A 144179-nucleotide genomic window follows, 5' to 3' on the forward strand; every position below is an offset into this window, starting at 1 on the left:
TTTGATGGGCTTTGTCATGCAGAATAGGTACATGCAAGTTGTGCCGCTTTTTTAAAAAAAAAACTTGATTACTATTTCCCGATAATAATCGCCACATGTAGATGAATTCGCGTGCTACCACTAGTTCAAAAATACACTCAATTACTTTTACTTATTTATTCCGTAAAAAATTACACTGGGGTACTTTGTAAACAGCTGAGTCAGGGTCCTTAAGTGGTTGGGGGTGTGTTCACACCCCATTGCCTCAGTAAATAAGTTTGTGTTGCAATTTACACTATGTAATATTTTAATATAATATATTATATTATGTATTTGCTTTAAATAGTAAAATAATGGATTTTGTATGCTGTAGTGTCTGACCGTGTAATTTTGATGTTTTCTAATAAGAATTTTATACACTTTTCTTTGCTATAATTTATTGTTTAATTGATAAATAACTGAGCCTGAAGAGTATGTATCTATTTTATGTATCTTAATAAGAATCATTCTCAGATGTATGTATATCATTAGCGCATCACTTATGTGGTTAATTCTTATAAGTATTATTTCCTTATGTTATGAAATATTATGTGAAGTTCGAGCACCAAACTCCACTATATCTATATATATAAAACTCAAAGGTGACTGATATAGTGATCTATCAACGCACAGCCCAAACCACTGGACGTATCCGGCTGAAATTTGGCATGCAGGTAGATGTTAGGACGTAGGCATCCGCTAAGAAAGGATTTCCCGAAATTCTTGCGGGAACGGGGAAAAACGGGGATGCACGTACAAAGTCGTGGGCGGAAGCTAGTTATGCCATAATTTTGCCATTTGTGTGACCTTGCAAAGCCGTTATACGTGTCATTAAAAATCTAAAAACGTCCAAATCACGTTCCAAGCCAAAATTAAAAATTGATATTTACACTAATGGTTCTGCATTATATTGGCAGCAAACAATACATGATAAATTAACTATTCGAGGGTTTGTGCATGACACTCGCTAACGAGGGTCGATTCGAACCTCAGCTGTTGAAATCTCATACATTTTCAACGTTTTAGAAATGTAGAGCTATATGGGTATTTAATTTCGTGTTATTGTCGATTTTTGTTACGAAAGAACATTTTTTAACAAAAGCTTAACCCCTATTCAAATGGTTAGAACTGGACAATTTTAATCGGACCAACCGGAGGGCAATGTCCCTGTCCTACAGGACCCAGAAGGCTGATCACCTACTTGTCCTTAAAAAATCGATCAGTGAAACAGATGTATGCATAATGCATCTGCCCCCATTCCCCATTAAGTTACACGGAGCTCCACAAAACGGAATAGAAGCGGTATCTTTCAAATAGAAAAAGAATGATTAAAATCGGCTAATACATTCGAAAGTTTTGATGTAACAAACTGAAAAAAAATACATTCAAATCCTCTTTTTTTGTTGGTTAAAAAATAAACACCTAATTAGGACTGTAATTGTTAGGCATAAATGGAACGTGTGTTGAAGATGGTTAAGCCCATTTATTTAATGAGACTATAAAGGTTTCCTTGTACAAATCGTTTGCTATTTCATTTACTAGGTTCAGACCGTGCCAGCACTTTTGTTACCTTGATAAAAAAATCAATCGAGAGAATTTGTTAGATAAGATAAAGAACAATACAGTCATACGCCGGACTTTTGTGATGAGAGGGATCGGTAATATCCGCGTAAGAATGTATGAATATATTCATTGAATAGATTAACGGGCAATGATATAGTTCAAATACCAGAATAACAGATAAGCTGTAGAAATATTTGCTCTTGCCTGCTGGTACCTATACAGGTTCCTACTCAGTTAATTTTAACGACTAGTTAAAAACTACATAATATATTGGTTCTCCGTCAAATTCGCCATTACCAAAGTAAATAGGTATTCACAACATAGCGCCTATTCTAGCGTTTCCAAAACTATCTTATAATATTATATAATATATAAATCTCGTGTCACAATGTTTGTCTTCAATGGACTCCTAAACCACTTAACCGATTATAAAAAAATTCGCACACCATGTGCAGTTCGATCCAACTTGAGAGATAGGATAGTTTAAACATGTAGGTACCACGGACGAAGCCGGGGCGGACCGCTAGTACTCATATAAAACGCTATTCTCTTCTATCTATACATTCAACTTTTCTCTCAATAAGTTTATCACTTTGTTCCCACTGTAAATGAAACTTCGTTCCGTAAACTATTTTCTCTACAAACCAAGAGTAATGAATGTTTCATCTGTTATAGTTAGCAGAACATTCCATCTCACTCCTACCTTTGATGTTGAAAGAGATGCAAGATCAATTCGTTCTTTAGGAATTAATAAGCTGGAGCGAGGTTGGATGTGATATTCTGATCTGGGGTTACCATGCCGTCTTAAAGCAATATTATTTCCAGTGTGGGAAAGTGATGGCGCTATACGACGTATAAATAGCTCTGTTATTTTTCTAAACTGGAATTAATACTGCTTTAAGACATCTTGTAAAAGATCCTGGGTTAATTTCTTGCAAGAGTATTTTTTAAACTGGCTGGATACAGGAGGTAGGTATGGTTTTTAAAAGCAGAACATTTGTTGAAATAAAGGTTAAATGTACTGATCAAATCTATACTAATATTATAAAGCTGAAGAGTTTGTTTGTTTGATTGATTGAACACGCTAATCTCGGGATCTACTGGTTCGATTTGAAAAATTCTTTCGGTGTTAGATAGCCCATTTATTGAGGAAGGCTATAGGCTATATATCATCACACTAAGACCATCAGGAGCGGAGCCACGAGGCACAGCTAGTCGTGTATAAAACCCTTTAAATCGGTTCAAGGTTTAATAAGATTGCCCTGAACAAAGAAAAAGATGGTTGGCAACAATAAATAAGAATAAACTCCTAAAATATAAATAATGGTTGAACAGACGGATAATTCAATTATTTGTAATACTATAGAGATGATTTATGAATTTTTCTCTGTTTAGTTTTAATTTAGCCTAAATATATAATATAATACTAGCGGTCCGCCCCGGCTTCGCCCGTGGTACATATTTCGCAATAAAAAGTGGCCTATGTCCTTTCTCGGGTATCAAAATATCTCTATACCAAATTTCATGCAAATTGGTTCAGTAGTTAAGGCGTGATTGAGTAACAGACAGACAGACGGAGTTACTTTCGCATTTATAATATTAGTATGGATAATGCAAAATTATTATTTCCTACCTAAGCTTGTAATATAATATCATAAAATTATGAAAAATGTAAAGTGAATCAATTTTAACGGATTTAGATTGTATGATGGAAAATTTTAATTAAAATGAAGCGCATGACCGAATAAGAACCTCAGAGTTTTATAAAAATTATCAAATCAGCAGCGACAGTAATTAAAAATTTTACTGCAAAATTAAACTCGTGTTTTAATCGTTTTATGACCCACTTTTTCATGCAGGTTCTCGTTCCAAAGTAATGAAAAACTCTTTAAAGGGGTGTTACGAATCCTTATTTTTTAAATGTTCTGCTTATCATCCATACTTATAATAATTATCAAACATGGGGAAGTCTTTTTATGACTTAGCTTAAGTACTGCACCAATTTAGATGAAATTTTGTAAGAAAATAGGTCAAAATATAATGTAATTTTTACCAGATATGTAGAAAGAATAATTTTTGTCTGTGGTCTTTTTCACACGTAAAACCATGTGGCACAACTAGTTGAAAATAAATAACAAATGAAATACAGACCAGACATTCTCGTGTTGTTAGTTTCTAAATTATTTCTCTTATATCCATAGAACCTACAAGATTTAATTTAGGATAAGATGAAGTTGCGTAGGTCTGGGCTTTTGTTAATTAATCTCTTTATATTGTGTTTGTTCGTATAAATAAATGTAATATAATAAAATAAGTAAAGAGAAAATTTATTTCATGTTTATTTAGGCTTTTCATGATGATCCGAAAGACTTATCTTCTGCCACAGATAATATAACTAGTACTTCTGCTTTGCTCTGACAATACATGTAATCAATATTATTATGATAAGTAAAGTTTTCAAATATGAGCTGATGATGCATATAAATTACTAGCTGTTCCCCGCGGTTTCACCCGCATTGCTCCGCTCCTGTTGGTCTTAGCGTGATGATATATAGCCTATAGCCTTCCTCGATAAATGGGCTATCTAAAACCGAAAGAATTTTTCAAATCGGACCAGTAGTTCCCGAGATAAGCGCGTTCGAACAAACAAACAAACAAACAAACTCTTCAGCTTTAAAATATTAGTATAGATGTTATAAAATGTGTTACTCAGTACAAATGTAGCAAAAAAATCTATACTTCTTGGTAAGATATTGATCTTTTGATATGGATCTAATTCAAAACAAAAGTATAGATATTATACCCCTCGACATCGATTAGATCTTAAATCCAATACAGCCGAACAAAATTCCCATTTATCATAGAGCTGTGACATTTACTAAAAACATCATATTGTATACTAGCTATACATACATAGTATATATAGGGTATACACTATACATAGTAACAGGCTTATCTGGTGTAGATTTTTTACACTACACGTCCTCTATTAGTGACGATTCGCTAGTTTTCACACTACAATCTTCACAGCTCGGATAGGGTTGCCAACAGCTGGAAATTAGAAATGGGAATTATTATCTTACAAAGTTAATAATATTTATAAACGTACCTAGTTATTTAATGAACTAGAAATGTTTTATGTATATCTATGATATAAGATTTGTAAGAAAGTAATAGCAACTTCGATATTGAAGTACCACTGATTTATTCAATGAAAAGTTCCACAGAAACAAAGTTGAAAAATTGTACTTTTCTTTTTTTTTGTTGTCGGCAGGGAAGCGCTTGGCCACTATCTCGAATGATGTTGACCTAAGATGTGGTCTAAGATGGTACGCGCTTCTCTAGTAGGTACCCGTTCTATTTACGCTCGAAGACCACATACTTGTTAACTTTAAAAGGTTACTCTATAGTTGAATACTTTTTCCATTCCACAAAATGATAACCACCGTATTTCCAAACTGCAAACGAATTTCTTGATTGATAGACAGTTGCTGTTCACGTACAGATGTACAGATCGATTTCTGATCTCATTCCAGATTGTCTAACAATAGGTTTTTCGTTCCGCATCCCGTCGCTTCCCGACAGTCCGTCTATATTTGGATTTAGACGTATTTAGAGAAGGATTTTTGGTGAAATCAAATAATCATGAGGAAAACTCTTCACTTGAAGGGTAAAGCTTACGACATCACTCGACATTTTTCGTCGTTGCTCCGCTCTTATTTGTCATAGCGTGATGTTATAACCTGTAACACAGAAATAATTTTTCAATTCGAAGTAGTAGTTTTATAACATTAGAATAGATTCTTTTGCACTTAAAGGTTCCTTGCAGAGAAAAATGCAATGATAAAATACAGAGCTATCAACGGATATCATTAGTTAACTTATGTGACACACTGACGATATTCTTATAAATTTTTTTTCATGCATGCAACTTATTATAATGTATTTATAGTTGAATTATTATCTATAGCTATTCTTTATTGAAACGTGGATAATATACAATTTGTATGTTTTATTTCTATCTCTATTTAATACTCGAATTTTTACTTTGGACCTTTTTCTCTAAATGCCTCTTGTAAAAAAATTAAATTCTTTATTAACATAGGCTGAAAAAAACATTTACACAAGTGCTACGAAATCTCTTCTTTCTCTTTCGCCAGGTGTTAACTTCTTAAATAATGATACAAATCTGTAACGCAAAACGAATCTAATAAATTTCTCACTCAATTATCTTGAATTTGCCGACAATTATCAAACTTTGAAGTTATTCATAATGAGACGTGGTTTAATTATGGATTAATGAGAGAAATTCTTAATTATTTTAACAGATACAGCTTTCTTTTACTAAGATAAAAAGACCTCAATTAAGAATATAATATGGTCTATAAAATATTCTATGTTTCCTTTTTTCTTATCCATCTAGTATATTATGTATCTTTATCTTTGTCATATTTTTATGCACTTATGTTTGCTATAACATACAGGAAATAATATAATCGTTTAATTAAAAATTATTTAAAAAGTTGAGTTTGTATATGAATTTAATAATTTATTTAATAGCGCTTGTGACAGCCCTATAGCGTGTTTAAATGGTTGCGGTAGGAAACCCGTATTTTCATGCATTGTGTTACAATTAGCGTCTAGGAATATACAACAAAGCTTAAACATAGTCTTAGTAGAGATTTAATAATATATTATGTTGCTATTAATTTAATTTAAATTGAGAATATATTATACTTATTTATTTGTAACCGTAGTCTATGAGTGCATTACGCTATAACCTTAAAACTGCTGAACCCATTTTGATGCAATATGACAGGTTGATAGATACAAATCAGAATTTAAACATGGGCTAGACGTTTTCATATTTCAAATAGTTAAAATACATGTACATTTTTCGTTAAAAATTAAATAGTCATTATTTATGAATGCGTGCTAACAAGAAGAACAAAAGAGCGAAGTCGCGGGGAAAGCTTGTCCTTGTAATGGAGTCACAATAAAAATAATTAATTTCATTGATACCCCACATCATCACTACATAGTATAAAACAAAGTCGCTTTTTCTGTCCCTTTGTATGCTTAAATCTTTAAAACTACGCAACGGATTTTGATGCGGTTTTTTAATAGACAGAGTGATTCAAGAGGAAGGTTTTAGTATGTATAGTTTATTAGGTTTTAGACAAAGCGGGCGAAGCCGCGGTCGATTAACTAGTATTCCATATAATTTATCCCTTTGCATCCTCTCAATCCCACATGCAAGTTAAAAACAAATTCCACATTTGTACGAATACCTTAATTACAACAGAGTAGATTAAAGTTCAGAGCATTTTCGTTATCCACAAACAAGTTTATCATTAAACCGCAGGCGAAATGCATCTGATTTTGTTTTACTCTGCGATTAGCTCGTGGAACTAGTAATTATAAGAGAATAAAGAACTCTTAATTGTTACAAAGCTTTTTATATTATTACTAGCGATCCGCCCCGGCTTCGCCGTGGTACACATTTATGTATTCTCTACATAAGAACCATCCCCGTACTTCAAGGAATAAAATAAAAAAAGAATTATCGAAATCAGTCCACCCGTTCACACGTGATGCCGTGACAACGCGAAACGGGTTTCATTTTTATATATATACTAGCGGTCCGCCCCGGCTTCGCCCGTGGTACATAATATTTACGTTTTCTCTACATAAGAACCATTCCTCGTACTTCAAGGAATATAATAAAAAAAGAATTATCGAAATCGGTTCAGCCGTTCTCGAGTTATGCGCTTACCAACTCATTCTACAAATTTTTACGTCTATTTTGTCTAATAATATCTGTCCTAGTATTCAAAGGAGGATGATTACCTATATTTTATCTTAAGATGTATGTATTTAATTTGATTAACTGATTTTGAAAAATCTTTAAGGGCCGATTTTTCAATGCTTGGATAAAACTTATCCGTCCAATAAAGTATTACACCATAATATTAAAATGTCACGTAACCTGTCAAATACGGGCAATTAGAATACGTTTTTAAAATGGTTTTAACATTATTCGACGAATAAGTTTTAACCAAGGATTGAAAAATCAGCCCTTACTGATTTTTAAAATTCTTTTACTAGGAAAAAGTCACATTGTTTAACACTGAGATATGCTTTATTCTGTAAATTATCATAGTTTATTCCACTTCATACGCAATCGGGAAGAAGGGCTAGTATAATATTATGTCTATTACACAAAATGAATCGGTAAAAGATAGATATTAGGGCCTAATTAAAATTTGGTACGTAGTAAAAATAATGTGTGCATGTACTAGTGTACACACGTAAGAAGTGAAACTTCTTTATGACCTTATTTTTCAAAAAATAATTTACTATATGCAACTTTACAGAAATACGTCGAATCACGCGTGGTAGGGATAAGAAAAAGATGGCACGTAACGGAAAAATGTCACGCGTAACGAAAAAATGTTACACTAAATTTTTTTCCAACCCCGATAAAGAAGTTTCACTTCAATAATAAATTAAATTTAATAACAAGTCGTTACTCCTACACGAACTAGAAGTCTTGTAACTTTCTGTAACATAAACTTCACCTCTTAATAACATTAATACAGATAAAGTAACAAAGTTCAATCTCCATACAAATATGAGCTAATACGTAGAAGCTTCACATTTTCAAACAGCTAACTATACATGGTAACGAGTTGTGTCAAAGAAAAGGCCTTGAAAATGCCAAAAAGACCTCCTCTATGCGATTCTTTCTTTGATCTTCATGACATTAAGTCATTAATTAAAAAACACAGGCTATTTTCGTTTTCGCGGTTTCTTTTTGCCTTTTACTAGAAGTTTCTGTATTCCCTTTGGGGAATGTGGCGGGATTCAATTGTTTCTTTTTGATACAAAGGTTTGAGTAATATTATAGGCAATTTGTTTGGAGTTTGTTTGTGATGGAAATAAACTAATTCTGCTATCAAAATATTCTTACCACTTGAAAGCTGTAGGTATTATTACTCAAGTGTATTTTTAAGATATTGATATTTTCTTCACAAGGAATTAATAATACTAGCTTTCCGCGTTAGCGTTTTTCAAAGAAAAACCCGCATAGTTCCCGTTCCCGTGGGATTTCCGGGATAAAACCTATCCTATGTGTTAATCCAAGTTACCCTCTATATGTGTGCTAAGTGCATTGTAGTTGAACCTCGATAACATAAACCTCGGTAACATAAAAACCTCTGTAACTTCAAAAAATAATATGTGCAGTATTTCCGTGAAAGAGTAACAAACATACATATATTACATACACATACATCCATCCTCACAAACAGTCGCATGTGTAATATAATTAGTAGGATTGGATTTTTACAAATAAACTATTGTGTTATGCCTAAGTTCACACTTATTGATTTACAAAACTCTGTTTAAAAATAAAACTTTATATGAAAGACACTCGCGAATCAACGTGAAATCGTCTACTCTTGAATTATATTTATTTTAATTCAATTTTCTATTTATTATGGTTTATCCATTTTAAAATACAATTCTAAACAGAAGAAAATAAAGGTATATTTTGTTAAAGTCAGTAATCCTCTAATATTCGAAGACTTGAACGAGAGCCAAATTCCATTTCGATGCATTAGATTTGAGAAATTGAAATCTGATGTGAATAGCAATAATAGCCAATATTTACATGAATGTGTATTAACAAATACAAATTTAATGTATGTATGTATATCAATATTGAATATCCAATTATTATTCATGTAATCACTTATTTGTTTAAATAATATAGTTACACTAAGTTTTTTCTAGCCTAATCAAGTCTCATGCGTAAATAAAACAGAAACAGAAAATAAAAATGTTCAGAATATTGTCTTTTTAATTAAAAAAATTCAAAATATTCTGCCTTTATGTATGTTTGCATACAAGTTACACAATACTGAATGTAATTTAATACAATAACCAATATATCGGTAGATGTCGTACAGAAAATAAACACTCTATTTGGCATATACTATGAGACTTAACGCAAACGAAGTCAAAAGCACAAGGTAGTTAGGTAATAAATTACTAGCGTAGTGAAGAGAAAAAGACCGAATTTTCGTTTGAATGAGTTATGTTCTCTTTACATCAGTTGTAGGTGTTTGCAATGAAGCTTTTGAGAATGCAGTGATGAACAACATTTTTTTATGTTAGTTACTTAAAAATATGACAGGGTTTTAATACCCTGACATAGCATTACGACATTAATAAATAAGAGTTATGATTGTGCATATGAAATAGAGCAGCATCTAGAAATTTTAACGGATTTAAAACTCGATTTATTCAACTTTTAACCCGTTTTAATCATTTTTATGATCGTAGTTACTGAAGATTGGCCATTGCTTGTCTGAGAGAGTTAATCGAAACTATACTTTATACAGTAGTTTTTAAGACCTATACTCGCAGTGCAAAACTATTAGAGCCTACAACCAATGCTAAAATGAGTAGTTATAATGAAATTTCTGGAAAACAACACGAGAATGTTTGTGCAAAAATTCCTTCAGAATCAATATTGCGCAGATGTTGCAAGCAATTTTCATAATGCTGTACCTTTTTCTACTATTTTCCGATGCAAGCTACTGAAATGTTAGATTGAAGGAACATTTTTTTTAATAAACTAATAATATTATCTATACTTAAATGAAAATTTCATAAATTTCGGTGTAATCGTTATCGCTGTCATTAACATAATTTCTTTGACTAAAATTGTCACTTGAATATTGATTTAATATTTTTTTTTTCAGGAACTGGTGACTAATAATTGTCAGCAACTGATTAAAGGTATAGTACTTTAGAAAAACAAATACAATGTAATATTTTACTTCTCTATTCTTGACTGCCTTGACTTGATTTAAATTCTACCAAATTAATTAAAAAGATATCGAACACTTATCAAATTATAAGGTTAATATGAAATGGAACGTATCATGCATACACTATGGAATGTAATATCAAAATGAAACCTCAAAAGCTTACAAGTATTAACATTATAGACAAAACAAGGTAACAATGCGATACACCGTCGAATATCAAAATCAAACAACCCTCGAAGCTACAATAGGATGACGACCGACGTCAAAAGGCGAGTCCATACAGAGCGAGCAGCCTCGCGAGGCAATTGCTATAACTCGAAGCAGCACCAACGATGTAATAAGTAAAAAGGTGTATATAAGTTACCAACACAGCATTCGATCTTCAAAAACGGCACACTACGATTAGACGGAATACTAAGACGCCATGAATCAACTATCGTGAGCGAAAAAGAGTCAATAAAGTAAATTGTGGCGAATTAGCGACATTTCGACGTTCTACTCCCGTAGCGCTGATAACCTGATTATTTGAATTTGAAATAAATGAATTTGACTGTGAATTTGAATTTGAACCTGTAACTTTTTGCATATAATATCATTGAGCAGCACGGTATATGTGTACATGTGTACGTAGCTCGGTTGAAAATGGCGCGTTTTCCTCGACCGAACAACGTTCACACTGACCGAGCTTCGCGCAGCATTCGCGAGGCTGCTCGCTCTATAAAGCCGCATAACTATCCGACTAATTAAATCAAAAGCTACTGTTAATAATAAATACATAAGCAGCTTGTTAGTAAACTAATATGCGCTATGAATATGGAGTAGGAAATGCGAAAACTGTTTTACATAATTACTACGCAGTTGGTGATTTTCCCTAACTTATTGGCGGAGTTCATAAGTTCGCACCTGCAGGCACTGGGAAAGGTTTCTAAGCAGATGTTTTGCTGCTATTATTGGGAGCGATTGCCCAAGTTTCTATTGCTTTGACTTTGTTATTAGATACTATGATATTGGCTGCAACAGTGATAATGGTTAGAAGGGTAACAAGAGTCTTCCTGGGTTTTTGGAATTGCAGTACGAAGAATTACAGGCGGGTAGATATATTGTTTAAATGTAAGATATAATCATTTATTTATTGTCTGTGAGTAAAATAAGGCGGGTATTATTTAAATATAACTTATAAGACAGGAAAAAAAACATAAAAACGGTAAAAAAGCAACTTCGACCCAGTTACATATTATAATCACTGGATATTGTTTTGTCTAAGTTTGTTTTCTAATATAATAGGCTAAAATAATACGTAAACTCGTTGTATGTAAATTTGTATATTCACCATAACTGTCTAAAACATCAATGGTATGTTTAATGTAGTGTGAGTTTCTTTTTTTCGCTTCAATTATAATTTCTTTAAAAAATTTGATAAAAAGATATCCTTGGTGATATACATTATATTATTCATAAAATGAAAATTAATACAACTTTTTTTGTTTTCACATAAAGATTTATTCCATGTAAACAAGCTTGCTCTACGAAAGGATAATGTAACCGACATTTTTGTTAGCATTACCAATTAGCAATGAATACATCATCCGATCATGAACAAACACCAATACAAGATAGCAAATAGATGAAGACAACGCAACCAAATTGCGGAGTCTGTCAACAAGCTCAGTCACACTTGAAGTTAATTACCATCTGATTCGTTCGTGTGTCTACATATTTAATTTTTCATTACTGTCGTCGTGTTTATTGAGCGCCTTTGATGTTTGGTTTTGTTACTTACGATGTTTTTGATTTCATGCGTTGATAACCAAGATGATGTAACATTTTTAAAATGAAGTTTTCCTTTGATGTGTGAATATTTTCCTTTGATTGCTTTCCGAATCGGTGGTAAATGGTAAAATATGTAATGGAGATTCGAAAGTGCTTTTAAAAGAATTCTAATTGAATAAATAAATGTTTGAGTTTATTTGATTTGTAAATCAATACGAATATATACGAATATTCCAATCTGAGAATTATTTATTATAGTATTTCAGCAAAATTTTATTTCCCTAATCGAGATTGCCATAATATCTGTAATCCTATCATAATTGTCCCTTACACACAACACTAATAACGACACGTCATTTTTTTTTAAACTTTCCAAAAATGGTACACATTGTATGATTTCAATGTAGATTTTAATTGATAAACTGGAACTGTTTAATTTTATTACAAGACAAAGGTAATTAATGCAATAGTTACTAGCTTGAGGACTATTCAGAAATAACAACCACCTTCTACCTGAAATAGATCATGCCTAAAAAAGGCACTCTTACTAGATTTCCGCCCGCGGCTTCGCCCGCGTTTTCAAAGGAAAAACCGCATAGTTCCCGTTCCCGTGGGATTTCCGGGATAAAACCTATCCTATGTGCTAATCCAAGTTACCCTCTATATGTATGCTAAATTTCATTGTAATCGGTTCAGTAGTTTTTACGTGAAAGAGTAACAAACATCCATACATCCATACATCCATACATCCTTACAAACTTTCGCCTTTATAATATAATTATATATTAGATATATTAGATATTAGATGTAGAACATTAATATCATGTGGAAGGGGTAACAAAAACCAAATGTTGCGTAGAATCAAACACACTGCAATGCGGTGTATTCAAGGTTATATTTTTTAACTCCACTAGATTATAGCAACGTAACTGTATTTAATTATTGTGGAATTATTAACGCCAGTGTTAGTTATACGCCAGTACTCATTAGTATAACGTAACATTTTTATTTTGCACGTGAGTGTGTCATTATTAATTAAATGTTATAATTTTGGCAGAAAATAAAAATATCTAGATTGCTATTAGTAAGCTGGCTACTTTTCCTGGCTTCGACCGTGTTAAATCGGAATAAAAAATGTATTCTGTATTACTCGATTAAAATGTAGTTCATTGATAAAATTATTTTTAAAATTGATAGAGCTGTTATGGAGTTTATTCGCAAACAACTTTTAATAACAACGAAAAACTAAACAAGAACGTCCGCATTTCATGAAATTAAAAAGCAAAATACTGAGTATAAATTAAATAAACAATGATTTTGTTTTTTATTTATTACCTAGATTAAGATAACTTTTAAAATTCCATCAACTTACATAAATGTAGACTGCCTCCTTGGTACAGTGGTTGTCGCATGAGCGTAGAGCCGAGGGGTCCTGGGTTCGATTCCCGGTGCAGACGAAGAAAAAAAATGTCTCGGTCTGGCAGGACACAGAAGGCTGATCACCTGCTTATCCCTAAAGAAAATCTATCAGTGAAACAGATGTATAATGCATCTGCCCCTTACCCCACTAGGGGACATGGGACTTCACACACACATAAATGTGGCAAGCAACGTCGGGGCGTACAGCTATATATTAATTGAAGGTAGGTTCTTGACCTATAAACTTTATTTGTTGACTCAGTACACAGCTGTCATGTGCTGGAAGAATATTGGTGCTTGTATCTAATTAATTGACTTCTACAGTTTACACTGTAACTTATACGAGGTTGGGAAAGGTTCTCTATTGCTATTTACTTAAAGTATAGTCTACTAGGTTTCCGCCCGCGGCTTCGCTCGCGCAGTCAAAGAAAAACCCGCATAGTTCCCGTTCCTGTGGGATTTCCGGGATTGCGTCATTTTCCCGGGATAAAAAGTAGCCTATGTCCTTTCTCGGGTATCAAAATATCTCCATACCAAATTTCATGAAAATTGGTTCAGTAGTTTAGGCGTGATTGAGTAACAGACAGACAGACAGAGTTACTTTCGCATTTATAATATTAGTATGGATTGAAGAAGGAAGTGTGTGAGCTGAAAGAAAGGATTAAATTAAAATTCGTTTAAACCATGATTAAAATGCAATGTAATTTAATTTCAATGTGATATTGAGGCAGCGTTTAAAATCTTTATATCACTTATTTTGATAAGGCCAAATTTAAAAACGAAAATAAAAAGCCTGGATAACCTACCTCGTATGTTTAAAATATATATTTTTACCCGTGGATTTGTTTAGTTTATCTTAGTAGATTTTCTCGTAATATAAATATTAAAAACAAAAAGTTACATCATTAAATTTGAGCTTTCTAGTAAACTTTCATTTATTATAGACATAATATTATCGTCTAAAACGCTCTATTGTTTCCTTTATTACATTGTTCTTCCCATCTATCTATAATTTTACTTCCACCATGGCTAATCTAATATCTAATAATATACATCTAATAAATATTATAAAGGCGAAAGTTTGTAAGGATGTATGGATGTATGGATGTATGGATGTATGGATGTATGAATGTTTGTTACTCTTTCACGTAAAAACTACTGAACCGATTACAATGAAATTTAGCACACATATAGAGGGTAACTTGGATTAACACATAGGATAGGTTTTATCCCGTAAATCCCACGGGAACGGGAACTATGCGGGTTTTCCTTTGAAAACGCGGGCGAAGCCGCGGGCGGAAATCTAGTATATTATAAAGGCGAAAGTTTGTAAGGATGTATGGATGTATGGATGTTTGTTACTCTTTCACGTAAAAACTACTGAACCGATTACAATGAAATTTAGCACACATATAGAGGGTAACTTGGATTAACTCATAGGATAGTTTTTATCCCGGAAATCCCACGGGCACGGGAACTATGCGGGTTTTCCTTTGCGGAAATCTAGTATAACATAATAGCGATCCGCCCCGGCTTCGCCCGTGGTTCATATTTCGCAATAAAAGGTAGCCTATGTTCTTTCTCAGGGTTTAAAGATTGTCTGTGCCAAATTTCTTAAAAATCGGTTGAGAGGTTTAAGCGGGAAAGCGTAACAGACAGACAGAGTTTCTTTCGCATTTATAATATTAGTAGGGATTATCAACAATTTTAAACCGTTTTAAAACCTTTACTAAAATAAACAATGTTACCAGCTAATAAAACACTACAAATGACGTTGTACAAATTGATTTTTTCATACGACTCACAATGTTAAGCCGCTTCAAACTTTATCTCGTTCAGCTTAAGTGGATTAAGCTATCGTTAGCTTACGGATAAGCTACAGCATGCCGTTATTCAGGACAGCTTACTTAAAGTTGGACAAAGCTGCTTTAATATTTTATTTTGTGGATACTCTGTTAAGTATCTTTTAATTATATATAAATAAATAATAAATAATAAATAAATATTATAGGACATTATTACACAAATCGACCTAGTCCCACAGTAAGCTCAATTAAGGCTTGTGTTGTGGGTACTAGGCGACGATAAATATAATATTTAATAAATACATATATAGATAATAACACCCAGACCCAAGAACAAATAATTGAGTTCATCACACAAATATTTGCCCTGACCGGGGATCGAACCCGGGACCGTCGGCTCAGTAGGCAGTTACTTTACCACTGCGCCAACCGCGTCGTCATATGACAGGGGTGAAGTAATAAATAGGTTATATTGAAGAATGAACATTATAGTCCTTTTCACCTATGATGATTCCTGTGACACTTCATCGTGTTCCGAATTACGAATTTTATATTTAAAAAGTCAAAATAATTTTAGTGCATAATATTTTTATTTTATGGCGGCATTATTACCAAAAATATAAAAATAAAACATCTTAAGCTTATAAATCAAAAACAGTATTGTTTAGTTTAATATAATGAAAAATAAAATAAAATAACACAAAAATATAATACCTACGCAATTCGAGTACATGAAATGGATCGTTGAAAAATCATAGAGTTGGAAAATCATATAATCGGCGCCCATCTTGTGATCGTTTGTCAATCGAGTCAATCGTCTGTACGAGTGCGTCAGCCTTGTATACAAGTTGCATTTTTATATTAATACTTTACGTGGTATTCTGTTATTGTTACTAATTGTTATTGTTGACTTTTTGTTGCTGTTGTTTGCTAAGTTTCCTTAGTTAATTGTTGGCGAAATGCCGAAAAAACTAATTTTGGTACTTTATTCAAATCGATTTCATTTCCATATAGAATATTATCGATTATCGGAAGCAATTGATACGATTTCAGTAACCGACATCTCTACACGTGTCAAAAATCGATGTGTCACAGAAATCATCTTAGGTGGAAAGGACTATAATTGGTTTTAAATTCGATTTATTCATCTTATTAAATTATTGTTATTTTCTAAGTAATTCTAGTAGTAGTACTACTACTACTAACAATAGTAGTTCCTAATTTTATCTATATTTGGTAATTGTAGCTTTTACTACAATTACCAAATACTACTTTATTGTTATAAGATTAGCAATACACATTGTTTTATTTATTTATTTAATTAAAGTAAATGTAAGTACACATTTGTTTGCGTTGGTTTATTTATTTTATACACATTTTATTTCGGAAAATACAGGATATAAATGATTACTGAAATCCTTATAAAAATGTTTTCATAATTTTCTGAAAATTGTTCAGGAAATAAATAATTGCTCGGCAGAGTTATTAAAATTTTTAAGAAAATAATATACAAACCGATACAGCCCAATTTCGTTTGCATTAAATTTAAAAAATATAAAAAACTAGCTGTTGCCCGCAGCTTCGCTTGCGTGGAAAAGATAAATTTTCATGGTATAAGTTTTCATCCCCTATTTTACCCCTTTAGGGGATGAATTTTCTAAAATCCTTTCTTAGGGGACGCCTACGTTATGACATCTACCTGCATGCCAAATTTCAGCCCGATACGTCCAGTAGTTTGGGCTGTGCGTTGATAGATCACTATATCAGTCACCTTTGAGTTTTATATATATAGATAGACATATTAAAACTTTAGATGCTACCTTTAACTATGCTTTCAAATACATATTATGGTAAAAAATTGTTTTAGTTCACCTATGAATCCGTTTTCCTCCAAATAAGAAAATAATAGAATATTCTATGAGTCAAATTGCTTCCTACACACTAACTTCATATTTTATTATATTGCATTTCTTATTCAGAGATTACTTCCCGCAGGAACCTGACCTTTGCTACATTACTATAAAAGAATAGATAAAAGGTTTATTTCGCTTTTACGAGAGTACTCAAAATATTTTCTTGAATATTACAATCTTAAATGTGTGTATAATATTTAAAAACTCTGTAACTGCCTTACCTTCAATGTATACGAACTTAAAGGGTTCCCTAGGGGCCCATTCGCATATGAATGAAATTTATTTTGACCTTCAAAAACCTACTCTAAGCCAACGTAATAAGGTACGTTTTCGTCCTACAAGGATCTCTTAATTCGTTTTTAAATAATAGAGCGAGGTGACCCATGGACGCGTTAAAAATGGCTATTTCCACGCTTGTTTTGCTTGTTTATGTTTTCTTTGTGATTTTTAAAAATAAACTCGACCTAATTGCCTTTTCTTAGGGTTGAAAGTTGAGTGATAATGCGGGTATTTCAAGATGTTATAAAATTATTTAATAGAGGCTCTTTGATGTAGTGGTTTCTTATAGCATTATATTTGCTTCATAGTTACTTCATTTAGATCATAATATCGCGTTTTTATTAATGCGACTTCTTTTGTATTCTTGTATGAAGATTTAATGCCTCAGCCCCCGGAATCACAGACACAATACAAAATCTATAATTGTGTCGTGGCTCGATCGGGCCGCTCGGTGGTCAATGGGTTAAAGCAACAATATTATTGTAAGACCTATGAAAAAATGCTTTTTTCAAAAGATCTATACTTATAATAAATCTGTAGAGAGGCCAATTCTGTACATGAAATATATTAAAAAAAAAACTATGAAGGGGTGATAAGGGATCGCTACTGATGCCAAAAATGCAATCAGTAAAATTTTTGTCTGTCTGTCTGTCTGTCTGTATATTCGTTATAGAAACAAAAACTACACGACGGATTTTAACGAAATTTGGCACAATTATTCTTCATACTCCTGGGCAGGTTATAGTAAAAGAATCATGTAAATCGGTGTAGAAACACCAAAGTTATACATGAAATACGCTATAAGTCATCGCGCGTGAATTACATGCCATAAGGATTATTTTTGTGTATCAGTTGCCGCGTTCGACGCGCTTCGCGGCGGGAGCTATAAAAAGGCGGCGGGTCCGCACCCGTTTCGCGTTGTCACGGCATCACGTGTGAACGGCTGAACCGATTTCGATAATTCTTTTCTATTATATCCTTGAAGTACGAGGATGGTTCTTATGTAGAGAAAACGTAAATATGTACCACGGGCGAAGCCGGGGCGGACCGCTAGTATATAATAAAAGTATAGGTATGTATCTATTATTTATTTATAAAATAGTATTGTAATGCACCTCCACCTTAAAGTTTTATTCTCTCTTCCGTATTGTCTGGAAAAGATCACATTTAGTGATAAGACCGCCCTTTGTTCATTTTTAAGATATCTTTTGTTTCCCTTTTAATTGTCTTTTTGGTGTACACTGTACAATAAAGAATTTATCATTTTTCTTCCTTCTTTCAAAAGTACATGTACCATCTTCTCTATATAATTTATTAAATTATCGTGTCACAATGTTAGTTTCCATACTCCTCCGAAACGGCTGCACCGATTGTCATGAAATTTTGGTGGTAGATTAGATTAGAATCATCCAACATTTATTCCATTCTCCATAGCCCTAAGTAATAAGAGTAAGGCAGTTAATATTTTATATTTAAAAGGCTTTATGCAACATCTACATTGGACCAGAGCCACGAGTAATTGAAAGGAAAATCTGAATATGACGTCATCATAAATCCAATATGGCCGCCGAGTTTGTAAGCTAATAAGCCCACACGAAACTTCAGAGGCTTAAACGGTAATCTAGATGGGTCTGTTTCTATAGTTTGCGAAACAGGGACTGATTACGAATATTTCGCGTAAATACTGACCATAATAACTGGATTTAAATTAATTTTACTTCCTAGTGTTAAGATAAAAGTTTGTTTGGATGGATGTGTTTGTTACGTTTGGGTAAAATGGCCGATCGAAAGTGATTTAATTTGGAATAAAGATAATAATTAATTGGATTAGCATATCATTATTACTATAGTAGTCCAGAAGGTGGGCAAATTTGACAAGCGATTGTACGTGAATTGTGTTGCAGCATTAGTTGCCCAAAAAATCAAATATTGCATTTTAATACAGTTCCCATCCAGTCTGTCTAAAAATTTCTCATAATAAGATGGTATTTTTGGTTTTCAGTTTTCTTTTTAACCTCGTTATTACAGATATCGTAAATTCAATAGTTAATCGTTTATTCGTCTAAAATATAACACGAGAATAAAAACGAGGATTTAGATGTTTTTGATACACAAGTATCATGTTAAATAAATTATGTAATTATGTAAGTATAACACATGGTCTTTATGATTGGTTTTACAAATTCTGAACATTTTCTATTGAAAGATAAATTCAGTGACGATGAAAAATTACAAATAGCCTATTATGGAAACTGCCGAGATGACTTGCCCTTAAAATCTATACAAATAATAATTCTGTAGAAGGGTCAATTCTGTACATTGAAAATATTGAAAAAATAAATAGCAGGGGGTGTTACTGGATCCGATACCAAACCCAAATATGTGATTAAAAAAATTTTTGTCTGTCTGTCTGTCTGTATGTGAAGACATCACGTGAAAACTAACGGTTCGATTTCGATGAAACTTGGTATAATTATACCTTATTATCCTGGGCGTAAAATAGGATACTTTTTATCCTGAAAAAATCTTTAATTTTTCAGTTTTATCCATAGACGTTGTTCTGTAGAACAGCGAACACACGTTGGGTATTATTATAGGCCTAGCCGTATTTGAGTCCAATAGATATTTATAAGATGTTATTGTCAGAGTTACTCAAAATGGAGAAATAAACCATCCACGCGAAGACCGACATCCGCGCGGACGGAGTCGCGGGCGGAAGCTAGTTATAACATAATCTCATACATTAGTCAAATTTGATGGATCCGCGAATAACTTTATGACAGTGGGCTTCTATTTGAGCAAGCCCTTGGCTTAAGGGGGCGCATAAAGCAAAATAACCAATCTTCTATTAGATGATACGTGTAATATGCAAGACCAAATCTAAAAAATAAAATATATATGAAACTAGATGATATGTTCAACGATTCTGTTTAATCAAAAACATAAAATATTAAAATTGACTCGATAAAAAAAAATCACCAAGTTAGCTCTAATTTTCACACTTTTACGTTTTCTACTTGACATGGTAATACTTATTATGATTTTTTTTTCATAAACAATTATATTAAAACATTTGCAAGATATTTGTCAGAGCATTTTGTGTAATTACTTTTAGTTTTGGTTTTATCTGCGATAAACCACTTTTATCGTGACAAAATCAAACGTTTATCTCGAGAAAAAAAGAGCGCCAAAAGTGGTTTATCGCAGATAAAACCAAAACTAAAAGTAATTACACAAAATGCTCTGACAAATATCTTGCAAATGTTTTAATATAATTGTTTATGAAAAAAAAATCATAATAAGTATTACCATGTCAAGTAGAAAACGTAAAAGTGTGAAAATTAGAGCTAACTTGGTGATTTTTTTTTATCGAGTAAATTTTAATATTTTATGTTTTTGATTAAACAGAATCGTTGAACATATCATCTAGTTTGATATATATTTTATTTTTTAGATTTGGTCTTGCATATTACACGTATCATCTAATAGAAGATTGGTTATTTTGCTTTATGCGCCCCCTTAACGCAGAATTAACTTAGTTTGAAATAATTACAAATGTTACTGATCCCACGGTTTAATGAAATTCGAGTAATTGTTGATAGTTTCTGAATTGTTGTGGTATTAAATGTAATTGATAGTAGAATTTGATTTTGTGTGGAAATTCAGTATATGCGGTCTTGGCGTATAGATATTGGATTAAAGTATATTATAGGAAAAGCAAGTTTTTGTTATATTTTTAGTGATAGGTAAGTCATCCCATTAATCGCAATTAATTAATTATTTATTGTAAAAATTTGAATTTTAAATGAATTCATTAAAAAATATTGTTTTCTGTCATTACTTAAAATAGTTGCATATTACTTGAGTCGCTACATTCCCAAATGAAGGTAATATTTTTCGGACTCTTCCTGTCTTAAATTAATATACGAAATTGTTTTTAAATTTAAAGAAAAATGTTATTTATTACAAATAATAATAATAATAATAATAAACTCTTTATTAGCAGGTAGGCAATATTAAAAAATTAACAATTTATGTACTTACAATCTACTTAATCTAACAACCTACATGCTAAAAGGATTGCCGCTCAGCATTTTACAATGAAAAGCATAGGCCTTCATTGCAGAGCTGATTTTCAGCGACACCTAATTATAAAAACGATCTAATGCTAAAATTCAATAAAGGTATATATATCTAATAAATAAATAAATATTAAGTATAAATAATATAATAAATAAAATAATAAATAGTAATATCTATTTTAAAAAATAAATATACATATCGTGTTAATAAATATATAAATACGTGTGATAAAAATATACATCGAAGCCATAACCAGAATATATTGTGTGTAGGTACAATGTGCTATAATATGTTTAAATATTTTTTTGTTTACTTAAGAGGTATGCTGATAAATATTTATTAAAACAGAATTTTGACTTTTTTTCTCGAATCGGTGGAGGTAAATCGTTCCAACAATGCGTTGCTGCCCATTTGTAGCTACCTCGAAAAGCGCTTGTACGATACTTCGGTACTATAAGAGGATTCGTCGTTGTTCTTGTAGGGTACACATTTGATTGTTCTCTCCATTTAATTTTATCGTAAAGATATTTTGGTGATTCCGTTTTGATAATTGCAAATACCATATTAGCCAGATGTAATCTCCTCCTTGCAGCCATTTTTAAAATATTATTATTATTGAGATAAGGTGTTACATGATTTCTTTTTGGTATTCCAAAGCAGTATCGTGCGCAAGCGTTTTGAACTCTCTGAATCATTCGCTCCGTTCTGACCAACAAGCATGGACCATAAACAGCATCACAATAATTAAGTTTGGATAGAATCAAGCTTTCAACTAATTTTTTACGAAGTGATATGGATATGAAATTTCGAAATGAGTATAATATTTTTAGCCTATAGTAACAATTTCTCACAACATTATTTAAATGAGTTTCAAACCGGAGCTGTGGGTCAATTGTAAGACCTAAGTTGCACGCGACTTTGACACCTTCAATTACACTACAGTTAATAACAATTTGGGGTTTAGCATTAATGATAGATTTTACTTGTTTCCTACTTCCAAGAACAATATATTTCGACTTCTGCGGGTTCAGCACTAGAGAATTTTGCTCAGACCATTCTACAATCCTCTGCAGTTCTTCATTTATTTTCTGTACAGCTAAAGGTGTGCAATTTGGCTTACAGGAAATATAAAGCTGGATATCATCCGCGTACATATGATATCTACAGTAACGAAAACATTGAATTATGTCAGCACTATAGATAATATAAAGCAGGGGTCCCAGAATAGATCCCTGTGGTACACCTCTACAAATAGCTCGCGGGGAGGATTTTAGCAATGATCCGTTTTCATTACGTATCTCAACAATCTGTGATCTCATAGATAAGTAGCTTGTGAACCATTTGTGAGAGGCACCCGAAAAGCCATAGTACGCCAATTTTGATAAGAGCAAGTTTATGTTAATTGCATCAAACGCACGCGTATAATCCAATAGAACAAGTATCGTGCCTTCCCCCTCATCACAGGCTTCCAATACGTTACCTACTACATCACTCAGAGCAGTAACGGTCCCATGCCCTTTAAACACACAAGTTAAACTACAAGTTAAACTTAATGGACTTTATTTGTTTACTTTAAAACAAAACAAAAACAGTGATTACGTGCCCTAATTCTGATAACAGTAAAACCATATTTTCCTTTCCAAACAAAAATAACGTGTTGCTAATCATTCATAAACTAGTTACTATTTACGCGGAATATATTATTCTCACGAGGGAAACTTTCACGAACCTTTTTAGAGAGTCCATTTGTTTTTCTTTTACAGAACTTTCGCATAAACGTGGAACATTCTGGAAATTTTCTGCTTTGTTTCAAGCGGTTTATGCTTTGCGTCACGGATTACGCGACCGGCCATGTGCTGTTTTTCGGCTTCATAAACGTCACTTTAAATGGTCTTTTAAGACCACCAGTAATGTGTAAGGATGTGTAGCGAGGAATGTTTGTAAATAACCAATAGTATCGCTTCAAACGCTAAACGCTTCAAACTTGTTATGTACCTACATATAACCCGCCTTAATTATTAGAGGATGCATTGGGCCACCCAAGAAGGACTTGTATTTGATAGCGATTGCGACATCGCGCACACCTGCGATTCCAGAGAGTGTTGCGGCAATCACCACCACCGCGACGCTGCAGCTGCCCCGCCGAGGACGACGAGCACTCTTTGTTCCAACATTGAACGGGAGGGACGTAGTTTAAGTTAGGAATAATTTATAATGTAATTTTTTTACAATAAATTATTAATAAGTAAATTTCGTTTTTTTTGCGCCTTCGCGGGTCGGTCAATATATAATTAACTTCAAACTAAATAATTTATGATTGGTTTTTTACAAACACATTCCTCGCTACACATCCTCGCACATTATTGGTGGAAAAGCACCTTTACGAGTGTTTGGATGTATTGTAGTGATGGATAAAGTGGACGATCAAATTGTGTATTTGTAAGGGTAAATATTTTTCTAAGTTAATTTATACAGGGAATGTGTGTTTGTTTGTGTTGATCTCACGTCACAATGGAGCTACTTCGTGGTATGATTTTTGTGTGTTTTTCCTAATAAGTGGCGGCTATTTAGTGATATAGGTTACTTTTTATTTAGTATGTGTTTTATTTTTATTTTTGATTGTTGAAAAAATATGATGAGGTAATTTTCAATATACGCTGCGGAAAACTAGTAACTGAATAAATCAAACTACACAAATGTGTGAAATTGAGTGTCTCTACATAATGTTATCTTTTTATTAATAGATTTCTGTGATAGTCTAAGAGTCTGGACTAATAGTACCTAGTATTCACCTAATGTCTCCGGAATGATTGCACGAGAAAGTACATAAGTTTCACTTTCATTTTAATTAAGATTGCTCGCAAAATAATCTTGAAGTAGTTGAGGTCGCAGGAGCTAATTACAAACATGCGCTGTAGTTATCTGCCATGCCGTTTATTTACTATAGAAGCATTTTCTTCGTTCTAATTCTTATTTGTAATTAAAAAATTTAAAACTAATTATATTTTGCTCTTAATAGTGATTTTATACCTCCATTACCTATGTTTTTTTTATTTTTAACAATTTAAACTGTTACAATTACTAATTAGAGTTTTTCAAATCGGACCAGTAGTTCCTGAGATTAGCGCGTTCAAACAAACAAACTCTTCAGCTTTATAATATTAGTATAGATGTGACCCAACTATCAAAATCTACACGAAACATTGACCTGACAGATACCTTTGCTTAAAATTATAAAACGCAAGCTATGCACAAAATGTTATATAGTATATAGTAAATAGTTAAACAATTTGAACGGTAAGCTTTGGTAAACCGATATCCCATATTTCGGCAATAGACAGCCAAGACCTCAGATAGTCCACAAAGCGTATGAAATGCTTACGTGGATGACATTTTGGGTTCCGATAAATGGCTTGGCCTATCTAAACATATTTGTAGATCTAAACATGTATATGATAGTGTTATTTTGAAGGTAAAATTCTGTAGTGTAAAGGTTGTGCGTTTACTATAGTTATAGGTAACTAGTGGTCCGCCCCGGCCTCGCCCGTGGTACATATTTCGCAATAAAAGGTAGCCTATGTCCTTTCTCGGGTATCAAAATATCTCCATACCAAATTTCATGCAAAGTGGTTCAGTAGTTTAGGCGTGATTGAGTAACAGACAGACAGACAGAGTTACTTTCGCATTTATAATATTAGTATGGATTAAAGGAAATATTGAAAAGTTCTGTTTATTATATTAAGTTAAAAGAAAATACATACCTATATACAGTTATATACATTTTAAGACAAAAATTACTTCAGACTACAAACCTCATGTATGAAATTATAAAAACAAAATATTAGTTATTACAATCTTGTTGTTCATTTAATTAAAATTATGTGATTTTAAGATATTCGCATATTTTCTTTAATAGCAAGTACCTAAGTAGTAAGTTATTGTTTTTATTTTAGCCTTAACCTTGAAACCGATAACTATGCGATATATAGCTCTATCAATCACTTTACCGAAACATATTTATTTATTTATTTAACAATTTAATATACCACACCAAGTAATATTTACAATAATTATACAAAGACGATTAATATGGTAGGTACATTAGGCGGCCTTATCGCTTACTAGCGATCTCTTCCAGGCTGCCCAAGGTAAGAGATAAAGAAGAAACGTACATGTTACGCGGGTGGCTGATATAATACATACATATAAGTAAAAACGGTTTAAAGTACTAAAATTAAATATGAATAGGTTATTAATTAACTAGTTGTGCTCCACGGTTTTACCCGCAGTGCTCCGCTCCTGTTGGTCTTAGCGTGATGATATATAGCATATAGCCTTCCTCGATAAATGGGCTATCTAACACCGAAATAATTTTTCAAATCGGACCAGTAGTTCCTGAGATTAGCGCGTTCAAACAAACTCTTTAGCTTTATAATATTAGTAAAGATTATTATGTATCGTATTCCTTTTACAATTTGTGAATAAAATCACTTCAATATACATTATAAATATATTGGGACATATAAATAAATAAAAACCGGCCAAGTGCGAGTCGGGCTCGCGCACAAAGGGTTCCGTAGCAGCAAATATAATAAATTACAGTTAAATCAACCTATCTCAAAAACTATAAGAGATACTTTGATCAAACCAAAAATCGTTGAAAGAGTTAATTAGCATGCATCACCTCTATTTTTTTTAGAATTTTATACCCCGTAGTTATAAAAATAGAGGGGGGGGGACATACTTTTTACGACTTTGAGAGCTGATATCTCAAAAACCGTTCACTTTAAGAAAAATGTTTTTTAGAAAACTTTATATCATTTTAAAAGACCTTTCCATTGATACCCCACACGGGTATGTACATCGAAAAAAAAAATTTCATCCCTCAGTTACATGTATGGGGGGCCCCACCCCCAATTCTTTTTTTTACTATTTAGTGTCATATTTTTGTAGCGGTTCATACAACACATATTCCCATCAAATTTCATCACTGTAGTACTTATAGTTTCCGAGTAAATCGGCTGTGACAGACGGACAGACGGACAGACGGACAGACGGACATGACGAAACTATAAGGGTTCCGTTTTTGCCATTTTGGCTACGGAACCCTAAAAAAGACGTGTGGCGCTCAGGGACTGCCGCGGTAAAGCTATTGCATGCTATGCCTTCATGCCACACCTCTGCACCCGTCGGAGTGGAGAGCGTGAGGTTTTTTCGTTACAGAATTTCTGGATTCGGTTCCCGCCCTCAATAGTAGGGGAGCCCAAGAGGGGATTTTGGGATTTACTCGAGCGCGTCAGATTACTATAAGGGACGGTACCTTAGCTATTCATTAGTACCTCTAGTCAATATGAGCAGTTATGGTTGGTGGGTGCGCTCAGGGGCCCCGCTGGAAAATTTGAATAATCCATAATTTCCTAAGGTTGAGCTCGAATCGTCAGATTAGCGAAATGGGGACTTCTTATATTGTAATTAACCCCCCCATATATTAATCTGACGCGCTCGAATAATATTACTTTAATTTTTTACCCTTTCTTCATAGCGATTAAATCGCCACTTAAATCGTCAGATTAACGTATACTTTTTTTCAGTGACGTCCTGGAGCATGCAAAATATCAATATCTAACGCGCTTGAGTATTTCCAAGCCAATTTTTTTCTTTTTTAAATTAAAAAAAATCAAAAAACCCTTCCCCACCGCTAAAAGTGAAAACATTATAGGACCTTTTTTTCTCGCTATGGTCTAATCTACCAATTCTAATAGGTTCCCGTGACGCTCGAGTAAATCCACATTTAGCATCCTGGGCTCCCCTACTACAAGGCCCGCGATAGAAGCTATGCAATAGCTTAATAAATAAATAATATATTACCTGAAGGTGGAAAATTTTTACAAAATCAGGCTCATTATAATGTTGTAATGACACGCATTTTCTTCAAATCGACTTGCGTAGGTGTTTAATGGAAAAATACCTCACAAAATAATAATTAGTAAAGGATACCGAATAAAATAATTAATTTGAAATACACTAACAGACGTTTCTATTTAAGTAGGTATAGTTAGTCACAACATTAATTATTGTAACTGAAGAACTTGTACTTTTTGTAATTACGTTTTATATAGTATATAATATTATAATATTATTAAAATTATAAAGCTGAAGAGTTTGTTTGTTTGAACGCGCTAATCTTATGAACAACTGGTCCGATTTGAAAAATTATATTAATATGATCACGCTATGCTAGGACCAACAGAAGCGGAGCACTGCGGAGTAAAACCGCGGGGCACAGCTAGTTATAATAATATGTTTGCTTTGTTATAATTTTCGTAGGAAATCAATTAATACGAAAAGGTATAAATATTAAATTTCAGTGCTTTTGCAGGCGTTAACAATATCCATTACTTACCCATACATTATCACAAAATTCCAGCTAGTAACGGAAAAACTCTTTATTCAAAATAAAGGTACGGCTAAGGCTTGGTTTCCACGTAATGTAGTCGTGAATAATTATAAAGAATGTACTTGGAATTTTGCCTGTGCTATTATAAACAAAGATAGCTAAAGTAAATAAATTATTAAAATGCTTAAGCGAACAAATAACAATAAAAAAAAGTTTCTGGCTAGCCAAGTCGACTGAGAATGAAAGGATCATCACAAAATATATCTTAAAAAATTATTCTCTTATTTTATTTATATGTTTTTTAAATAACAATATTATGTTCCTAGTCCCAATATGCCGGTCATTTTTTCTTTAAATAAAAAGGAGTTAAGGCTGCAGTCTAGCAAAATTGCGTTTTCAACAAGTTATTTGACAATTTTTTCCCGGCTAATGAAATGATAAACTGAATTTTTTTTTCTTGTTTATCAATTAGTGTTATATACGCAATGCGCGTGAATTTTTTCACATTTATAAAGTTACTTTATGTTACCTTAATCAGGCCTTCAAGATAAGTCTCTTTCCCCCAAAGACATTTCGAGCTAAGTTTGTGCACTCACTACGTTGCAACCGATTACAATTTACACAATCTGATCAGCACATTATTATCCTTATATAGTCGTTATTAAAAACTGCTGAATACAATTGCCGAAAAACTTATGATTTTCTTAATTAGAACGTTATAAATTCATTAAATTTCCCATTTTTTGCCTTACAAAATCTATTGATAAATACTGCTAAAAGTTATTTTTTCCATTAATTTATTCGAGTTGGTTGAAGACCAATGAGTATTAATCCTTTAAAATTTTTTTTTTTTGAATTTTGATAATTCTTTAAATATTAAAAAAATATTTAAAATAATTAGGAAAAATCCTAGCGAATTTCTTTAGTCGCGCTCCTTGGGCCGGAGCGTTCTGACGTGTGCTCTACGCTCGATTTTCCTTCATACTGAAGTGAAAGTTGCTCTACTTCATTAAATTTAATATTTTTGTTAATTGATTATTTTTATCTTAGTTTTGTGCAAATATTCGTATTTTTAAACATTTGATTTCGATATGGAAAATAAACGAAAAAAATACGCGTGTAACTACTAGAAAAAAAATTATCTTCGAACATAAAGTTAATGAAACCAAATAGATTGCAAAGGTGATTGGCAACAATTTCTTTATTTTACGGGGTGTCAGTAAAGGGATGTATATTTCTTTAAAACTAAAGTAAGCTCATAAATTTACTTATAATATAATTTTTTTGAAGTTCCAAAAATGTTTATTATTCGTTTGAGGAATACGAAATATAATATAAACTTGTATTGAGAACTTGAACTTCCCAAGTTCATCCGGGGAAATCCCCATACGGGGAAAATGATTTGTTTACTCCAAAATTGATCCGAGGTGTTTTAATTTTTTCTTCTAGTCATTTTCAACGTAGCGGCATTTTGTTTGATTATTAATTTTGTAACTTAAATACAGGATGTTGGTTTTATATTCTGATCTTACAGACGCGCTGACAAATTTAGTCCGCCATTTCTAGTTTAGTCTACCAACTCTAAGTACCAATATTAAAACGAATGGATTATCATCACATCATCAAAACTCAGATGTAATGGAAGATCACAATAACATAGAAAATTCAGTGGGTGTTGAGAACTAAACAAACAGAAGTAACAAAGTCGCGAAGAATAAAAAAAGAGGACGAAAACGATAATTCGTTGATGCTTTCCCTTTTCGACGTATTGTTAGGGTACATCACCAATCTGCAAAAAACAAAACTGATGATTCCCAATTGCTGATTAAAAATGAAAAACAAATAATCGACAACAGTGGTGAAAATTTGCTGATCACAATGAAACATCCTTCAGTGGTAGCAGATTTACTCATTTAAAATGTATCGGTGAACAGCGTAAAGGAGAGGAGGACAGGAAAACATTATGAATGTGGATGGTGGATTGTATACAGGGTGTAATCGATAAGTATGTGCAGGCGATTATGACGTTATTATTGCAGGTATCAAAAAACTTAAAACTGATATCGAAATTACTTTACCTAATGAGCAAAATGACAATAATAACTTTTTAAAAGTATAACGAGAAATATCTAAAAAATTTACTTTATACACTCCCATATCAAAAAGGGAAAATGGGACTAGTAGAAGTTAAATGTCTAATTCCGGCAAAAGACATGAATGCGGAAGATGCGGTTAAAAAAAAATTTAATATTTGAAATACAATGCAAAAAATAACACTTTTGTCATAGATAAGAATCATGACTATTTTTCCAAATTCAGGGACAACTAAACGTTGCAGAAGCAGAAGTCTGCTTATTTGCTGTTTGGACTGGAGTGAATCATTCGTTAAAAATAGAATATATAAAAAAATATGTAACGTTTAGGCAAAATAAAATGATGGACCATTATCAAGATTTTACATAAATTGCCTACTGTCAGAATTGATTGATTCGAGACTTCAGCATTCGATGTCCATCAAGGACCCATCCTATATCATTCAAGCGATTGAAAAAAAAGAGATAAATCGAGTGCAACCGATAAAGCATCAGAATGCTAGCAAAAGATATATTAGGTTTATCAATATAAATCTAAGTATATATTATACATAATATAATAAATCTGTAGAAGACGCGAAGACTGACATCCGCGCGGACGGAGTCGCGGGCGGAAGCTAGTCAGAAATAAATATCTTTTGTTTTCATTTGCGTATTTTTCTATTTAACAATTTTTTAACACAAACATTACATTTTTTTTATTATATACAAAATTTGTTTATCCGTTTTATTAGTTAAACTGAACAACTTTCAATAAGAAACTTAGGTCGAAAAAAATGTATAGAGTTATGCATTTTGTATGGAAAGCTTATTTTTTTTTTTATATTTCGTTCAAAATTTCTTTGTAAAAGTTGATCAGTTATATAAACATGAACTTGAAGATATCAATAGAAAGTATTCGCAAATTTTGTGTACTGATAAAAAAAAATCACCCGGTGTAATTTTCACGAAAATTGTTTCAAATTGTCATTTTTGGTACTTATTACGAATATTAAATTATGCATACGAATGATTTAATTTTTAAAAATTAAGTGGAGCATCTTTCCCTTAGTACATTTGTATTATTTACATATAGGATGACAGGATGCATTTGTTTGCACTACTAGACCAAGCCCTTAATAAAATTATTTACAGATATTTTTTGAAATGGTCATAGATGACCATCCCCCCTAGTCAAGTGGCTTTCTGTTAGATAATTTATCTACAGCCTACGTCAATCTCATACATTCGTAGTCTATTCTATTGAACGCTACGCTAACAGAAAGCCACTTGACTAGGGGGGCTGATCTGTTTAGAACCAAGGATAATATTTAAATGACTATAAAAGTTATTATGAAGACGAACATTCCTGCGGTCCATTACGTTTTTATTCGTTTAGATTGCTTTTCAAATTTTTAAACAAAAATCTTTCTAAAACTAACGAATATTTACCTAAATATATTTAAAAATACCCTTTTCTGGCTTAAGTAGGTGCTAATAGATATCCCACAACCCTTGAATTAAGCAAATCCGAGTGTACCGCGTTTTGACCCTTTCGTGAGTAAAATGCTAATACTACCTGGGTTAACCATGATAATATCATAGCAGTATTATTTCCAGTGCGAGAAAGGGATGACGCTAGACGAAGTATATAGCGTTGTCCTTTTTCCACACTCGATATAATATTGTTTTTAGACATAATGGGATTGAAACAAGTAAAATTAAATAAACGGCTTGAATACGTTTTCGTTTTACATAATATTTCGTTTGAGGTTTCCATATAAGGCAAATAAACTGATAGATATCTTATCTGCAGCTTACGTCAATCTCATACATTCGTAGTCTATTCTATTGAACGCTACGCTAACAGAAAGCCACTTGACTAGGGGGGCTGTTTGTCCAAACTATTTGAGTTTGTATTAACGAACTCAAATGTGTCGTTTACTTAACTAATGGTGAGGTTTATCAAATTAAGTCGAATACATTTATCTACAGTATTTGTGAGAAATGCTTCCTTAAATATATAAATATCATGTTAAAATGCTACTAGACTACTTCTAGGAATAGAAGAAGGATTTTTAAATATTTGAACTGTAGTTGTAAGTGGGCGTAGTATTATATCTTGTTTATAAAATTTGTTTGATAGAGTGTAGAGTGAGAATGTTATTCTAACATGAATAATTAATATCTCATAACGTTCATAGACAGCATTACCAAGTATTTATAAGTTTAGGATCGGTTTCATGAAAAAGGCGTGATCATACTTACATATACACCATATACGCATACACACATAGAAATAAAATATAAATATATTATTCAATGTAAATTACGCCGAATACCAATTGAGTTATGTGGGATAAAGTTTAGCTGTTAAGGTGATGAATTAATTTTTCTAACATTTACGGCCCTTTTCAAACCTTCGTAATTTTTATATTATTAAAGTTGTCGTGATGAAAATTCTTGACAAGAAAGTTCAATAGTAACACAATACGTCTACCGTTTTAGAAACATGATTCCATGATATTTTCTCGATAGAAAAAAAATACAAAGTTCTCATTGTTATTTTTTTTTAATCTCTGGCATCTTCAAAATAACAAACGTAAAGTTACGACTTTTTGGATATTAACTATAAAATATACAACCGATACGTCTACCGATTTAGAATTTTGAAATATGCGATGGTTTTAAAATAAACAAGAAATACTTGAAATTAGCGCGCGACCAGCCAATATAGCGAGAGCCGCCCTGTACCTTCCTACCCCGATCGCTGCACGAGTCATTCCCGTTACGGCCGTCACACGGGGAACTTGTGTCGCTCGCGCAATCGTAAAAAAGGGTGACAACACGATAAGACAAAATGAGACAAATGGGGACAATAAAGAAAATAAGAAGAAGAAACATAAAGGTTGGAGAAAAAAGAATGCTTACAATTGGAACAAATTAATGAAGAAGTTGGTTTTATTTTAAATTTGATGATAATTGTATTATAGACGATGTTTGATATGTACCCCTGTTTTAAGTACATAACGAATGTGTAAGATTTTTTTCATTTATAGCATAGATAATCTTTTCAGAAATCCGGAATCCAGAAGGAAAATAAACCCACTGATTGTTCACAATGTGAACCCACTCCTTCGTAAGTACCTTTATTCAGTCAAAAATGTATGTTATCAACGTTCTACTGGTTTTATCGCATGATTCCATTTTTAGCAAAAAGCAACAAAGTGCAAAGAAATAAAAAATCATGGTGAACTTAGTGGAAGTATGGCGGACGTGATATGGAACAGGAGCTCATTGGAGTAGTATTATATTTAAAAAAAATACGAAAAAATTTCAAGAATTAAATTTCTTAGTAGGTGGTAGATAAGTATGTTGTATAAAGAATTTGATGTTGATATTTATTTCATTTATACTTACTACACCTGTGCGGGAAATTGCTTAGTACTAAAACAGGTTTATATTCATATTTACAAAGTAATGTGAGTTTTAATTTCGAAAAATTTTGTGTAAGTATATTAAATTGAGTTCCTGGGTGATCTGGAAACACAATTGGGCCCGGAAGATGGCGCTGCAGTCACTCCTCCTAATCACATGAACCGATTTGGATGAATATTTGTGTGCACATTTCATTGTTGTGGGATGATTGGTTGATTCGTTTTCACATTAGCTAATATTATGTATTTTTGTTGTAAACTTAATTTAATGTTTATAATACATTATTATTGGTATAAATAAGCCAGTGTTCGTCTCACATTGCTGTACCTGCCTACCTACCCTACCAGGGCCTAACTTTGTTCTGGCTATTTTATTTTGATTATTTGTAATGAATAATTACAATTATAATAGAGTGCAAAAAATAAATACATGCGTCAATATATTTTGTGTTTTTTTTAAACAATTTTTCTATTTAAAAAAATATCATTCCGACCGCGGCTTTGCCCGCTTGGAATTAGGTTATATCGTGAATCCTGTTTTATCCCACAGAAGTGTTCAGTTCGGATAAAAAGTATCCTATGTGTAAATCCAGGCAATTAGCTATATTTTATCAAAATTGGTAATGTAGTCTTGACGTGATTAAGTAACAACTAACAAAAAAATATACAAATTAACATCCAAAGTTTCGCAGCAGTTTTACTGTATTAGTGATATCTTCCACTCTTGACTTTGACTGAGAAGAATTAGGGTTTATAACTTCTTTCAGAAATAGTACCTTTCATTTCTGGACATGATGTAATATCTACGTCAGCATCAAGTTCTATCTAAATCAATTCAGTAGTCCGCGTTATTGATTACCATTTCATTTTTTCAGAGTAACAATATTTTTGTTATTTTAAAGATTATTTATAACCTGTATTATTTTGTAATAAAGTAAACATTACGAAATAATAATAATTATTAATAATGTCTAAGTAGTTGTTGGAAAGAAGATTATTTGTTTATAAGCAAGAAAATAAAACCAATAAATCAACAATTGAATAAATGTATAACAATATTATAACTGTATGACGACTCCATACATGTTTGTCCCGAGTCGGCCAGCGGCAGCGCGGCGAGTTTGCAAGAATGACTTCGCGCACACCCGCGTTCGCGATAGCGAGCTATTAGACTCCGCCCGCCAAGCAGTGGATTTTTTTTTGTGTATCGTCTTAAGATCATTTCTCGGAACACGGTAATAAAATGATACATAAAAATATTATAAAAAGTTAAGTGTGCGGAAATTCTCGGTAACAGACCAGAGTGGGAAAGTTTATCCCCAGTGTATCGTTACATACACTTTCATATCTATGCATTATCTCCCTGGGGTTGTCTATTCCAATTTATCGAAGTATAAAATAGACTCCAGCTGTGGTAAGAGACAAATGATTTCACTTGCTACTTAGAGACTTTCTTGACAACTAAGACTCTTTTTCTGGTGATTGTTATATCAAAATGTTCGACTGGGTGAACGGATTTTGATAATTAATTTTTTCATTGATAGCTAAACCTTCCGGTCTCACTATTGCTACTTAGAAGCTTTTGACAACTAGGACTTTTATTTTGGTGATTGTTATATTTTCGACTTTATTACTTTCGACTGGGTGAACGGATTTTGATAATTAATTTTTTCATTGATAGCTAAACCTTCCCGGATTTTGATACTTACTTATTTTGTAAAAGATAATGCATTTCTGGTTGGTCATTTTTACCATTATTGATAACATCTGTGGCAATGTGGTTAAGTTTTTGTGTTAAAAGTAATAATTTTAACACTATGCTTACCACAAATAAAAAATATTCTGCCCAAGCTCTGCTAAAAAGGGAGGCTCTCCGTTAAGACCCATGCAATTTGTCTGCTCTGAAGAGGAATATTTTTGAAATATTTTTAATAACGTGATGTAAAACTAGAGCCTTTATATCTATAAATGGAATGTCGAAGACAAAAACAATGTACCATTCGAACCAGTAGTTCCTGAGACTATGTCTTTTAACTGAACAAACAAACTTATTAGATATATAGATGTTTTTAGTAACTATTAATATTATTATATATTACGCCAGAACGAACCAGTTTTATCATATTTTTAAGCTATTGCATACCTTCTATCGCGGGCCTTGAGCGCGGGGACCGAATCCAGAAATTTAGTAACGAAAAACCTCATACTTCCCACTCCGTCGGGCGCGGAGGTGTGGCTTGAAGGCATAGCATGCAATAGCTTTACCGCGGCAGTCCCCTAGTGCCATACGTCTTTTTTATGTTCGTTAATAGAACGATCAATCCTATAGATTTATAGAACAAGATAGAACATAAATTAGGTTTTTTGGCCCGCTAGAAGATAAACAAATTTACAACTAACCGTCCAGCAAATTTATAGACTTAACGGGCCATTACTAAAATCTCAAAGCGGCACAGTTAGCCTGTGACCCAGTTCACAAAAAGTACGCTAAAATAGGTACTTTAGTACAGAAATTGAGAAGTTACATAAACCTAGATTGAAGTTGCATGTATTTAAGGGAAATCAGGTTTTATTTTCTATTTTGAGAATGTTTTTTTTTAGATTATAGAGATAGTTACAAATTTTATGATATAGCATGCAATTATGATACACTTTATTTTACATGGCTACATATCAACACTGATGTCGTAAGTGCTTTGCCAACCAAAATATACATAATATGGGAATATCACTGACCGATCTATCAAAGCACAGTCCAAACTACTGGACCGATCGGACTAAAATTTTGCATGCAGATAGCCACTATGATATAAGCATCCGTTAAGAAAGAATTTTGATAAATTCCAGGAGTATAAAATAGAAAGGTTAAGTGATAATAGTTGATCGAAAATGAAAATTTATTTTGACCACAAAGCGTAGCTGCGGGAAACAGCTAGTTTAATATACAGACGAAGTACCGTCTGTCTGTTTGATTTTACGCTTGAACCGCTAAACGTACAAGGATAATAATTAATTTATAGATAGATTGAACTTTCGAGAAGGGTACAGGCTCTCTGAAAACAATATTTAATGGCTGTGAAATAGGCTACGCGATAACATGAAAATTATTTATTTTTGCTTCACCGTCTCCTTGGTTCAGTGGTTGACGCGTTAGCATCGAACCGAATGGTCCTTGATTCAATTCCCGGTGGAGACGAGAAAAAAAATGTCTCGGTCTGGCAGGACACAGAAGGCTGATCACCTACTTGTCCCTAAAAGGAAATCGAGTGTGACAGATGTATGCATTGCATCTGCCCCTTTCCCCACTAGGGGACACGGGACTTCACTTTAAATACACGCGAAGTCACGGTCTTATCGATGTATGTAAGGTGGTTATAGCGAACTAATGGGTTTATTTCCAATTCAATTAACATAAATATAGGATATATTCCCTTGGGTGAGGGTGTGCTGGTAATAATACATAATTGTATCATTAAATTATGTGTGCTTATATAATACTAGATTTCCGCCCGCGGCTTCGCCCGCGTTTGCAAAGGAAAACCCGCATAGTTCCCGTTCCCGTGGGATTTCCGGGATAAAAACTATCCTATGTGTTAATCCAAGTTACCCTCTATATGTGTGCTAAATTTCATTGTAATCGGTTCAGTACAAACATCCATACATCCATACATCCATACATCCTTACAAACTTTCGCCTTTATAATATATAATATATATTAGATTGTGGTGAATTCAATACATTTACGAAGAGACGTATGACGATGTTTACATAACATACATAGGTATGTTTTTCTATGTAGAATGTTCAAATATATAACACGTTTATTAGTATTATTATACATATTAAAATTATATAAAATTTAGATTCTGTTGAAATATTTTTTAGCTATATTCGCCGCAAACATAATCTGTGATTATTACTATAATATTAAATTCAAGGGTATTTTATTTCACAAATATTTATTCAACCTTGTTCAAATATAAATTAAAATTGTCTACCGATGCGAACCGTGTTATATTCACGCAAAATTGTAATCTTGGGTAATCATAAAACGAGAATTTTTTGTTTATAAAATTCAACAAAAACCGTCTGCTTACAAAAAGCTATTATTACCTACTAGCTTTCCGCCGGCGGCTCCGCTCGCAGTTTCAAAGAAAAACTCGCATAGTCCCGTTCCCGTTGAATTTCCGGGATGAAACCTATCCTATATTACTCGTGGATAATGTAGCTTTCGAATGGTGAAAGAATTTTTAAAATCGGTCCAGTAGTTTATGAGCCTATTCATTACAATCAAACAAACAAACAAAGTTTTCCTCTTTATGATATTACTGTAAATATTAGTTACCTATATACACATGAATTAACTTTATTTCAGGAGGAAATATTTTATTGTCTGATATTTTAGTAACTTAAAATATTATTCGAAAATTGTACATTTGAGCATATTTTCAATCGTGATTTATTCAAAAATTGTTGTTTTCTAGTTTGAACATCTATTTTCCACTTCAAATAAACAAAGAACAACATAGTACAAGCATTCTCAAAGTGCGTAATCAGAAATTTAATTTCCAAAGAAAAAGATAAAAATTCTCAATCTTTCTTCGCAATTCGCCTTCATTGATATCTCAGACATGACTCGAGGCGTTGAAGATTTTTAGACTCGTCTTTGATCACAGAAGTAATATGATACGAAATAACAATGTTTTTTGCTGCTGTTTTATTTATGTTTTCAAGCTTTCAAAATGTTTTGGTTTGGTGCATAGAAATCTAAATAACAAGACACATAGAAGTGCTATAATGTCATAATACGTATGAAAACCGCTGTCGCCAAAATCAACACATTTAAACCGATAGCTAAACAGTACACACAAGTAAACTATGCCTTTTATTGGACAGCTTGATTTTAGTGAAAACTAACTTAAATATTAAATTAAGCTTTTTAATATGTATCCTAACGCACGAATTTACGGTTTATTTTAGAATAACATCCCTAAGCATATGAGACGTTTTGTTTATTTTTGCTCCAATACGCAAAAATTCGGCTTTTCTACAACAGAGGTTGTCAATTTTCAATAGATATAACTTTGAACATAAACTCATAGAAATAAGGTTGAAATTTGTGTTAAACGTGATAATAAGAATGGTCATGGTCATGTGGCATGGTAACCACCTGAGTGGCGACAATGTCACGCGCGCTTACCACTTCTATTGCCTTGTTATTTAGATTTCTATGGTTTGGTGTATTCTTTAAGTAATGGAATGTGTATTATATATAATGGAAATGAAACTAACATCGCAGAGCTGAAATACCTTGTATTGTTCGAAATAAACAAGCGAATCCTGAATGTTCTTACATGAAGTCTGGTATTGTAACATTGTGACGTCACATCAAAGCGCGAATTCCAGGCACTTTACATCAAAGTACAGGCTTTTGGTATGTTGAACAATTGTGTTTAATATTAACGCTTTTTGTTGTAATTTTAAAATTTATTTAGCAGTAATTGATGTGGTTTTCTTCGTGTAAATGAGACAGTCTGTCATCATGTTTGCTGTTATGTTCGCTTGTGAAAGTTCCTTCAAAATTGATTCATCTATTTCCGTGCTTAGCTCTATATAAAATACAGACATACACATAACAAAAACAATTTAAATTCTCTATATATTTATTATAATATGTATTGTATTATATGGTGTTTTAGATGTCCAAATGAACAAACTTGTAAATAGCTTTCATTTTACCATTCGTGGTTTGAGGTAATATGATTATAAACTGCTTATTACGTGACAAATACGTATTAAAACAATGGGGTTTAACTGCATTTATTATGAAGTCATACTTGTTTTTATATTTGCAATATTTAACGAGAGAGCTTTATAAAAATCAACTTAGTATTTTCTAGTGTTTGATTTTACGCGAGTATTATGTACACTAGCTGCGCTCCGCGGTTTCACCCGTGTGGCTCGGCTTTTGTTGGTCTTAGCGTGATGATAATATAATATAGCCTATAGCCTTCTAAATGGGCTATCCAACACCGAAATAATTTTTCAAATCGGACCGGTAGTTCATGAGATTAGCGCGTTGAAACAAATAAACTCTTCAGCTTAATAATATTGAGTATAGATTTAGTCGCGCTCGCTGCAGTGTGCGAAACGTCGGGAAAAAAATATAATGAATTAATCGCGTTTAAGATCCGTTAAAATCTTTAATTTCTATCAGTTCTTTAGTTTAGTCGTCAAAGCGTCACAAACAGACAAACGGACTTAATTTATAATATTAGCACGGAAGCTATAAAGGCTAAATTGCCTAGCACATCAGAACCAAGGCTGCAACTAAATGGATGTATTCTCAACATCCGAGACGAGTCAGAACCGGAAATAAACGGTTGTCTGGAACGGATATGACGTCAGCCTGTCGTCGCTTGATGAAGACGCGAAATTGTGTTCAGGTAATGTTAGATTATGAGGTCCTGTTTAATGTTCGTTCAGAAATAGGTGACATTTTCCGCGGTAGAGCGATTATGTTTTTGACGCGAAACTTCTTTAGGCGCGTTGAGAGTAAAAGTAAAAGGTCGCGTCATGGCAATACCGTCACGTCATGGAGTAAGACGATTTTGGTATCTTTTAATCTTGCCAAAGATTTTTAACTTCTGACACGTGCGCTCGGCACACACGCTTTTTTTTATAAAATAAAGTTTCTTGTTTGTTAGCTGTCAGATCAAATTATGTGAAATAGCTGGATAATTTTGGATGTATTCGTTTTTCATAAAATGACTATGTAATTTTATTATACGTTTGGTAATGCACCATGGGTGTTAACATGATGTCTTAAAGCAGTATTCATTCCAATTTGAAAAAATGTGCTTAATACTAAGTCTAACGCCATCACTTTTACAGACTGGAATTAATACTGCTGAAACAGTTTTTATTAGTAAAACGACTTATAATGTACCTAGTAATCATAACAGTGATGTTATAGAATAATAAACCAGTTTTATTAGATTGTATATGTTTGTTATAGCGAGATTTATTTCAAAGAAATTCTAATTCTCTTCTCTTTTCTTAGTAAATTGTTTCTTTGTGTTTCTTCGAAATTATTATTCTCTACTTTTGATTTAGATAAGATGCTAGAAATCAAAGTTAGCTCAGAATGATTTATTTATACTAAAAATAAAGTATTTTGAGAACTGGTTGAACCCTGTTTATATAAAACTAAATAAATAATAAAATTAAAATAATTTCTTCAGGTCAGCTAATGAAAATACAGACGACGGAATAATAAAATACGTTAATTTATAAAAATATAACAAAAAACGCAACATTTAAATGCACAGCAAAAAAACAATTACACAAACATTAAATTACAATGTTCATTGTAAAATACGGTGATAATAAAAATACAACGTTCGCTCGACATCAATGTTAAATGAAACAAAAATGTGAACATTTAATAAATTTATTTTGCGGTGAAACTCTGACAGCTTTACAAGGCTCTGTCATTCCGCTGTCAACGGTGAAAATATGGTTTTTTTGTTGACAAAAATTTAAGGTTTTGTAATTAAGCCATATCAGGGGCTGACATAATGATTATAATAAATGAGATCGGATTTTGTTCGCGCGTATTTTCGGACGTGTTCCTTGGTATATCCAGATAGCTTTACAAATTACACGCTCGAATTGTGCGAAAATGATTCTTAATTCTGTTATATTTAAGGTATAATTTGCATTGTTGCTTTGGAACATCTTTGCAGTCTTTAATCTTCATAATATAGATTTAATATTTTGATGAATGACTTTACTACTTTCATATTAGCTTCAGCTTGTTAAATAAAACTAATAATTTACTTCGTAATGTTATAATTTTGAAACAGAATACAAATAAATAACATTCCATTAAATAATAATATCTAGTATTAAAAACCTTTTAACGGATTGAAAACGTGTTTCATATATGTTTTACTTTAAATTTAATCCCTCAAAAACGTGTATTTTTTAAACTTTGGTATGTGGAGAGCAAGTATTTTGTTATCTTTTAATATAATACTTATTATATGAAAGCAAACAAATCTATACTATTAAAATTAATAATGGTGAACTTTGACATGCATGAATGTACACAGAAGAAAGTCTTTAGACATCAAAAAACGTAATAGAGTAGCTTGCTTCTACACAATTTAATTGAGGCATAAGAGATTAATTTATTAAAAGATTTTAAACGATTTGTTAGATACTAGCTTACCGCCCGCGGCTTCGCCTGCTTTGTCTAAAACCTAATTAATTATATACTAAAACCTACCTCTTCAATTACTCTATCTATTAAAAAGCCGCATTAAATCTATTGCGTAATTTTAAAGATTTAAGCATACAAAGGGAAATAGGGACAGAGAAAGCGACTTTGTTTTATACTATGTAGTGATATTATTCAACCTGATGTTTCGAACACTTTACATCAAGCGTGGTCACGGGTACTTGAGGTAGTCGGTTGACAGATAATAAAGATAATAAATAGTAGCCAGTCACTATGACTATTAACAAATGAGGGTAGTTGGTTATCGACTGGAGGATGTCAAAGTAAAAGCAATAAAAGTGTCACATTGCGAAGTGACGTTTTATGGGACTTTGACAAATTGACAAGTTACAAGTGGTGTGTACCTAAACTGACAGTTACGTAAGTTAATAAATATTAGATTGCAAAAACATGGACATTAGGCTGGCCGGTTCGCTTGGTTGGTAGTGACCCTGCCTTCTAAGCCACTGGTCGTGGGTTCGATTCCCACCCGGGTAAATATTTGTGTGATGAACATAGCTGTTTGCTCTGTGTCTGGGTGTTAATAAGTATTTATTTAAAATTATATATGTATGTTTATCAGCCATCTGGTTTCCATAACACAAGCGAAAGCTTAGTATGGGATCAGATCGTGCCGTGCGTGAAAGTTGTCCCGAAATATTTATTTATTAAGCTATTGCATAGCTTCTATCGCGGGCCTTGAGCGCGGGGACCGAATCCAGAAATTCCGTAACGAAAAAACCTCACGCTCCCCACTCCGACGGGCACGGAGGTGTGGCTTGAAGGCATACCATGCAATAGCTTTACCACGGCAGTCCCCGAGTGCCACACGTCTTTTTTTATTAATTAAGGGAATGCGAATGAAATAAAAAAAAAAAAATGCAATTTCTGTCAGGGATTGCAAGGAAATAATTTTTATGAAAATAATATGTTTGATGTTCTTGGTAATCAAGATAAGATCCTTTATAAATAACTCTTTTAATTTTGAAGTTAAACAGCTTTAGGCGCGTTAAGAGTAAAATTTCAAGGTTGCGTCATGGCAGTACCGTCACGTCATGGAGCATGGCGACGATTTTTTATCTTTGAATCTTGCCAAAGAAGTTTCACTTCTGACACCTGTGCTCGGCTCAGACTCTTTTTTTAATTGTTTATCTGTTATGAAAGTTATGCTTCGATTTTTTTTGTTGTAATTTTTAATAATAATATAATATATAAATTTTAAATAATATTTTAATTTTTAATTTAATTTTTAATTTTAATTTCGCCTGTAATTTTATCTCAAAATTTATTTTACGCTGCATGAACTTCTTCAAACTTATTTTGCTAACTGTCTGTGCAACGGTATTAAAGTCTATCCCTTTAAGTCCATAGAGACTTAACCGGGTTTTAATAATTATAATACATCTAAAAGCTTTTTTATCTTTTCCTTCACTGTATTTTTACATTTTTCAAGAGAAAGGCAATTCACTCGCTTCTTAACACTCCCGTTTGATACGCGCTAGCTTCTTATTATTCATGCTATTTTATCAAAAATAATTGCCTTCTTTCAAGTGAGACTCTAATTTGTAATAATAATGAAATATATTACATTAATATATTACGTTATAATATGTCTTATTAGCTGTGCTGTTGTGTCAACAAGTATTTCTATAGAATCATTGTTATTCTGATACATAAGGTACATCAATACGTAACAAACATATTAACAAACAGATTTCTGGGATAAAACCTATCCTATGTCCTTTCTCGGGTATCAAAATATCTCTATACCAAATTTCATGCAAATTGGTTCAGTAGTTAAGGCATGATTGAGTAACAGACAGACAGACAGAGTTACTTTCACATTTATAATATTAGTATGGATAACAAATTTTCACGTTTTCAATATAAGTACCTAATTTAAATCCACTTCGTCAAAATTAGTCACAAAAAACAATTTTATATTCAAATAGATTCTAACATCAAAACAGAGAGCAACAACTGTAATCAACTAACAATAAAAAATACAATAATAATATAATCTCTCTGGTACCTTTTATAAAGAAAAAGTTTTAATAGAAATCTTCACCATGACGAACATTCATAATATTTAATATTTGTACCGTTATTCCTATGCGGTATGTAACAGATGCATTTCACAGCTGTTTCAATGATCGATTCTTTACACACACACACGCTTCTCTATACTCACACTGTGATATTTTGTTTCTTTATTTGTGTGCTACGCGGCTACGAGGCTACGAGGCTACGAGATTGTTATGTATGCTACGAATAAGCTACAATCACGCTACGTAACTATTGTATGCGAACGTGGTATATCGTTCAAAAGGTATTAATAACTATCCAATTCTTTCTTATCACAGAGAAGAAATAAATGAATGCTCATTGTATACATAAATTTGTAATACTAATACTCAAGAAAATATATCAAGCTGTTATCAATATATCAAGACATATAGGCATATATAGTATTTCCCATTATTGCTATTCTTATATGAAGTGAATTTTTAACTAGCTGTGCCCCGCGGTTTTACCCACATAGCTCCGCTCCTGTTGGTCTAAGCGTGGTGATATTATATAGACTTCCTCGATGAGCTATCTAACACCGAAATAATTTTTCAAATTGGACCAGTAGTTTCTGAGATTAGCGCGTACACACAAACAAATTCTTCAGCTTTATAATATTAAGTATAGTTTATATTGTATAAACTCTATAAATATACTTGAATACAAACAATCAAAACTGGGTCAACGTTTCGAACAATAATGAAATAAAATCCTTTATATTGTTCTAAATATATAACAATCCATACTAATATTATAAATGCGAAAGTAACTCTGTCTGTCTGTTACTCAATCACGCCTTAACTACTTAACGAAGCATGAATTTTGGTATAGAGATATTTTGATACCCGAGAAAGGACATAGGCTACTTTTTATCCCGGGAAATAGGATAGGTTTTATCCCGGAAATCCCACGGGAACGGGAACTATACGGGTTTTTCTTTGACTGCGCGGGCGAAGCTGCGGGTGGAAAGCTAGTAATAAATATAGCTTATAAAAGGTGAAATAAGCCTACCGAAAGCCTAGTCTAGACGGAGTCTTAGGAAGAATATTTTAGCAGTCCAACGTCTAACTTCTTAAAGGGTCTTGATGAATTATAAACAGGAAATTTACGGGTCGGCTTAAAATATCAACTTCGTGTTTTATTTTGTTGAAATATTCAAAGATAGGTACGGGCCTAAATATTTTCTTTATTTATATTAAACGTAAACAGGTTGTAATGAATAAGGAAACGTTTTTCTATCTGTTTATTGCAACGGCTAACAACTTGGTATAAATTGCGTATATTAATTTAGGGTTATTCTATCTAGATCTAAATATTTACGATTATTTTGAATACCTATTCAAGTTAATTCTTTGTACATCCTAAATATTATTATAAAATATGTGCAAGTCTGTCTGTCAGTCTCTTCTTCAGGCCTCAACCACTGAACTGATTTGGATGAAATTTGACATAGGATAGTTTTATCCCGGAAATCCCACGGGAACGGGAACTATACGGGATTTTCCATGAATACACGAGCATGGGTAGAAGCTAACAGCTTACTATACAAAATCAAAAATAAAAATGGATATGAAGTGAAATATTTTCCACAAAACATTAAAACCAATTCTGCCAACAGGCATCCGGAAAAGTAAAATGAAAAAAAATATGCAAACGATTTAAATCTCATAAATAATTCAAAAACATTTAAACCAAACCGCGAATTAACTCGACATATGGACATTCTCTTGTCCAATCAATATAATCAACACCTTTAAAGTCGACCTATTTTTATTCCCACTGCAGTTGCATTTGATAATTTAGAAATAAACTTCAAATGGTGGTAAATGTGCCTATTTTTAGATACTGTAATGGCTGAAACTTGCACGATTAAATAAAACAATGCATTCAAAGTAGTGCTTTAAAAGTCTCAAAAATCAGATCAAAATTGCCTTTAGAAATAGCTTTAGGTATACCGATATTTTTTTTTTTCAAAATTCTTATACAAAAATCACACTTGATGACAAATAGCATATGTTACCTACATATTTTATATGTGTGAAACAATTTTCGTAATGCTAATGTAACTATAAAATAAAATTCTCGTGTCACAATGTTAGCCTGCATACTCCTCCGAAACGGGTGGACCGATTCTCATGAAATTTTCTGTGCATATCGGGTAAGTCTGAGAATCGGCCAACATCTATTTTTCATATGTACCACGGGCGATGCCGGGGCGGTCTGTGGGGTGCGTGATAATTGATATTAATTACACTAGGTACAGTACCTTTGGGTGATGCACAAATAACCACACACTCACAGTTTTAACGTTTATTATCTCCACACAGAAGGAGAGAGACAATTATCAGATACAAGCAACACTTTGGGCATGAAAATACAAGAACAAAAAGACACTGACTAGATGCGCATTCGGTAACTAAGATCGAACTGTTAATTTTACAATTGTGAAGAAACATGAAGAAATATTCCGATCTACCCGCTGGGACCGTGATAATTTCGTCGCGGCACGCATACTACGCGAATACCGCGACTCCGTCATAAAATAATAAATATTATAATTATTTTGTATGAGTGTAATGCATGTCTGTATTTTTTATGTTTTGTGTAATGAATGTTTAGTGTTATAATTAAATACGAATATAAATATGAAATAAAATATTTAAATACTTGTTGTGTGTAATATATACGTATGATAAAATACATACACTAAAATATCGTGTGTTAGCCACATCACTCCCCTCCAGAGACCGGGTTAAGGGCGATAAAAGTCTGGGAAGTGAACTCTCCTCCCAGAGCGAGTGGTATATGCCACAGGAGCACTGGGAAGAGGTAGGGGAGGATCGGGAGGTGGAAGAGCGGGAGAAGGAAGGATTTCGGGAGAAGATGACAGTAAATAGGCTGGCTTCAGACGGTCGATGCTAACTGTCGTTGACTTTCCTTTTCATTTAATTTTGAAAAATTTGTGATCTCTTGAAATGACCTCATGTGGCCCTGTATATGCGGGTTGTAAAGAGCCGCGCAGTGCGTCTTCCCTAAGGAATACGTGACCACATGAGGCTAAATCTTTGTAGATGAATATGTTTTTCTTACCGTGATGTTTAGTTGGTACTGGGCGAATGTTCCTGGCGAAATTTGTCAACCGAGCTGATAAGTCGGTGATATCGGTAGTATAAGACGAAGTGTCGTGACCAAAAAATTCACCTGGTAGGCGAAGTGGTTCACCGAAAACCAGCTCGGCTGAGGAGGAGTGCAGATCCTCTTTCACAGCACTTCTTATGCCGAGAAGCACGAGAGGTAGTGTTTCTACCCAATTTGCGTCAGCGTGACAGGTAATTGCAGCTTTCAATTGTCTGTGGAAGCGCTCCACCAAGCCGTTGCACTGCGGGTGATATGCGGTTGTCTTACGGTGATCGAAACCGATAGACTTAGCGAGCTGCTGGAATAGGGCCGATTGAAATTGTGCACCGCGGTCGGTAACGACGTCGGTTGGACAACCATAACGGGCTACCCAGCAGGACACAAAAGCTTTTGCGACAGTTTCTGCGGTGATGTCGGTAAGTGGTACAGCTTCCGGCCATCGCGTGAAGCGATCGACGGCTGTTAAGCAATACCGATAATCACCGCAAGGTGGTAAAGGGCCGATTAGGTCTATATGAACATGTTTGAATCGCGCTGAAGGTAAAGCGAGCGTACCAATAGGTGACGCGACGTGCCTGTTTACCTTCGAGCGCTGACAGGTCAAACATGCCTTAGACCATTCGCGGCAGTCCTTCCGCATTAACGGCCAGACAAACCTCTGTGCAACGAGCTTGGCTGATGTATTTGCGCCTGGGTGACTCAATGAGTGCAGACAATTGAAAACCTGCTGACGCAGTTGTGTAGGGACGAAAGGTCTGGGAGTCGGCGTACTGACGTCGCAGTACAGTGGAGTACGACTTCCAGGTACATTCATCCGTTTTAGGCGAAGAGATGATTCGCCTTTGAGATGCGCAGTGAGCTCAGGATCTGAAGCTTGCAACCTTGCCATCTCTTCTAAATCGACAGGCCTCTGCAGTTCACATACGCGCGATAAAGTATCAGCGACGACATTATTTGCACCTGATATATGCTGTATGTCGGTTGTGAACTGCGAGATAAAGTCGAGGTGTCTATACTGACGCGGCGTGCAGTTACTTTTCCTCTCGTGGAAAGCGTAACATAACGGCTTGTGGTCAGTATAGATCGTAAAATGATTAGCCTCCAGCATGTGTCGGAAGTACCTTATGCTCTCGTAGATGGCAAGGAGTTCTCGATCGTATGGTGAGTATTTTACCTGTGACGGGCTCAACTTGCGCGAGAAGAATGCGAGCGGCTGCCAATCATCATCCTTAAGCTGTTGTAGGACTCCACCTATCGCTGTATCTGAAGCGTCAGTGACGAGTCCTAATTTAGCTTCACTGGCAGGATGAGCGAGCAGGGCTGCTTCGCAAAGGCTTTTCTTACAGTCCTGGAATGACTGCAGCGAATATCCTTCTATGACCACGGGATGAGAACCTTTGACAGAACCTACAAGCAAAGCATTTAATGGTGCTTGAATTTGGGCAGCATTGGGCAAGAAACGTCGATAGAAATTAACCATGCCCAAGAATCTTCGTAGCTCTCGAACAGTTCTTGGGACAGGAAAATCAGCAATAGCTTGCACCTTGCTGTCCAAAGGTTTGGTTCCCTTTTCAGAGATTTCGTAGCCTAGAAATGTTACCTTAGGAGCGCCGAAGACACACTTGGCTGTGTTAATAAGAACACCATAATCTCTCATACGGGTAAAGAGTTGGCGCAGGTGGTCTTCGTGCTCTTGTGCTGATCTGCTGAATATCAGGAAGTCATCAAGATAAGGATAACAGAAATCTAGGCCTCGCGTCAATTCATCGACGAATCTCTGAAAAGTTTGACCTGCGTTGCGAAGTCCGAAGGTCATAAAAGGAAACTCGTACAAACCGAAGGGTGTGGTGATCGCTGTCTTCGGGATATCGCCTTCAAAAACAGGAATCTGGTTGTAGGCCTTAACTAAATCGATGACAGAGAAGATAGTACAACCAGACAGACAGTGTGAAAAGTCCTGTATGTGCCTGATTGGATACTTATCTGGTATCGTTCTTGCGTTGAGAAGTCTGTAGTCACCGCATGGACGCCATCCATTGTCCTTCTTCGATGCGAGGTGAAGCGGAGACGACCACGGGCTGTCAGATGGACGGGCTGTTCCGTTGGCTATCATAGCCTCGAATTCCTGCTTTGCTATTTTGAGTTTGTCAGGAGCCAAACGCCTAGGAGAACAGGAAACAGGAGGGCCAGGAGTTGTGCGAATGTGGTGTGTAGTGTTGTGTTTGACAATACCTGGAGTACCAGCGGGGCGTGTTAGTTCTGGGTATTGCGCTAAAATTTTATGATAATTACTATCACCACCAGTTACAACCTTAACACTAGAAATATTACAATTAATCATATTACAATTTATTGCTGAGCTGCTGACATTGGTTAAGCCATCGATCAATTGTTTTTTACTTACGTCAACAATAATTTGGTAGTGTGAAAGAAAATCTACACCAATAATAGCTTTAGTGACGTCAGCTACAACAAAACGCCATGGAAATACGCGACGTAAGCCTAAGTTAAGGTTTAATTGAATGTAACCGTAAGTATCGATGACAGAACCATTGGCAGCACACAGTTGGTAATTAGTTTTACATCTTTTTTCAGACACAGCGGTTATAGGGAAAACACAAATATCACTACCAGTATCTATTAGATATTCAACATTAAGAGTGGGGTCTGTTATGAAAAGACGACCGGGGGAAATGGGGCAGGCGTTAGTCGCCATCACTGAGTGTCGTACGCGTTTCGTGTCGTGCGATGCCTTGAAGTCGCATGGCTTAATGCATCTGTTAGCCTTTGTGCCATGTTTATTATGATACCAGCAGATAGGGTAACGCCGGTAATTAGAGTGGGACCGTCGAGAAGAAGACCGTTGACGACGATGGGGAGAGGGATCTCTGCGCACACGGGGACCGGGTCGGGAACTGCTTACTTGGGTGGATAGCGCGCTCGCCTGGCGCGTCAGCTCCACCACCTGGCGTGCCAAGTCGTCCATTGCCGAAGATGACGATGAAGAAGTCGCTGCAACATGAGTAGTGGGAGCCGCGATCTCGTACACGCGGTCAGCCAGCTCAGCCAGGGCGTCCAGGGACAGCGTAGGTTGTGACGCAACGATCGGCTGCAATCCAGCAGGTAATCGGCTGGTCCAGATTGTCTTTAAGAAATCTTCTGGAATTTCGGGACCAGCTAGATGCTGCAAATGCCGCAGGAATTGTGACGGCTTGCGTAATCCCAGCTGCTCGTGCATCAACAGCTGTTTCACTTTATTATCTCTAGACACGGATAATCTTTTTATTAATTCCGATTTTAATTTAATATAATCAGCAGGGCCTGTAAGGATGTCTTCGACCTCGACCGCATACTGTCGATCTAATATGGCCAGAATGTGATAAAACTTGGTAGTGTTGTCAGTTATGTTCATTATAGCGAATTGCCCTTCAACTTGTGCAAACCATATTGCAGGCTTTTCAGGCCAAAAAGGTGGGATCCGTAAATGTACAGATGTTTGCTGGGCGGGCGACACGTGCAACGGTCGTTCCGCCATTTTGACGCACCTTCGCGCTTGAGTATTAACTCGATTAGCGTTTTCGGAATCACTTGCACTGGACATAGTTTTTATATATATAGTGTTCATAGGGGTCACCAATTTGTGGGGTGCGTGATAATTGATATTAATTACACTAGGTACAGTACCTTTGGGTGATGCACAAATAACCACACACTCACAGTTTTAACGTTTATTATCTCCACACAGAAGGAGAGAGACAATTATCAGATACAAGCAACACTTTGGGCATGAAAATACAAGAACAAAAAGACACTGACTAGATGCGCATTCGGTAACTAAGATCGAACTGTTAATTTTACAATTGTGAAGAAACATGAAGAAATATTCCGATCTACCCGCTGGGACCGTGATAATTTCGTCGCGGCACGCATACTACGCGAATACCGCGACTCCGTCATAAAATAATAAATATTATAATTATTTTGTATGAGTGTAATGCATGTCTGTATTTTTTATGTTTTGTGTAATGAATGTTTAGTGTTATAATTAAATACGAATATAAATATGAAATAAAATATTTAAATACTTGTTGTGTGTAATATATACGTATGATAAAATACATACACTAAAATATCGTGTGTTAGCCACAGGTCCGCTAGTGTAACTATAATAACAGTATTATACACTCCTTAAATATTCTTCGGGTGACATAGAACACTTTTCTTGCTTTCAATCTAATAAACATTCTAACACATTCGTATTCAACAATAAAATGACTTGAAAAAGCGAAAATCCCACCGTAATTTAACACCTTAACATCTAGATACGCACTAGGTGACGGAAGGTTATGCATGTCTGACAAAGTGAACACTTTATCTTGCCTCCAAAGGTTAGATAGATTACGGTCAGCACATTTGTCTGTAACCCCGTCACCGGGAGATAAATCTTGCTGACGGTAGTAAAAATTGTTTTTGTATGAATTTTAATGGCGAATTTCAATGGGTAACGAATTACCATTATAAACATAATTTAAATATACCTACTTTAAAACAAGCTTTAAGATGAACTTATGATATAATTGTTCCAGATCCTTGGTAAGTGTGTGTGAATTAAATCTTTCCACTTAAAGAATTTCAAAATAGAGTCTAAACGAGTACGAATCTGTTACAAATAAATACTCAAGTGAAGCTAATCAAAAGCGTGTTAGTTAGATGCTAATTTTTCAGTTCACTTTTCTAATTCAAATTGTTTTATGCTTATGCACACGTAACATGGTGTAACATTAAACGCAATAAAATAACGAACATAAAAACATTAAATTTATTTACAGTCTTATGTAGTAACAGAATCACCATTTAGAATTTAGATATCTTAATATATATATAAATCTCGTGTCACAATGTTTGTCCTCAATGGACTCCTAAACCACTTAACCGATTATAATAAAATTCGCACACCATGTGCAGTTCGATCCAACTTGAGAGATAGGATAGTTTAAACATGTAGGACCGCTAGTAATTATTTATATGCAAACACCCATACTAATACTATATACGATTAGGTTTTCCTTTGTTGAAAAGTGTTTCAACGCAAAGCAAACCGCAACCAATGAATAGACTTTTTAATAGAGATAGTTAAAGCATTAGAAAGTTACTTCTCCGAACTACACGAGCGTAGTCAGTTAGACAATACAATGAAAATACCGTAACTATAATAGAAATGTACTAATTACAAGTTTCATAAGTTGTAATTAAAAAACGTTGTTACGTTGTACTAGATAAAACTTCCGATTGTAAATCAACTCTGATTAATCTATACTAAAATATACTTATCTATATAGGCTATTATAAAGCTGAAGATTTTGTTTGTTTGTTGGAACGCGCTAATCTCGGGAACTACTGATCCGATTTGAAAAATTATTTCGGTGTTAGATAGCCCATTTATCGAGGAAGGCCATATAATATCATCTCGCTAATACCAACAGGAGCGGAGCACTGCGGGTAAAACCGCGGAGCACAGCTAGTTATCTATATAAATATAAACTATAAGTAACCAAATAAGTTAAATGGGCTAAAAAAATTCTATAGATCCTAAGGACCGGCCATTAGTCTTTAGAATTTATGCCTAAGTCACATTTATCTAAAGTGACGAAAAAACTTTATAAGCGTGATTCAGGATTAATGCCACCGGGATTAATAATTTGAAATAGACCGGGAGATACTGACACAAAATTTCGAGTCATTTGTAACAGGATGGCGGTTCTACAGGGTTCTTAGTACGCAATGACAAAAAGAAAAATGATGGTGTGAACGCTGGTACCGGCGGCTTAGTCGCGTGGGCGTTAGTCGAACTCATCGGAAAAATAGCGAAAGTCAAACGATTTATAACAGTATGGCACTTATTTTTCCTGTAAGTTTGAGGATCAATGAATATAAATACAAAATTGAACAAATGACTCGAAATTTTGTGTCAATATCTCCCGGTCTAAAAGCACTTTTTCACTTGAAATGGAAAAAATATAAAATTAGAAAGCACTTGATTGCGATACAAATTGAAATTTTGTAATTGAATTCCAAAAAGCCCGCTTTTTTCAATGAAACCCACTACCAATTAAAATAATCAATTAAAGTTATATTCTGAACTAGGCCTTCATTGAAATCTAGGCTAGTATGCCATTCTAGGTATTGTTATAGTACGCTTTTTATACACTCGTTTCAGAACGACTTTTCATTGTGGTTATAAAGAATATAATTATGATTTCTAGGCAAAATAGGAGTAAATCCTGACAATGATTGACCTAATTATTACAGAATCCGTCTCCTTCATTACAGACTAGCTTCTCCCCGCGGATTCGCTCGGGCTCAAAGGAGATTCCCATGGGTAGGGAATACAATGTTTCGTTGTTGTAAAAAATAGCTTATAATATTACAGTCTAGTCTCCTATCTATCTCCAGATATAAAATCATATCAGAAAATTGCTCCATTGTGACATGAAAGAAAGACATACAAACACACTTCCACATATTTTATAATGTACCTACATGAATAAATAGAGATTTTACGTACATATAAAACTTGAACTTGGTACATTTTACAAAACAACCCAAAAGTTTGAAATAGTAATATAAGTTACCCAGTGACATTTGTTAGCAGGTATTTGTCGAAATGTAGGCTTTAATAAAGAACGATGTTTCTGAGCTTTCGATTAAACTATAATATTAAATATAGAAATATGGAGTTATGAGATATAATAGCTTATACATAAAGAAAAACGTGGATTATTAAGTAGGAATAGATGACGTTGGTAGCGGAATATTTGGGTACATTTGTAATAAAGTGGATAAAAATACATCTGGATCTTTGCTTAATATACAAATATTATAAATGGAAATGTTTTCTAGGTAAACCTGAACAATTTTTTTAACATTGTTTCTGCTTATTTCAATCAGAATCTATTCTATTATCTAAATATTTAGATACAAGTACCTATTGCAAACAATAGGTATTTGTATCTAATACAAATACAATACGAATTAAGTATTGGATGTTAAATGCTGCTTCAATATTTTACACTAGCTTTCCGCTCGCGGCTTCGCTCGCGTTTACAAAGAATAACCCGAATAGTTCCCGTTCCCGTGGGATTTCCGGGATAAAACCTATCCTATGTGTTAATCCAAATTACCCTCTATATGTGTGCTAAATTTCATTGTAATCGGTCCAGTAGTTTATGCGTGAAAACCATACATACATACATAATAAAAATAAATATGTTATTATCCCTACATTTCATTCTAACAAATTTTTGTTCAATGAATAAAATTAAAAATAATCTAGACGCATCTAGAACATTAACTCCACGCTAACCGCTAAACGATTCAATTGAGCGAGTGAACGAATGAAACCAATCATTGATTGGATCCGCTGCGGTTAGATATTCTGATCGCGTGATGTAAACAATAATAGAGCTTAACCTAGTTGTAATTAAGTATCATTTCATTTGCAACTTTATTAGTTGACTAGTGTTTATTCTAAATGTGAAGGCAATAATATGAAAGCTTGCGTTTTCTTGGGGTGATTTGAAAATGAAGGGTCGATAAATTAAAATACGTAGAAATAGCATCTTGCTCGATGAATACAACGTCTAGATATAAGTATGTAGTAACAATACAATATTGCTTTTCATGATATTATCGTAGTACAGCTTCTAATTTCTTTTTTTCAATGTTACTTAATGACCAAACTGCGTATTAGACTTAATAATTTATAATAGTAAATTAACCCGCTATGACTTACATTATCAGTATCAAAAATTTTTATTCCTTTTCATAAATGCGAAATAAGTATTTTTAGTAAAGAAATAAAACTCTATGCAATTAACGCACGACTGCAAACAGAAAAGTAAAAACTATAATAAAGTATAATTACGTTAGCTTTCAATACATCCATAATTAAACAGTTCGTTTCGAATTGTCTTTTAATTTCTAAATGCAGCGTGTTTTGCTTTCACGTGGTATAAATGTAATTGTCTTGAAGTTCTATTGTATTTAATCTGGAGCAAGTTCAGGGCGACCGCTGAACGGTTTAATTGACCGAGTGAATGAATGAAATTGAACCAATCATTCGATTTGCTGAGTTAAAATCGTAATTGCGTGGTGTAAAATGAAACTAAGTTACAGCGAAAATTGATTTAATTGAATGAATGACTAAATTGGTGAATGACGTATTTCGTTCGCATATGAATTGATAAAATTATGATTTTATTATTATATAAATATTTAATTATGTTTAGCACCTTTGCCATTCTAGGCATTTTTATGGGGGTCTGTCGGTCAGTGTATACTTTATGCTAAAAACTTATCTTATAGGTCTTAATTGATTTTCTATCGTTTAGCTTAAATACGATATTGTTTAATAAATATATGCCATGTTACTTTTCAATAAAATAATATATACCTACAGTTAATAAAACGAACAGTGGCCATTAATAAAACTCAATAAATATCTCAATTCAGCATCTATTATTTGTACAAAGTATTTCTATTTACCTCATTATTCATTAATATTAAATTGCCAAAAACTTTACCGTTTCGAACAATCTTACCAATACTATAAAAGGCTAAATCGGTTTGTGAAAATAGGGAAAATTCGAAACAAATAAATATTCGCAAACGCAACGAATATCAACAAGTCAATTTGGCCAATATCAAATATGAATATTATATTTCTAGGAAAGTCGATATTAAACCGTCTGTTACTGTATTGTCTGTAATGGGACTGAATAAGAGTATCAAATATCAATAAAATATTATACACATAATATTATCTTTATATCTTCTTAATATATATATAAATCTTGTGTCACAATGTTTGTCCTCAATGGACTCCTAAACCACTTTACCGATTATAATAAAATTCGCACACCATGTGCAGTTCGATCAAACTTGAGAGATAGGATAGTTTAAACATGTAGGTACCACGGGCGAAGCCGGGGCGGACCGCTAGTAAAAGATATTATAATGGCCTTACTTTTACAAAAGAGGTATAATGTTTATAGTATAATCAAAGAAAATATTCTGCAGCAAGCTATAAAGAAATACAAATAGGTAAAACAAATTGACACTTAGAAGAACCGACGATATTAAATTTTATCTTGATTTATGTAAATTTATTGATATTTCACAATGTTTAATAATGTAGTTCAGTTTTAAGCTATTGCATAGCTTCTATCGCGGGCCTTGAGCGCGGCGACCGAATGTAAAAATTCCGTAACGAAATAACCTAACACCCCCACTCCGACCGGCAAAGCGGTGATACTTTTTATGCTATGCAATAGCTTTACCGCGGCAGTCTCCGAATGCCACACGTCTTTTCTTATATAATTTAGTTCTAATTTGATGCAGAACTGCAGCTTTTCTTACGGTTGAATAGCAATAAAAAATGTATTATAGTCACATAACTACATATTTACTGAAGTTATATAAAAACTATAAAAAGATAACAACTACAGGTAAATATATGTATATTTTTCTTATAACCAATCGAATATTAATACTAGAACTACCTCTACCTCATTATAATATCCATTTCCATACATCTCTAGAGATATCCACATCATGTTCTTAAATTCGAACGCAATAAATCGATTTGACTTTGTAATATCATATCAACGGAACATATTTGACTCGGATTGACTTTCATAAGGTCTTGATATCGAACTCGATTCTCTATTCGATTGCGAATCGTGATCACAGACATGTATGAATAATGCAGACTTGATAAACGATTTGTGTTAATTGTTTCTCGGGTTTTTTTATATGGTAAAGTAGGTTATAAAGTGTGAAGAGTTTTATTTTATATTTTCGCTAATATTATAAGTGCATAACGTTTGTTTGTATGTTCTTCTTTCACGTCGCAACCGAGCGATTTTATTTATGACTTGTGTAGATAGCAAGCTGTAATATAAACTACTCTTTACGGCGATGAAACATCCATGCCAACACTATGCGACAAATCCGTAGGGGAAGCTAGTATGTGATATTTTAAAAGATATAAATATTGAAATCAAGAAATAATTTTTTATCAGCTGTATTTGTTCCCTGCAGTAGCAGAGATCCAATTATGTAATAACATAATTTACTTTACATAGCACAGTGCTTAAGCCTTATGGAAAACTACATAAGATAAAATACAATCAAGTACCTAGCAATGAAAAGTAAATATTGAGTTCATATTCCCATTTGCTTGGGAGAATAGATGTTATTCAAATGTTGACAACAGATCCTATCTATTTCTTAGTAAATAGACTACTTACTTATGTTTAAGGTTTCAATGAATATCTATACTAATATTATAAAGAGGAAACCTTTGTATTTTTGTATGTTTGTATTGAATAGGCTCAAAAACTGCTGGACCGATTTCAAAATTTATTTTACCGTTACTTAGAGGGATTCTTCCGAATCCGTACAGGCTTAATTTTATCCCGGAAAACGTAAATATGTACCACGGGCGAAGCCGGGGCGGACCGCTAGTCTTAATATAATATGATGAAGTTTATTCACTATCAATGATAGTTTTAAAATGGCTTATTTATAAAACTTGAAAAGAATCGTGTATGAATGCTGTTGCTATGTGTATTGTGTATAGTCATATTCCTAACTTAAAAAAAAAAAAATATGTATGAATGTTTAATATATCTACGAGGGTTAAATATTATAGAAATCATATTATATTACTTAGATATTGAATATTAAAAATATCATCATTTATCAAATGGTCTATAGCATGATTTATTTGACTTTGAAACATTTCTTTTGGCACTGAGTAAAATCACATAATATATAATATTTACCTTGTGGTAAAAGTAACCATTTATCCTCTAAACATTTCTAATAGGTAATAAATAATCTCGAACATATTTATTAGATAAGCACTCCATACTCCAAATCCATCACAGTACATCATAAAGACGAGTAATACCAGTGGCTTTTATACAGCCATGTATTTCACCTTTACAGGCGCCATAAAAAATTGGGGTAATGGTGCAAAGCCTACGTAATGTATGGTTAACAACGTATCGTTAAGGTAAACATAATGCTAACATAATTCTGTATGTTGCGTTGGAAGGTTCTAGAACTTTGTGGAATATTCTGGAGAGTTCTAGCGCGGTGATTGTCATTTTCTTCGTAATAATGGTGTGTATGAAGCAATTTGAAGTTGGAATTCAGAACGTCCGTTATTTCTGAGAACGTTAGTTGATAAGTATAAAAAAATGTAAAACCTTCAATCTAGCTTTCATATAGAAAAAGGATCATAAAAATCGGTTCACACAGTAAGAATCACTGAGTTAACAAACACAATAAAAAATTGAGCGAATTCGCGAATTGAGAATCCCTCTTAAAACTTACAGTAGATAACGTCTACTCGAATGGTGTTTTGGTAGAGCTAGTATATTATAATATGTATCTACGCACCTATATATTAAAGCTTTTAAAATGTTCATATAATATTTAAATGTAAAATACTCGCGCGTGTATAATTTAATAATTAAGAGAAGTGATTTGCTAAAATATTACGCGTGACCTAGTGCCACTACATTATAGTCGTCCTATTTGTTTAAATGTGTAAGTAGAGATTTATACGTATATCTATAGTTTACATAGAATTAATTATTTAGATCTACAAAGGGAATAAATATGATGTTAAAATTTGTAAGCACGTTTAAGAAATAAAATTTTATGATACTGCGATATTAAATGTTGAATTTATATTTTCAAACTAAATTGGATCTATGTAGATGTAGATAACCAAACTTTCTTTAAATAATGTACAATTAAAATTGTCATGTTAAATGGGAAACAAAAAGTAAAGTAAGAATATTATCTATTATTTTTAATAATTGGATTTCGAAACCTGTTAGAATTAAAAGTACAACATATTGTACTAATGAGAATATAGCTTTTTATCAAAATTGGTTTATCCGTCGCCATAAATGGCATTACAAATAAATAAATAAAAGGAAGCGAGTGTGCTGAGTACACATGTCAGAAGTGAAACTTCTTTGGCAATATGCAAGGATACCAAAATCTTCGCCTTACTCCATGACGTGACGGTATGCTACTTTAAAATTTTACTCTCAACGCGCCTAAAGAAGTTTCACTTCAATAAAGCCACAAACACATATCATAATCCAAGACAAGAGATATAACACTAAATTGTATAAATTGTAAGTTTCAATTTATCTCCCGCCCGCCTATTTCAAGGTTTGCCCGATATCCCTAATATTAGACGAGGTTCGAACTGAAATCAATATTTTATGAAATAAGTTTGATCCCAAATGTTGTCTGTATAATTGTCGAGACTTCTAGTTTAGTTACTTTGATATTCAGACTATATATTTAGTATTACTATAATTTAATATGGTTTTAAGTGACACTCAAGAGCTGTTTCATCAGACCTTAGTTATTTTATGAAGGACAAAATGTGGTGCATCAATTATAGATATAGCATCAAGTGTAGATATAGACACAATATACATACATACATATAGATAACAAATATACCTGAAAAAACGCGAAGCTAGATAATCAATCAATAACTGTGAATTTAAAGTTTAAGAATTTAATGTACAAGTAAAAAAAAATAGTACCAATTGTTTTTACATATAATACAGTTGTTACATAATATATTACAGTTTAATTATTATATTGTTGTCAACATAATATTACTATATAGAAATAGCAAAATTGCTTCGATATTTTATACTACAGAACAAACATACAAACACGTCTATAAAACGAATTAACGCAAGTCTCCCAGCGATGAACTTACATGATTACCTTTGCCCGGTTTCATCGGGATTCAGTTTAGATTAAAGGATTAATTATAAGATACATCTAACCAATACATTGGAATGAGTAGTCTCAGTTACTGGCATATTATGTTTCGATTATAGCCTCAGTTGATTTGATGGGTTTGATATGGTTCAAATTATGTGGTTTATCATATTATGGTATTTTCTAACTTGAATAGGTACTCACAGTTAAAATGCTTTTTGGAAGTTGGAATAGTATTTGATAACTGATATAGTTCGTATTAGCCTACTTAAATCTGTTAAAATGCTTCACATAGTATCTCTTCTAAAATTTGGATAAATTGTAAAGAAAAATGCCAGAAAGAAATACATAAAAACTATAAAAAATACTGCTAATATAGTAGTCCGGGATACATCGCCCATTTTTGCAAGTGATTACTATCAAGCTAACTTTTCGTGAGTAGCTTTATTTTGATGAGATGCCCAATAATTTCATGTACGAAACTCTCGATTGTGGTAGCTAACAGAGGTAACAAGGATAAAAATTTTTGATTTGACGGTTCTCAAATATTTATTACGCAATTTGTAGGACAATATGTCTGTTGAATTATATAAGTATTAAATAGGTGAAAATAAAAAAAATCAGCTGGTTAGTAATCATTTATGATGACTTCGTTATCGATACACATTGGAAAGGGGGACTCTTTGATCAAACCATAGATTTTGTAGGACAAATATTTTTTCGAATAATTTAGATAATTATCTTGAGATTGAACAAAAAAAAACATTCAACAACAATATTTGAGAACCATCAAATCAAAATATTTTATCCTTGTTTCCTCTGGTAGCTACCACAATCGAGAGTTTCGTACATGAAATTATTGGGCATCTCATCAAAATAAAGCTACTCACGAAAAATTAGCTTGATAGTAATCACTTGCAAAAATGGGCGATGTATCCCGGACTATAGTATGTATAGATTCGTTTCTCTAGATAAATAATTTCATACAAAATTACCTACGCTGTAACTCTTATCATTTTTAAAATAAATGAAAACCAAAAAGGCAGTCGTATTGGTAGAATTTTTTACTTACAAAACATAGTGTACAGAATTAAACAGTTTCACTCGTGTTATAATTAATCAATAATTCGCTTTTGAATGATACTTCATTAAAAGCTAATTTTTTACAAATATTATATTGTATCACTACGCAATTCACTGTTAAAATAACTCAGTATCGAGAACTCATAATTACTTAAATATCCAATACTAGGAACTGATATTAATTCAACCCTTTTGACTTCATGAATAGCCCACGCATGACATAAATTATCATTAGCAATCTTTTCCCTGTATATTTTACTAGCTTTCCGCGGTTTTAACCTCACAAACTATGTACTGAAACCTTCCTCTTTAACCACTCTATCTGTTAAGAAAAACCGTGTCAATATCCGTGGTGTAGTTTTGAAGATCTAAGCATAAAATATTAAATAGGGACAGAAAGCGGGAAACGACTTTTATTTTATAGGTACTACTTGTATGTAGTGATACCTAGTGACTGACTATACATCTAAAATATTGGCATAATATCGAAAATTGGACAATCTTTCATAACGAATTAATTGCTTATTTTATTTTTAAATAATAATTAAATGGAATATTTCGTGCTGTTGTCATGCTTTTTGCATCGTACAGCTTGTGTAATTAATTCACATGGAGGGTCATCAGCAAATTCGCTTTTATTTCGTTTAATTAAGGTTGTTTATTGTATGAATCCTTTTTATTCGCGATAAATGTACCATACAAGAAATGTATTAATTTAAATTACATTTTCTTTATTTGCATACACGCATTGGATATTACTCACGTTCAATTCTTAAACTTAAAATTCATCACAATACTTGATTATCTAACTAATAATATTACTTATATCGTTTTTCAGGTATATTTTTATCTATAACTATACATACCTTGTTATTTAGATTTCTATGATACATACCTATATGGCAACAAAACGGAGTAAATATCATATTGATTAGCTAAAAAAATGGTCGAGACATTCGATTAACTAAAAACATTGAGAATTTCTATACATTAGTATTTAAGTTTTAGTAGGAACTTAATTTGCTACATTATAATATAGGTATTATATTGGAATACCTATAGAATCGTTCCTTACATTAAAAAATACATTATTATATAACAGGATATGAACAGAATATAACGTAGTGTTAAAATTATATTACCTTAGCAATATAATAGTTTTATTGCATACTAAAAGCACCCGGAAGGCATAAATGTAAGTAATATTGCATGTGCGTTTCTTGTAAGTAATCATGCATTTTATATATGAATCTTATGTATGTATTACTAGCGGTCCGCCCCGGCTTCGCCCGTGGTACATATTTCGCAATGAAAAGTAGCCTATGTCCTTTCTCGGGTATCAAAATATCTCCATACCAAATTTCATGCAAATTGGTTCAGTAGTTTAGGCGTGATTGAGTAACAGACAGACAGAGTTACTTTCGCATTTATAATATTAGTATGGATTAACATGGTTTTATTAGCGTCATCTATAATATAATATGTTTGTAAGTATCCAACTACTATAGGCTCTATTCTGACCCACTTTAAATGGGCAGATTTAATCCAAACTTTGTACACTTATCAAGGATCGACGACAATACAATAATAACATGTATTTAAGCGTGTTTAATAAGTTTTTATTTCAACTTTTTATGTTACAGAAATTCAAAATCGAAGCATAATAACATGTGTGCATTATTATGTTCGACCGCCTTCTTGGTACAGTGGTTGACGCATGAGCATAGAACTGAGGGGTTCTGGGTTCGATTCCCGGTGGAGACGAAAAAAAAAGTCTCGGTCTGGTAGGACACAGAAGGCTGACCTACTTGTCCCTAAAGAAAATCGATCAGTGAAACAGATCTATGAATTATGTATCTGCCCCTTACCCCACTTGGGGACACAGGACTTCACTTTATTATTGTGTAGGTATATGAAATGAACTTAGAGCTTTATAATAATAGTATACATTTCATTTCATTTCATTTCATACATTATATTATTACCTACAAATTAAAACGGTTAGTAGGTAGGTAAGTAAGTTACTTGGTCTATAATATGCTTCCACATATTATACTGTAATATAGACACCCAAAGCTATTATCACAACCACATTGCGTGCATTATTAGTTCGAAACTTTTATTCGGAGTTAGTAAACAAAACGCAAGCTTCGTGACAGGGAAAAATAAAAACGTTGACACGGCGCATGAGGCATGAGCGAGGGTGTGGCCTTGAGCATGCCACAATTATAGAAATCGTTATAAACCGTGACTTTTATGTATATATGGAGGGAATGGTCATAATTAATAATTATTTTCAGCCATAGCAAAGCCAATTGAAGTACTATACCTAACTGAACAATTTTTTTTTAAGTACAGGGAAGCGCTTGATTACGATCTCGCCTGCTGGTAAGCGAAGATGTGGTTTAAGATGGAGCGCGCTTCCCTAGAAGGTAGCTGTTTACTCTTGTCTTGAAGAGAAATTCTGTCAGGATACGAATCACTTAGGGGTATAATAATGTAATCAAGTCGCTTAGTAACCTAACAAATATACAGTTTTTATAAAAATCGATCAATCCGTATAGCCCTCTAAACTGAGTTTGGTTAAGTACTGTGACACAAAAAGCAGAAAAGAGGGAAGTCGGAATCAGAAGATCTCTTACGTACATAATTTGATATTATATTGATGAGAATTTGAAACTAAAACTTAATATTTTTATCGAATAAATAGGATTCATTCAAAGTTACTTTTATCTAGTAAGTCGGGTTCGAATTTTATTAAGGAGAAGTTTATGGAATTTTATTCGAAAAATAATAATATTGTAATAAATTCTTATAAAATACAGCGTATTACGTTAGAAGTTATAACGAAAACATGATCCAAATTATATTTCGTTGTCGAATTTTTTGCGTACTAATATTTGTTTATAAAACACAAATAGCTCCCAAATTCCTTACCATATTCTAAGGATTTAACAAAAGCCTAAGTAAACAGTTTTCTTAAGAAAATCTTACACAATTTATAAAACAAAAGTACCATCAAGTATTTCATACGATCTCCAAGAAATATGAAACTCCCGTGAACAATAACGTATTTCATACAGCATACTTTTATTATATCATAATGTAGCGTTTATATCAAATGCCATGACCATAACTCGCGCTTGAGTGTCTATTTCACGGTTTAAACTATCTCGTAAGAGCGCTTGAGAGATACGAACTCATTTCTAACAATTTATCTGAAGAAATTAAAAGGTTTTGTCATTTTAAATGAGAATATTCATTGAAAGAGCTAAGTTATTTATAATATAATAGTATTCTTCTCTTTATTAAATGAGTATTTATTTTCAAATTGAGGAGGTTGTTAATTTTAAGTCATGTTACTATTTAGAGTTATTTTAAATTAATTTGTCTTTTTTAAAATATATTATGTATAAGTGTAGAAATACACTTCCTACATTATGTGATTGTTGATATGTGTCTATTTGGGACACTAATTATATTGAAATGAAATGAAGGCGTAAAAAAACCGAAATTTACTTATTAATAATTTATTGTAAAAAAATTACATTATAAATTATTCCTAACTTAAACTACGTCCCTCCCGGTCAATGTTGGAACCAAGAGTGCACGTCGTCCTCGGCGGGGCAGCTGCAGCGTCGCGGTGGTGGTGATTGCCGCAACACTCTCTGGAATCGCAGGTGTGCGCGATGTCGCAATCGCTATCAAGTACAAGTCCTTCTTGGGTGGCCCAATGCATCCTCTAATAATTAAGGCGTGTTATATGTAGGTACATAACACACTCTCTTCTTAAAAAAGGCTTATTACTAAGTAAGATATTTTGCAATACATAGTGTATAATGATTTAAATTGCGGTATCAGCATTAATAATTAATAATTATTGAAATACACATTGTAAGTGTAAATTTCAGATCAAGTAAGGCTTATGTTGGCCATAAAGAAAAGTAGCCACATTTGAAAAATTAATAAATAACTAATAAATTCAATAATTTATTCAAAAATTGTTGAATCCAATAACATGCTTTACTACGAAATATCAGCATGTAAACGAGCGTAGCATTGCTACGGTTTTATGATATTTGCTACGTGTGCTACGAAACGGCGTAGCGGACACGTCACATACAGGTGGAAATGTACTAGTGTACTATGTATAAGTACACACACAGCTTTTATTATAATGGCTCAGAAAACGTACATCTTAAGAAATAATATTTTATTTATATTTGGATGCAACAAATTTAAAAGTATTATTTATTTTTCAAACTTCTTACTCAGTAATTAGAAGTGAGTTATGCGCATTGTGCATTCATTATTATATTCACATGAAAGATAATAATCGATGTAATGAAAACATGTAAACAATGTACATAAAGGATTTCTATTGGTTAAGTGAAATAACAGACGATGCAGAAGCCAATATTTAAATCTCATATTCATATTTGAATATAATCATTAGTTCGTAAAAAAACTGCATAAAAATATTCTAAAAATAAATTATTTATTAAATGTCAAGCCACGACTTTATCTGTTCAAAGTTATTATAAGAGAATTATATTTTTAGTAACTCAGACGTATTTCAATCATAAAAATGAAAAACAATATATTATGTACCTAATTAAAAAATAAACAAGCCCGTTTCAATTGCCGCTTAAAAATAATTAAAAAATCGTATTTGTAATTTACTAAAATTCAGGCAGGATTAGCGAAAGCGAAATCTATTAGTTAATATATATCTATGCCACTGAAATCGATTCAAACATGTGTTAATATTCAAACTCCATTGCGATCGTTTAAGCCCAGAGAGGCTATCGAAGCAATACAGCCTGATAGCTCTTGATATCGACGAATGCGTTTTGTGGGCTATTAAGCTGGATTATAAACACTAGCTTTTCCTGCGGATCTGTCTGTTGAGTCCAAGACTTTTTAAGGTCACATTAATTCTAATTAATTTGGCGGCTACAGTAGGTAATAACAAAGAAAAATTTCATTAAAAATTGTTAATATTTCAGAAAAAAATAGACTAATATAATGACGTAAAATGGAAATAGTAATTTATAGAAGCCTATTTCAATTGCCGCTTACAAATAATTAAAAAATCATATTTGTAATTAACTAAAATGGCAGGATTCGCGATAAATTTTACAAAATTGGTTAATTTTTAACTTTATCATGCGTAAAAATTTATGGAAATGGAATGGCTAATGACGATGACAAATGATGATTTAAAATGGACATGATTTTAAAAGCGTAACTACGGAGTTTATTGCTGGCTCTTCTCAATGTAATGACAATTCAAAAGAACTTCCAGAAGACTTGTATAAAATAAAAGTGTAATGATGGACAACTACGCATTAATTTAGCATATACATCAACACAATATTATATTAATAAATGGATGTTGTTATAGTTTTATTCGTACAAACTTTAATATCAAGTGACCTAATATCAAGTCTACGTGCAAAATCCACTCATTCTATCATTCATACAATATATCACTCAAAAAATGGAGTCGCACTGAAAGGCGAATGGGTCCAAAGTCCACAATAAATATGATTTACGCCCCGTAAACCCGTCTCTCCTCTTGTCACTAGATGTCAGTCCTTGTAACGAATCCACTCGCCTCAGTTGCGAATAAATTTCAGAAAAACTGCTATTAAATGATGGTTAGAAAATATACAGGATAGTAAAGATGAATGTGACAGTTTGAGTTTGTAACACACGTCCATCCTCTTTTAAAAATGGCTGATTATAACTTTATTATAGGCTTAAAGGTTGCTATAGACTGGATGTGTTATTCTGGTAGCATAGTAAATTTTATTTGGTACACAACCTGCCTTAAAAAGCGTTTAAACCACCGGTTGCCCACGATAATAATAGGGTACACGTTATATTTACCTTCATTAAAAAAACTTCAAATTTACAAAATAATTCATAACCAAATTAGTATTATTAGTATTATCTTCAAAATAAACATTTAACTATCAATTTATAGTTCTCACTGAGTGTCAGTCAGTCAGTCATTATTTATAAGCTTTCGTATTATATAATACGAATGCATGGTCGAAATACCTAACTTTTGTACTACATAGCTTATAACATATTTTTAGTACCGTCAAATTAGTCTAGGAGTTATATACCGCTTGACATAAAAACTGTGACGGCGCACTTTTTCGACCTGTAACATATTTTACAATATTCCTTTTCTGGCAAGTAGGACGGTATGTTACCTGACGTGGCTAGTTTTTTGTAATTTTTGTACAAATTATGTATCTATTATAAGCGAAATTGTACAAATGCCTGATTGTATAAAATGCATGTATTATATAATATAGTTTGTAGATGTAACAATATAGTATGAATATTAAATTTTATCATTATATTATTGGGCCTTCAAGAAAAGAGCTTATTTGTCCATAAAAGGCCGGCAAAGCACCTGTAACACTCCTAGTGTTACAAGTGTTTATGGGCGGTGGTGACCACTTAACATCAGGTGGCCCATCTGCTCCTTTGCTTGCTCTGACATAAAAAAAAAATATATATAAAATTCCTTTACCCGGTCTATTATAAGCGTATTTATTATTTTTCTTAATTTATAGCTATGCAGCGACTTCATTAAAGCTATTTGTAAAAATATATGTAACGAGATTATTATGTATATGTTTATACTAATATTATAAAGCTGAGAGTTTATGTTGTTTGTTTGAACGCGCTTATCTCAGGAACTACTATTTCGATTTGAAGAATTATTTCGGTGTTAGATAGCCCATTTACCGAGGAAGGCTATAGGCATTATATGATCACGCTAAGACAAACAGGAGCGGAGCAATGCGGGTAAAACCGCGGGGCACAGCTAGTTTTAAATAAACCATAATATAGTTGCATATGTTAAATAAAATAAACCTTTTATCATAATTCACAAAAAATGACTGAAATCTGCCTGTTTTTTCATAATTCCTAAATACTTTCTCTGTAATTCGACGAAGATAAATTAAAACGTTCTCAATAAAATCTTTTATTGGAATACCTTTGCTGATAAAAGTAACTTTTCGCAGCGAATTTAAATAATTTTAATACTCTGAACCGAGGCCCGCGCTCTTTTTTAATTGTATATTTTTCAAAGTATTTAATAAACATCGTGGCTGGTTGTAATTTTAAACAACACTATAAGAATAAAGATGAAAATGCTTGAGATATTTTTATATTTCTATAAACTTTAACAAAATTATCGAGCTATTTATGTTTACGTAATAAAAATATTTCATATCCTAGTTTATCTTTGAGTTTTTTTTATTTAAAAAACGTAGAAATAAATCTGAACTTAGTCACTAGTTTGTATTGGTTATACTTTCCTGTACAAAAATTCAGGCTAAATTAGTTCTCGGAATCAGTTGTGTGAATTTATACAACACTATTTACAATTTCGCTTATAATACAAAAATAGAATGACGTCAATATCTTACAAGGACATAACAAGGTCACGTCTTGCCAAATTTGCGCTATACAAAATCATTACCACAAATAAAAATACACCTACAGCCCTAATTCCCTCAAATTCAATCAAAGAAATCATAACGCGTAACACGAACACACAGAAACAATGCGATCAAGAAAGCCGAAAGCCATTCAGGATCGTGTATAATCATTGGAGTTTAAATCGGTCGCGTCGCATTCAATTTGTACGCCCAGAGCCTGTCATTTCTATATTTCGTCTCATTTCGCGCACTGATGGCTCTCGCCTTTGATTCCCTTCATTATACGGAATTTCCGAGATTAAAACGATCAAAACGGAACGCCGAATGGAATATTCTGGTACGTGATTAAGTGGATCGAATGCATTACATAGTTGTGTGCTTTTGTGCATGCTTTTCAGGTGAGAGCAAGTCGAAGCTCGAGGGTATGTTGTGACGATGATGTTTATTGTTATTTGACATGATTATTCAATCACGGAATTACGGACTATGTTTGACTAACAAAAAGTATATTGTGGCGTTAGCACAGAATACATAATAGTAGCTAAACGCTACAGAACGGACACTCTCCGCCTCCCGCCAAAATTAAACACTTACCTCACCCCGCACGATCATGCTATAAATGGGCCGCATTTTTCTGCAAGGACGATACGCAACGAAGATTGACAACATTAATCAAATTGACTCAAAGTAATTTTATTATTTTGGATTTGTGATTATCGTTTTTCGTAGAAAATGGTTAGATATTGTGCTGTTTACGGATGTACTTCATCAGAAAAACGCGAATTTTTTTTTACGCTAGTCACAAATGTGCCAACCATAAAGCGTTAACACACACATTTGCAGTCTCTACAGTGTGACTGTCAAAACGATAATTTTGTATGGAGTGTCCGGGGTGTGGCGTTAGTTTAAATACTTCTAAGTTAGTCTATGCATAGAACATACATACGTCCTTTGCCTTCAACTTCATTAATGAAACGTTGTATTTTTTTTTACGTGACTATCACACATTAACAAATTTTTATAACAGATTTAAAACTATATTTATTCATCCTATATTAATCTTTCATATTATATACTTGCTCTATCTAATTCTATATAATATTTATCTACGTTACTTCGTTACACAGTTGCTACTCAATCAGAAGTATAATAAAATTACATGAAAGTGTTGCCTCATCTTACCAATACCCCAAAGTGCGCTTTTGGGTTAAGGATAATTCACTTTATGATCTTTTAGATTAAATCAACACACGAGAGAGAGCGATGTTGTTAAGAATGTGGACTGCTGTTGAGCTAAAAATATTTTTCTTTATTATGACGTCATAGTTTATTCATCATCAGTAATTAATTCAGTAATTAATTATGTTAGTTGTTTGATCATTTTTGTATTAATTTAAGAGTCAGGCAGAATTATAAGAATTTTTAAGAATTTTTTGAATTTATAAGCTTCACACTAAACAGACTCCTCTAGACTCGATTTTGATCCACTTTAAACGGACAGATTTAATTCAAACTTTGTACACTTATCAATGACAATACAATAAAGTTCAAGTGTGATTTTTATTTTTTATGCCGCCTTATAATTAAACTCAGTTTGTATAGAAACTTAACCAATTGGAATAATAAAGCCTATAGTTAAGATATGTTTAAAATTTATTCGTAATTTTTTAAATAGTTTACTATCGACTCTTAAAAAATATAGAATTACAAGCGGTCCGCCCCGGCTTCGCCCGTGGTACCTACATGTTTAAACACTCCTATCTCTCAAGTTGGATCGAACTGCACATGATGTGCGAATTTTATTATAATCGGTTAAGTGGTTTAGGAGTCCATTGAGGACAAACATTGTGACACGAGATTTATATACAGGGTGTACCAAAAAGTAGTGATGAACGGAAGCTGAGAGGTAGAGGACCTAAAGGGCTATCCGAATCACCCCCATGTATGTTATGCGATTTTTCGTATTTTCGGAGTTATGACGTTTTTTTCAATTTTTCACCTATCGCCGAGTACGATGATATTTTCACTCATGCTGACGTCAATGATTGCGGAAGATGCTTGATTTTTTTTGTGTGCTAAGCTGAAAGATAGGCCAATTTAGTATGGTAACATTTACTATCGTTAGATCTTTGAATGGAATAAAAAAAGAATTAAATGGCAAGAAAGATAAAATTACCCAGTATGTTCACCACTTCAAGGGCCCGTAAAAAAATAAAATCACATAAAAAAAGTTTTCCGTTTGACTTTTAAAAACTTGCTCTATCTATCAGATAGCTACCCTGAAAATTTCATTTAATTATTCAGAAAGCTTCAATCGAAAAATTTAAATCAAAATGTGGTAAGTGCAAAAATTGAATTAACTTGATGATCATTAAAACCAATAAATAGGTGTTTAATTACCAGAAATTTTTAAATTAACCCCGCTGTTGCTCAATGCAAGTGCGACATCACCGTAAAAAGTTGTCTTTTAAATGTCTGAATGCCCTTTTATCATTTTTAATGGTTTCTTCTGCTACTATGAATTTCCGGGTTATTTCGTCCAAATTGTGGCAGTCTCTCGTCTTTGTAGTATCCCCAAGGAAAAAAATCAATAGGGTTTATGACTATGATATCCGGGGACCGTGCAGGCCAGGCTAAAGGGCAAAGATACCCTGAAAGATGGATTGGTCGTTGCAGCCTGCGCATGCGCCGGTGATGCCTGCCTTAAAGCCTGGCCTCCACGGTCCCTCGACCTAAACCCCATTGATTTGTTTCAATGGGAATACTAAAAAGACCTCGGCTACTTGAGAAAATGCCACAATTTGGACGAAATAACCCGGAAATTCATAGTAGCAGAAGAAACCATTAAAAATGATAAAAGGGCATTCAGACATTTAAAAGACAACTTTTTACGGTGATGTCGCACTTGCATTGAGCAACAGCGGGGTTATTTTAAAAAATTCTGGTAATTAAACACCTATTTATTGGTTTTAATGATCATCAAGTTAATTCAATTTTTGCACTTACCACATTTAGATTTAAATTTTTCGATTGAAGCCTTCTGAATAATTAAATGAAATTTTCAGGGTAGCTATCTGATAGATAGAGCAAGTTTTTAAAAGTCAAACGGAAAACTTTTTTTATGTGATTTTATTTTTTTACGGGCCCTTAAAGTGGTGAACATATTGGGTAATTTTATCTTTCTTGCCATTTAATTCTTTTTTTTATTCCATTCAAAGATCTAACGATAGTAAATGATACCATACTGAATTGGCCTATCTTTCAGCTAAGCACACAAAAAAAAATCAAGCATCTTCCGCAATCATTGACGTCAGCATGAGTGAAAATATCATCGTACTCGGCGATAGGTGAAAAATTGAAAAAAACGTCATAACTCCGAAAATACGAAAAATCGCATAACATACATGGGGGTGATTCGGATAGCCCTCTAGGTCCTCTACCTCTCAGCTTCCGTTCATCACTACTTTTTGGTACACCCTGTATATTAAGATGTGTCATTTGAAAAATACTCAAAAATGTATTCCGGATATACATTTAATACATTACAATTATTAATTGTATTGCCTTTTTTGTTTCCATGCAACAAGCTTTAACAATGAGAAGTATTTATTATACTCGTATTCGAACCAATATTTATATTTGTTTTTCAATTTACGTACAATTTCAATAGACCACTTTGTAACTATCGAGTAAACAACTTTGTATTCTATGATTTTTTATTTTCATAATAAATAGTTACGTAAATGGTAAAATATGAAAATTTTTTATTTTATAAATATAATATTGTTTTCTATGTAGTTCTTTGTTTTACGCGATTATAATGTTTAAAACTAAAAAATGAAGTGTTTGAACTTCGGAATAAATCGTTGGGATAAATATTGACTGATCGGTTGGCTTGGTTGGTAGTGGCCCTGCCTTTCAAGCCAGAGGTCGTGGGTTCGATTCCCACTCGGGGCAAATATTTGTGTGACGAACATAGATGTTTGCTCTGTGTCTGGGTGTTAATTATCTATATAAGTATTTATTTAAAAATTATATATATCTATGTTTATCAGCCATCTGGTTTCCGTAACACAAGCGAAAGCTTAGTATGGGATCAGATTGTGCCGTGTGTGAAAATTGTCCTGAAATATTTATGGTTACAATACAATAAATATTTCAGGACAATTTTCAGCCTCAAATAATAATATCTCAAAAATTTAGAATTAATTCGACTGAAATAATCAAGAAGCTTATATCTAATACACTGGAGATTGCACTATGACCATTAACTTGTAACAAGAAAATAATTATGACGTAGAATGACGCCTGTATGTTTTTTTATCCCTTTCACACCAACTTGCCAAGTTAGGTGTGAAAGGGATAAAAAACATACAGGCATCATTCAACGTCATATTTTCTTGTTACAAGTTAATGTTCATACTGAAATCTCCAGTGTATTAAATATAAGCTTCTTGGAAATAATATATTTCAAAAAATGTCCAGTCAATATAACTAGTATTATTTATTTATATCATAGTATTTTTTTCCAATTCATACAATACATATTTTTCACATTAACCATTCTCGTTACAACGAAATCCCTTGTACATTTACGTTCAAACATTTAACGTGTTGAGATAAAACAATAAAATAAATAAATAAATAAATAAATATTATAGGACATTATTACACAAATCGACCTAGTCCCACAGTAAGCTCAATTAAGGCTTGTGTTGTGGGTACTAGGCGACGATAAAATATAATATTATAAATACATATATAGATAATAACACCCAGACCCAAGAACAAATAATTGAGTTCATCACACAAATATTTGCCCTGACCGGGGATCGAATCCGGGACCGTCGGCTCAGTAGGCAGTTACTTTACCACTGCGCCAACCGCGTCGTCAATGTAACATTACAGTTGATTGCATTACAATTTTATCAGCCACTCTGAACGATTGATAACGTTAACAAAAGTAATTGTTTTTCGAGCCATAAATTGTTCATAAAATTAAGCTTTGTGGAAGATATCCTTTTCTATGTATTTTTATCTATATGAAATAAACTTTATTTCATAAATTTACGTTTACACTAGCTATCCAACTGGCTTCCCCTGTGTACTGAAATAAAAACACGCAGTTTCCGTATCATTGTCATTTCCGGGGTAAAAACTAGCATATGTCCGTTCTCAGGTGACAAACTATCTATGTATAAAATTTCATCAAAATCGGTTCTTTGGTTTTGACGTGAATAAAAGACAGAATAACTTTCACGTTCTTAATATTAATGTTAAGATTTGTATTCTAGGTCAATCATAGGTCTGTGAGTTTATTTTTTATACATATTATAATTCATGAATATTCTTTATTGCATATGTAGGTATTTTTAAATGCAATAAATAACACTTGAATTACAACTTAGTGGTTAGTATTTAAATTTTATTATAGGAAATGAAATATGCCTAATTATGCTGTCTTTATTTATTTATTTATTTAGTGTTTTTGTTGTTACAGAAAACATGAAGTCACATGCCGATGAAATTTAAAAAGGTAAGATTTAGTAAACTCTGTTTGGGTCACAGAGTTAATTTAGTAGTAAAGTTAGTAAAACCATTTCTAATGGGACACATTGTACTTAAAACAACAAAGAAATGAATTAATATAACTTTTAAAAAATAGCTAAAGGCTTCAAACTAAAAGAAGCGATATGATTGTTTACAACAAACGCATTCCTCGCTATAATTCTCGGACATTGGTAGATAAGCATTAAGCACCCTAAATGTCTATGATTGGTCGTCATTGTATATTTTTATTTAATTCTCCATAGATACTGCTTTCTGAATCAGTGGTAAATGTTATATATAGTATGGCGATTCAAAAATGCTTCTAGAAGATGTTTAATTGAATAAATAAATGTTTGAGTTTGAGTTTAATCGCCGTAACGGCGGCAAACATCGACGATCATTTGTTGGGTCAACACTGCCCATCGTGAAGAGGGTCCATTTGGTTAATTTTGTTTCATCGCCGTTATCTAAACGAGAATATAATTTACCGCCACTCAATGAGCGCTGATTCCACATCAATGAACCAATATAATTTGGGAACTATTTGATTTTGAAATTAATCCACGAAATTCACACATTACTGCATTTAAATTGCCACAATGATAAATTAAAGTTATTCGATTTAAATCGAATTGATGGGTATGTTTGAATGGCTTGTTGTTCTAGTTTATAAAGCGTTGTTTTTCAAGCTTTTGGTTATAATTGTTGAAAAGTGCTAACCTGAGATTTCCATCGTTAACACGGTAGGTTTTAATTAATATAAATTAGACATAGAGATTTAAAATTATCACCACTCTATTCGATGAAAAAGAGATTTTCGCTAGCATACAATTTCATTAAGAAATCGATGTTATAATAATAATTAATTAAGTATTGTATCGTTTTACATACTGTCAAAAATTAATCTACCATTAAAGAACAGCGAAATCACATCGGTTCAGTAAGTATTTAAAAGAAAGAACAACCAACATAATTATTTTGTAACATAGGTTTAAATTTAGCTTTTGCTACATCGACATCATTTCTATACATTAAAACTAGCACCCATTTCCATATCACACTTCAATATATTTCAACAAATAGCAGGAAATCACAGAAACCCGTAAAAACCACATTTGAAATTCTATTAGCTTACCCTCGTCATCTGGTTACAATTGAAAATATTACAATCTGAGTATGCATCATGCTTTTACATTAATTTTACCATTTTCAACTGACTTCAAAAAAGGAGGTTCTCAATATAATGTATTTTTTTTATTTCAAACTCAAACTCAAACATTTATTTATTCAAATAAACTTCTTCGAGAAGCACTTTTGAAACGTCAATACATATTTTTAACCACTTAAACAATAATTAGCTATTGCATAATATATATTTGTGATGTTTTTTTTATATCCATACTAATATAGCAGCATGCAAGTGCTGCTGTGTTTCGTTCGGTGAGTGGGAGGTCCGGAGGCCCATCCTATTCCCCACCCATCCCTATCCCTTCCTTACTCCCATCGCTAATCCTTTCCTTATCTCTCTTATAACTGACATAATGGCAGCGGAATTAAATAGTATTGTACCCCAGGAGGGTACCAACCTTCGTATTGTTGGAGAATCCCTCCCTGAGCGTTCGCGCTCAGGCTGCCCTGCGTACTCTGGGGAGGGCAAAATCCCGCTCAAGAACACCAACAAACGCAAACGGGCTCGTAATTCTACGAATACGCCTTTACTATCAGTAGACTTTTGTAATGTGAGGGGCCTACATTCTAATCTTAATCCCGTCCATCACCACCTGGAGACGGCAAAGCCTGCCTTGTTGTTCCTAACGGAGACACAAATTTGTCCTCCCTCCGACACATCATATCTTTGCTACCCAGGTTATAAACTGGAGCACACTTTCATCCCTCGAGCTGGTGTGTGTGTGTTTGTGAGGGAAGATATTTGTTATCGTCGCCTTAGCGGTTTTGAAGGCACTAACCTGTCTGTAATCTGGCTCCGAGTGGATTGCGGTGACCATCCTCGCATCTACGCGTGCTTATATCGATCGCACAGTGGTGATGCTGAAACTGACCGCCTTATCGAGCACCTCCAAACAACGGCTGATGCAGTACTTGAGCAAATCCCTTCATCAGAAATCATTGTTTTGGGCGACTTTAATGCCCACCATATCCAATGGTTAAGCTCACGCATAACTGATCACGCGGGGAGAGCGGTTCACGATTTTGCGATGGCTTATGGTCTTACGCAACTAGTCACCTCAATTACGAGGTTGCCTGACATAGCTGACCATACACCCTCCATACTAGACCTTCTGCTGACCTCTCACCCGACTAATTATCAGGTTAACGTCGATGCCCCTCTTGGGACTTCAGACCACTGCCTGATTCGGAGCATAGTGCCAATCTTGCGTCTATCTCGTCCCCGGTCACTTGGGAGCCGTCGCGTTTGGCACTATAGGTCAGCGGATTGGGATGGGATGCGTGAATTTTTCGCATCGTACCCCTGGAAGCAAGTTTGTTTTGCACCTGATCCTAGCGACTACGCTGACTCAGTTGCTGATGTGGTGTTGCAGGGAATGGAACTGTTCGTACCAAACTCTGTAATCCCCATCGGCGGCAAGTCCCAGCCCTGGTATGGTCGCTCTTGCAAAATGGCATCCCGCCAGAAGCAAGAGAGTTTCCATGCCTGGGCAAATGCTATGTCTAAAAAGGATCCAAATGCTGGAGCTCTTAAAAAACAGTATAATTCTGCTTCCAGGGTCTATAAGAGGGAAATAGCCAAATCAAAGTCCGAGTTTATTGGCAGCATTGGTGAGAAACTTATACGCTACCCTTCTGGGAGCCGTGCTTTCTGGTCACTCGCCAAAGCTGTCCAAGGCAACTTCTGCAAGCCATCATTACCACCTTTGCGCCGGGGAGATGATACTTTAGCCCACTCCTCCAAAGAGAAAGCCGATCTTCTGGGTGCTCTCTTTGCATCTAATTCAACCATGGATGACGGAGAGAAAGTACCGCCTGCTATCTCGCGGTGCACGAGTTCTATGCCTAATGTGCATTTCAGACAGAATGCTGTGCGAAAGGCTCTTCTCTGTCTCGAAACACACAAAGCGAGTGGGCCTGATGGTATCCCCGCCGTTGTTCTCAAAACATGTGCTCCGGAACTGGCACCGGTTTTCACAGAGCTGTTTCGGTACTCCTATAACATTGGCGTAGTCCCTGCTTCGTGGAAGATTGCCTCAGTACACCCGATCCCTAAAAAAGGCGATTGTTCTGATCCATGCAACTACAGACCTATCGCGATTACCCCTTTACTCTCGAAAGTGATGGAAAGCATCATTAACGGCCAACTTCTGGGTTATTTGGAAGAAAACCAGTTGATTAGTGACCGACAGTATGGCTTTCGCCATGGACGGTCAGCTGGTGATCTCCTAGTTTACTTAACCCATCGTTGGGCTACGGCAATCGAGAGTAAAGGGGAGGCCTTAGCGGTTAGTCTGGACGTTGCAAAAGCCTTCGATCGGGTGTGGCATCGGGCTCTTCTATCGAAACTTCCAGCCTATGGACTCACAGAGAAATTATGTAAGTGGATTGCCAGCTTTCTTACATCTCGTAGTATCCGGGTCTTGGTTGACGGTTCGAGCTCTGTACTACTGTCAACGCTGGCGTCCCTCAAGGCTGCGTCCTTTCACCCACACTGTTCTTACTGCATATCAATGACATGTTACAAATCAGTAACATTCATTGCTATGCAGATGACAGTACTGGAGATGCTATATATTCCGGCCGCCCAAATATTTCTCGAGAACACGTCAATGCAAACCGAAACATACTTGTGTCCAATATTGAGGCTCTCCTTGGTGAAGTCTCTGAGTGGGGTCGACAAAATCTTGTCCAATTTAACCCTAGCAAGACGCAAGTATGTTCATTCACAGCCAAGAAAACCCCATTTCTCACAGCTCCCTTATTTGAGAACACTCCCCTAACAATAAAGCCTAGTATCGGAATTCTTGGTGTCGATATATCTGATGACGTTCAGTTCCGCTATCATTTGGAAGGCAAAGCTACTATAGCTTCTAAAAAAATGGGCGTCCTTAATAGAGCGAAGCAGTATTTCAGGCCAGGCCATCTCTTGTTACTTTATAAAGCGCAAATACGGCCTCATATGGAATACTGCTCCCATCTCTGGGCCGGCGCCCCACAATATCAACTCCTTCCACTCGATAGCGTGCAACGAAGAGCCGTCAGAGTTATCGGCAACCGGGCACTTACTGATCGGCTGGATTCACTTGCTTTACGACGAGACGTCGCATCTTTATGCGTATTCTATCGTCTGTACAATGGAGAGTGTTCTGACGAGTTGTTTGAACTGATACCTGCCGCAGAATTCCACCATCGTTCTGCCCGACACAAGGCAAAGTTTCATGCTCACCACTTAGATCTTTGGCGTACGAGTACAGTGCGTTTTTCTCGTAACTTTTTACCACGCACTACCAAATTATGGAATAGCCTCCCCGCAGCGACATTTCCTAATGTCTACAACTTGAGTGTCTTCAAGAAGAGAGTGCACCTCCATCTCAAAAAGTCGGCAACGCAACTACAGAAACCCCTGTAGATGAATATGGGCGGTGGACTCGCTTACGATCAGGCGCTCCACAAGCCCGTTTGCCCACTCTAATACACCACTAGTTTTTAATCAGTACAAAAACTTTAAGGACATATTAGCGAATACATTATTATCATATGTATGATGTAAGAATTACATAATATCGATAAATAGCAAAGATATAACCATTTGTTTATTTAAGAAAATCTCACTAAAATCATAGACACATTGCAGAGTTCATTGACTTATTCGTTGATAGTATTACCTAACCTTGGACAATAAAATGAAACAAGACATGTAGGTAGTTACTAACTTTATTTAGTTTAATTCCTAAATTCAAATCTCCCCTTCATAGGTACTTCATCCAGGCTTAGGACCGGCATAATTACTTTTTACAATAAATTAAATTGTTATTAAAAATTAAATTAAAAATTAAATTGTACAAAAAAAAATTTGTTTTGTAATTACAAAAGAAACAATATCAAAATAAAATAAGCTATTCTGTATTGAAAGAAAAAACGATTTTGGCGTATTAAGAAGTTAGAATCAGCTGTTTTTACAATACCTAATTTGTAATGAAAGAAAAAACGATTTTGGCGTATTTAAGAAGTTAGAATCAGCTGTTTTTACAATACCTAATTTGTAATGAAAGAAAAAACGATTTTGGCGTATTTAAGAAGTTAGAATCAGCTGTTTTTACAATACCTAATTTGTAATGAAAGAAAAAACGATTTTGGCGTATTTGAGAAGTTAGAATCAGCTGTTTTTACAATACCTAATTTGTAATGAAAGAAAAAACGATTTTGGCGTATTTAAGAAGTTAGAATCAGCTGGTATTTACAATAATCTTAACTAACCTTACAAGTATTTCAATTGTCCTTCAAAATTTCCACCACCATTGTCAATACACAGACGTGAACGTTTTATTAAATTGTTTTTTAACGAGAGAAGTACCTACGTTTTTTTGTCTTTTCACTTCATCCAATATGCGCTGTTTTAATTGTTCGACACTAACCGGCTCACTTTTGTTCACTTAATTTCACTCCACAAAAAGAGGTCCAAGGGTGTGAGATCAGGTGAGCGAGGAGCCCAAGCTGCAGGCCCGCCTCGACCGATCCACTGACTTCCAAACTCCGCTGTGAGAAATTCATGAACCGCAGCGTTATTCGACATTCGTACTACGTCGAGGATCCTCTTCAAAATACGCTAGTACATTACACGAAAACATTTTGTGACAACGCCTGCTGGTAAGCATTTACCACGGTTCGTACATTTGGCGATCGAGCGTTCGGGACTCGGGTACTTCTTATCTGTACATACGTACTGCTGCACTCGCATTTTCTCCACTCAAAAAGAACGCACGAAGCATAAGTACATAATCCCGTGATGTGAATTGATATGACATCGTACCGGGAAGAACGTAAACAAACGCGACGAAAAAAAACAAGTTTTCACTTCCGCTAACAATTTGGCACTGTTTGTCGCGTTGGGGCGGGGGGCCGTTGGGGTGCGACGCGGGCGCAGGCCGCAGAGGGAAAGGGGGTGGCGGGGTGAGGAATGGGCGAATGGCGAGCTTGGACGCGAGTTTGCCGGAATTTATCAATGGATCTGTGCGGCGGACCTACTCGAAATCGTACGCTAGAAAATTACAACACAATACCTAGTGTGGGTCATTGATTAAATTATAGGTTTAACAATTTTTACATATTTATGTGGACAATTTTGGGACATTTCTGTTTGTTAGTGTTTTTAATTATTTCTTACACAAGTATGATTGGTTAAGGATACTTAACACCCTGTAAAATTTTTTGTACTGATTAAAAACTAGTGGTGTATAAAAAAAAAAAAAAAAAAAAAATATTATAAATGCGAAAGTAACTCTGTCTGTCTGTCTGTTACTCAATCACGCCTTAACTACTGAACCAATTTGCATGAAATTTGGTATGGAGATATTTTGATACCCGAGAAAGGACATAGGATAGGTTTTATCCCGGAAATCCTACGGGAACGGGTTATTCTTTGAAAACGCGGGCGAAGCTGCGGGCGGAAAGCTACTAGCTAGTTGATAATATAAAAAAACAAGAGACTAGAATTAATTGAGTTAATAAGTCTTTTTTTAATTCTTTTATATAACATATTAAGATACTGAATCTATTATATAAAAACAAACAATGATTTCCATAAAAAGAGAATTACCCGTAGCAACATCTAGATATACATATTATTATGAATGATAACAACAGGCATAGATACGAATATATGTTATATTTATAGTTAATTCTTATACAAGTATACCAGTATTATACACCCATACTAGTTTGGGAGGTAAATATTATACCATTGTAATGTAACACGGATTGAAAGGAAATAATCTATTTCGATATGGGAATAAAAGGATTCGTGTAACGGAATATCTTTTGAAGAGCGATTCAAACTCAAACTCAAACATTTATTCATTCAATTAGACTTCTTATAGAAGCACTTTTGAAACGTCATTACATATTTTAAAATTTACCACCGATTCGGAAAGCAGTATCTACGGAGAAGAACCGGCAAGAAACTCCATAGTTGCTCTTTTAAATCATGTCAGTTTTACAATTTTACAAAATACATATGTAACATCATAATATATTATAATAACATGCCAAAGAACTGTCCTGTGGTTTTTTCGCGACAACCCTCCATGGGTTTTTATCGTCCATATATTCCTGAATACTGTAGTACGCTCTCTGAACTAGTACATTTTTTATATAAGTTTTAAATTTAGAACTACTAAACTCTTTAATATTATGAGGAATTCTATTGTAAAAGCGTATACCTTGACCCATAAATGAATTTTTAACTTTAGCTAATCGGAAAAATGGCATTTCAATTCTATTTCTATTTGTTGAGATTGTTTGAGATTGTTTGTATATAACGATATATCTATTTATTTTATGGAGTTTTTAGCTTTGCTGTACATACTGTGATGTCTCCTTGAAAGCTTGAGAACTACAAAAATGGATGGCTTTTGTTCGTTTAAATAAAAGTCACATAATACAATGAAATCTAGAGTCACTTAATTTTTGTTTATTTCTATATCAGAGCACCAACAAGTAGCCCGCTTAACACATCTTTTTCATGTACAATGTCAACCTTTTTACGTACCTAATTATAATAATGATAATACGAAATTCGAAAGATACCTATGCATAGAAACATATCCTGAAGTTATGAAACTAGCAATATATCTTATATCCTTGCGATTCAACAACGCTTATTTCTTCTTCTTAGTTAAGAAAATAAACGCAAAAGATTAGATACAATTACAAATGCAGTATTTCCTCGCTAAATAAATGTGGGTAGAAAATAAAATATCTCAGTTTTGCCATATCGCAAACAGAAAAACATTTATTTCCCCAACCGGAAGGTGATGGGCCGGAAACTGTTATCGGACGGTCACGTGGCGGAAATATTATAGTGATGGTAATAAAATGTGCACTTGGGTTTAGGGTTCCGTAGGATAATGTTTTTGTAGCATTTTTTGGGTTTAAAACCTTAGCTATGACCTGACTTAATGCCCTGTGGCCTTTTTCCTTGCGGAGTCCGTTCCAGGGCTTGCCTAGGTATATGTGAGGTATTCCTACTGAGGCTGTGGCCGACTCTATGAATGAATGAATGAATGAAAAATGCTTTATTGTACACCAGATATGATACATTTTATAAACTTAACAATAAATTAATCAATGTACAGTAGGCGGCCTTATCACTGGCAGCGATCTCTACTAGGCAACCCAAAAAAGTCGAGGAAAATAGTTAAATTAATCATGGTGGTGCATAATAAATAAAAGTGCATGAATCATATATTCTAGGTCATAGTGTATAATGATATATATAGGTAGTAGTGTGAATCTATATTATCTAGGTCATAGTGTGATGATGTAGTGGGTCCTTCAAGTAAAAGCTTGTGGTAGCTGCTTAAAAATGTAAATTAGGATTGTCAATTTTAATTTAGTAATGTATATTTAGAAATTACAATTTTTTCAATCAAAAATCCTAAATATTTAAAATACTAGTCAAGTACTAAATAGAAGTCATTAAAATAAAACCAAAAACATTTTCTATCTTTAAACACTTTTTTACAATAATTATTTTCGAAAAACCTCGATTCGTTGGAAAATTGCTAAAAGAAAGTGTAGTAAAAAGCTAATCGTATTTGAAAAGGCGTGAAAATGTTCTAGACTATAAATTTAAAAGGAAACACTATAAAGTCGGAACGGAGGAACATTTTTAAACAATTCGCCTAACTCAAAGCAAGCTATCTGCATTCCGGCTAAAAGCTAAGTTTAAGACAATCTACTTAACAAGGAGATAGGCCACAAGGGAACTTGGAGGCAAAGTGGTAACTTCAAGTTGTAACTTAACAGCTTTAATATATTTATATAATCATCACCATCAAACTCAAACATTTATTTATTCAATTATACTTCTTTTAGAAGCATTTTCGAAACGTCATTACATATTTTTAACAATTACCTCCGATTCGGAAAGCAGTATCTATGGAGAAGAACCAGCAAGAAACTCCATAGTTACTCTTTTAAAATTTTGTCAAAAAAATTCATCATCATCTATGTATAAATAGAATTAAAAATATCCATAAGACATGTTTATCATTATTATTATTTATCGATGTATAAACATAGTAAATTATATTATCATTTGTAGTACTTAAGTATCAAATTAAAAAATACCTACATAATAAAACATAATATTTTGAAAATATAATGAATGAAGAATTTTATAATTAACACCTTAGAATAATACTTATCATACAAATAGAAATAATTATACACATAACATGAGTAATTAATTAAAAAATCTAAAAATATGTGTCCTTTATATTCTATTCAATACAAAATTCTTACCTCTATACTAATTATGAAGAAACCTCAACATAAAAGATTCAGGATAAAATGCACAGAAATATAAATGTCATTTAATTATTCAAATTAACAATTTGTAGGTCATTAAAACATAACTGGAGCATCCAACGTGCTCTAAATTAATCAGAAAATGTATATTTAAAATGAAACAAAATGCGTGATAATTTTTAATTAACGGTAACTGGTTTGACGCTCACTTATTATTATTAACTAGCTGCTCCGCGCGGTTTCACCCCCGTGGCTCCACTCCTGTTGCCCGTAGCGTGATGAAATATAGCCTATAACATTCCTCGATAAATGGGCTATCTAACACCGAAAGAATTTTTCAAATCGGACCAGTAGTTCCCGAGATTAGTGCGTTCAAACAAACAAACAAACAAACTCTTCCGCTTTATAATATTAGTATAGATTATTATGTTTTTATAATGATAGTGCTGACAATTTTGGTAATGGTGACAAATCTCAATAGTCAAATGCACAGACAGGAATAATATTAAGGTACTTCATAAGGGCGATATAATTAAAAAAAAAATAAAGAAGAATATAAAGGGAACTAAAATCACTTATCACGTCTACAAAATATAGAAAAATGTATACCTACTTACCTATTATGCAATTTAAAATAATCTAGTAAACAACTTAAAAATAATATCTAGGAATAAGGAGTGATAACTTCTTTGAATTTGATTAAACTTGATGATATTTTTAGCTGCACCATTATAAGACATCAAATACATAGTATAAAACAGTCACAGGGACAGAGACCCTGTGTCCCTTGGTATGCTTAAATCTTTAAAACTACGAAACGGATTTTAATGCGGTTTTTTGTAATAGATAGAGTGATTCAAGATAAAGGTTTTAGTATATAATTTATTAGGTTTTAGACACAGCAAGCGATAAGTTAGTTCTGTATAAAACGTAAAATATAATAAAACAATTCTCTCACTAATTATTTCACAACATCGAATTAATACGCTATACGTTATGTAGCGGTAAACAGTAGAACTGGGAAACTTCCAAACTATCGCGCTTTGTCTCGGAATACTTGAACACAGTGTTATGCGGGATGTGAAATGCATGTGTTAATATTATTTGAGTTGTATATATTGTATGTACCTAGGTACATGTAGTTATAGTATGTGGTAATGTGGATTCAATCGCGTAGAATACAAATATATTTTTTGGAGAATACTTTCGTTTAATATGCGGTATTATTTTTTACAGATGAAATAAATATAATAGAGTAATAATAATATTAGATAGATGGATAGAATATGTAGAGATAACATGCTTTCCGCCAGCAGCTCCGGCAAAGGAAAGGAAACGCCGTATAGTTCGCGTTTCCGTAGGTTTAGCGCGTTTAAGCCGTTCAAATGTCCTTTTTCATGTTTCATACAATTTTCATACCAAACTTTCATACAATTTTCATACCAAACTTTCTCCAATCGGTTCAGTGGTTTAGGCTTAAAGAAGAGACAGACGAAGTAACTATTCCAATTATTGCTGTATTATTAGAAATAGAAATAAAATCCAAATCATGTAAATCTGTCCATAAGTAGTTTACACACAGGAAAAAAACGACGTGTGGCACTCGGGGACTGCCGCGGTAAAGCTATTGCATGCTATGCCTTCAAGCCACACCTCCGCCCGTCGTAGTGGGGAGCGTGAGGTTTTTTCGTTACGGAATTTCTCGATTCGGTCCCCGCGCTCAAGGCCCGCGATAGAAGCTATGCAATAGCTTAAAAATCACATGAAATCCATTTGATATAAAATATACCTGTCTGTATGTCACCAACATGCATTCCGGAAGATCCAAACTTTGCTAGTGTTAAACACAGTGTCACCACAAATTATTAAGTTTCCTATAATCTTGTAAACTAAGATCTTTATCTTACTTGTACGTGGTTTATAAATACTGGAACATCTTTCCAAAGTGTTTAATTTTGAAATTTAAATCGTTTAAGGGCTGATTTTTCAATCCTCGGTTAAAATTTATTCGTCGAATAACGTATTAAACTACCATTTCAAAATGTATTCTTATTGCATGCAATTGACAGTTTACAGGTGACATTTTAACATTATCGTGTAATTCTTTATTGGACGGGTAAGTTTCAACCAGGGATTGAAAAATCGGCCCTAAATGACAATCTGGAAATTTTCTGTTGGTTTCGTGAACTAGGTAATTGTATTCGGGTGAATGCAATTGAAACGTATATAAATGAAAGTTATATGACCTTTAAATATAATTTATTTTGGTTACTAAAAAAATCTTGCAAATAATGATAACCCATAGAGTTTTGTTGGCCACTTTCTTGGTACAGTGGTTGACGCGTGAGTGTAAAACCGAGGGGTCCTATTCGATTACTGGTTTAGACGAAGAAAAAAAATGTCTCGGTCTGGCAGGACACAGAAGGCTGATCACCTATTTGTGCCTGAAGAAAATCGATCAGTGAAACTGAGGTATGCATAATGCATCTGCTCCTTACCCCACTAAGGAACACAGGACTTCACTAAACGAAACCCTAAAACTATTCTGCATCAAAAATAGATTTTAGTGTTCAAATATGTTCAGCAAAAGCCTATAATTATGATCTAATTAATTTTTCAAATACACAGTAATTTATTACTAGCATTTAATTATGTAAATGTATTTACCAATATTTGCATGAACAAACAAAATAACTAGATGCAAATGGTGTCATTTATATGTGAAATATGACTTAGTTAAAATTATTATTGCATTTGCACCATTCTATTTAAATCGTATTATAATTTTAATGTCGTTTGGTACAATTGTTGAATGATTGACTGTTTTGTTTGGTTTAAATTTTAATTTAGGCTTTAGATTATTTGTATATAAGGTTCAAAACTGGTTGCAAAAAAGATAATATTATATATTTTATCTATTAAGACTATTTTTTATAAGATACACATCGTAAGATCACTTTAGTTAAACCTTTTACATTTGGACTGGTTTTTATGTGTTTCTTTCATCTTATATTAGTAACCACGTTAATAAGTTTATTAGTAGGTATATTAAAAAATTAAGATAAAAAAATATGTAAGGTATTATGAATGTCCCGCATAGAAAAAGTATACCATCTATCAATAGGCTTGTCTTACTCCGTTGAAATTCAAGCAATTCAGATGTATACAGTAAACATCGTTAAACTATCAAAGCAAGTTTTTGTACAATATTTACAGTACATACGTTTATCTCAACCTACATTCGTGTACAAATATGTACAGGGACTCCATTAAATGCACGCCAAAGAACTGCAACAGAAGAAAAAATGAAGCCCACGGCATAAACAAGGTTCAATCATCGATGTGTGTATTCTGGATGAGACATTGAATTAAACATATTATTATCATTTCTCTGGATCAGGATCGAACTGTAACCAAGTGTTGTGTTGTAAAATTCAAGCATTGTTAAATTTTACCAACTTTGTCTTCAATTTCAAAATAAAATTTACTATTAATTTACATAACCAAAGAACCGAAAATACTATATTGAAGCTATGAAATAAAGCGGAAATAGTATAGCAATTATGAAATAGTAGAGTAGGTAGTTGAATAAAAAATGCAGAGGCTTATGCATTTTTGCTCCTATACTACTAACTAATAATGTTGAATATTATTACTAAAGTCTAGTTAATTTTGGCTTGTTGAGAGTAAACGTGTTTTATTTATTACTAGCTTTACGCCCGCAGCTTCGCCTGCGTTTTCAAAGAAAAACCCGTTCCCGTAGGATTTCCGGGATAAAACCTATCCAATGTCCTTTCTCGGGTATCAAAATATCTCTATACCAAATTTCATGCAAATTGGTTCAGTAGTTAAGGCGTGATTGAGTAACAGACAGACAGACAGAGTTACTTTCGCATTTATAATATTAGTATGGATTAGAAAATACATCTTCTATAATTGTAATACTGTCTTTTCCATATTATTTACTTCTCGGCTTATTCAGTACAACGGGGCTATAAGTCACAGTTATCAGCCGTACGGGCGGCGACGCAGGTTGTTGATTTTTGTCACGTCCGCACCTAGTGAATAGTTCGTTATTATATTACTGTTTCGTATAGTACTTTATTTCTTTTCGTACAGTTCTTTTGTTGTTTTTACATTAAGCCGGGATAAAAGTAGGTCGAAATGTGGTGACTTTTATAATGCTTTGATTGGGTAAGAATAATGGAAAAGTTATGTTATAGAAAAGCAGACGTATTAACAACTGAATCTTTTAAAAGTATCTTTTGAATTAACTACGAGCATAAATAACTTTTTATTCCAAATGGAAACTATTATTACTATATTTTTATAATAGTTACTAGCTTTCCACCCGCGGCTTCGCCCGCTTTGTCTAAAACATAATAATGTTAACTATACCCCCACAAAATGGCAACACTGTGCCGGGTAGATGTATAAAAGCAGTTGGTAACTAGTACATCCTCCCTTTTCGTTTCGCGGCTTCCAAGGCAGACGGACATCTACCCGGTATACGTGAGCCATTTTGTGTTGTGTTAATCGTTTATCTTTACCTGAATTTCTAATGTATAAGTGCAGTACGAATTACCTGTCGGTTGTTTTGAACTATTGATTTAATTTTGTTGTAATAACAATTAAAAGTTTGGATAAGTCTCGTGTGCGTGTTTTTTTTTTAACGAATTTCCACTTCTGATTCTAACAATAAATTATATACTAAAACCTTCCTCTTGAATCACTCTATCTATTAAAAAAAACCGCATCAAAATCCGTTGCGTAGTTTTAAAGATTTAAGCATACATAGGGACATAGGGACATAGGGACAGAGAAAGCGACTTTGTTTTATACTATGTTGTAGTGATTATCACTGTAAAATACCTATTATGATCCAGGATCCTATCACTATCTTTACATAGTATTTAAAAACAAACTCACTTATCACTCTAAGTATATATTTTGTCCGTCCCTATGTTCGCCTAAAAGTACGCAACGGATATTGATGTGTTTTATTAATAGATTTTAAATTTAGCTAGTACATATTATAATATCATACAAAACTCGCTTTAATATGATATTGTTATCTTCGAACGTGTTATAATAAAAGCAAATTTCCTAAAGCTTTATTATAAAAAGGATAAAAATTATTCCTTCGAATCTCGTGACTTCTTGTGACGATAATTGTCAATTATTGAGGATGGATTTATTTCAGCTTTTTCGAAGGTAAAATGTTATTATAATAATACCTTATTAACATAATATAATGTACAAAACTTCTAGCTATGAGCTACAAGGTTTTGCCCAATTTGGATAAAAAAAATCATTTATTTAAAAAATTATTTAAAAACAATACAGACAACATCATCATCATTTTCAGCCTACATTTGTCCACTGCTGGACAAAGCCTCCGTCATGGCACGCCACTGAACCCGGTCGTTCACTCGTTGCCGCCAGTTATGCCCAGTAACCCTGCGGATGTCGTCACTCCACCTTGTAGCAGGGCGTCCTACGCTACGTTTGCCGAGCCGCGGCTCCACGCAGACATATTGTGTGCATCAGCGGTTGTCCGTTCAGCAGCATATATAAAGACAGAAAACATACGAAACTAGACAAAAACTATGTATGTCTCATAACTATAAATTATCAAAATTCTCAATTTTATTAACGTTGTCTCTTTCTACTGCCATTTAAATAGTCATTCAGAAACCAACTATATTTTAACATTACGTCTTTATATTTGTATCATCAACCTCTAAAAAAACAACGAAGACACGGGCTTAAACTCGAAAAATACTCGTTAAAACCAACATTATAACTGAAACTTATATTCAAAGCGATACAAGAATGCTTCAACAAAGTTAGTACCAGGCAAAATAATTACCTACATAATTCAGGTACGCTAGTCTGATGTTATTACCTTAAATAATTTATTATTTTTCCACTTTCGCAAGTAGGGCACTGCAGTAAGAACAACGTATTAACTAGCGGTCCGCCCCGGCTTCATCCGTGGTACATGTTTACGTTTTCACTCCATAAGAAACAACCTCCTCGTACTTCAAGGAATATTATAAGAAAAGAATTCACGAAATCGGTTCAGTCGTTCTCGAGTTATACGCTTACCAACACATTTTTAGCGATTCATTTTATGTTATAGACTAGCTGAAACCTGTGACGTCAGTCACGAGGCGGGTATAGACTATACAGTATACATAGAGTAAACTTTTTAATCCATATTAAAATACATCTCTATAATTTCATACGGGTCCGATCAGCTGATTTTAGCAGATTTTACGCGAAAGAGTAGGTAATAAACATGTACATCACATTCTTACAAAAATTCGTGTTCATAATCGTATTTGGGTTTGACAAAAGTTAGTATTCCTATGCAAGTCCCCAGTTTTAATGGTCCATTTTATCTATTGAATGTAAGAGCTTCGTAACAGTTTAAAGTTACGATTTTAAATTAATTTTGAACTCTACATTTATCGACTCTACGTCGAGCGTCAATTTCTATATTCTCTTCTCTCTTCATTTTTTATAAGCCAATTTTCATGAACACAGCATACTTTATATTTATACATAATATTTAAAACATTATATTATTTTGATACAAACATATTATCAGTAAGTCTAAAACTTATTCCCTGATATTTGCATGTAAATTTATAACTTCAGCTTCGGTGTCATTACATCATTCCATAAAAAGTTCACACATTGTTAAAGACATTAAACTGGTAACTTTGTTTCAACAAACTTCATTTTAGAACAAATCGATCGACTGATCGCTGGATTTGTTCATCGATTTGTTGACCAATTTGTTGATCAATTAGTTGAGCGTTTCCTCCCATCAGATACACCTGCAGTAATTAATTTTTTCTTGTTTACATCAATATTTTCGACGATTTAATTGAAAATGCATGCAAATTTGTCAATTGGTATGAATTCTGCTATTGCGTTCGTGTTTGTTTTTAATGAATAAAGTTCCCGTTAATTAAGGACGTCAAATGTAACTGTTTTTTATTCGTTTTTCAATTGAAATTTTGTTTATTAAGCTTGTTTTGTTAAAATGCTGAGTAGTGGTTACATGAGTATCATTTATGGTTAGTAATGAAATATTCTCTTTGTTTTTCGATTGAACTAGCTTGAGCCCGTGGATTGGGCTGTAGTGTAGATGTAGATAGACGACCTTATAATGTCCTGAATTGGACAGTTCAGCTTTAGAAAATTACAGCTCAGAGCTGAAATATTGGAAAAATATTTTATTGAAATGCAATAGTAAAGGAAGCATCATGTTAATGTGCAATAAAAAGGCAAGTTATTACCCTACAAAATGTTTACAATTATTATTAAAAACAAAATCATTCGATGCTTCGTATTGAGAAATATTTGAAATTGCCCAACTTCAAAAAAGTATAAAGGAATTCTCTCTTTGAGCGTGGGCTATCGGATGGAGATTAGACTAACAAAATTCATACTTTGTGCCTACAAAATTGAAGTTTAAACTCAGTTTTGTTCATTTTTGGGATATAAAGCTATGAACATACCATAGTATGTTTTCTATCTTGTTGTGTGCTACCACGGTATTACAATAAAATGTAAGATGAAAATTTTTGTTGCCTTTTTTTAGATGATTCAAGTTTCAACTATCGTTCTGTATTTAAATAATAAATAAAATAAAATTTATTAGCAACTTCAAATATAACATTACAATATTACTCTGCCTTCTGAACTAGGTAATTACCTGTCTCTCAGAAGTCAGTGCCTTCCCTTACAAATTATTAAAAATATTAAATTATTAACAATTTATATTAATAAAGAGTATAATATCATTAAATGAACTTCATGTGTTAATTAAAACTGTATTTTTAATAACTGTTGCAAAAAAATAGTTAATTACCATAGAAATATAGGAAAACACCGCGATTTTATTGTTATACGTCATTTTTACGTATGATTGGGCTTTATAGCCAATTCAATATGATTGGGCTTCTAGGCTTAAAGTAACTACTAGCTTTCTGCCCGCGGTTTCGATGTGTAGATAAAAGGAAATTCCTACTGAATAGTCTTATATAAAGAACGTTTATATATAAAACATCAAGTCAATGTTACATGGCTTTGTTTATGTAAAAACTATATGTGATTTTAAATATAATATCTATTGTTACTTCATCATCATCATCATCAGCCTCTCGATGTCCACTGCTGGACATAGGCCTCTTCAAATGCACGCCACTGAGTCCGGTCGTTGGCTCTTTGCCGCCATTTGTGGCCAGCTAGCCTATTGTTACTTACTATAAAATAATAAATGTCGAGATATATACAATCTTAATATATATAAATGTATGTAAGTGTATGTAGGTTTATGTAAGTATATGTATGTGGGTATATTATGGATGTATATATGTTCGCTGTTTATACTATTTTATTTATGTATTTTAAACTTTATAAATGCACCTCTTGCCCATAAACTAATACTTACACTGTTTTTCCTTGACCACCAGGTTGTCTGGAAGAGATCGCTGTCTTAGCGATAAGACCGCCTGTTGTGCTCAACTGTGTCTATTTATTTTATATATTTACTTTTGTAAATTTTATTTATTGGTGCACAATAAAGTATTTTTGTTTGTTTGTTTGTTTGAAATCTCGTGTCACAATGTTTGTCCTCAATGGACTCCTAAACCACTTAACCGATTATAATAAAATTCGCACACTATGTGCAGTTCGATCCAACTTGAGAGATAGGATAGTTTAAACATGTAGGTACCACGGGCGAAGCCGGGGCGGACCGCTAGTGTTTTTATAGACATTTTTACAATATTTTCAACAAATTTCTGTGACGACCAGTCGTCTAATTAAATGAAGAATCGGCTTTTAACTTGACCCGGATTCAAGTAATTGTTAATAACTAGAGCTGAGATAATCTCAAGATACGGGTTTTTTGTTAAATAAAAATGTCTTGAAATTTCTTTATAGCCCCGTTTTTTAGTTCATAATAACCAAGTAAAGTATATTTTTAAAAATTCGTTTGTAGCGTAGTTTACAGTCGTTACACGAGGTATCAATCACAATTAATTTAATATTTGTCCATGATGGCCATTTTCATAGAAACTAACTAACAAATACACGTTATATTGTATGACTTATTTTTATTTTGTTCTGAATCGTTCTTTTTTTCAGAATTTTACATAAATTTGACAAGAATTTTTATCAATGAATTATTACATAATATACCTACTTATCTATAATCTCTTATATATATAAAAATGAATCGCAAAATGTGTTGGTAAGCGCATAACTCGAGAACGGCCGAACCGATTTCGATAATTCTTTTTTTATTATATTCCTTGAAGTACGAGGATGGTTCTTATGTAGAGAAAACGTTAATATTATGTACCACGGGTGAAGCCGGGGCGGACCGCTAGTCTATATATATAAAAATGAATCGCAAAATGTGTTGGTAAGCGCATAACTCGAGAACGGCTGAACCGATTTCGATAATTCTTTTTTTATTATATTACTTGAAGTACGACGAGGATGGTTCTTATGTAGAGAAAACGTAAACATGTACCACGGGCAAAGCCGGGGCGGACCGCTAGTTTAAAAGTAAATCGCAAAATATAAGTATAGGTAAGCGCATAACTCGAGAACGGCAGAACCGATTTCGTTAATTCTTTTTTTATAATATTCCTTGAAGTACGAGGATGGTTCTTATGGATAGAAAACGTAAACATGTACCACGAGCGAAGACGGGGTGCACCGATAGTAACTAATAGAATTTTATTTTATATTCATAATTTTTCATTTCGTAATTAATGAGAAATTATAACATATTTTACGAAATAACTCAAGTTAAACGTTATTTTTTCATTGATCATCAAAGTAATTGCTACTTTCATTTAAAAGGGAACTTTGTAAAGTTTTTGTTCAAAAGTCTTTGTTCTTTTGTAAAACTTGGGCGGTCTTTAGTAATTATTATTATGTAAACTAGCTGTGCCTGCCACTTTGTTCGCTTGGGTATTAATACGAAGCTGTTTTACTCCAGAGATATTTATCTGGGAATTTTAATCTTATATATAAAAATGAATCGCAAAATGTGTTGGTAAGCGCATAACTCGAGAACGGCTGAACCGATTTCGATAATTCTTTTTTTATTATATTCCTTGAACTACGAGGATGGTTCTTATGTAGAGAAAACGTCAAATATATTATGTACCACGGGCGAAGCCGGGGCGGACCGCTAGTATAATATAATATCCAACCCAAAGTAGTTAGATATTATATTATAAAAACATTTTTCCTCTACAAATATCTTAAACCTTCATAATACCAAGCAATGTAATAACGAAAGCATTTAGAAACTCCGTTCGTTATCAGTAGAAATGTATGATTATACCGAAAAATGTTCTCATCATGGAAACATACCAAGGGCCGGTTTAACCCTTCGCCGGTCGTTGTTTAATCTCGGATAATGTCGCAAAAATACCAAAATACCAGAGTAATTCGTTGAATACCTTTTAGGGTCAGTTTATTTTTTTGTATTTGATTTTATGTTTTTATATTGTGGAATTAAGAATTTAAATGTGATTGACATAGGTAAAATAAACCTTGAGATTAAAGACTTAACAGATTATTTACGCGGGTTTTTTAAATTTTAATCTGTCATCTAAATGGGTTACTAAAGTAATAATTAATGGTGTGTTACGTTAAGTTACTGAAAAGTATACATCTATACTACTATTATAAAGAGTTTATTTGTGTGATTGTTTGCTTGAACACGCTAATCTCAAGAACCATAAGTCCAATTTGAAAATTTATTTCTGTGTTAGATAAACTAATTATCGAGTAAATCTATAGGCTATTAATTGTCTTCACACTGAGACCAATTGGAGCGTAGCAGTGGGGGTAAAACCACGGAGCACAGCTAGTATAATATATTATGTGAATTGAAAAAAGAAAGCTCTACACTACGTGTTTAAACCTAACGTTATTTTAGTGAAGTCCCGTGTCCCCTAGTGGGGTAAGGGGCAGATGCATTATTCATACATCTGTTTCACTGATCGATTTTCTTTAGGGACAAGTAGGTGATCAGCCTTCTGTGTCCTGCCAGACCGAGACATTTTTTTTTCTTCGTCTCCACCGGGAATCGAACCCAGGACCCCTCGGTTCTACGCTCACGCGTCAACCACTGTACCAAGGAGGCGGTCATAAACCTAACGTTATGCTTAGCTAAATAAACGAAACTTTTACCCAAGTCTTGTAAACTTAAAGGCGTAGAAAAACACGTTCTATCTTTAACGTCAAAATACTTTTTGCTTCGAAGTGTCCTAACTCGTTTATCGTCGAAGAAAATACTCTCGAATAATATGGATCCCGCTCTTCCAGTTACAATTTTGTAAATTAAATTTGCAGTACGAATCCTTTGCTGTGCAAATCCTCTCTGTGCAATTTTCCGTATATTAATAATTGTCAAGTAATTTAGCATAGTTTAAACAGTTTTAATGTAGTTTCTAGTATATAGGGTGTATAAAATTATGGTTAGAATTTTGGTATATAACTATTTAAAGACGTATGTTTATTACTAGGCGCTTGTCCCGGCTTTGCCCGGGTTCTATACCTGGGAAAATCCGGGAAAATCTTTCTTTTGAACGGGTTAAGAAATACACATGTTCTCTACTATATATATAGATATGTAGGTAAGTATACAATTATATTGCATATAAATATAAAATGTTTCAATTTATTCATATATCAGTAAAACATACGTGACGTGCTGAGTTTTTCGAAGTACACTGACTTTTTCTCCAAGTGTTGAACCGTACTCTGCATAAAGAAAATGTTAATTATTTTCTCGCTTAATTCACAAGGCGAGTTCACTTAGCATAACAAAACGGCAGTAATAACTGCTTCAAACTTGCATTCATTACATGACTTTTAACCTAATTTTAAGATCGGGGCAAGAATATAAAACGGAAGGATAAATATTGTATTAGTTGAAGCTGAGAAGCGTCTTTGAAGATCATTTAGCGTTGCTGATGTGCATCTTATTATATTTTCTGTTTCAATGCGTTTTAGTTGGTTCAACTGAGTGGAAAGGTCCATTAATATTGTTATGGTTAGTCATTGTGTAGATTCTAATACGGTAAATACGCTAATTTATTTATTTATTCTTAAACAGAAATAAGCTATACTATAATTAGATACAATCAAAACACACGGCACATACGTTCTAAAAGGCGGCCTTCTTGCTCAAAAGCAATCTCTTCCAGGCTACCCTGATCGGTAAGGAATGCTTCTTATAATCGCTAATAATAAGTCATAAACGTTTTGATGGATTTAAGCATTTGAAATATTGATAGATTTATCTAATTTCCTATAAATAAGCCTAACATTTTTAATCTCAATGTGACCTAAAATATATAACTAGAAAATGTATTAATCATTCGTATAACTACATGTAAGTATGCCTTTTTATATGTGGATTGAAAGTCCCAATCTAATTGGACTTAAAATTTGAATATACTGATAATTGATGTTCAAGTAGAAATCAATTAAAACTTTTATCCATAAAGTGAAACGTAAGAGTCGTTAAGCACTTAATCTAGGTTAGAATTAAAGTCTGAAAGTTAGGAATTAGCTGGATCACGTTCACACCTCGTTGTATAAGAAATTCCCCTTAAATGGTGACGTTTTACATTTTAATTAGTTTCTTCAGATTTCACGAAAGTTTCAATGGCTGTTATGTTTCTTTGATATGAAAACAAAATAAAAACTAAACATTAATTTTATTGCATAATATTGAAATGATACAGATAATGAAGAGAAGGGTATTAAGTATAAAGATTTGCGAATACCAGGATAAAAAAGTTGTTTGTCTGTAAAGTCGCTTTACTGACGATAGTTGAACGTGACAACGTCCGATTGTGCTTCTTTGTCGCTCGTTCCGCGCTCTCGCTTGCACTTCAAGCCTTAAAACTGTGTAAATAATGAATCTGGATTCATAGAGTAATGTAGGAATATGTAAGAGATGCTATCATCAAGTTGCACGGGACGTTGCAGGTGTCTATTAGCATCGTATAACATGCTACGATTTATGTGCGCCTGGTACCTGCGTCGAGAAATTTATACTTGTTTCACTAGCGCAAGCGCGTGCCTTCACTCGAGTCTTTAAGCTAGGTAATAAAAATTATACAGAACGTGTTGTATTAATCAAAATTATTTTTTATCGTAGCGCCAAATTTCATCCATATCCAGGCTTTTTTTGCATCTTTCCAAGTGGAAATTATTAAGGAAGGTAGGTTGGTACATTATTTATTTATTTATTTTTATTTATTACACTTTACTATGCTAGTTATACAAATTACTTAAAACTAAAACTTATGGTCCGGGAGCCAGCAGCAGATTTTATGACCAAGTTCCTCTCAAGCGGTAATTAGTAAAATGCATCAAAGTATAGTATTATGAAGCCTCGTGAACGTCAGCTGGAGCTCGGTTGGGGGGAAGAGCGGTTGTAGCCTCCCGTATCAGCTGACGGTTTTTCCACCAAGATACAGCCAGCTGACATATATATATTTATCCACAGTTACATATAAGCTATCATCAGGTAAATTTTTGTTTGAGAGGAAATAACGGAAAATAAATTTTTCTTTAAATTTAACTTTCATGTTCAAGACACCAGCTGACGTATAATACACCATGTTGTAACCAGCTGACTATTTTTTTTCGTTGAGATATTGGGTTAGCTACAATTTGACAAATTTTTAGCTGAGAGGAAATGAATGAATGAATGTATTTTTTTTCGTGATGATGTGCGTGGGAGGCTACAACCGCCCACCCCCCCAACCGAGCGCCAGCTGACGTTCACGAGGCTTTATAATACTATACTCTCATGCGTCTGACGAATTATCTCTTGAGAGGAAATAGTTAACCAAATTTGCACCTGGCTCCCTAACCATTATAGCTAAACTAGCACAGAGGGCGGCCTTATCACTAAAGAGTGATCTTTCATACATTACTTATTAGGTAGCTCAAATTTATTAATATTTGGCAACAGATTTCACAAATAAAATGAATGAACCACAGGCAAAAAATCGTGTACATAAATAAAAAGATCGCAACATAACATTCTTATACTAACATTTAAAAGGTTCCTCCAAGGGAGTGTACAGGATTTGTAAGTCAAGTAATTGTCAGTGTAGATTTATGGGGGCCTGGTCTCGGCCGGTGCGAGGCTAATTTACGACCAGGTATATTGTTGGCTTTTCCATTACCCAGGAGCTGTTGAAAATCCTTTTATTCTTTAAACATACATGCACTATTATATAAAACCAACACGTTGCGTATATAAAAGCTAGCTTGAACATGCGGCGTCATTCGCGTGGTATCCGGGTAAAAAGTAGCCTATGGGTCAATCCCTATCTCTGCCAAATCTATACCGATCCGATAAAAAAAATTATCGCCTTATTATTTAATGTGATTTGTAGACATAATATAATAATTTAAAATGTTGTTAGTTAAAGTTAAAAAAAATAATAAAATGATCAAATCCAACGGATTTATTGTGAGACAGCTCTACATAATCTAGTTTTAAGTACATACTACGTTAATAACCGGTTAATTTAAGCTAGGTTAAATATTATTTCTTTTTGAACTAAATGTTTTATAACGATATACCTTAACATGAATAACATTAACTTATAATATAATGTATTAGACGTTTATTTTGAAGATTATTTACAATTTTTAAAGAATATTTCTCGGATATTAATCGATATTAATTAATTATTTATTAAATTATCACTACATAGATACAGAACCAAGTCGCTTTCTCTGTACCTATATACCTATGTATGCTTGAATATTTAAAACTACGAATCGAATTTTGATGCTTTCTTTTTTAATAGATAGAGTGATTGAAGGGGAAGGTTTTAGTATATATTTTATTAGGTTTTAGAGAAAGCGGGCGAAGCCACGGGCGGAAATCTAGTTTCATATAAAATCAAAACACCGCATTTAAATTTCACACAGAATAACCTCCAATAATACAAAATGAAACAAAAATATTTTTATGAACCGAAAAATAAGACCAACCAAGCATTGTTATTACATAACGAAGCGTAGATTTGAATTCTAACAAATTCTAACAGCTTCCATCGAACATTCCAGAACATCCGATTGCTTACGTACGTATAAAAAGATTTATCACGTCAATTTGCCGTATATTGAGCTAAAATAAAACCATTTGGTAGCAAATGTCGAGCGTGACAGTACAATTCAAACATATTGTACTTTTAGCGGACTGTTTGATTACCCTCGGCCAGGGGAACAATGGCATTGTCGATTTTTCGCTGTGCTTTTAACATTTTAAATCTTTTTGCGGTTAGCTCTCTATCGTCACAATGGACACTTGGTTCAAGTCATTACGCGCAATGTTGCTGATGGTATGAATGTGTTTAATGTATGGAAAAAGACTTGAAATTCAGCACTGTATATTTATAAATATCCTAGCTTTCCGCCCGCGGCTTCGCCCTTGTTTTCAAAGAAAAACCCTCATAGTTAATACAACATATCCTATGTGTTAATCCAAGTTACCCTCTATATGTGTGCTTAATTTCATTGTAATCGGTTCAGTAGTATTTGCATAGAAGAGTAACAAACACACACATATACGGATGTATATGTGTGTGTTTGATGATATTTGAGTTTGGAGGATGGATATCCTCACAAACTTTCGCATTTATAATATTAGTAGGAGTAAAAATGCATATAATTGAGAACCTCCTTTTTTAATCGGTTGAAATTGTACATAATATAATCTTAAAAAATTGATGGAGGACTGAACTGTTTAAAGTTTTAAACTGATTTAAAAATAGTCACGCAAATACAATATCTTGTTCGATTGTGATTTTAATGTTAGAAAGATAAGAGAAATTCACTGAAACCGAAATGATATAAATGGAATTCATTCATTAGTAACAATTCATTGAGTTCACTTGTTCTATCGATTATATTTAAATCAGTTACTTAAATTTAAACTCAAAACTCAACTCAAACTCAAACTAAACTTAATTAAATATTATCGTTCATGTTACCTATTATTTCAGTATATAATGAAAGTAACATACTAGCCACTTAGCCTGGACTGACTCGGGATAGTCAAAATAAAGTTGAACAACTAAAACACGCTCTAAAAAGTATGAAGCAAGAAATTGTCTCCACTGATAGAGATTTGTTTAAGAAGTGTAGTGTAGTGAAGCATCTTGTTATCGAAACAATTTTCAATGCCTTAGATATTGTGCTTGATTGAGTAAATGAAAATTAATATATAATAATTTAAGCTATTCCTACTCCTACAATTTTCAGCTTTCTTGAAAAAAAATTGAAATCATTAAATAAAATAACGTTCTTAGCTCAACTATGTTTTATATTGTGTGAAAATTTCCTTTATATATAAATTTTCAAAAAATAAAAATTTATGAAATTGTTAAGTTATATATAAAACCGGTTTCAATAACCTAATATAACCTATAAAAAGATCATTGAACAAGAAATGTAATTTGTCCAGTAAATGTCCTCAACGTCATACCCAGATCTTCATTTCTCGAATAGAAATATGTAGATTTTATTCCTCCTTATAAAGAACATTTTTCCAGAACCTAGCCCTTCAGGTCATCTTTCTCGCCCGTGACAGCTTCTTTTGTGGTTCTGTATGAAAATGCTACAAATTGTGAATGAAATATTGGTGAAAAAAATGTAATAATATAACAGTTAGGACATATTTCATGTATTTACTGTAACTATTGATAACTAGCTTTCCGCCCGAAGCTTCGCCTGCGTAGACAAAAGAGACAAACTATAGGTATTTGTACCAAATTTCATCCAATACGGTTCAATCAAAGGCGTAAAGAAAAAAAGACAGTCCGACAGACAGAAGGACAGACAGAGTTACTTTCGTATTTACAATATAAGTAGGGATTTAATTCAATATTTTTGACATGATATTTGCCGATACGGTCACATTAATACGTTTCATGATTCGAATCATTAAAAAACGCACAGAAAAAGTTCCTTAAAACGTTTAATAAAAACCCTCAAAACTATTAATAATATGCTCTTGTCATTAGCGAACTCGTCTACAAAGAATCATCCATTTTCCATAATTGTCAAGGAAAATCTGAAAAGTTCGAAATTCCCTAATCGGTGTTTAAGAAAGTTTTTCTTTCCAAATCGCCGATTTAATACATCACTTAGTTTTTATAGGCAATAATGTATATTAGATGTAATAGATTCTTATGCGTCAATTTTGTAGTCTTTTTGTTATTGAACGGCTTATAAGTTCCTGAACGAGTATTATTTTTGGAAGTTCCTTATTGCGCGTTGTGAAAGGGGGCTAGACGGAAAAAATTCCGAAAAGTTGTCACGACACTTTTTGCTAGAGTTGTAAGCCGTGCGGCGTGCACGTGGGTCTCTGTCTGTCTCTCTCTAACTTAACACTTAACGCTCAAGTTTTTTATAGTCACTTCTTTTACTCAACAGCGAAGCCCTAGGGCATCGTTGGTCCTAGCTTGATGATATAATATAGCCTTCCTCGATAAATGGATTATCTAAATGAAATAATTTTCAAATCGAACCCTTATCGAACCCGTAGTTCCTGAGATTAGCGTGCTCCAGCAAGCAAACAAACAAATTCTTCAGCTTTATAATATTAGGTATAAAAGCGTAGATTGCACTTCCTACGATTAACAGTTAAATAACAATATCCATAAGGTTTTTAAGCTTATATTAAGGCCATAAATATCTTATGTGAAATGACAATAATTATGGAAAAGAAAACGCACACGAATGCAACTACAGCATAATTAAATAGGAGTCGTTATAAACAGACTTTTACATATTTTAAAATGTGCCGTAAATTATTATCGTCAGCTCGTCCTGACCTGCAGTGTATAAAACTATAATTTTTTATCAAAAAGATTCCGGAAGCCGGTGGAATTTAATAAAATATTTTACAACGTGAAAATTAAATATTCCGCGTATAAATGAATCTGTTTAATTATTTATTTAATCATCGTGTCATCCAATTAAATGTCACTTAGTACTTTGGTGTTTCACACATGATCAATAAAAATATTTACATGTTTAATGAAATGAGGAAAAGGTTACGTTTTAATTTACGTGTTAACGTGTATTTATAATATTTTATGACAACTATAAAGCAGTTAAATGTATGTTTTAGTAACATAATATTAAGGTTATAAGTAAAATGCACGCTCAAATCCAAACATGATAAAAATACTTATTTTACAAGCGCTTTTGAATTCTCATAATAATATGTAGAAACTTTTTAGTATCACTATTATATTGTGACCTTTTCAATAATATGATTTTGTACATAATTTTATTAGTAACTAGCTGTTTGCACCGGCTTCGCCCAGATATTACTTTTTCTGAAATTGTAATAGTCAATTCCTGATATTGATTTTTCAATAAAAAATAAATAATAACTAACTGTATTTCATTTAAAACTAGTTGTGCCTCGCGGATTTACCTGCAGACAAGAGCAATTTGTCTTTAGGCATTTTTTCCTCAATCCAAATTCAACAAATTATTACAATTCAATTTAGAAGATAGCTCACAATAATATGAGCATAATATACTAAAGTAAATACTGCAAGCATACACTCGATTACTATATGTTGATATATTCATGCTAGACGCTAGACTTTCCTAAAATAATACAAATTTACATAAGGTGACATGTTATTTTACGTGCTAGGGACAAGAGAACACCCTGAGGTATTCCTGTACGTCGCTTAATATTAAAATGTGTTTATTATGAGAAAATGGCGTAGTACTGTTTTTAATTTGTTTGATAGTTTTTTACGGTGTTGATCGTAATTTGTTAATGAAAAAGTTAAGAAAGTTAAACTATATGAAAATTTAAATTGTCTTGGGACTTAATAAAGAACTTTATTATAACAAAATAGAGGTCAAAATAAAACAAACGTAACATAAGAAATTTAATAGACAAAGGGCTTTTAATAATGCCATCTTAGAAATGTAAAATAGAAAACTTCTTTTTGCGTAATTTGATGAAGCTTTTCTGTTGTTCAAAAATGTTTACTTTATAAATCATTTTAATGCTGTTAAACTTAAAATTCAATGTTAAAAACATCTATTATGTTACTATAAAAATATTAATGTTGATTTTTTATCACGTATCACGAGTCCCTTTGAAATACATAAAACCGAAAGAGTAGAATAAATTCGATTGCACAGGTGGGATCATGGGTGGCCGAGAGTCTAGGTGTCGCTCCGGTATGGCGAAAAGATGCGGGTTCGAATCCCGCCTCCGGATCAAATTTTTTCCATACCTAAACAAAATTTAAATATTAAAGTTATTCATATACAAATATATAAATCCTTTACGATCGTTTAGCACTTTATATCTTCTTTGAACCATAAAATAATAGTGTTTTATGACAAATATATTCATGCGGTCGTACCACGCGACGCCTTGATATTTATTCATAGGTCATTGAACCTTACCTATTGTAAGACTTATAACAAATAAATATGGAGGTGGTGCTGAACTCAATATATCGAGGTGTTTTTTTTTTGTTGTTAACCTTTATTTATGTTATTTTTATCTTAATACTGCTCAAACGATTTTTCTGAAATTTGGAACAAACTAAGAACCCTCTTTGTGTGTGCCAAATTGGATTTTGAACTTGGATTAACACATAACACAATAGTATTATTCTAAAAATCCCACGGGAACGGGAAATATGCGGATTTTCCTTTGACTACGCAGGTGAAGCTGCGGGCGAAAAGCTATTTGTAAATAAACAATGGAATAAGGTAATGATTATTGCCTTCAATCCCTATTCAAGAGTGTAATTTCCAAACGACTATTCACAAGAGAAACATTACAATATGTCCTTTTTAATTCTGTCAGTTGCTAAAAAATAAACATGTTATCACATTCCCTGTTATTGCGTTATAAATATTTCAATGAATGTCACGCGAAATCCTCCGAAAACGAGGTTTGTTATGAAAAATATTCTCGGAAATAGCGGGACTTGGGATTTTATTCTTATGGGTAACTAGTTTGGAACTCGAATTGGAATACCTCATTATTGCACGCTTATTGACTTTATACTGCTAGGTGTGCCTTAAATCAGTTTATTATTATATGGGGAAATGAGACTTAAATTAAATTTTACAAAATCATGTTTTCCATAGGAGAGTTTCGAGCTGTGACTCTATGTTATGAAAATATCTTAATACAGGTATCTTATCTTAGGTGAGTTTGATATCTATGTAATTATTGAAGTCATGATGATGAAACCTACACAGAAATTACATTAAATCAAAAATTGAAAAAAAAATGTCCACCCAGGTTCTAGTTTCACGTGTATAGAAATCGGAGCTTACATACTTGCAATTGTTGATTGAAGATACTATTTCAAAGCCACAAGTCACATTTCAATGAAGAAAGAAATCTTGATTTTTGCTTCGTTTCTTAAGATTTGTCTCATTATAAGAATTTCGACTGATTTAAAATATGGATAAAATACATAATTTTTGTTTATACCTCGTTTCTAGAAAAAACATACATATTAATATTATATCATAGAAAAATACGGATTTCCATGAACCAACGTTTTCGGGGACATGTGACATCTGCAAAGGCTGAACTGGATTATGTCATAATCCCTCACATGAGATCAGCTCTCCCTGCAGTAGAGACAAAATTACATTAATATTTTGTATGCTCATACAAAATATGACTCAAATTAAACATTCATAGATGGATAATTAAAATGAAATTCCAAAAAAAAGTTACCCATTTCCGAATAATATAAACTCAACCATTTATTTATTCAATTAGACTTCTTGTAAAGACACCTTTGAATTGTCAAAACATATTTTTAACATTTATGACCGATTTGGAAAGCAGTATCAATGGAGACGAATATAAAATATATCCTAAAACTATTTTATAACATTATAAAATACCTGCTTTCATATTTAAATAATATTACATTATGTTATGTTAACATTTTCAAACCACTTACCTGGATGATCCTTTCCCAACGGAATACTGGTGTTTTAGTTTCCTTATTATACTATACAGGGACAAAATTCTGGCGTAGTGGAGAAATATTTTATGTTAAACTGTATTAAACTATAATTCTCGTGTATTTTATGAAAATGCAAACTGTAAAAGAGATATAGTTATAAAAAGCGATTTATTATTAACTTACTTATTTTAAATACTTGAATGCTTCCTGGTTGAAAAAAAAAATCTCGTTTTAATTTATTGATTTAAAATATATTTGAGCGGAATTCAATTATAGTGATTTTGAGGCTGAATAAATATAAGTCTCTCAATACGACTATTAAAACAAATAAATAGAATTACTAAAATTTATTTATTTTTGTTACAGATCACATATGCTTCCAAGAACGGACATTCATCAGGAATGCATCAACACGAAGAAATGACCAACATTATAGCAAAATGGCTGACAAATGTTGGAAAACATGGCTAAGATTATCCCTAATATCGATCACTATTTCAATGTCCATCACTGACTTCACGACTGAATGCCAGCGTCCTTGCGACTGTAGGTGGCAGTCTGGCAACAAAGCTGCCATTTGCTCAAACTCAAGTCTTAAAGTCGTACCTGCTAACCTTAGCAGCGACATACAGATTCTAGATCTTTCCAATAACAATTTACAACAACTCCACCAAGAAGCGTTCAAACGTGTAGGCCTAAGTAATCTAAAGAAACTTTTCTTACGAGAGTGTAGCTTAGAAGTTGTACATAAAGCAGCATTCGTTACTCTAGCCATAATGATAGAACTAGATTTGTCAAAAAATAAAATACGTTACCTACACCCAGACACATTCAAAGGCACAGAGAAACTGAGATTGATAAACTTAAGCCATAACTTCATCGACAAATTGGAAGACGGTCTGTTCCGAAACTTGAGGTTCTTGCAGAAAGTCGAAGTGAGCAATAATAGAATAATCCGGATAGGCACAAAAGCATTTGTCAACTTACCGCAGTTAAAGATCATCAGAATCGACGGCAACAATCTGAGTCACATGAAGCCCGAAACTTTGATGGCATTGAGGAACTTATCCGGCTTGGACTTACATAACAATCCCTGGCGATGCGATTGCAATTTACAAACGTTCAGGGATTGGGTGATAAGTCACAATTTATACACTCCGCCGACATCGTGTGCGGAGCCTGCCTCCATTCGTTCCAAACTTTGGAACGAATTAGACTCATCGAACTTTGCCTGTCGGCCTACCATATTAGAACCTCTGCCAGACTCAACATTCAAAAGTTATGACGAAAACGTGACTTTGATTTGTAAAGTCGTCGGTAATCCTACCCCGGAAGTTGTGTGGAGATTCAATGGGAAAACTATTGAGTTGCGATCGTTTGGTGAAATAAGATACATCGTTACTGAAAATACTCTTGATCTCATACGATGGGTGAATTTGACAATACTTCATGCTAGATATAGTGATAGAGGGAATTACACGTGTGTAGCGGAGAACCCGGGTGGTTTAGATGAGAAGACTTTAACACTAGTTCTATCTAAATACAGTGGAGCTGGGACTATTGCAGGAATGGACACTGATACATTTGCAATTATGGTCGGGTGTTTAACTGCGATAGTAATAATATTTGGGGGTATCCTATTTGTGTGTCATTTGACGGCACAGAAAAGTGAATTAAAAAGACTGATAAAAACTGATACTCGTTCTTCAAATGGTGATGCTCTTATTGAGGGATCTGTGAGCTCTGAACCTGAGAAATTAGTGAAGAGTGAAGGCGCCTGTAAATCAAATAAGAAATACGATGCAACAATGACGAGTCAGGCGACAGAAATGTCGGAATTAAATAAGACACTGCTTGACAGCGATACAATTTTAGGTAATGTATATTTGATGCCTAGTTTTTGTTTTTAAGAGTTTTCAATAGATTACTAATTGAATTGAATTGCATTGATAATAAAAATAGTGTTTCTCTGTACATCGTTTTAAGTACATAGCAACTAATGTTTAATCAAAATAAATACATCTCTGCACATAAATTAGTAGATTTACAAATATATTTCCAAGAACACAACTTTTATTATTCGTCCCATAAACCTCGCGTCACGCCTCAAAATCCCCAAACAAATGTTATTAAAGTTCTATAACTTAAAACTATGTTCAGAATTCACCTTTTTCAGCGTTACCTCAATGCAGATAATACAATTTTATATTCGCTCGTCACAATTTCTGCTAGGCGAAGTTTTTCCCATTATTCCACGCGCCACGATTACACCGTGATGAAGTTTCGAGAAAAACTACTTACAGTATAATATCTGAAGTTTAGTTAAGATATTTTACTGAGTAAAAATATTTGAGCCTTTGTTGAGAGATGCTTTTTTTAAATTTAAATTAGTAATTGGAATTTGGAATATAATTTTTGCAAAAACCTATTTCAAAGACAGACAGCTTGCAATATAATCACTTATAATACCACAAGCTTACAAGAGCTTCAAAATTATCGGGTATTTTCCGATAGGTTCGTTGCAAACAAATGAAGGATTCAAGTTTTTAGTCAAGGTTAAAAATTTTCCTGAAAAACTTGACGACTTTATTTGTTTTCAGGGAACCTTGAGGGAAATGCCAGATAATTTTGAAGCTCGTGTAGTATTCGGGGGATTATTTTTCCGTCCCAAATGTCGGCCAATAATTTCACAATTGAATTAAACCTGTCAGTTTGACGTCAACGACCAGAGAAAATTTTCAAAAAGTTATCAGTATAATACCATGTAGGTTGTACCACGTGACGTAGAATGGTGCAATTCTATTGGTCGATATTTGGGTCGGAAAAATAATCTCACATATTATCACTTTTTATTCTCTACATAGAGCTTCTGAATCGAATGTCTATATTAAACGTAAAATAATTAAAAAAACACAATTGAATTGGAAACGTATTTTAAAGTTCAACAAATTCAGATCGTTCATTAGTCGAAAAAAAATACACAAAAAGGAAGAATTACAAAGAATAGCGTAATATTCAATTAATGAGGAGTTTTTATCAACACTAATATAATATTATAATCGTCATATCAATATTAGATACACAAAATTAAAGTGAATTGGTCGATGAAATTCAATTCACTAAACATCACATTCACCTAATTTGAGATAGGTAATTATTACAAACTAGCGGTCCGCCCCGGCTTCGCCCGTGGTACATATTTACGTTTTCTCTACATAAGAACCATCCTCGTACTTCAAGGAATATAATAAAAAAAGAATTATCGAAATCGGTTCAGCCGTTCTCGAGTTATGCGCTTACCAACACATTTTGCGATTCATTTTTATATATAAGAAGACTAGCGGTCCGCCCCGACTTCGCCCGTGGTACATAATATTTACGTTTTCTCTACATAAGAACCATCCTGGTACTTCAAGGAATATAATAAAAAAAGAATTATCGAAATCGGTCCACCCGTTCTCGAGTTATGCGCTTACCAACACATTTTGCGATTCATTTTTATATTATAAGATTAGGTAGGTATATATAGAAAAGGTATATAAAAAGATCCTAAACGTTACGGACCTCTTAAGGAAACTTATAAAGTTATTTAAACGATAAAGAAATAAAACACTGTAACTATGTGAATAAAATTCGTACAATTTACTCATCATGTACTATTAATAATAAATTACAAGCACTTCGGAAAATAGCACAAAAGTTATCGCAAAATTAAAAAAAAATGCAAATTGTGTTGAATTATTTACTAAGCCCATATATCGTGTTTTAATTAGAGAAAATAAATAAAATTAATATTTGTTACTTGTGTAGCTTACTCGTAGTCTTTGTAAATGACTGATGTTTATATTATACATGTATAATAATATACATATTATTTAAAAATTTTAAGACATAATTAATATTTCAAGTAAACCCAATCAAATACAGGCTTGATTATCGTTCTGTGTAATATTTGATCAATTAATAATTCCCTACTTGCATGTTGGATTGATTTTGACAGGCGAATGGTTGATGCTTAATTGGATCAATATAGTTAATACGCAAACAACTTGCTAATGAAGGCAGTCTTTTACTTTACATTGCTGCTTTTCTTAATTGGCTGCTAAATGTCGCTTTGATGGTGGATCAATGTAACGCAAATATGGTTTTGTTATTGCAATAATGAGGCAGATTCCTTATAAAAAGTAAATTTTTGACCATGTGTAATTAAGTTTTTAGTTTAAACCGACTTATGATGTGACAAAAGAGTCAATAAATTACATCAAAATATACTCGAAGGCTTCTTATCAAATGACAACAAAAGAAAAATAGTTCTAATACAGATATAGATCTAAGTTATCTAAATAAGTTTAAAAATTAAAGATATTATCTTCAATACAACTATATTTTCAATAAATATATAGAATGAATCATTGTGTTTCCTTGTATGGGGCGGATGGATGTCATTATCTGATTCATTGATTATATTTTTTCCGGGACAATCAGGTCATCATCAGTCTTCTTTCCCAAACCAATTAGTTTTTCCAGTCTTCCATACTCAAGTTTACGCATTAATCACTATATTATGTAGTCTAATTATACCTAATAAATTAATAAGACTCAACAAGTCATTATTGCCTGTAAACATACCGGTCAAAGAGCCTATATTAATAATTTTATACCAAAAACAAAGAAATTGCATTACTGATTAACAGAAACAAATTATTTTCCTTCTGCATACTCTACTTATTTCTAAATATCGACAGAAAGAACAAGAAATTAGGGTCCTATTAACTCACACAAATAAACCCAGTTAAATTTAACGTAAAGACCATAGAAATCTAAATAACAAGACACAACCCTATTGTTTCACTACTTTACTACTACGATATCTGTTTTTACTTCAAAAAAGATTTAATGTGCGTCCATCTTAATCTTAATCTTAATACTATTATATGGATGTATGGATGTTTGTTACTCTTTCACGTAAAAACTACTGAACCGATTACAATGAAATTTAGCACACATATAGAGGGTAACTTGGATTAACACATAGGATAGGTTTTATCCCGGAAATCCCACGGGAACGGGAACCATGCGGGTTTTCCTTTGAAAACGCGGGCGAAGCCGCGGGCGGAAATCTAGTTTAGTAATAATTGTATGCGTTTGTAACGTAATAACCCCAACGCTCAATTATCATCAATTACAAAACCCAAAACCATATAAATTCTATTTTAAACACAAAATTACACGTTTCTAAAAATACATTTTTCTTTCAAACTTCCTCGTAATAGAAAAATATTAAAACTCTTGTTAAGAAGGCAATTCTTATAATGAAATTTGGTAATGGATATAAGTTCAGATTGCTTCAGTAAGTTATATTTTGGTCGTAATTTTTTGAACGGTAAATTTAACTTTTTTTTTTGTTTTTTTTTTAATATGTATCTTTGAGGATGGGTTCTAAAATATCAAAAACAACTGAACCGATTTCGTCAATTATTTTTTTATAATATTCCTTGAAGTACGAAAATGGTTCTTATGGAGAGAAAATGTTAAAGTGTATAGGTAAAGCCAGGGTGGACCGTTAGTAGATTATAATAACTTCCACAAACCATCAGAAAGCAACACGAAAACTACAAATCCCTTATAGCAAAAGAAATAAATCGAACAATGTAGTCTACCTGCAAGCAAATAACATCGTTAAATCATAATTACGCTATATCCTTACAAAATAACTATTTTCAATGAATGTCGTGCCTTTCTCCATAAAATGTAATAAGGTTTACATTCCTTTGTAGTGAAAACTGATTGAAGTTACAAATGCAGTTATGTAGCTATAAATTTACGACGTTTTAGAGTTGGAATTGGTTTTCTCTGTAAAAATTGTTCTTCTATTGGACAATAGACATTTTAGGTTTTGAAATACTTTACATTGTTGTAGAGGGATTTAAAATTCTAATAAAAAATACTTCTCTCTAGAGAGAATATTTGGAACTAGCTGTGCTCCGCGGTTTCACCCGCATTGCTCCGCTCCTGTTGGTCTTAGCGTGATGACAAACAAACAAGCTCTTCAGCTTTTTAATATTAGCACAGTATTACATAGGAAATAATATTGTAATACTGTGATATTAGTATAGATATGAGCTGTGGCGTAGAACCATCTAAAACGATAGAAAATGTCCTAAAAACAGTGGATTTATATTTTAATTTTGTTCTCCCGTTCATTAAAGATCAATAAAGAACTGACCAAATTATAACAAAATTTTGTAAAACTGCTAAGCATATCCAATATTCCTAAATAATAAATATAGCGTACTATTTTGATTCTTATTAAAAAATAACACACTGCATTAGTGTAAACTATAGTACAATACATTAGTTTTACTTAACACAAACTATGTAAAATTCAATCAGGTTTGCCAACTTAGTTGGACTTGATTATTATTTTTAGGTAATTTGTATCACAAGGCCTGCATCTAAATTGTATGTTTTATTTTTTAATTTGAAAGAATTCCCTTTTTCACGCTTCCAAAACTCATTTACGAATACGTCGTTTTAGTTTCAATATCTGTATCATTGGAATTCAGTTCTATTTTTATTAAATTTCTAGCTGTAATAACAATTTCATCTGAAACTATTAGTTTTTATATCGGCATTTTGCGTCGCAATTTTTTTAGACATTTGTACAAATTGTTTTGAATAAACTAAACTATGACGATTTGTCCCAATAGTTTATCGTTATTGGAATACAATTTTTTAATATATATGAATTATTTTTATAACACGAATAAAAAATGATTGAAAATGTAATAATAACTATTATAGGGAAGAAAGATTCTTGCGAGACATTAGTTAACTAGCTCGGAAGTCAGGGTAACTTGTTTGAACGTTTTACATTTTAATCGGTTTAAATAGGATATTTTTAAAGATATCATTTACATTATTTGATTATGCAATGATATCGGAGAGCAAATATCGTCTTCCTATTAAGCGATTCACTTCACCCATAAGCCTCCATAATATCATAGCATTATTTATTATTATCAATGATAATACGATCAAATGTTTTTAAACTTGATTACTAATCTCTGTTTTATTTACAGCGAACGAGGAAAGCCACCGTCAAGCATCAGACCAACCGAACATGTCTACAGAGTTGCTAATAGATCGTCTGACTAAAGACCCTCAGGCGTATCCACCAGACCTTCTGTCAATCCCTCTCCGCTCCACCAATCAAGTGTCTCCCGGACCAGACAGAACGATAGACCCCAACAGTCCGAAATCACCGAACTATGACGTCATCGGCATCAGCCCAGCGCTATACAGCCGTCTACAATCAGCCAATATATTCCTTAGCCCAAAAGGCTACGTCACACTACCAAGGCGACCAAGAATATCCTACCCAGAGAATGATATACGTCCCCAAGTTCTATCCACATTAAACGGCGTGTTACCATACTATGATAACTTTAATATGAAGATCTTTGGGCACAGCGGGAATTACTACAGCCTGAACAAAAGCGAAATGGACTTAGGACCAGTTAACAAAATGAATTACGAGGCAGATGACTTAGAACCCGCTCCATCGCCCGCGCCGGGGACACCTCATGCAACCATACCGAGAAGTAGCGTCAGTTCCCCAAATATACATAACCAGCTGCTAATGTCCCAAATAACAAGGGACAGACCTTTGAAAATATCGCTGGAAAACGACACAGTGATCATCAACTCTAAAGATAGAAGCTTGCATGCTGCGAATATTGTTGGTGTAAGTTTGGGCAGGACAGCACAGAAGCCGAGAAAACGGAATTCATGTGAGCTTAATGCGTTTCTGACGAGTGATAATGCCACCCAGGTATGAATGTAATGAACATTTTATGAAATGTTTTTAGTAATGCAGCTCAACATTACTTCAACAGAATCTTTTGTAATGTAGCGCGTTGATGAGGTAATGCAATACCTTAAAATAATGAGTGTGTTGTTTAATATAAATGTTTTATTGTAATTGTTTAAAATGCGGTGGTCATTTTATGTTGAGCTAGCAGTGAAGACATTTTCGAATATAAAGTTAATACGTACGTTTTATCTTCATCTTTGTTAAGCATTTCATGGAATTTTGGGTATTGCAAAATCTCGTTTACCATACCTATTTATACAATATAAACTAAGCCTTTTTTAATACTTACATAATAATATTATATAGGCCTTATTGTTTTAATGTACCTTAGTAAATGATACTCAAAATCTTATATATAAAAATGAATCGCAAAATGTGTTGGTAAGCGCATAACTCGAGAACGGCTGAACCGATTTCGATAATTCTTTTTTTATTATATTCCTTGAAGTACGAGGATGGTTTTTATGTAGAGAAAACATAAATATGTACCACGGGCGAAGCCGGGGCGGACCGCTAGTTTTATATAAATGTTCCTAATTATAACGAAAATTATTGTTTAAGATTACAATTGAGTAAATTATTTAGCGACGTTAAATAATTTATAGATATAAAGATTAAATTTAAAATGATATTAAGTTAAAAAAAAAAAAACAATTTTATTGTTAGAAGTGATATAAATTTACTTTTATTTGTTATTATGTTATTCGATTTCGATATTGGTGCTTAAAAATACATTTTTAAAATTGATCACGATAAATTGTTAAAGTTTTGGATAGAGTGACAATGCAGGAATTTATTATACAAATTTAGCAATGTCGATTTTGCTGTGTTAATATTTTATATCATATTGAAACGTTATTTCAACTAGATTCCTGTAAGAAGTACGTTTAAAATTTAAATCATCACAATATTATTTAAGTATATATATTGTGAAATAGTTTTACACGAACACTGGTTAAAAATTATTGACCATTAATTATTTTGTTTTTGTATTTTTGTCTTTAAAATAATTATATGGTTCACTTTATCCAAAACAGTAGTTAAACTGGCAAAAACGCAAGTTCAATGAAAAAATCACCAAAAATATATTATGTATATAATATATCAGATATAAGAGTATATAATATTGATTGATTCATTTTAGTTTAATAAGAAATCAAAATATGTATAAATCATAAGGAATTGAAAAAATTAAGAAACATAAATCAGAAATTTTTAAAAGAAACATAAGAACAATTATTGTTACAATACTATTCTTCATTTTATAATAGCTTCACCATATTTAACTATGTATTTTAAGACATAGAAATTAAAAAAATATACCTATAGATATCTTATGTATTTGAAATTGTAAATAATTAATATCAGCAAATATGTATATAGATTAAAATTTTAAGTACCACATTTAAATCAATATAATATTTAATAATGTGTATATGAAACGCTTTATCGTTAAATAATTTGCTAATGTAAAAATGTAAATAAGTACTAGTTAAAATTATAAAGACAATTTGAGGAATGTATATGTTTGGACCAATAGAATGAAATGGTTTGATTGGGAATGGAAATGAAATAAATGGGACAGTTAAATATTTTTCTTGTTTTATTTTTCACCTAACTCTGTGTCTCATGAATATGATGCGTAGTTTTGAGTAAAAAGTTACAAATATTACGTTCACATGTGTTTTCTTCCATTGTTTTTATTTTATTAATGGTCAACTGTTACTAATAAATAAATTATGAACTTATTGTAGAGTCAAAATTAATTGTAATCGGCTAAATAATACCTACAACTCCAGGAGAATTAATGGTATTTCTGAAACATGCATTTTCTTTATTAATGTTCATAATGTGCCAAATCGCTACAAAATATGGGGTGGCTATAATATAATAAGAATGTCATAGGACATAGACGGTAACTTTTAAAGATATTTTTTTTTGCTGTTGTTATAGAAATATTTTTTTATGTTATTTCATTAATATAATATCAAGTAAGAAGTAATAATACGAAACGATATAAAAAATACATCTTCAGTCCTAACTCAATTCACATAAAATCACTCCTTCCATTGACCCCTTGTATACATTTATGTAGGTTATTACTAACAAATCTACAAACAAAAAGGACATGTACCACAGTCCTATGGGTAAGATCAGTCACAAGCAGAGATCAGTGCGACAGCTTCCCTCTGAGGCACAAGGGTGTTCAATCACTGTCTAGTTTAGAAATCTGAGATTTAAATACATTTTTATTGTGTTTTATGCTTTATAATGTAGTCTGAATATTGGGTTAGAAGGACAATGTGTTTCAACTTCATTTACGACGCATATATAATTGTTGGTAATCTTTTAAACAATAATTGAAATATATTAAAATACGCTCGCTTTTTGCATATTAACTTGCAACAACTTATCTCTTACTCTTTCTTCTTTTATATCTTATCTTTTATCATACATAATCTTAAAGTATGTAAGTATCTTCTTTATATTCCAAAGTATGCTTTGTTTATTTTTAGAACTGTTTGAAACAACTATCACTATAAATTGAATCGACAACCAGAAAATGATTTGCTATAATATTAAACCAATTGAGTAATAATTACAAAATATTACAATTAAATTAAATACTGATTCAGATAATGATGAGGCATGTAACAAACCACAATAATAGGGATCGAATTGTGGGTTTCATTAAAATGTATAGCAATGAGGTATGATTTAACTTGACTAGTATTACGTCATCGATTGGCTGTATTCAATTCCAAAATAATAATTATCGTACAAGTACAATGTTGGATATCAATTTGCAAATTTAATTGTTTTTACTATCTACATAACTTTCTTTGTGGTAAATTTCATACAAATTGGTTTATCCGCTCTTTCATATTCTCTCTTTCTTTAATTAAAGCAAAGCATTTTATTCTAATGCCAACTATGTCTATTGTCTACTCTGAGTTTTATTTGAAATGAAAATGAGAATGAGAATGATTGTGAGAGTGAGAGTGATGGTGAGAGTGAGAGTGAGAGTGATGGTGAGAGTGAGAGTAAGAGTGAGAGTGAAATGAAAATGAAAATGAAAATTATGTATTCATCAGCATCATTATCCCCATATATACGATCCCACTGTGGCTCTACCATGAGAGTGCAAATCTTAATCCACCACGCTGCAGCTGGCCAGGTTGGCAGATGTCAAAATATGTCAAACTTTTGATTCTTCGATATTTACTACCTTTATTTACGTAAAGGTAAGAGCTCTTACAGACGAACGGTAAGTTGTGAACGGCAAAGGCTACTTCAGCCCTCGCCACATATTGACGGCAGTCGTCGGCACGTCGACAGCAGCAGTTCAACCGCAGACTTGCCGTTCGTCTGTAAGAACACAATGGATCGATTTTAAATATTGTTACCATTAGAACTTTAGTAACATAGAATATAGTACTTAAATATACTTTATTCCCGATTAACTGCTAGTTCTCTGTACATACATTGAAAGGTCCCCCCTGTAATAATAGTTTTACGACCCAACTTATCAACTATAAGAATACAAATTAATTACCCCAGTGGCCTTGCAGATAACATTACGGGCCCTTTATGGGTCTTTGTGACCTTGTAATTAGTGTAATTACATGTAATGGCGGACATTTTTTAATAGGCCACAATTTGCCTTCAACTTTTAATTGGATTTATGCAAGTAATTAGGTTGTAATAACTAGGCGCAATTCTAGTTGTGTTTGTTGAAGGTTGTTTTACATGTGGCGATCTAAAATTCTTGGATTAGGAGCTTCGATATTTTAGAATGAATATACTGTAGCTTACGAAATTAGTAGTTAAGGTATCGTCTAAAATAAAAAGCTTTGAAATGGCTATTTAACTGGGAAGAAAGAAAATATGTTACATGACTATTTAGACTGGGAAAAAAGGAGCGTGACACACAATATAATATTAAGTAAATACATGCATTAAGAAGATTATACTAAATAGGTAAGTCAATACATAAAATTGGAGAAAAATCTTCTTAACATTTGGTGTTAAAAAATGAAATGGTAATATTTAACTATTATAGTATCAGCACAATCGTAAATAGGTAACTCCTACTACAAATATTTACCGTAAAACGACCAACATTCAAAACATAATATCCAAATAACCCAAAACGTACTCGAAAGTACGCGAATTTCATCACAAAAGGGGTAATTGAATCTCATTGAATGAAACCAAATTAGCTGACCCTACTTCGCTCGCGATGTCATTACGCTGATTATAACTTTTTGTGTGTATCCTAGGAAATTATTCGAGAAACTGAAATTCTGCCACAAATGGTTAATTCGCTTGATGCTCAAGAAATATTTAGGTTTAAATATCTAAGAGATTGTGGGGTTAACAATTGTTGATATTTTGTCCTACTAATAACTAATATTATAAATGCGAAAATGTGTGTGTGTGATTGTTACTCTTTCACGCAAATACTACTGAACCGATTATAATGAAATTTAGCGCACATATTGAGGGTAACTTGGATTTAAAACACACTGTAGGTTTTATCCGGAACTGTAGTACCTAAGTTGTAGAGAATTTAATTTGCAACGAATAATGTTCACATTGTTTTATTATCAGATAAATAGTTTAAGAGATATTATATCGTAAAAACCATTTCAACCGCTATTTTCAAGATGGCGGCTGTGGGACAAGGGTGGCGACCCCACAAACTTGGTGACAGCTTCACACTGACCCCCCCTACACATCAAAAAAATAAAATTGCGTCCTCTAAAAAACTCAAGGTCAGGCCTAAAAAATGTAACATTTCAATGGATCATATACTTATAAAAATTACAAAGCTGAAAAGTTTGTTTGTTTGAACCTTCTTAATTTATCTTCATTTATATGAAGTCTGTAAGTTGTAAAACACGATAAAATGGAAACAGACAAATGGAACTCTTCTAACAGCACTATGAATGTTATAAGGCTGATAGACTAGAAAAATAACTTAACATTTTATCACTAAAATGAAATAAAATAACATAAGGCGTGACGTAACGAAACGTACGAAAAAACTATGCTAAAGAAGTTTTCACCTCAAAAATATTCCACATGGGATCAACGGAATTGCATAGGTCCATTATAACATAATATTGTGTACTAGCTTTCCGCCCGCGGCTTCGCCCGCGTTTTCAACGAAAAACCCGCATAGTTCCCGTTCCCGTGGGATTTCCGGGATAAAACATATCCTATGTCCTTTCTCGGGTATCAAAATATCTCTATACCAAATTTCATGCAAATTGGTTCAGTAGTTAAGGCGTGATTCAGTAACAGACAGACAGACAGAGTTACTTTCGCATTTATAATATTAGTGTGGATTAAAAAATGTCCATACTTGTGGTAGTACAATAGCAGAAAGAAGCAATTGTGATGATTAAAGATCCGGTCAGCTATTTTCGAATGAAAGAGTAACAAACATCCATCCTAAACATACTTCCACGTTTATAAAAGAGAGTATAGTAAAGAATTTTCCTTAATTCCACACACATTGTACGAACGAAAATACACCATAAACAAATATAGACAAGGTTGATTATCGCTAAATATATGGAATACAATTGGAAGTATAAGGCCTTCAGTAATTCCAAATATTTCTGATAACACAATATAACCCAATATCGGAATGACGCTTTTCTCAAGTATGAAGTTTTCCTGTATTAACGTGATCTAATAAAAACGATAGCGATACGAATATACTTATTCATACATATAAATCCTATCCTACTAATATTATAAATGCGAAAGTTTGTGAGGATGTGTATGTGTGTGTGTGTTTGTTACTCTTTCACTCAAATACTACTGAACCGATTACAATGAAATTTAGCACACATATAGAGGGTAACTTGGATTAACACATAGGATAGGTTTTATCCCGGAAATCCCACGGGAACGGGAACTATGCGGGTTTATCTTTGAAAATGCGGGCGAAGCCGCGGGCGGAAAGCTAGTATAATTATAAAGAGGAAAGGTTGTATGTATGTATGTATGGTTTTCACGCATAAACTACTGAACCGATTATAATGAAATTTAGCACACATATAGAGGGTAACTTGGATTAACATATAGGATAGGTTTTATCCCGGAAATCCCACGGGAACTATGCGGGTTTTCCTTTGAAAATGCGGGCGAAGACGCGGGCGAAAAGCTAGTATTTGTATAAATATCTAGATCCAAGATAGAAATCTCATAAGCCAGTATAAATTCTTCTTTCGCATTATGCGAGATTTCTTTTGTGACAGACAGACAGCTTTGTGACATATTAAAGTTTTCTTAGGTAAATCCTTGCATTTGCTGGAGTTAGATAGACATTTCTTTATTGCACTTTTATTCATTGAAAACGTAGTTTGAATAACACATATCGTGAAAGGATTAAATTTTAATACATTTTGTTTTCAACTTTAGTGAAAGGTTAGGTATCAGTTATGTTAAAATGCACTTATCTCGACCTATTTATATATATGGGCTACCTATACCATAAACAAGCAAATATGTATACGAACTTTTGTAATATTTAGATAGATAGATAGATAATTCTTAATTGCACACACACAAGATTTACAATAAACACAGAGAAAGACAAATAGATGCAAGTATGTACAAAGTACAGTATATTTTGTTGTTCCAGGTATTATTTTTTAAAAGAATTACTTATAATGGTTTTAGCAAAATCTTATCAATATAAGATGTACGTTTAAAAAAAATATTAAAAGTTATAATTTATAGTACTTAGACTTGTTTTTTCAAAACCTACTAAATTCATCGAAACCGTTTCAACCGAAACATTCGATATTGAACCTATTACCTTCAAAAATAAGGTATAAATTTGAAATCCGATAAAGTTAAAAATAAAGTACAGCGTCACGTTCGCAAATTTTGTAGGTACTAATATCCGACAATTACCGAACCACGTACAAAGTTATTGGTAGGAAATGTTAATCGATTCAAAACTTATCCGTGCCTATAACAGCTTTGTGGCCGCCACTTACACCAATTTGTCCCTTATTATATATCAATTATGGACTATTTTCGTATGAAAGAACGTAATTGGCTAATTATTTATTGATGTGTTGTGACGATAATTCGTAGTTTGTTGGAGTAAAATAATGTGCTTGTTATGTAGTGTTTAAATAGTTTAATAGTCGAATGTTCGTTTTGTGTTTATAATTTTTAGTTATTACTAGCGGTCCGCCCCGGCTTCACCCGTGGTACATGTTTACGTTTTCTCTACATAAGAACCATCCTCGTACTTCAAGGAATATAATAAAAAAAGAATTATCGAAATCGGTTCAGCCGTTCTCGAGTTATGCGCCTACCAACACATTTTGCGATTCATTTTTATATATAAGACTAGCGGTCCGCCCCGGCTTCGCCCGAGGTACATATTTACGTTTTCTCTACATAAAAACCATCCTCGTACTTCAAGGAATATAATAAAAAAAGAATTATCGAAATCGGTTCAGCCGTTCTCGAGTTATGCGCTTACCAACACATTTTGCGATTCATTTTTATATATAAAGATTTATATATAAGATGAGAAATTTGATTGTAATTTTAGAATGGCAAAAATTCTGAAAACTTACAACATCCATACTAATATTATAAATGCGAAAGTAACTCTGTCTGTCTGTTACTCAATCACGCCTAAAACACTGAATCAATTTTCATTAAATTTGGTATGGAGATATTTTGATACCCGAGAAAGGACATTTTTTATCTCGGGAAAATGACGCAATCCCGGAAATCCCACGGGAACGGGAACTATGCGGGTTTTTCTTTGACTGCGCGGGCAAAGCCGCGGACGGAAACCTAGTATTCCATATAATATGCTCATTATCATGTATAACCTACTTCAAAAGGGAGTTATGTAGGTATATATATTATCTTGAATATTTGATTCCTTAACCCTTACGGATTACGGGATTATTCGCCATTATTTATTGCCAAAGGTTTCCAAGTTCACCTAATCTTGTGTAGGTGAGAACTTGGAACAAAACTATTACGTTCTATAGTTCATGATGATAACCTTTATTATTGTAAAGTTTCATTCAAATCCGACTTTTGAGTTATATACGGTTTAGTACTACGGTTACTTCTAGGAAATTTTTCTACATAAAATTTCCTTTAAATTATGTTATATTATTTTTTTTGTACGGATGATACTTTAGGAACTACAAGGGGGCAAATTCCTTTTCCTTTGATCGAAATCAAAAAAATTAAAAACATTTCATAGCATTCACGTACAAACAGCGATGGATTACAGTGTGATCTGACAATGTTTTCGTTCCATCTACCATATCCTTTGTCGGCAAGATAAGCCCGAAGCTATATTATTAATGGATGTAAACAGTGTGTTACTGTGTTTTACTAGTCTGTGCTTATTGCTGGTTTCTGGGTTTTGGTATACTGGTGATAGTTTGACAAATATTTGTAATAATTATTATGAAAATGGAATGTAAAATATGTTATTTTAAGATATGAAGAATGTATATTTCGAATTTTTCAGTTTTTAAGATAAGAAGATAGAGTTCAATGACATTTAAATTTATTTTTGAGTTGTTTCGATGACCAGCCTAACCAACCTCTTATTTAGGTATAATGAATTTCTTTAAAATAATCACCGAAGTATTGTCAAACTGAAAATTATATACGAATCAATTAGGTAGGTATATTAACGACGTATTTTTTTCATGCCACAATTTAATAGCTTTATATTTAAAAATCATACTATACATTCAATTTCACTTCTGAAATGCAATGAAAGTCCAAAATAATAAAAATAAAATGAAAAATTGTTACACTTCGGTGTAAACGCAGCCGCACCCGTTCGCCCGCGGCTCTTGCCACGTTCTCGTTCGCTCCAATATTTTAACATAATTTTTGCCCAAATTCGAGCATTTACAATTCAAATATTTATAATTTCACTAACAAATGTACGAACGGCTTGCTTTCTCTTGTCTGTTTGTCGAAATCTGATCGGAAGAGTTGATGAATTGCTTTGATATTAAATAGGAAAGATGGTGGTTAATGTAAACGAGTAAAAAAATACCTATTGGAGAAAGAAAGGAAGAAACATTAATGTATTTTATTTATTTACTAGCTTACCACCCGCGGCTTCGCCCGCTTTGTCTAAAACCTAATAAATTATATACTAAAACCTTCCTCTTGAATCACTCAATCTATTAAAAAAACCGCATCAAAATCCGTTGCGCAGTTTTAAAGATTTAAGCATACATAGGGACATAGGGACAGAGAAAGCGACTTTGTTTTATACAATGTAGTGATGATAATCGTATAGAGACAGAGACATTACTTACTATTTTATACGCAATACAATTTATTTCAATCTTATGTCATGAAATTTTTATTTCCAAAAATGTATTCTTATAATATATAAAAATGAATCGCAAAATGTGTTGGTAAGCGCATAACTCGAGAACGGCTGAACCGATTTCGATAATTCTTTTTTTATTATATTCCTTGAAGTACGAGGATGGTTCTTATGTAGAGAAAACGTAAACATGTACCACGGGCGAAGCCGGGGCGGACCGCTAGTTGTTTAATAATTTAACATTGACTACGTAATACGTATGGAATACATAGTCGATAGATTCCACATTTTACTTGCCTTGATTCATAAGTTACTCTGCTAATGGCCGACGCGGTTGGCGCAGTGGTAAAGTAACTGCCTACTGAGCCGACGGTCCCGGGTTCGATCCCCGGTCAGGGCAAATATTTGTGTGATGAACTCAATTATTTGTTCTTGGGTCTGGGTGTTATTATCTATATATGTATTTATTATATATTATATTTATCGTCGCCTAGTACCCACAACACAAGCCTTAATTGAGCTTACTGTGGGACTAGGTTGATTTGTGTAATAATGTCCTATAATATTTATTTATTTTTTTATTTAATTAATTAAAGTACTGGTATGATTTCATAAAATGAACAACAGAAATCATACAAAACCAACATTAAGTACTTTCAAGTTCTGGTCAATTCATTAAATTCAAAGTTAACTTGAACCAAAGAAGTTTATTGCACATAAAATGTAGCAAAGGAAATAAGGAGGTAATAGTAAATACAGTTCCCGGGAGGGGGAATTAAAAGAAAATTCAAACTTGAATCCTCTGGGTCTCGGTACAAATACGTGTTTTTCCTTTGCTGACTCGGCTTATTGCTTTAAACCTGCTGTTAGAGAGTTAAATACTGAACTCATACTTAAACATAAATGTTTATTCGTTGGTGGCGTTTTGCAGCGTTTTTGAATTGGTTTTCACTCGAGGTAAGAGACTTTCATACAGGCATATATTCTTAAAAGTTTACTTACTTATTAAATTCTGTTCAAAATATCGATTGTAATTATATTATGTGAGTTACATAACTGATTAGCCGTTTTATTAGGAAGAATTACACTTTATTTTCACCCTTTTTCAGTGGAAGTAAGATAGGACTACATTTTGAGTGTCATGAATGTAATAAAATGTTCCAATCTGATCGATTGACCCACTGGTTTCGACCGAAATTCCGAGTAATATAATAAAGTTGAAGAGTTTGTTTGAACGCGCTAATCTCGGGAACTACTAGTCCGATTTGAAAAATTATTTTGGTGTTAGATAGCCCATTTATCGAGGAAGGCTTTAGGCTATATATCATCTCGTTGAGACCAACAGGAGCGGAGCACTGCGGGTAAAACCGCTGAGCACAGCTAGTATGTAATAATATTAAAAAAAATGAACAATAATTTAATTTTCCTCACAAATGTATGTAACGGAAGTAGGTTCTCATAAACCAGTTCACACATCAGGTCGTACCATTTAGAGATATAAACATGATAATGCTTTCAAGTGACAAAGAAAGAATAAAAACATCCAAAAATAACATAACATGTACATCAGAAAACAATTACAAATGGGATAAAAAAGCACTGAAATATTAGCTGTGTTCAAATGTATAACATTCGTATTTATGTTATATATTTTTACATTAGAAAGTACCTACATAATATGAAGAAAGAAAGAAAGAAAGAAGAAAGAAAACGTTTATTAAATGGCACATAGCCTCACAAGAACATAATGAAAACAATTTATACAATACTTATATGGTATTAAAAATACACATTGAAGTGTGTAGTCTGAGAAGCATGATGCCATTAAAAGGGGAAATCACTCGGTGAACGTCTGTAACGTAAAAACGTCACAGCACCGATTTTCACTGAGCCCCGAGAGCAATAATTCGTCATAATATATTTTTAATTGAAGAAAAGAAAATAAATACAATATTAATATATTATTTAATTGCCATTTATATCACTACATCCACAGATTACCTACTAAATAGTAAATTACATCTATTAACTTACTAATTCGACGTTTTCTGCATAAATGTGTCATTTTTATACTCTTAGATATGTGCTAAAATTCATCTAAATCTGTTCAGTAATTTGGCCCTTTAACGGGAACGTACACGAAAATTTTCTTATTAGTGTCTTCCCGTGACAATTGTTTACAATTCCTAGTGTTTAAATTAAACAAAATTGTATTTAATCCTTTTAAAGAAAACCACGTGTCCTCTAACGGAAATAAGACATAATAATATACGAATCATTTTTATGGCCATACATTACCTGTACATGAAAAATCTCCAAATTTTGCAAAACTTACGCCTTCTAATCAATCAAAGCTGCAAACTACTTATTTTTTAATGAACTTATAACCACTCAACCATTCCTTGAATGATACGTAATCTTATATATAAAATTCTCGTGTCACAATGTTAGTCTGCATACTCCTCCGAAACGGGTGGACCGATTCTCATGAAATTTTCTGTGCATATCGGGTAAGTCTGAGAATCGGCCAACATCTATTTTTCATATGTACCACGGGCGAAGCCGGAGCAGGCCGCTAGTACACATATAAATAAAGTGTATTGTAAAACGCTGTAGATTAAATATTTTTAATTTCATTCATTCACTCGATTCGTGTAATCTTTTGTTCCTCACTATAGTTCCCATTTCAGAGACTGCATTATTATTTATGTACGAGAAACACGCATATTTGAAAAATCTGCATGAAAATGTATTATATTCTTTGAGTATAAAAGGGTATGTCGAATTTTATGACGACTTTTTTTATTAAAAACCATTTAAATGGTATTCAACCTGATCTTCTAGAAGTACGAAATGATTAACTTTAACCTATTGTCTGATCTACCCAATATACATAATACGTTTCAGAAAGGTCAAGTAGTTCCAGAGAAAAGTAGCCTAAACAATACACGTACATACAAACTTAATCTTATAAGCGTTAATTTTCACAAGGTTGAAATAATTTCCTTCAATTACTGCTATATTTTTTAAACATCGCTTCACATAGTTTACTATCTATCAAAGTTCTTACTTAGCATATTGGATGTGCGTCGAAGTCGAACTTCTGAGACAATTCGAGTTTTTATCGAGTGTTTTGTGAGAATGTCCGTGTTTTGCACTAGATTTTAAAAATAGTAGGTACGTACTTTATTGAAAATATAGTGTACTAGAGGTCCGCCCCGGCTTCGCCCGTGGTACATATTTCGCAATAAAAGGTAGCCTATGTCCTTTCTCGGGTATCAAAATATCTCCATACCAAATTTCATGCAAATTGGTTCAGTAGTTTAGGCGTGATTGAGTAACAGACAGACAGACAGAGTTACTTTCGCATTTATAATATTAGTATGGATTGCATTTGTCAACTACTACTAATTTTTATAGACAGGTAGTAGTCAAATAATATATAATACTTTTTTCCGTGAATTCGTGGATGAGGTGGAAGGAAATTCCCATGAGATTGAGTTTTTTCACGCGGGTTAAAAGCCTCTCTAGCTACACACAAAAATCATACCATAAAGTCGCTCCGTTGCAACGTGACAAAAATAATATCGTTTGCATTTATTACACATAGGTACCCACTAAAGATAGTAAGGTGTATGTAGTAAGAATATAATCAGTACATAGTATAAAACAAAGTCGCTTTCTCTGTCCCTATTTCCCTATGTCCCTTTGTATGCTTAAATCTTTAAAACTACGCAACGGATTTTGATGCGGTTTTTTTAATAGATAGAATGATTCAAGAGGAAGGTTTTAGTATATCATTTATTAGGTTTTATACAAAGTGGGCGAAGCCGCGGGCGGTAAGCTAGTATACTCATATAATGCGATCACATACGAAGAATTGTGTGTTACCTAAAATTACTTAGCATATTATAACAAGTTATTCAGCAGTTCTTTTGTGCACGGGAGTAGTACCTAAAATAAAACTTTTATGTTCTTCTTAGGTAATCTATAACTATAATTTTATAATCTACTTTTTATGTTTCTCTATCGTATTTAATCATTGACGTTTACAAATAATAAATTCAAAGAAACCATTTAAAATTCTATAATCGGTTTAAGTTATAATAAATTGAATCGCAAGTGAGAATTCTAAGTCACTAACTTCACAACTGCCGGGTCAACTTACACTACCAAAGTTTCGTCTAAGTTGGATCTTAATTTAACTTGATAAAAGTCTAGATTTCAAACGGTGTAGAGACACTAACATATAGATGTTTGTGAATTTAGTTTTAATTGGTTTTGGTTTCGAATGGATGCAATTTAGTTATAATATAATATTATTATTTATAAGCGGTCCGCCCCGGCTTCGCCCGTGGTACATATTTACCGCACTCTTTGGTACAGTGGTTGACATGTGTGCGTAGAACCAAGGGGACCTGGGTTCGATTTTTAATGTTAGCATTAAAACATTAAATACTACAATTCTGTTGTTAAGAACAAGAACAAGAACAAGCTTCTGAACAAGTATATATTCAACATTATTACACAGGGGCTTATTACAAAGAACACGCGTTCTCACAAAAGTGACGAATGTTATTTGCGAAAAGCAATTGGATGACACTTGTGACAAATTACGTGAGCTGTTTGTTTGGGTATTTTAACCGACTTCAAAAAGGTTTTATTTCCTTTTCGTTTTAATATAATGTATCCACAATGTATCTAATACTAATCATCCGACTAAAAAGGAATTTCTCAATTCGACTGCTTTTTTTGGGACTTGTTTCACCTGAACTTTGGACTGGATGAAGTGATTTTGAATTTTTTTTAAAGTAGTCTGCCGGTTGGTCTAATTTAAATTTTGTACAGTTCTGACCATTTAAAACGATTTAGTTTTCTGAGGTACATATAATATTTATTTATTTATTTATTTACTCTTTATTGTACAACATATTACAATGAAAATACATAAAACAAAACCACTTAAAATGTACAAACGGCGGCCTTATGGCTCAAAGCCATCTCTGCCAGGCAATTATTATCTATATTTATCATAGGAACGCTAGTCCGTTGCCTTATACCAAAAGATTACCATACGTAGCAGGTGGTAGCTGAGCAAAATGCCTGTACACTTTGAGTAAGATAACAATTCGTAGCGGCTACGTAACCACGCTACGCCGTAGCGTATTTGTAGCATGCGGCTACGAAGTACTATGTATAAATTTAATTTGGTTGTACTAAAAATCGAATGCTTATTATTATTATAAATATACGCTTTAATTATATAGTTAAGTACAAATTCTCAAATAGAGAGAGATACTAAAATCTGCAAAAAGTTAGGTAGGTAGATAAAAATAATTTAATTACAATATTTTAATTGAAGTTTATTTTTCGCATAATGTACATAAGCCACATTTTGACATAACAAAATAATAATAATATAGTGATTTATTAAAGAACTAGCTTTCCGCCCGCGGCTTCGCCCGCGTTTTCAAAGAAAAACCCGTTCCCGTAGGATTTCCGGGATAAAACCTATCCTATGTCCTTTCTCGGGTATCAAAATATCTCTGTACCAAATTTCATGCAAATTGGTTCAGTAGTAAAGGCGTGATTGAGTAACAGACAGACAGACAGAGTTACTTTCGCATTTATAATATTAGTATGGATTAGTCCTGAATTATAAAAAAGAAACATTGTAATAATTAATAAACAATAATTTCAACAAATCAAAGATATAAATGGCTGTCAACGACACTTGTACTAATTCTGACAGCGTATTAATTAAATTATTGTTTGTATTCTTGATAATTTTAGCGATAGAAATGTACACATACAATTATCTATTTAATGAGAACTGTTTTTATTGTTGACGATAATAATTAATAATAAAACTCAATATAATCTCTTGTGAAATAAAGTAAATACATAGTATGTTATGTATTTACTACTATTATGTATATTTACTTTATTTATTTCACTAATAAGCATATTTTTCATTTAACAACGACGCCATATACTTCCAACCAATATTACACTAATTGTATTTTACATGCATAAACATTAAACACATACAGCCGTACAAATAAACGAGTTATAACATTTTATGCAAAGAATAAACTAAGAATAAGGAAAAATCATACAAATAAACACGAAATAAATGTAACCTAGTATAACTTCGTAATAAATATTCATACTAATGCTATTCCGTCCTTATTCCGGCTACCACCCTAGTATAAGTCTGACATAACCGAGTTATAACTTATCTTTTAGTACATTGTGCTGTGTTTTACAAGTTTTAGAAGCAATTTTCAATCTAAATTTGAGATAATAGCAATGAGAGTAATACGAGAAGTAGAAAAAGTTGAGCAAATTAATAATTTCATTACGTACCTATTGAAATGGAAAATTTTGTATGAAATGTCAAAATATACGAAATTATGAAAAACCCTTTTGATATTTATAATGATTTATTTATTTACAACATGCGCCAAACCATACATACATAAAACTTATTTCTAAACTTATCACAATAATATACACTTTCGTTGAAAATATAAATCTTCTAAGACTGGAGTTGTATGTTTTGAGTACCAGTTATTTGGCAACTCTCCATCTCAAGGTGGGTTTATCTTCTGTTCTCCAGATATTGGATAGCGTTATCTATCATTTGCTTGCATATTTAATATTGATATATTTAAATTATTTCCAATAAATATTTAAAAAATAAATAAACAGAACATCGTACGATGAAACTTCACAACAAATTCGACGAAGTCAAACGAGCGTCAGCAAAATGACAGCACCAAGGCTTAACCGTAGACAATTTCAATGTTTTTCATAATTTTGTGAATGAATTGCGACGTTGCCGCTTCGCGCCTATTGCATAGCGTGAGCATAGATACATCGACGTTATTCCAAATTTATTTGTAAGAAATTATGACATCCTTATTCTTTATTTATTCTTATCATATCTATGCATTGCATAAGGTTTGAATAAGCAAGTTTTTATTTGTACGGCTGTTAATAATTCAAAATGAACTTAATCTATCATAGGTGTGTGATCATAAAGAAATTCGTCTGAAGTGAATTCAATAATTTTTCGTTTGTTGGATAGCGGTGTCGGCTAGCAGCAAGTATTATCACTACATAGTATAAAACAAAGTATCTGTTCCTGTCTGTTCATCCCTATGTATGCTTAAATCTTTAAAACTACGCAACGGATTTTGATGCGGTATATTTAATAGATAAAGTGATTCTCGAGGAAGGTTTTAGTATATTATATATTAGAATTTAGACAAAGCGTGTGTAGCTGTTGGCGGAAAGCTAGGAAGTAATATAATAGAACTACTTATCAACAAAAATCCAATGCAACTAGACATTACACTAAGTACTTAAAGTTTATTTTTATCCTGTCTATGCTATATCCATGAACGGATCCAAAAATAAACCAAGTAATAATGTCTTCTGGGAATCCACACTTTCACGTGTGATGTACAGCTTATACCGTGGAGGCTGCATTGATTCCTTCTATATTTTATGCTGCAGGAGTGTGATGGCGTGATTTGGGAATTCGTGGTAAGTTTGTAGGTTTTGGGAGATAACGTCCGTAATCTGTATTCATCAAAAATCTATAATTTTGTATGTGCTTAGAATTCGTGGAATCTACGACGTCGAGAAAGGTGCTACGACTACAAGAATTAAGTTTTCTAACATTGCAAACACTACTAACACTGTCATTAAACCCGACTTTACCTCAATCAGAAGTACGTTTATCCCATACCCCACGGGTTCCACGTCACCCAAAGATCCCTAAGGAGTCTGGGAAGTATAATAAATTTTTATCCACTGCCAAGTTCTCTTTTCCCATCCGTCCCCGAGGTATATGCGACTTTAAAGTTTTTTCTTAAAATTTATTTGGCGCGGTTTGAAACTTTTTTGTGTAATGGACCGTGTGAACAAACAGATGCGCCGAGTTTGTAAGCTGAGGATCTCTTTAATTTTTGTAAAAAATATTTTTTACCGTCTTTATAAAAGTTAGCAACTATTGTTTTGGTACTGCACGTAATTGATGTAGATTTTTTTGCTTGTTCATCTTTTTAGAGAAATTTAAATTTTTCATACTTATTTCAAACTCAAACTCAAACATTTATTTATTCAAATAGACTTCTTGGAGAAGCACTTTTGAAACGTCAATACATATTTTTTTACATTTACCACCGATTCGGAAAGCAGTATCTATGGAGAAGAACCGGCAAGAAACTCCATAGTTGCTCTTTTAAATCATATCAGTATTACAATTTAATTTTACAAAATATGTAACTTTTTAATATCATAATTCAATTCATAATTCATCAATTTGATACAAGAAACGGCAATATACTTTAAATCATCTATGATTTCTTATATTTTTCCGTTACACAATAATAATAATCAACCACTTTGATACATAAATTACTTCTTATACGTGTATGCTTTTAATTGCAAAAAAGAATTTCATTCCCGACCAATAAAACTTACTTAGTGTAACTTCAATTAATAATAGCACACTTGTTACTACATCCTATACACATACATACAAACATACACAATCCCAAGACTAATGTTCTAATCCATCACATAGCCCATCACACTGTTTGCACATTGCATTAACCGGTAATAAATGAGCCTCATCACTAATGGATGAGCAATAGATTCTAAGAAAGCTAAAAGGGTGCTAAAACTGTGCGAATAAGGTTAAGGAGAATACAATGTATGTATTTCACATTAAAATTTTATACCTTGTATATATTTAGGCCTTTTGAAATTGAAATGCATAATACAATTTTCTCCCTCTGAAAAAAACAGCATATACTATTTCAACACTACTTATCTGACTTGATTTATAAGAACGTGTGATTTTACTACTTATTCTAACTTACTACTATATTTACTCTAAATTTCATTCAAATCTCTCCTATAGTTTAGTCATAAAAGCGTAACAAACATACATATAATACACTAGCGGTCCGCCCCGGCTTCGCCCGTGGTAATAATGTAATTTCGCAATAAAAGGTAGCCTATGTTCTTTCTCAGGGTCTAAAGATTATCTGTGCCAAATTTCATCAAAATCGATCCAGTAGTTTATGCGTGAAAACGTTACATATACCTATACATACAAATATTTCCTCTTTATAATATTAGTATTAGATAGATTAGTATAGATTATTTTGAATTTATAATAATAAGGATGACTATAGTTTTCAAGTATTTGGCAAACAAAACAATGTTGAAACGTAAATGCAAATACAAAGTCTAGACTGCCTACATTATTTCACGAAATTTCATTACAATAAATACAAAATGAGGCTTCTACGGAAGCTCGCTGACAAATTGAAAACGTCCGTATTTAAATCGAAGAGAATAAGTAATGTAGGCAAAGAGCTGCTGCATTAATATTTTATTATCGTTTGCTTTTATCGTTCATTCTGTTATTAATGTTTACAAGGTTTATAGTGGATGCCTCATTGTTTAGTTTGATGTTTATGCTTTGTACATGCGGAAAAATAGGAAGATAGTCAATTTAATAGAAGTGTAAAATTATGTAGTTCATTAGGTACATTCATTATTACACTTAGACATTTGTGGATGGATCAAAAAATACTCATTAATCTATATTATTATTTATAAAAGTAAATTCGTTTTAGTTTTAGGTATGTTCAATTCATCTTGGCTCAAATATGATTACAACTTAAAAAAAATAGAATAATTTAAGATAGATAACAGCTAGATATGTTATGTATGATGTAACATCATATTGTTAGGTTATCAATCATATTAATATTTGTTGTTAAATTAATTTAAGTCGTTTGGATAATATAATTTTACTTAACGGCATTAAATATTACTCTCTTAAACTATTGTCTCAGTATTGGGATTCGGCACTATCGTGTTGCTGTCACTAACTACTAGAGTGTCCATTTGGTATTTAAAATAGGACATTTTAAATTCTTAAAAAATATACTATTGGAAAAGGTGCAGTTATTATGTGAAAGTGCCAGACAGTCAGAGAAAGAGTAAGTCATTATATTATTACCAGCCAATTCCATTTTCAGTACAGATGCACCTCAGAGTTTATGAAAAAGTCATTTTCCAGCGTCAAAACGCTGGAAAAATTTATACATCGACTAACTTTTTTAACTATTTTTTAATACGGTTAGATATACTTATTCGCCAATAGCTCTTAGTTAAGTTAATGTATAGTCGTATTTATAGTAACGGAGGATTAATTTGTCCCCCACAGGAAGGGCTTGAAGGTTTACCATTTAGATGATTGATTATAACTACTTATGAAACTTAACGAAACAGTAGACATAAGAAATATAACTCCTGGATGCTACTTAAAGCACCTCTAGTAGTAAATTTCTGAATTATAACTTATTTGTTTGAATTATAGCCATCTTAACTTTATTACAAATTGAGAAGTACAATATTACAATACACCTTTGCAACACACATTAATTAATTATGTTTGTAATGATTATACACGTATATCTAGTCTATATGAATCTTATACTTACAAATATTGATTGTTCTAGGATCCTTCGCTGTTAGAAGGTTTCTATAAATTTATTTAAATAGAAAAATTATTTTTAGGGAAGTTAGTTCTCCCTGAAAAGTAAGAGTTTGTTTATTTTAATAAACAAATAGAAAAATAAATAAAAAATCCAATATCATAGTCACCCCACAAGCGTAAATTGTAGCTGCATTTAGTGAAAATGTTTCTCAAACAGTCTGATAGCTTATAGAGATAAGCAAAGTGCTTCCGAAGTGGCTTAAACGGTAATCGTGATTCCCTCGAATTTTTATTGAGTTAAATACCAGATGGAACGATCGTTTTGGGACGTTTAATTATTTATAGACTGTTTAAGAATAAAGAAGTGAATTTGTAAAATGTACAAAGTACAAACATATAACTTCCAAAAACTACGGCTGGATAAACGTAATTCATAATGATACTAATTATCATAATACATGCGCCGATAAAATAAGGAATTGTTTTATTGGTTAATGTTTGCACAAGTAATAAATAGATTAGGTATATAAAATTGTAGTATAGCATCGTGTAGAATTGAAACCTTCATTTATTTATGAAATACCTTGACAGAATCTGAGCTACGACGTGTATCGTGTATCGACATTGTATCGACGTGTATCGCAAGCGTTGTATCGTGCAGTATTTTAAGATTTTTCTTTTTAATTTCTTTTCGAGTTAGGTGCAATTCAAATGCGTAAGATTTTTTAAACAAATGCTGCAACTTAGAATTTGATTTTAATCACCTTAAACAAGGAAATATACTTTGACTAAAAGTTCGAAAATCTTTTATAACTTACATGTATTATAAACAGTACATACTAAGAAATCCACAGAGCGCAAGCCAAGTGTATTTTGATCCTAACTAAGTCCAAAGGGATGAAGATGTAATTGGACCGGATATGCGGACTGACAGTTTTACGAGCTTTCCGAAGCTCATGTGAATAAGGTTGTATGGCTAATCATGATATTCATTATTTTTTATCTATGTATGTTTTTGTATATGATAAAACGCCGTGATGTTAGAAAAATATTTTGTATCGGAGATTAGAAAAAAAAACGCTTTCCGAATCGGTGGTGAATGTTAAAACTGTTATGACGATTCAAAAATGCTTCTAGAGGATGTCTAACCGAATAAATAAATGTTTTTTTTTGTTCATTATATTTCAGTTTGGTACTTTAAACAATGTTATATCATGGACAAAACCATGTACAAAATATCTTTCTTATTAGTTTCTATTCGTGTGACTGAATAATTTGTGGTCATCTTACAACAAACAACATTTTAATCTTACGCTTATAATTAAGTATTATTGTATGAAAATATATTACTTCAATTCAATTATAGCTATACAATCGAGTATTTCAAAGCTTTTGTTACAAAGAAAATACAAATGTATCCCCACAATGAAGTCATCTTTCCCAGTAATTGCTAACCTATTTGTCATTTAGCCAACCTTGCAAATTCCAGGTACGGCTGAGTAATAAATACCATTTCTATTAGATGAGTATTCATGGTAAAACGTCATGCTATGATAGTTCATAGAAAACATAATGATAATATGTTCCAGGACAAACTTCTACAGCATGTCATGTCCGTATACTAACATCGTGAATAATCTACAATATTCATCATCATCAGCCCATAATATTATGTTCCCACTGCTGGGACCACTACGGGCCTCCTGTTAGAGTTATAGACTACTAGCGGTCCGCCCCGGCTTCGCCCGTGGTACATGTTTACGTTGTCTCTACATAAGAACTATCCTCGTATTTCAAGGAATATAATAAAAAAAGAATTATCGAAATCGGTTCAGCCGTTCTCGAGTTTTGCGCTTACCAATACATTTTGCGATTCATTTTTATATATATAAGAAGATAATAATCCACTGCGCTGGCCAAGTGCAGGTCAGTCCTCAAAATTTTAGTTCTTCGACATGTTGGTACGACACCGTTACGATGTTTTCCTTCACCGTAGGTAAAATCTTAAGATTAGATAAAAAATACACGGTAAATCCTGACAAAGTTTAAATGTATTACAATGCTCATATTATTACTTGTTTATGATTTAGTGATTTGAAATAAATAGACAGTGATAATAATATTTACCAAAATCTCCAATTGTAATAAGTGACATAAAAAATATAATATAACCGACCATTATTAAACAGCATTAGATAATATTATGATGATGCAATACAATAACAATTTAATATACAATTGCTTTTCATGCTTACAAATTCAAATTATCATACTATTTCCAGTATATTTATCGTTTATCCATTTATATTGGATACAAAACGAATCACTTAAATCCCATTACCTTTTAATGTATTTCGTTCATACAACACTCAACATGGATATAGGCTGAATATAAATTGCTTTGAAATCATACTTATTCCGAAATATGAAGCAATTTTTGTCAAATCAGTTTAACTTTAACTATTGGAATATCTTTGATTAAAACAACAAATACATACACAATTTGCGCGCACACATTATCACACAAACACACACACACACACGCAAAATATTATTCAACAAAAGGGCTTGATCAGTTTTAGTAAAAAAAAATCCAAATCGAAATGTAATAATATGTCGCAGGCAAATTGTATAATCTCGCCGTTTACAAATGCTTGGCATATTGTAAAATGCTGAGGATTTACTTTTTCAAAATTCTAGAAAAGACGGTCGCGAGCCGACGGAACTCTACTTCATGGGGCTCCTATTTCTGTATAGTTTTAAAAACACGAATCTAACCTAACCCACCCCCTTATCCAAACGAAAAATATCTGATTAAGAATTCTCGACATATAACAAAATGCCGAGCTTTTGTAAACGGCGAAATTATACAATTTTCCTACGACATAATATATACGAATAAAAATATTATCATTAACAATGTCATTAACCAATGTTATGAAATATATTTAAAAAAGTTTCGATAGAAATAAAACAAATAATTTTATACCAAAAAGCATCCTTTTAATTCAATTGCTTAATTCGAATCGAATATTTCAATTTATAAACATATTGTAGGACTTTATACTTAAAGCTTTTGCTAAAGTTGCGGTGATAGACAAGTTACAAAATAGTTTGTTAATTGTAATTTGTAAGTCTTAACTTGAACTTAATAGTCGTTTAAGTCAACATTATAATAGAACTAATTGATGTGTACGACTTTGTCTGCGTTACAGGTGATATTTTGCAAGTTATTTTTTTGAGACTTAGACATAGAAATGAGAAAGTTTTTTTAATAGAAAAACATCGATCAGTGGGCGAGATTCGAACCCGCGTCTTTCGCCGTTCCGTGGCGTCTCTAACTTTAATAGATTGTGTCATAAGGACCGTATATAATAAATAAAAGTGTGCCGAGTAAACGTATCAGAAGTGAAACTTCTTTGGCAAGATTCAAAGATACCAAAATCGTCGCCTTCCTCCATCGCGTGACGGTATTGTCATGACCCGACTTTGAAATTTTACTCTCAGCGCGACTAAAGAATTTCACTTCAAAAAACCCCTTAATACTCTGTTTTATTATAGAAAACATTGGACTCATGAAGATTATTTTATCACATTTTCACATTTGCAAATTATGTCAAATTTTTCATAAATATTACATACAATAATCCTCAACACCCTCAACCCTTCTAATCCTTCCTCTTATTTGTGTAACATTTTAATCGCAGCCCTAATCCTTTATGAAATTACAATATAATATGACCATCACCCGATAAAAACGCAGAATTAAGTCACAAACATGCTCCAAAGAAACTTAAACTTAGATATTTATTTATTAAAGTAAATTTATGTAGGAAGCACAATCTACTTAACACAATATTATTAGTAGTATTTCTTACGTTCGTGGTGAGTTTAATCAGACCAGAGTAGAGCTAATAAGAAGTTTCACTTTTGAAGTCATATCAGTCGTACAAACAACTATTCAACTAAAATTATCATTACGCCAAAAACTATCTATTACGTATAGTATTACCTATATTATTATCTGTGCTATTACTAGATAATATAATAATAGAGACATGTTACATACCGGACCGGTTGGCTTGGTTGGTAGTGGCCCTGCCTTCCAAGCCAGAGAACGTGGGTTCGATTCCCACCCGGGGCAAATATTTGTGTGATGAACATAGATGTTTGCTCTGTGTCTGGGTGTTAATTATCTATATAAGTATTTATTTAAAAATTATATGTGTATGTTTATCAGCCATCTATCTGGTTTCCATAACACAAGCGAAAGCTTAGTATGGGATCAAATTGTGCCGTGTGTGAAAATTGTCCTGAAATATTTATTTATTTATTAATTATATACAATATTATTGACAGCTGCAGCGTCCATCAAAGTCTAGGTCACTCAGGCAGACTGGAGGAGAATCATCCTTTTTCCTAGAGAAAAAGCACCTTCCTTTAATCAGAATGAAAACATCATATAATCATTTATATAATCAGTTACCAGTAAAAAACCTAGTATCCATAATGCCGTGTAGGAAGCAAAGTATTATGTCATTTTTTGCCATAAAAACCACAAGAAACCACATAATTCAATAAAACGCCGACAGGTGGTTCCGCTCTCTGAAGCCCAACAAACTAAAGTTTTATAAAGGACTTAAAAGGATTTAGAACAATAGCAACTTTTGTAAAGTGGCTGAACTGCTTCGCAAGTTAAATATAAGACTTGTGGCAGAAAGTGGCGATTCATCATTTTTCTTTGCGAGATTACATTGGAATGGGTTTTGTTTAAATATCATTGGTGTTGATGTTTGGTATTATTTCTATGAAAAAAATAAAAAATAAATTCGTAACCGTAATTTATACTCACTCATATTATATGAGTAAAGTCCCACGTCCCCTAGTAGGGTAAGGGGCAGTTGCATTATACATCTACTAGCTAAAAAACCCGGCTTCGCCCGGGAGTTGATATGAGATGACGTGGTAGAGTCGAAGTAAAAAAATAAACTATGACGTAAAAAGTAAAAAAAAAAAGTTTATTGAAAACATTTACTCATTATTTACAATACTTGTTTATAAACAACATTTTTCATTTTATTGTCCGGAGTATAATATATACATAATTTTTTCGGATTTCCTACTCTTGAGCAAGCTACATATAGCTGACCGTGAGAGAAGCAGGATTCTTTGAGGTTAATGCCACAACATTATTTTAAAGTTTGTCCTTGCGCTTTGTTAATTGTAAAACTAAAGGCTAATTTTATTGGAAACTGCAGTCTTTTAAATTGAAATGGCAATTCCGAAGAGATCAGAGGTATTCTAGGTATAAATACTGTCTGTCCTTTGGTCTTCCCAGAAATAAGTTCAGCTTCAATGATATTATTCGATAGCTGTTTTACGATCATTCTAGTTCCATTACATAATTTTGGGGAGTTGAGATTTCTGAGTAGTATGATTGGAGTTCCAATTTTCAGACGAAGGCAGTGTAATGGCATTCCTGGTACTTGGAAATTCAGTGGGGAAGTTTTTCGCTGTTCAAATTAAACTAACTCTGGTGTGCGACACCGGGCTCTTATATATTCAGAGACACTTCAGAGAGCTAGGCTCTAGAATATTCGAGAAAATTTGAAAATATTTTCTCTCTCACACCTTCTAGAGTATTCTGGTCATTATCGTCCGCCATAATAAAAGGTTCTATAGCGGTAGCATTTGTAGTAAAAGCGCAAAATTTAAAAACCTTAATTTTTTAATGTTTTGAGAACTAATTTGGATAACTAATTTTATGTCGCTTTAACTCCAAAATATAAGTTAGCTAATGACGTATAAATACACAAAATTTAATAACTTTATTATAGCAACAAATTAAATTTAAGACTTTATTGAAATTGGAATTTTAAATTTCATGTCACTACTACACATGCTACAATTGCTCGCAACGCTTTTGGAAATTCAACCCAAACAATCGTTGTCCTGAATGAAGTTTAAATATTCGATAACAGATGGCGCCACTATGTAGGGTTGGAAAGTTCCTTATATCTTTAGAAACACGCCCTTTAGATTAAAACGGGAACTTTCTAGCTTCTGTAGCGGTAGCGTATGAAGTAAAGGCACGAAATTTAAAAAAATAAATTTTTAAATATTTTGAGAACTAATTTGGATAACTAAAATTATGTCGCTTTAACTCCAAAATATACGTTAAATAATGACGTCTAAATACTACACAAAATTTAAATTTAAGATTTTATTGAAATTGGAATTTTCTATTTCGCGCCACTACTACACATGCTGCAATGGCTCACAACTATGGAGACTATAATACACTATGACTATTGTGTATAGTCTCCGAAGTTCAAATATTCGATAACAGATGGCGCCACTGCACTTAATTTCCAAGTTGAATGGTCGGAAAGTCCCTTATATCTTTAAAGACATGCCCTTTAGATTAAAACGGGTACTTTCTTGTTCGAGGGGGGACAAAGGGCTATCACACCACATAAGTCCCTTTATCGTGTCGGGACTCCTTTTTAAGTTTTATCGGCACGCACATTTTATCGACTTAGTTTTATTATATATATAGATTTCACTGATCGATTTTTCGTTAGGGAAAAGTAGGTGATCAGCCTTCTGTGTCCTGACCGAGACATTTTTTTTTCTTCGTCTCCACCGGGAATCGAACCCAGGACCCCTCGGTTCTATGTTCACGCGTCAACCACTGTACCAAGGAGTCGATTTTATACATATTATGCATTTCTTTTTACTCAGTTTAACAGAAACTAATGATTATAATCTAATCTAATACATATTATAAAGGCGAAAGTTTGTAAGGATGTATGGATGTATGGATGTATGGATGTTTGTTACTCTTTCACGTAAAAACTACTGAACCGATTACAATGAAATTTAGCACACATATAGAGGGTAACTTGGATTAACACATAGGATAGTTTTTATCCCGGAAATCCCACGGGAACGGGAACTATGCGGGTTTTCCTTTGCAAACGCGGGCGAAGCCGCGGGCGGAAATCTAGTAGGGTAATAATTATGATTAGAATAATTATCCTTCAGAGCTTTCCTGACTTTACTTTATATAAATTGACATTAAAACTACAGTTTATCATGTTTTCAATTTTGAATAAAAACAATGTTTATGTGTTCCCATAAAGGTAGAATTAAAAGATTTGTTTCAAGATTTAACAGATTTTAAATTTACAAACGACGTGCAGAATCAAACTATCGAATACTCAACAATACTCCGATATTGTAATAAAGAATCTGCATTGTCTGTGAATAATTCAACATATTTTTCAGTCTTGCAACTCGCAGACTTAAGCTAAGATATCTCTTGCTCCGAGGCAAGAAAAATGATATCAGATGAAGCTATTTTTTTATTTAAGTCTTGAAAGTGATTTCTTTATATTATGTTATTTTGTAGGTACTTTTTTTTTCGTTTATTTAACGAATTAATAAAGCAGAGGCGTTTGTTTGTTATTAATTAGTAGCTGCGCTCCGCGGTTTCACCCGCGTGGCTCCGGTTCTGTTGATCTTAGCGTGATGATATATAAGCCCTCCTCAATGAATGGGCTATCTAAAACCGAAAGAATTTTTCAAATCGGACCAGTAGTTCCTGATATTAGTGCGTTCAAACAAACAAACTCTTCAGCTTTATAATATTAGTATAGATAAGCTGATTGTTATTTTTCTTACTATTTTATCTTTTGAATTAGTTGAAGTTTTAATTTATTCGAAAATGATGATGATGAGAATGTAATGTGTAAATGAAGAGTTTGTCTGTTTGTAAATTCTGTCATTGTGTTTCGCTACTTTTAAAGCATATTTCAAATTTAAAAAGTGTTTAGAAGTATATTATTTGGACTCTCTCACAGGATAGTATTTTTTATAGTTTTGTCACATTCTTCTATTGAATCTCCTTTCTTATACAATGTGTATATCTCGATAACAAGATCTCGATTTAAATCAAGCCCAGTGTATTTCGATTTCAATTAAGGGAAGATTGATGAGGTCGAAATATCACGTTTCATGATTAATAGATTGTTTAACTTTACAGATCAATTGTGGGATATCGAATTATATTGTTTGTTGTGTGATTTTAATATTAAAAATAAGAATAAGTGGTTTTAAATGCGTATTTAAAAGTATTTACTAGCTATCCGCCCGCGGCTTCGCCCGCGATTTCAAAGAAAATCCTGCATAGAGCAGGTTCCCCTGGGATTTCCGGGATAAAACCTATCCTATGTGTTAATCCCAGTTACCTTCTATATGTGTGCTAAATTTCATTGGAATCGGTTCAATAATATTTGCGTGATAGAGTAACAAAGATACATACCTACACACACATACATCTATCCCCACGAACTTTCTCATTTATAATATTAGTAGGACTAGTAGGACTAGTAGGATAAGATATTATTATATTCTAATGATAGTTTGCAAAATAGTTAAAAGTTAAAAAGCTTTCCAATTGCATTCATTGAATACCTCATTCAATGCGTTAGTTAATAATTATTATGTTTCAATTGTTTTATATACTTAGTCATAATTAAAGACACTATAATTTTATTTGTTTTTCTACAATAAAGTATGGTTGAATATTTTAAAGACAATGTAACTTCCTTTAAAATATCGATGCAGTATTTTAGACAAATTATTCATGTCACATTTTTTCCTTAGTTATATTTTCTTTTAGCTGCAGAACACAATCTTAAGGAAGACTCGAAGGACCAGAATAGAATTTTCAAAAGCATTAAGAAGGAATGCTCTGACGCGTTCAAGTTATAATCTTGTAACAATAATGGCTCTGAACGGACTGTAATAACCCGCTACGAGTGATTGCGACCTTATAAATTGTCTTACGCTAGGGCTGTCACTTCAGAATTTTGCGAAAATAATTAAAATTTTTGTATTTATTTTTGGTACTTTTGGAGCATGCTTGAGCACTGAGCAGTCTTATATTGTAATGAAGAATGGTTAGCAAAATGGAGTGTGATTTTTTATAAATTCTATGGTTCCACGGATGCTTTGTCTTATGAAGTTAGGTATAATTAATAATAGAGAGCCACTGTTTGTCGTAACTAATATATTGTGGTCGATTCTTCCCTGTTAAATCGCTGGTCTAAATAAATTACAAAAGTGTTACGTATCGTTTAAATTTAACATAAATTAAAGCTATACTGAAAGCTAAAGGCCTTTTTCCAGTACAACTTTATTTTGGTCAACTTTAAAACCAGAAAGCGGCAACCCTGAACAAAGACACGTGTTACGGGCCTCTTTTATCGTCCCGGAAACCTTATGAGAGTCTCGTCATGTGAAAATTTATTGTAACGTCTTACTCCCTTTTTATTTCTTGTCCAACTGCTGCAATATATTGCCTAACGAGCAATGTGCGTTTGTGTGGGTTTTTCAATGTATTGCCAGCTTTAGTTCATGCGCAGTTTTGGGGAAATTTAATTCTATGTGATAGATGATCTTTAGAGAGTAATGTTCAAATAAGTTTGGAACGGGTTTCTAAATGTAAGTAATTTGACGGCTATAATTTCGATCTTTTGGCAGTTATGTGGTTCAATTAATTTTGGATACTACAAGTCAATGATACTTTGAAGAATATACAATGTTTTCATACTGAAAATAGAAAAGTAAATAGAGTTTTTTTCGTTAGTTACAACCAGGAATCGAATGAAGAACGCGCTAACCATTTTACTAACTAGTGGTCAATATTTTGTTCGTAGAGAGCGTGTTATTATTAATAACTAGCGGTCCGCCCCGGCTTCGCCCGTGGTACATATTTACGTTTTCTCTACATAAGAACCGTTCTCGTACTTCAAGGAATATAATAAAAAAAGAATTATCGAAATCGGTTCAGCCGTTCTCAAGTTATGCGCTTACCAACACATTTTGGGATTCATTTTTATATTATAGACTAGCGGTCCGCCCCGGCTTCGCCCGTGGTACATATGAAAAATAGATGTTGGCCGATTCTCAGACTTACCCGATATGCACAGAAAATTTCATGAGAATCGGTCCACCCGTTTCGGAGGAGTATGCAGACTAACATTGTGACACGAGAATTTTATATACATATAAGAAGATTATATTCAAGCATACATCATCTATTTTCCTAAAATGAACATTCACTCAGTGATATTAAAATCTACACGTAATTTGTCATATCATGCGAAGTGATATTTTCATTTATTTTAAGCTAGGAAAGGAAGAAAGATTATTAGACAGTTGATATATCGAAAAGGTAGGTCTTTTAAATGGAATACAATTTTTAAATAAACGTTAGTACTAAACTACCTACTTATTACCTATACCTAGTCTGGTCATAAGTTCTGTCACATAATATGTTTTATTAAATAAACAAAAAGTTACTTTTATATATTTATTGTTTTATATGTGGCAATAAAGCTTACATATTACTTAATAATTTCGTATAAAAATTATTCAAAATGGTATCCATGTTTTGCGATACAAGCTTTCAACCTCCGCGGCCAGTCGTCTATCGCAGCACGCATCATGTCCATGTTTATTTCAGCAGCTACTTTAATAATGGATGCTTTGAGTGACTCCAAATTTGGGTGGGAATTAGCGCAGGTTCTCTCCTCTAAATATTACCAGATTTTATAATCCAGAGGATTCAGGTCCGGGCTAGAAGATGACCAATCTTCATGACGAATGATGTCAATCTGATGGGCGGCTAGCCAATTTTGGATACTCTTGGCTTTGTGGGCAAGTGCTGAGTCTTGCTGGATTACCGAGTGTTGATTTTTTAACATGGTCTGAAAAGGAGGTTTTACGAGGTTTGGACCGTATTTTGGTAAACATTGGAACTTATTTTCACACCCTTTTCACAGAAAAACACTTCTGTTAGGCTAAAATAAGACACTCCCAGGAAAACCATTACTGATAAGGGGTGATTGCCGCGTTGGACTCGAGATATACGTTGACACGCTTCTTCACTACTGTGGGTATACACTTTGATATTCTGTTTGTTGCAGCACTCCTCCACTGTAAAAATTTTTTCATCTGAAAACAGGATTTCACGATACATTTTTCTCGCGTATCGTTTATGTAAAGCGCGGCATTTATCCAGTCTTAATTTCTTCAGGCGTGTGTTAAGAAGATGCGATGTTTTTCTACAATAAGCCCATAGTCTTAGGTCCTCGTTCAACACCCTTTTAACTGTGGTAGTGCTAAGGCCCATCTGCAGTGCTAACTGTTTTCGATTTCGGACCGGACTTTTCCTTATTCGCACCTTTACTGCATTTATCACTGCTGTCGTCCAAATCGTACGACAAAGACCACTTCTATTCCTATCTTCTACTCTTGAATCTTACTTAAATCGTTTTATAGTGCAATAAAAAAATCTCTGTGTTATTTGTAAATTTTAAAGCAAACTGAAAATTTCTCTTGGCGCGTAACCGCTACGATGCAGAGCGAGAACAGCGACTCTGTCTTCTTTTTGCGTCCACAACATTGTAACAAATACGTTATTCTAATAAAATGTGTCGTTTTTTAACGCGTAAAATAATCAAAAATCGAACGTGAAAAAGAAATTTGCGGTAAACATTAAAAATTAGAAAATCTAACATAATGACAGAACTTATGACCAGACTAGTAATATTGGCAAACAGAAAAAAAATGTCTCTCATTTCTTTTAATCTATACTTATAATAAATCTGTAGAGAGGCCAATTCTGTACATGAAATATAATATTTAAAAAAAAACTATGAAGGGGTGATAAGGGATCGCTACTGATGCCAAAAATGCAATCAGTAAAATTTTTGTCTGTCTGTCTGTATATTCGCTATA

The 144179-nt window shown here is 33.0% G+C and overlaps 1 protein-coding gene across 1 annotated transcript; it reads left to right on the forward strand.

The window, feature by feature from the left end:
* Positions 1 to 10346: 10346 nt before the first annotated feature.
* On the forward strand, positions 10347 to 112642 carry LOC149897315 (uncharacterized). The gene is made up of 4 exons (XM_090116918.1): positions 10347 to 10389; positions 73973 to 74008; positions 104964 to 106472; positions 111680 to 112642. The coding sequence occupies exons 3-4, from the start codon at positions 105038 to 105040 to the stop codon at positions 112435 to 112437; spliced, it is 2193 nt and encodes a 730-aa protein (XP_089973044.1). The 5' UTR covers positions 10347 to 10389; positions 73973 to 74008; positions 104964 to 105037; the 3' UTR covers positions 112438 to 112642.
* Positions 112643 to 144179: the final 31537 nt, after the last annotated feature.

Source organism: Colias eurytheme, chromosome 26 (assembly GCF_061535395.1).
Source record: "Colias eurytheme isolate Ceu_HAF_F1 chromosome 26, ilColEury1 Martin Lab GWU primary, whole genome shotgun sequence".
NCBI classification, from domain to species: Eukaryota; Metazoa; Arthropoda; class Insecta; order Lepidoptera; family Pieridae; genus Colias; species Colias eurytheme.

What these genes read in the sequence shown, in the direction of transcription:
- LOC149897315 (XM_090116918.1), top strand. Translation starts at nt 105,038, where the DNA reads ATGGCTGACAAATGTTGGAAAACATGGCTAAGATTATCCCTAATATCG. An exon ending in TGACAGCGATACAATTTTAG is followed by an intron (nt 106,473 to 111,679) that starts GTAATGTATATT and finishes TTTTATTTACAG; the next exon opens with CGAACGAGGAAAGCCACCGT.